Below are 144,179 nucleotides of genomic sequence, written 5' to 3'. Positions count from 1 at the left end.
ATTGGTGCGCAAAAGGCATCTTCATTCTTGTAGCTGTTGTTATGGATAACGGAAGTTTTCTAGTTTTCCATTTGCCTCCGTCCATTACTCGGCAAAGGAGATAATCAATGAATATTACACTGATCTCGGTGACCTTTATTTTGATGCGGCTGTTGTCTTGGCCAACAGCAGTGGATCGTTAATGTGGTTAAATTCTTCCTTACGGTTAGGAAGCTGTTAAAATGCCTGCCATAGCTGTAAAATCAACCCTTTGGTGTTGGTCTGCCAAGCCATGTGATTATTTTTTGATTGAAAATATGTTATCGATTCTATTAGAAAATGATTTATTTTCTCAATCGCCACAAAATGCTTGAACTTTTGGCAGCTGATAGAGATTCAATTATTTTTTTTAAGTTTTAAAGAATTGGCCTTAATCTCTGCATGGTTCTCAGTGCAAATCTTCAATGTGTTATTTTAAAACAATAAACGGAGTCTAGAGCGTGACAATATTCATTTAAATAAAATTTAGTTTCTTTTCTCGACGATTTTGAGTTTGAAAACGCCTTTGGTGGCCCCCCTACTTTGACAAATCAGTTACAAGCGACACATGAACATCCTGCAAAACATTCAACAATGTATTGCAGAGAATTTCCATTAGTTGCACTGAATTTAAAGAATTTTAAGCGCAGCCTTTTTCAAAAAAGACCCGACAATCAACACAAAAATCTCACAAATATCTTGTTCAATTCTAGATGTCTCACATTGGATTTGTCCATTCTGCGACGATTCTCTCCGAAGAGACACAAGACAAGATTTTGGTATTTAATGAAATTGTCGATCAATTGATACTCCATAAACCGCATGTTAATGGCCAAATCTTATGATTTAGTTGCCATCTACCATGTTACACTTTAAACCGTGGTTTGTTTTTCATAACTTGGCCATCTTATGGTGGTGAGGAGAGTGGATGCTGCTTGGGAAGGGACGCAAGAGGACACAAGAAGGCTATCTCTGTGCAAACTAGCTAAACTATTTGATGTCTCAATTTCCTTTCAAACCTGTTCAAAATTAAACTAAAAAACCCAACCACACAGTCGCCGACGGTCTTAGGCGACATGTCTCATGTAGCAAAATGCTGATGCCACATTACACGGTACCCTGAGTAGTCGTCGGCATGGTTCATAGATTCTGCCGGTGTGACGTTTAGGTATTTTACACAGCGGGTAATTTGTAGAGGGTTGTCGTCGATGAATCAATTGATGGCAAATATTATTAAAAAATTCAATTCAATAGCATCCTCGTTTCTGGTCTTCATATAATTATAAAAATGTGCGACAGAATTAGATTTTTTCAATAATTACAGGAAAAATTTCCGCAGATTATGAAAGTAGAGTTATAAGTAGAAGACACGTGTATCGGCGTTTTGAAAGTTTACACTATAAAGTAACCTAAATGGACGGGGCCAATTCCCTTTTTCCCCATTTTTCGAAATATCCGGAGAGCTTCCTTAAAATCCATATACTTTAGGTATACAGGGTGAGATAAAAAAAACTGCAACCAACTTTAGACTGCTGTCATTTTTAAGCAACTCGTCCGACAGCTATTAAAATTATTCCAGTGACAGCTCATTGAATTGTTTACAAGCGTACAAAATCATCTTGGTGAGGATTTTCGGGAAAAAAAGTTATTCGTGATAGAATTCAAGCGTGATCGTGTGATTTCTTTATGTTTGGCTGGAGAACCACAAGTGGCTATCGTTAGAGCACTCCAGCATTTAAATGTGAATAAATCTTTTGTGTCTCGTACCATCGCTCGTTACCGTGATACAGGTAGCGTAGCCTGACGTCAAAGAAGTGGACGGAAGAAAACAGCAACATCAGCAGAAAAGATTCGAAATTAAAAAAGCGACTTGATCGAAACCCGCGTCGCTATGGCCGAAAAATGACTCAAGAGCTGATCATGTCTTAGGTTAAAGCCACTGAAATTCCAAAAAGTGCAAGAACTTATACCGCAACAGAAAGAAAATAGACTCAAAAAAGCTAAAGAGTTTCTTCGCTTGGCCGAAAGTGGTTAGCTGCCGAATTTGGTTTTCTCCGATGAGAAAACATTCGTTGTCCAGCAGTTTGTAAACAAACAAAATGATCGTGCTTACTTGCCAAAGAGGTCAGCTGAAAATGTGCATCTTCGGTTGGTCACCAGAACTCAAGCGATGGTCGCTCTCCGCTCGTATTAATCGACGGTGGCATCAGAATAAATGCCCAATATTATGGCGAAAATATTTTGGAGGGTGTATTAAAGCCTTGGGCACGCAAACATTTTGGCCGCAGACCTTGGATATTCCAACAGGAAAGTGTCGATCCCCTCAACGCTCCGGGAGTGGGCAAAAATACTGCAGAGCAACATTTTCAGGCCACAATTCGTGCCAAAGGTGACCAATTCGAACAAATCTAAACTTATTCTAAAATGTTATGCTATTTCCGACATTTTTTGCTTCCACTCAATAAAATTGAAAAAAAATTTAAAAGTTATGGTGTTTGACTTTGTTGCAGTTTTTTATCTCACCCTGTTTGTATCAGTGTACAATTCTATACCGATTTAGCGATGTTCGCCCGTCCATCTGTGGAAATCACTCTAGCTACCGAACGAAATGAAGTAGGTTACTAAAATTTTCCTCAAATGTGTGTTTATTCTGTAGGACTTTTGGTATTGAAAATGGGCTATGTAGGTCCACGTTTTGGTATAGCCCCCATATAACTGTACCGACAGATTTAAGGGTTTTGGCTGCTTAAGTCACAATTTTAATAAAAATTTGCTGTAAATTGACATCATCCCATTATGATGATTTGTCTCACACTTTTCACCGGAAATGTTTCAAATTTCTAATTTGAAGTTCTTAATGCGTACAACACCTATAATAGAAAATTGCACATATAGGTCCCGGTCTTCGTTAAGCCCCCATATAACTGTACCTCCACATATTCGGTATTCAAACTATTTCAGCGACATTATTTACCGGAATCGTATCAAATTTCGTATTTAAGATTCCTAATGGATACAACAGCCTAAAACAGAAATTTGCATATGCAGGCCCAGGTCTTCGGATATGGGGGTAATATCTCCCTATATTCGGTATTATGAGGATTTTAGCGGCATTTTTCATCGGAATTGTTTCAAGTTTCGTGTTTGGATATCGTAATGATCAATGAGGACCAATGTAACGGTAACTCCCTATATTCGGTATTTTTATGATTTTAGCAGTATTTTTTGACGGATTTTTTTCATTATTTAAATTTGCGAATTTCTTCCAAATGTGGGAGGGTATACTGCTTTCTTACTTCTTTTTTTTTTTTTTGGAGTATATTAGAGCAGTTAATGAAGCACTTATATATGTTAAACCATTTTTGATATTGCTCGGAAATTTAGCACGTATTTCCCTATTTGCAAATAATTGTATATGTCGTTAAAGGAGCTATATGCGTATCAATTTTAAAGTTTGTGTCTTAAGTCTTTTTTTTTATTTCATTTCACCCTCGAATCACCCGGTCTTACTCACTCGAACTGCAGTATAGATAATATATTAGATTTTTTTGCCATAATATACATGTCATTTGTGAAACAGTATCGTCAAATATAGACACAGGGACGGAGGTGAGCTTGCACAGACACTGACACACACCAACACACTCATACAAATTGATACACTGAAAAGTGTCTAATAATGATGACTAGAGTAGAGTGCCAGCTATGAGCGAGCTAGTGTAGCAAGCACTTTGGCGTACGGATGGATGGATGGATGGATCAATGGATGTATGGATGGATGTTCAGCTGGTTGTTGATGATTACGTTAAATCGAATGTAAATAAACACTAGAGGCTATGGACACATCGTCAAGTTCCATGGGTACGCGGCGGCGGCCATTATTTATGTGTAATTTTGTGTGATCTGCCTGCCTGCCAGCCTGCCGGCTTGCCAAGGTGTTGGTGTAACGGCAAGTTAGTTCGATCAAACGGGATTAGTTAAGCCAAGCTCAACCAGAGCTAAGCAATGAACGAGCTAAACGATGAACGATGCCAAGTCGATCAGCCAGCCAACCAACCAACCGACCGACCATCCAATAATAATTAAAATAATTAACTGAGATAAAATGTCAAATGGAGTGCACCTAATTGATTTTTTGCGGCATTGCGTTACATATTTCATTTTAAATGGAGGTTGTCGTGTTGTAGCTGTTAGCATTGTTGTTGTTGTACTACATTAATGGCTGACAAACCTCTTCCAGATGCCATTCATTCTTCTCTCCATCTCCATCCAGTGGAGATCTGTTCAAGTACTCCGACTAGAGGGTGACTCCACTGTTTATGTTGTCGTCGTTGTTGTGTTACGGATTTGTATTGTCTTCGTTGGAGCTTTCAGTCGGTGATAAGGTTGAAACAATTGCTGTCGCATTGGAGAGTTTTGTGTCGCACATGCGACTCTTAGTGTCTGGCAGTCAGTCATAAATATGTCTAACAATCGATCTCAATAGATCAACTGATCGATCAGTTGGCATCGTGGTGTGGTTGCTGGGGAGTTCACAGCACCACCACCATTCGCCAGGGCAAGCCAGGCCAGGCCATGCCAAAAAATAACGACTGTCAACTTCTCGTTCGAATATGAGTGACAGAGTAACTGTCGTCTTGTCGTTTATAATATGGATGGTGTAACGAAATGAGTAAATAGCGCACACATTGAGCTACAAACAAAGAAACAAAGACACTCGTACACACCTACCGAGTACAGGTACCTACTCCAATTGTGACCATGGCTGCTTTGGTCGATTTCCAGCATTACGGAATTATTGGCATAAATTAAAGTAATTTTAATCGATCATCAGTTGATTGCTTTTGTTTTCCTCTCTTTCAGCTGGAATCTGGAGTTCGAACAAGAAACAAAAACAAAAGACTTTCAATGACAATTTGCATATTTAAGCTTTAATAGCCGGCCAAGTGCTGGACGCAATGACATGCAGTGACAAATATGGATCGGAAGCCACAACAACACCAACATTTTATTGGAAAACAAAGCATAAACATTCACTTTCGATTTTATGTCCTCCTCTTTGTTATATCAACAACATTTTTTCGAGGTCGTTTTGTGAAATGACCATTGCAAACGCTTTCAGGATGTTACAGTGCTATGATTAGATAAGGTTAGAGATACGAGGGTTGCTATAAAAATTTTAGATTATTTGGTTCATAGATGACATTTTATAAAGGCCTATTCGATCTCATTTCATTGAAAATGTTTTAAAAGCCCTTCAGTCTATAAAAAAAAAAAACTTTCTAAAAGATCTGTATAAATGATCCGTTTAAAAAGGACATCGTTCGGCAACTTATAAGAAAAGAAGTTATAAAATTTCCTACAGTTTTTATTTTCTAAAAATATTTTTTTCAATTTTTTTGACATTGAACGGTTTTCTATCTATTGAAGTCTTTTCTTAGGTCTTTTGTGTTTTGTTAACCTTTCATCTAAAGGACTTCTGTTTGCAGAATCTTTTATGATGGATCTGTGCCAGTTGAATTAATTTTGAAGGGTTGTTGTCTAGAAAAAGGCTTTCCTTTTCCTTAGGAGTCTTAATGAGGGCTGATTTGACTGAAGTTGACTGAAGACTGCCTTCCAACCAATTGTTATAGTTATTCTGACTATAAAAGACCGTGTTGAAAGTTTTCTGGCTATTGAAGGACTTTTGATTTTTTTACCCAAGGAAGGCCTGTATCTTCGATGAAATGTCTTTCCGTCTGTCAACTTATATTCCTCTTGGCTGGAGCGAACGACAAGTCTCAACGAAAGTATTCGATTTGGTTAAACTTCCCATATCGTAATATTTTTTACAAAAAGTATCGAGTTCGGATATTGGCAATTTAGACCCAATATTTTTACAACCGCCCCCACAAAAAAATCAAGTTAAGCCATTAGCGACCAAGAGCGACCAACATTTGAAATTTCTAGCTTTAGTCCTTTCACCTTGGTGCTGATAGGCCTGTGAGTCAATCACCTAGTTTTGGAATTTCGGTTTCTTAATTCAGTCGTTAACGCAAAACTACACTTTTTCAGATGTAATTCGAAACATTTTATTTAAAATTTGAGAATTCCATTTGTAATTCAAACCCATTCAATTGTTATTCGGGATTTCCATTCGCAATTCGTAACGTTGTAGTTGTAATTCGAGAAACTAGTTTGTTATTCCGAACATTCCACTTTAATTCCGAATATTTTCATTTCTAATTCGAGTTATTTTATTTGGAATTCAAATAATTCCATTTGAAATTGGAAACAAAACTCGACCGCGGCATCAGAATAAATGCCGAATATTATCGCGAAAATATTCCGGAGGGTGTATTAAAGCTTTGGGCACGAAAACTTTTTGGCCGCAGACCTTGGACATTCCAAGAGGACTCAGCACACGCCAACCAAGAATGGTTACAAAATGAGATTCCTTGCTCAATTTCCAGCGCACAATGGTCACCAAAATCTCCAGATACCAATTCGTCGGACAATTGTGTCTGTGGTATTTTGGAAAGCAAGGTTGGTACTAAAAAATACCAAAATGTCGATCACCTCAAGCAAGCGCTTCGCTGGCAATGGGCCAAAATACCGCAGATCAAAATTCGGGCAGCGTTTGAAGGCCATTATTCGTGCCAAAGGTGACCAATTCGAACAAATCTATAATTATTCTAAAATTTGATGCTATTTCCGACATTTTTTGCTTTCATTCAATTAAATTAAAAAAAGTAAAAATTATGGCGTTTTACTTTGTTGCAGTTTTTTTTATCTCACATTGTAGCATGGCATAGATCGAACCACACCTTCCTGAATCTCCACCACAATGGGTTAAATTTTTGACTAACTATGATGGTCATAAGATGCGAGAATCCGGTTCCTTTCAAACTCAAATTTCTATCAACATAAAATATATCATAAAAAACATTTATCGGTCCACTCTTTCCGGTACCTCCCCCAGCAAAGTGTTAAAAGTTTGTATAACTAACGGCTCGTAAAATGCGAAATAAACATCTGATTCCCTTCAAATTTCAAACTTTCCTAAATTTTGACTAACCCAAAATCTGATATGAAAGTGAATATATATCGGCTCACCCCTTCTTCTACCTCTCCTACAAAAGGTCACAATTTTGCGAAAAAGTCCTTTTCCTTTCAAACTTTGTGTATCAAAATATTTCTCTCAGACAGAGTTCTGATGTGAGTATGGAATAAATCGGCCCACTCCCGGTTAAATTTCTGATTTGCAATTGTGGCGTGAAATTGAAAATAAATGTTCGATCTTCTTTAAAGTTTGAACATCCCGATGTTTTTTATAAGTATTAGACGAATTGGAGTACTTCAGACCCCTATATCTGGTACCTCTCGCACATTTACACATTTTTCAAAGAATATCACATAACTCATATAAAGTGAAGAAAGTAGTGGATATAGTCCATATCTGACAAGTTGCAATATTTATATCCGACTTAGGTCAAATACGAAATGGACAATACTAGTCCACTTCTTCATAACCCCTCCCAAAAAGGTTCAAGATTTAGAATAACGTGATAATAGCCATAAGTGTGAATTAATCAATAATTTAAAATGGCCACAACTCCTAAAATATTGAGTTTTCGGCGTTTTTAGCTATTATTTGTGATCACTTTTTTAGTGTGAATTATTGTAAATTTTGCAATGATCATAACTCCTTAAATATCGAGTTTTCGGCGTTTAAGCTATTATTAAGTGTGAATTATTGCATATTTTAAAATGGCCATAACTCCTTAAATATTGAGTTTCCGGCGTTTTTAGCTATTATTTAAATAAACAAACATTTACTGAGGGCATGCATCGGTCGGCAAAACCAGCCGATACTTTTTATACAAAAAATTTTGAAAATCGTAATTTTTTCCTTTTTTTCAAAATAGTTTACTTTTAAACATAGTTATCAAATTTTTTTAACTTTTAATAATATTTTGTAAAATCGTTGGTTTTTTAAGAATATATTTACAAAACGGTAAATTATTTACAAATAATCGTCGCTTTTTAAAAATACATTTCAATTTGTTACATTTTCCTTGTTATGAAGGGTTTCTTGGCGAAAACAGAAATATAAACAACCTCCTAATCCAATATCATTGGATTTTTGAGAATAATTTATTTTTTTTACAATCCGTTGCTGTATTGGCTGTTGGTTAAAATGGCCGGGGTCTAATGGTTACAAACATGTTTTACTATTGCCGACAGAGGAAGACGGGTGGGTAAGCTTATTGGATAGGCTTATATATTATACTTCATTATGAATACCGCTCTACGATAAATGGTAGCAAATAAAATAAACTCTGGGACACGATCGGATTTTACCGCAGAATATCTTTGTAAGTACTCAGTCAGTGTCTTACGAAATATGCTATGACTACAAAGGCATTACAGGGCTCATAAGGATAACATTAAACATTGCTTTAAGATATTAAGCATTTATTTAAAATTCAAAATTTTAAAAAATTTTTAAAAACATTCATATATTTTTTCTTTAACAAATCTCACGTAGCTTTATACCCCAAACTAGTAAATTATCTACTTCGCTGTACAAACATTCATGATCCCTTTAATTATACGCGAATTAAGTGCATATTATCTCTTATTTTGGCATCTAATATTTTAATTTACAACTCAAACAATCAGCCGAGACTGTCGTAGTTGTTGCTGCCGCTGGTAATACAACAGCCATGGCCTGTCACCCAGCCAGCGTCTGATTGAAGCTAATGCCGTAAATTGTATTTAAATGCGAGAGTTACTGTTCACAAACGTAAGAAGTCATAATGTCTGGACAATTATGACGTCTTATAACGCACAATCCAACGCGCACTCGACATTCAACAATCACAGACTCACGCGTCGCGGTAATTCATAAAAATGTTTGAGTCTTTATTTTTTTAGAAAATTCAGGCAATGCATGTCTGCCAAAAATAAATGCAAGCAAATGAATGCAACATCGACTGTCAATGGGAGCTATGGAACAGGTGTTTGTGTTACATATACATGGTTGCAAACTACATTTGAATCGACACAATCGTCACGATGCATTTGATTTTTTTTTCTAAAAACTCCATGCATTGAAACCCCCAACTGTAGGGTACCCATTCATTACACCAGTTTTTTTTTCGGATTATGACACGTTTATCCAATACTCATAAATAACGAAAAATATGAAATGCGAAATCCATTTAATTCAGCAAACAGAGGTGGTACCACAGGCGGACGCATTGGCGGGCATTTATCGATGATTTGTATCTCAACCTAATTTAGCCACTGTTTCTGTTTCGATTCTTCGTTTGTCTGCTGCCATTTAAAACAAAAAGAAATCAAAAGTTACGATTACAGGTACATGGCTGGCGAATGGGTGTTAAATCAAAACGTTTCTAAATGTTAAATGAGATTTCATTTCGAGCGAAATAGCATTGCTGGAATTTGAAAATCGATTTTTTTAAATGAAAGTTCTTTGATTAGTTTGTGATCTGAGTTAATGGGTTGTGATGTATTTAGCAGGACTGTGGTTTTGTATCTGAAATCAACTTCGTGGGGAAATTATTTAGTAATGTAATCTGAAGAGAAAAAAAGCATTGAGTAAAATAGATTATTAGATTTATTCTTCTTTGTTAAACGGAGGGTAGCTTGTGGAAATTTTGAGTCAATTGGGACAAATACTACTTGAGAATTTTACTGTTTGAAAAACAGACTTTATTTATTAGCGGATAAATAAGGTAATATTTTCCACGGGGTTAATACTTTTATTTGCGGAAAAAACTTTGACTAAAAAAAAGACGTTTGGTGTGGTTTGAAATTATAACTTACTTTCTTTATTTTTCACTGGCTTATATACTAAAATTCTGTTTATTGCTGCATTTTCGTTGTCGGAAATGCAGCAGAAAAGAAAATACAGTTTTAGGCTAATATTAATATTTAAGTAAACAATTCTTTGGAAATTTGTCTGGAATAAAATGTTGAATTGCATATCAATATTTTAATAAACAATTCTTACAAATAAAGTATTAATGAATATTTATTCTTTGGAAATTTATTTTATAAAAATGCTGGATTTGCATATTAATATTTGGTAAACAATTCTTTGGAATAATAAAATGTGGAACGATTCTCATTAAGGGAATAACGGGAGACACTATCGTTGAGGGGAATTAGTAGTTGATACTATAACACCCCCACCCTTAGTTTGAGGCTCCGACGAAATTATATTATCTTTGCCGGATTGTTTATAATAGTTTGGTTTTTTAATTGTACATTTGGAACATAGGTTTGTTTATTCTTAAAGAGATATATAAATATAATTAAGATACATATTGATGTACCGATTAAAATATCTATACTATAGCCAATTATTTTTGAGTTTTTATCTGTATATAGTACTTGTTTCAGTGTTTCCTCGTATTCTATTTGTTTTAGATATAAATTTTCAAGTTTTATGTCTGCAAGTGTTGTGTTACTGGTATCTTTAATTTTTGTTATAAGGTTAGGTAGGATAAACTTGTCTTGTATTTTTATTTTAAAATTCGTAAAGGTTTTGTTTAACGTGTTTACTTCACAATTTTCGAATTTGATTAAGTAGTTTCCTGAAATTTTTAATTTATCTTTGTTACAATTATGTGATATCGTACTGTTAAAGTGTTTAAGGATTAATACTCCTGGAATTATTTCGCTAATTTCTTGTGTATTTAATGTTTGCGTTTTGCAATTAGCTTCTTCAAAGTTTAGTATATTGTTCAAACAATTATCATTAATTTTTATAAGATTTCTTTTTAGGTTATCTTTAATATACGTGCTATAAATATTTCTTTCTAAATCTATAAGAACATCAGAATGATTAACCATTATGGATTTATTATTTTTGTCAGGAATGGGTACGAATGTTACCTTGGATAGTGAATCTTGGGAATATTGTGGTATAGAGAGAATTATTATAACGTTCCCTTCATTACGTGCTATGGCTACTTTTATATTGGTATAGCTGTCAAAGCTTGTGATTAAATCGAGTTCTGTTTGGGTGAGAATATCTGTGGGAATTATTCCCAGTTTCCCGGAGAAAATAATCTGTCCTATGTCGTCTACGTGATGCCGTAGGAGTGAGATGTCGTTGTTAATCTGGTATATGTGTTCTATAAATGTTATCTCGTCCTCTATGGTTGAAATTTTATTCCCTATAATATTCTTGAATTTGACTAAGTAGTCCCCGATAATGTTTTGCTGATAGTTTATATGGTTAGTTATGTTCTGGATTTGGGAGTTCATGACATTGTTTATATAAGTTAGTTTGTTCATTTTGTTAGTTAAGTTTTCTTCGTTCGAATGTAGAGATTTGAGAGCTTCAGTTATTTGTTCTTCATCATCGCTGTCCATTGTACCTGCAATCATTTTTAAGCCTTTTCCTATAATGTTTAAGAGTGCCCGTTTCTTTCTAAAATGTGGGTTAAGATTTTCTATTTTCGCTTTTAGTAGCATAAAGTTCTTGTTTATTGTACTGATTAATGTTTTTGATTCGCTACTGGATGTCTTTAGGGTGTCAATGTTGGTTTTAATTATCTCCATAGTTCGTTCGAATTCTGTAGTGTTTATTATGTGCAGTACTTTTATGTAGTGTTCTACGGTATTGGTCTCTCCTGTTTTTATCGGTATGTAACCATTATTGTTCGATAAGTCTTGTATGTCAAGGGTTTGGGCCTTGGTTGCTGTAGTAAATGCAACCATTATTATGATCCAGTTAATCATCTGAAAGGGGATGGTAATTATCTAGATTTTGCTTTAATTTTTGGGTTATTCTTGTCTTGATATTTCTTTTGAGGTCTTATATGTGCTTTGTAATATTTATGCCCTGTTTTTGTGTTTTCAATATGATCTTCATCGACTTTCTTAGATTCTATCTTTCTGTACCTCCTATGATTTTTACCCCCTCGAATTTCTCTTATATAGTTTGTACCTTCCTCTATCACTATATCGGTTCTATTTTTGTTAAGTTTATTAATATAGTTATTTTTCTTCTTTAATATTAGATCATGTATTTCGGGATATTTATCCTCATGTACTTTGCCATTTATAAAGTCTATAGGTTTGATTTGTGTGGTGCTATGAATAGTATTATTATAAAATCCAATGATACGTGATATTTTTTCCTCTGTCGTTTCGTCTTTGGATTGTGAAGTCGTTCGATATCTGCGTTGGATGTATGGTTACTGTTTGATGTGTAGTGTATATTAATGTTCTCTTTCCTTAAATATTCTTGAATCGGAATGGCTTTAAATCCTAACTCATTGTCGACAACAATTTTTTCTATTCTTCCAAATGTGCTGGTATATTGCATTAATTTTGATTTAAACTCTATCCATGATCTTCCATTAATTTTGTATGCTGTGGCGTGTTTTGAAAATTTGTCAATTATAGTTAAGTAAAGTTGTTTCTCTGGTGTATAGAAAACGTCTAAGTGTAATATTTCTCTGGGTTTTGTGGGTGTTTCCGTTAGTTTGTAAGGTAGTCTAGGTGGTCTTCTGTCATACTTTTCCAATGTGCATATTTCGCAATTGTTAATGAACTGGGTTATCCTTAATTTAAGTTTGGGGTTATAAATTTTTGTTTTTAGTTCCTCGAACACTACCTGAATTCCTCTGTGATTTTTGCTTAGATGTTCTTCCTCAATTATGTTTGTTAGTTGGAGTTCGTCTTCTATATCGTCTAGTTTCTTAAAAGTCCTGATTAATTTGAATCCGTTATTATTTGAAAAGAATTCCCTACAAGTGTCTCTGAAAGTGTCGTAAAATTCATTGTCTATCAGAACTGCATTTATTTGTGTTGGGTGACAGTGGGTTTTTAAAATCATAATTGCATACTCTTTATCTAGTTCTTTTATTGTTACAGTTTTTCTAATATTCTGAAAGATGTTTTCGGTTTTTATCCTTGCTGATCCGGAATGAATTTTTTTTACGATGAGTTGGTTTTTAAATAAATTTATAGGTGAATCGCTTTCTTTAAGAATGGGTTGGATGTTTTCTAATGAATTGATCTCAACAATTTTATTTTCGATCCTTGATAATGCATCTGCATTACTGTTTTTTGTTCCCTTTTTGTATTTAATCTCATAATCGAATTCTGACAACTTGAGCCTCCATCTGACTAGTTTGAGTTGGGTTCTTTAATCGAAAAGAGCCATGTTAGCGGTTTGTGATCTGTCTCGATTATGAACTTGCGTCCGAAAAGGTATGGGCGAAAGTATTTTGTGGCCCAAATAATTGCTAGAAGTTCTTTTTCTATCGTACTGTAATTGATCTCGTGATCATTTAGGGTACGACTAGCATAGCAAATCGGGTGGTTATCTTGAGATAGTATCGCTCCAAGGGCAAAATTACTAGCGTCTGTTGTTAGGGTGAATTTCTTAGTAAAGTCGGGGTAAGCGAGGATTGGGTCGTGTATTAGTAAGTTTCTTAGCGTATTAAAGCTTTCCTGATATTCTGGATTGGATATGTTTATTTTGGCATCCTTTTTAAGACACTTTGTCATGGGTTTAGCTATTAGCGAATAATCTTTTATAAATTTTCGATAATAACCAGTTAACCCTAGGAACTGTTTAATTTGTTTGGGTGATTTGGGGATGGGGAAGTTAACTATGCACTCGATTTTTTTTGGGTTAGGTTTTATACCTTCTAATGTCACGACATGGCCAAGGAATTCAGTTTCCTTTTTTAAAAATTCCGATTTGTCCAATTGGACCTTGAGGTTGGCTTCTTGCAAACGGTTAAAAACAAGTTTTAATGAATTTATGTGTTCCTGCAGTGAGGTGGAAAATATTATCACATCGTCTAGATAAACCAAACAGATTTTGTTGATATAGTCTCTAAGGACGTAGTTCATCAACCTTTGGAATGTCGCTGGGGCTGTCTTTAGCCCAAACGGCATTCGTAAAAACTCGTAATGGCCTCCTTCTACACTGAAGGCAGTTTTATGGATGTCCTCCTCTTCGATTTCAATCTGATGAAATCCTTTTGCGAGGTCAAGTGTTGTAAAATACTGGCATCTTCCCAGTTTGTCGAGTATTTCGTCAATGTTAGGTATGGGGTACTTATCATCGATTGTAACTTCATTTAATTTACGGTAATCAATGACAAGTCTCCATTTGTTCTTCCCACTTGCATCGGCTTTTTTGGCACAATCCAAATAGGGGCAGAATAAGGCGAATTGCTATGCCTTATTATATTATTTTGCAACATTTCTTGTATCTGTCCTTCGACTTCTCTTTTATGTATGTAAGGATATCTATAGGATTTACTAATTATTGGAACATTGTTTGTTGTCCGAATTTTATGCTTTATAACGTTGGTAAAACTCAATCGAGTATTTTCTTGGAAGAAGATTGAAGAGTATTTTTTTATTAGCTGTAAGAGACATCTTTTCTCTTCAGAATTAAGGTGTTGTGTCCTAATTTGTTGTTCCAAGCTATGATATTGCTTCATATCCTTGGTATCATCGCCTACCTTCTGCGTGGGCATGATTTTACTTAAATTTTTGTTATATTGTTCTTCAAAAAATATTGGTTTGTCATTTGTTTCTTCTCTATTTTCGCTATTTTTATTGTCAAAAAGTATTGGCATGTCCTGTCCGTTTATTTGTATGGAATTGTTTTTATAATTTATGCAAGTATTGTATGTTTTAAGTATATCGTTGCCTAGTAATCCATCATAGTGATTGTGAAATTTTAAAACATAAAACTCTAACGCATTATTAGTTATATTAAATTCTTGAAATGCTGGAATTACTGCCTTTTCTGTTATGGTAACTTGGTGTTGGAGAGTTTTAATAACAAGAGGTTTTATTTGGTGTATCCATTTCGGATGACAAATTCCTGGATTAATAATTGAATTAGTGGCTCCAGTATCCACTATCAGTCTCAAATGACCTAACTTGGTTTTTACCATTATATATGGTAATTGCCTGTCGAGGCTCTGTCCCGAAAATTTTCGGCTGTGCCTATTTCCATGGGTTCAGGCTGATTTCTAGTGTTTTGTCTGTTTGCATGGAAAGGGTTTTGGAAATTTCCTTCGTGGTTTGGGAATGGTTGTTGGTAATTTCTTCCTTGGTTTATGAATTGTGGTTGGTGATTTCTTCCTTGATTTGCGAATGGTGGTTGGTGATTTCTTCCTTGGTTTGGGAATGGTTGTTGGTAATTTCTTCCTTGGTTTGGGAATGGTTGTTGGTAATTTCTTCCTTGGTTTGGGAATGGTTGTTGGTAATTTCTTCCTTGGTTTACGAATGGTTGTTGGTAATTTCTTCGTTTACTAGATTGTGCATTGGTCTGTGCTCTATTTTCATTGTTTCCGGTGTATGCGTAGCCGGCTTGAAATAATATGTCCATGGCCTGTTCCAAGTCTCCTGGGTTCCTACAGAGCAGGATGGATTTCATAGGCTCTGGAATTTTGCTTTTAAAAATGTTTAAAGCGGTGCGTTTATTATTAATCGCACTTTGCCTAGTTGCTTCACCTTCTCCTAGTATAACTACCAGTTTGTTGTTTAGTCTGTGCAATTTGTCCTTTACGTCATTATAGAAGTCTAGTGTGTTCGTCCTGAAAGTCACACTCCTTAGTTCGTCGAAAAGTTCTTCACTAGAACGTCTGTCCCCAAAATTGTTTTGCAACATGTTTTTTATGTCAGTCCATGAAATCGCGTGGCAGTTTATCTCAATTGCCTGCCTAGCTTTTCCTTTGAGTTTGGACTTTATAATGTCGGAGAAAAGTAATTGGGACAATTCGTCGTATGTGCGTAAGTGTGGGTAAATTCGGTCAACGAGGGTAGTAAAAGTCTGTAAGTTTTTTGAATCCCCATAGAACTCCGGTAAGTTGTTTAAGTATTTTAGCGGGTCTATGATTAGTCTATTAATCTGATTTTCGGCCTGTTCTGCCATTTTAGTTATTTATTTTCCTTTATATTTTGGGTTATAGTCCTGTTTAGTTTTTTCCTTTTTTTTTTTTTTGTTTATCTACGTCTAAAATATTGTCTGAGTTTCTTTCTAAAAATGCGTCTGTTTCTGCTACTTCTTATGTCACGAATGTAATGTTCTGTTCTTTCGTCAGTCAGGTATCCATCATTCGATTCAATCCCTGAGTCAAGTTCTAATGCTGTCGACCCGTTATTAGAGTTTCTTGGTATGTATTCAAAGTCTGATGGGTACTCTGATAATGAGTCACTATCGCTCATTGAAATGGGAAAGAGGGAGGAGAGGAAAAAAAAAATTTTCAACAATTGCTTGTAGGGAATTATTTTCCTACACGATTTTTCACAAAGGTATGTTAAATATTTTCTTATAAAATATACAAGTTATTCTTAATTATAGATTTCTAGAGATAGTCTTACTTTGTAATTTGGTTGTTGGTGCTAAGGATTGCAGGTTTACTTTCTTCTTAGTAGTAGGGTCTTCCACGGTGCAGTTCTCGGCATGAACTGTTCCTTATTGGTTTGTTGGTAATGTTATTTCTTTACAATATTGCTCCAATAGTTGCTGTTGTTTTATTACTTCTCCTTGTTGTTGTTTGCTTGTATTAGACCCGTATTTTAAATTTTATTTTGTTTTGTTGTTGTATTGGTTATTTTTTCTTGTTTTTTGTTTAATATAGTTTTAATCAGTCTTTATATTATGGTTGTTGTTTTTTTTGAAGTTTATAATCCACTGAAGGAATATCCTTTTTTTTTTCACTAGGTTTCCTTCTGACACCAGGATGTTCACCAAAAGGATAGATCTTTATATCCTTTCTGGTTCCACTAATATTTTTTTAGTCACAGGGATATTTCTTAATATCCTTTTTTTTTTTTTTTTTTTTTTTTTTTTTCACTAGGTTTCCTTCTGACACAAGGATGTTCACCAAAAGGATAGATCTTTATATCCTTTCTGGTTCCACTAATATTTTTTAGTCACAGGGATATTTCTTAATATCCTTTTTATTTTTTTTCCTTCATAAAATTTGTGTATCCTTTAATCTTATAAAGGATATTTCGAATACCGCACTAAGGATTAAAATCCTAGTTCTATCGCGCACAATAAAATCTGTTTTATTATTTTTATACGTTGGATAGGACTTTGCGGTATCCTACCGACTGCGCCACTTTTATTTGCGGAAAAAACTTTGACTAAAAAAAAGACGTTTGGTGTGGTTTGAAATTATAACTTACTTTCTTTATTTTTCACTGGCTTATATACTAAAATTCTGTTTATTGCTGCATTTTCGTTGTCGGAAATGCAGCAGAAAAGAAAATACAGTTTTAGGCTAATATTAATATTTAAGTAAACAATTCTTTGGAAATTTGTCTGGAATAAAATGTTGAATTGCATATCAATATTTTAATAAACAATTCTTACAAATAAAGTATTAATGAATATTTATTCTTTGGAAATTTATTTTATAAAAATGCTGGATTTGCATATTAATATTTTGGTAAACAATTCTTTGGAATAATAAAATGTGGAACGATTCTCATTAAGGGAATAACGGGAGACACTATCGTTGAGGGGAATTAGTAGTTGATACTATAACAGTTAATCCGGGAAAACTATGGTTTTGGAAAGAGTCATCATCCCTTATTTGTTCGTTTGGTTTTTGTCTGGAGATATTCTCCTTAGGAGTTATTTAAAAATAACAAATTTAGCACATTTTTCCAAATTTGCTCCAAATTTTCTTAATTTCACTGGTAGTTGATAGTTCTTGTTGACCAAATATTGAAATCTGCATATTTAAGGCATTTATATAGCCTTAGCCATATACAAGGTAATCCAAATATTTAGAGAGACGTGCGGTACGGGTAAAATCCGATATCCATTTAATTTAGCCATATTATTGCATTTTAAGTTCTCATTACGTAAAAACACTAGCATCCAAATTCTATCAACGTTTCTAGGCCAACGTTTTGGAATAGCAAAAATGTTTTCTTTTATAAATTGGTCATATTTTTTCATGGTACATGTACATACATATACAGGGTGAGATAAAAAAACCGCAACAAAGTCAAACACCGTAATTTTTAAATTTATTTAATGAAAGCAAACAAGTAAAAAAGTATCGGTCGATTTGGCCTACTGATGTATACCCTCAGCCAATGTTCGATTGTTTTAAAAAATGTTGACTTCTGTTATGAATTTTCAAACTCCTGACCCTCTATGGAGTGGGTTTGGAAAGAATGGGTCAATATTGTCCATTTCGTATCGGAACTAAATAATTATGGAGACTGTTGAAGAAAATATTAAGATGTACCATGTCTGGAATGGAATCGGATCTTGATTTCGCTTTTTATGAACTTCATGGATATTCAAAAATTTGAGCGTTTGTGGGGGAGGTACCCGAAGGAGTGGACCGATATATTCCGTCTTACTGCCAGATCTTGGGTTAATATAAATATTGGGATGTGTGAAATTTGAAGACAATCAGACTCTTACATCACATTTTATTAGAATTATAATTATTCAAAATTTTGGCCCTTTGTGGGGGAGGTATCTGATGGAGTTGACCGATATTGTCCATTTTCGCAATTGACCTAGCACTGATGGAAATATTAGGATTTGCAAAGTGTGATAAAAATCGGATCATCCTTTCTCTTTCTGTGCAATAAAATATTTTTCTTTGAAAATTTCAACATTTTGTGGGGGAGGTACCAGAAGGAGTGGACCGATATTGCCTATCTCCGAACACGATCTAAGTTTGACAAAAATATTTCGATGTACCAAGTTTGGACCAAATCGAATACTCCCTTCGATATATATTGTGCACCAGTCAGCCAGACAGACAGACGGAACGACATCGCTGAATCGACTCCAAATGTTCTGAAACGGATTTGGTCCAAAGAGATCTAGGGTCTAAAACCGTTATTTCGACTAGGCACGTTTTGGCCGTATCATAATAGTCCAGCGGATTGATATCCGGAGATTTTGGTGGCTATTGTGCGCTGGAAATGAAGCGAGGAACCTCATTTTGTAACCATTCTTGGGTGCCGCGTGCTGAGTCCTGTTGTCCAAGGTCTACGGCAAAAACATTTGTATGCCCAAGGCTTTAATACACCTTCCAGAATATTTTCGCGATTATATTCGGCATTTATTCTGATGCCAAGGTCGATAAATACGAGCGGAGAGCGACCATCGGTTGTTATAGCGGCCCACACCATCACCATGGCCAGCGCTTGAGTTCTGGTGACCGACCGAAGGTGCACATTTTCAGCTGACCTCTTTGGCAAGTTTACAAACTGCTGGACAACGAATGTTTTCTCATCGGAGAAAACCAAATTCGGCAGTTCACCACTTTTGGCCAAGCGAAGCAACTCTTTAGCTCTTTTGAGTCTGTTTTCTTTCCGTTGAGGTGTAAGTTCTTGCACTTTTTGGAATTTCAGTGGCTTTACCCCGAGCTGATTTTTCAATAATTGCCGAATGGAATATTGCGATATTTTCAGCTCATGAGCCATTTTTCAGTCACGGCGACGCGGGTTTCGATCAAGTCGCTTCTTTAATGTTCGAACCATTTCTGCAGATGTTGCTGTTTTCTTCCGTCCACTTCCTTGACGTCGGGCTACGCTACCAGTATCACGGTAACGAGCGATGGTGCGAGACACAAAAGATTTATTCACATTTAAATGCTGGAGTGCTCTAACGATAGCCACTTGTGGTTTTCCAGGCAAATATAAAGAAATCACACTATCACGCTTGAATTCCATCACAAATAACTTTTTTTCTGGAAAATTCTCACCAAAATGCTTTTGTACGATTGTAAACAATATAATGAGCTGTCACTGGAATAATTTTAACAGCTGTCGGACGAGTGGCTTAGAAATAACAGCATTCTGAAGTTGGCTGCAGTTTTTTGATCTCACCCTGTAATATATATAAATATAAGTTAATGTTGAACTTGAAAAAATTTCCAAAAAAAATATCCTCTTTTTCCACATTTTACTCTCACTCATCCACAGTGCATTCTATAGAGATCAAATTTAATTGCATGATGATGACGATGATGATAATGACAACGGTGATGATGATCGTAACATGTCTGTCTCCAAATGTAACGATTAAGTTATTAATTTACTCTTAATTTTTGCAATCTGCAATTGTCGTTTTCCTGCCTTGACGTGGTTGTTCGCAGCGGCATCTCAGTCGGTTCAGCTTAGGCGATTGTCAGCCAGAGATTTGCCATTGAATGATCATTGCTCATGGAGGATTTTTCTATTTAACCAATGTTTGTAGCATCCATTCAGTATTGGATGGCTAAGCACTTAGAAATTATTATCGATCCCGTTCGTGGTTGTTCGAGAGAGAGTGTTACACTTTCAGTTAGACGCTGTACTGTTGTTGCCGTTGCTGTTTTTCACTTATAATTGCAAAATAGTTAAATTACAAAATTGCATTTGATTAAGAATGTGAATGACGATTAAAAATGTATTCGATTTTAATTTAAAATCGTAATCGCAGATGTAAGCCGCAATCCTGATCTTCCCCCCTCCACGAGCGCTGAACAATCGTGCGCACAACAAATGTATCGATGATAATTGTGATGTTATTCATTTGCTCAACACTTTGGCTGGCTGGCTGGCTGGCTGGAGATGGCAAACGACGTCAGCTGCGAATGGATCACAAGTTAATCCCCTGGCAGATGAAAGTTAATGACAAATGATGCCAGTGATTCCATTTCATTAACGTCTTTGCATTTTGTTTGAATTCTTGACACATTTTGTGAATTGTGTTTTTGTTTGTTTCGGACGAATTACGTCGAGGTATGGGGAATGCCTCCTCTTTGCAACGTGCCTCTGACACGTTGTGAGTGCGATTTAATCATCTCCGATGTCGATGATGTTCCAGCAAATAATTATGGCGATGATCATTAATTTAATTTCTCATTTTATCAACAATTGCCGTTGTTTCGAGCTTGTTTTAGCTGCTGTAACAATTTTGTTATTGATAAGACTTGGTTTGTGAGCGATGTCATCGTTTCGGCTTAATTACAGGTCTTTAGGAATCATTTACATACTCGTCTTAAATGGACTCTTATAAAATAAATACGCGGTGCAGACAAAACACCAACACTGGAAAAGTGGTGTCTCCAGGTCAGTCGGAAACAGGTGATCCCCATCATTAGCTGTTAATAGCCGATGATTTGTAATGAATGTTGCGGATTAAAGAAAATCGCTGTGTTATTTTTAGTTGAAAACAGTGAAACTGGGCAGGAGTGCAGAAATATTTTGGAATTGAAAATTTCATATGGGTGTTGTTTTCTGAATGAAATCTAACATGATGATAATTTTTAATGTGAGAAGAGAATTGAAGAAAAGAAGCCACTACTAAAAATTTTATGAAAGTGCTGTGGCTTAACACTAAGGACATCTCGTTTTTCTTTATCCATGGAATGAGCCCAAAATAATGTAGTCTTTTGAACAAGGTCAGTTTCATGTTCACTTGAAAGAGTCATCACTGTATTTCACATTGAAGTTCGATGTCCAAAATGATTGTGAATTGAAACATTTGGGGATCCTCATCAGAGATTGTCAAAAAATTATACACTTAGTTTCATGTATGGGTGACTCCATGTAAAACCAACATACAGTATAATATTCGTGGTAGGATACAATAACGAATTTTAGTTTGCATCGGCCCATAATTTTCGAAAATGAATCTGAAAATCAAACATGTAAAGCAGCAGAATGACCTATAGCTTCCTACGAAACAGGCATGAGGTTTAAGTGTTCGTCGCAAGGCGACTATGTTAAGCATTTATAACAGGTTTTCTGTCATCTAATATGTTATTCAGCCGTCGTTATTCACTAAATACACCTTCATATTTAAAAACGAGGAAAAGAAAGGACCAATAGATAATCTCATCTATATAACATTTAATAATACAGACTTTATGTTTTAAGTCATTCGCAAGTTTCCAACCTCCCTGCAATAACAGAAAGAGTTCTGGAAGACCTTTTCGAATTATTCCTAAGGTTAAACGTCTTAAAGAAGCAGACAAATTGCAACTGTTGAGGAAAAGAAGGATGCTATAACAAAAGCCATGCTACGCAAATTATTTGGCCTAGAAGGCGATACGCTTCTCATGTGGAGAGAAATTACGATGGGAAGGCCAAGGTCTTTACCGAAGGTTCTGCATGTCTAAAGCCAAGGATGCATGTCCTTTCAGTTACTATTCAGACATTTCAAGAAAAAAATTAGTTTTTTACTAGTTGGCCCCCCGAAATGGTTTCGAAAGGCGTACTTCCCTGCCAAAAGCATGACCTTAAAATCATTATATCTCAAACCTAAGAAAATAATCTATCTTACTTAAACCCATACTCACATATGTGACTTGTGTGCTAGTATAAACAAAGCTACATAAAATGGAAGTCTACTGGAATCTCCAAAATGCGTCACTCGAGTCTACACGGGACGTGGTTAAGATGGTTATATCCAGAATAAGTTTCAGCACTTAACTCCTCATTTAAATCCTAGAAAATACGAATTCGAATTATATGCAAAAGAATTTCAGATTTAGAGATTTTTTTGAAATTATGTTTGCCTCAGCTCGGAAAGTACTCCGAGATCTTTCATTTTAGCCTTGCCTCAACCCCTCTTAATTTCTTTGTTTCTGTTCAGTGGGTCATTTTCTTCTAAAGATGAGATACACAGATGCAGATTGGGACGTTCGATTTGACCCCCGCTTCATATCTAGTTAGTATATTCTAAGCTTAAAATGATTTAATGTGGTTCAGACTTTTTCCAGATATTTTGTCATTTTTATGCCCCCAGTCTTTGTCTAACATTTGATACGGCCAAATCGAGATTATAATTTAAGATCCCAGGTCTTTTGAAATCTTCGAAATCTTCGGCTGGTGCGCACGATAATAGTGAAAGTACTATTCAATTTCGTCCAAACATCATAATATTACTAACAAACTTAGATCGGGTTAGGTCTACTCCATCCAATACCTCTACCACAAAAGGTTAACATTTTCAAAGAAAAAAGAATAGTTTAAGAGATACAAAGTGGAACGATCAACCGATTTTATTCAGACGTGTCAGTGCTGTCAGATGCGAAACTGGGCAATATCGGCTCACTTTTTAGTACTATACTAGAGGGTTTCAAGTTTGAATAATCACAATGCTGATAAAATGTGAAATGCGAGTATGATTGTTTTTATACCCTCAGCCTATGGCTGTAGAGAGTATATCATGTGATGTGGGCAAAACGTGTCTCATTGAAATAACGGTTTTATACCCTAAGTTTCTTTGAATCAAATCGGTTTCAGGACATTTGGCGTCGATCTAAAGATGTCCGTCCGGCTGTCCGAAGGGGGTATCCGATTTGGTCCGAACTTGGTACATCGTAATATTACCTACCTAACCCATTTTCAAAAAAATAATTTAACTTTGAAAATGGATCATTCGATTTTGCGTAAACTTTGCAAATCCTGATATTTGTATCAGTGATGAGTCAGGTGTGAAAATGGACGATATCGGCCGACCCCATCCTCCCCCAAAAAGGATAAACATTTCAAAAAATTATAACTCCTTTAAATTTTGTCCACAGTCCGCTTGCCTTCAAATTTCTCACATACCGATATTTTTGCCAACAAAAGATCTGGTATGAAATAAGCCCCAATTTTTTGAACAATCAAAACTATCATAAAATTCGAATTGAGCATCCAATTCTCTTAAAATTGCATACATTGTAATATTTCTACTAACACAAGATCTGGTATGAATATGAAGTATATGTGTCCACTTCTTCTGGTACCTCGACTCTTCTGAATAACCATGAAGCTCGTAAAACGCGATACGAGCATCAGATTCCCTTCAAACTCGACACATCACAATATTTCTATCAACACAAGATCTTTTGTGAAGATGGTAAATATCGCCCGGCTCATTCTTGTACCTCCCCCAAAAAGAAGGGTATATATAAAATGTGTAATAAGGATTCGAATCATTCTTCTCATGCTCATCAAATTTAACACATCTCAATATTTCTAACAATATAAGATCACCCAACCAAAAGGGGTGGGTATTCTTGTTTCTCATATTTTTCTCAACAGACATCTGAGGTGAATATGAAAAATATCGGCCACTCCTTCTGTTCCTTCCCCACAAAAGGTTAAAATTTAGATTAGGTCAGATACGCAATGGAAAATATTGGCACACTCCTTCAGTACCATTCCAATAAAGGGTTAACGTTTTAGTAATCATAACGCAAGTCAAACAAATAATGATAAACGGACATTGGCGGATTGGGTATATTTCTGTCGTCAAAGCCGACTGATACTTTCTAACTTGTCAAACTCCAGGTGTAGTGTGAAAATGAGATTGATTAGACCACTCCTTCTGATATCTTCCTCACAAAGGTTCAACATTTTGAATAACATGCGGAAAATGTCAGTGATTTCCTCTTAATTTGTTGTATCCCAATATATTTCTATCAATCATAGATCCATTGTAAATATGGGATATGTCGGTCCACTCTTTCTGATTCCTCCCCCACAAAAGGTTCAACATTAAAAAAGCACAGATCTGACACGTCATAATATTTATATCAGGTTTAAGTCAGAAGCGAAATGGACAATATTTGTCCACTCCTTCGTATCTCCTTCTTATTTACATCTTACATTTTGAATAATCATAAAGCACGACAAACTGATATAGGCTATGGGTATGCATCTATAATTTATTTAAATTGTAGAAACCATAGAATTTGGTTATAAATGCATTTCAGACAAGGCCGCGTGGGATAATGGAAAAAATCGGTCCCATTATAATATAATTGAAATTTATCGCCAATTTTCTTCAGAGTTAGCTTCTCAATATTTCTACCCTAGTTTAACATTCTGAAAATCGTAAATCATATATAAAGTGGCAGTGGTGTCCACGACAAAGTCCAAACTTTTATAAAACCTCATTCCCCGATTTTCGCCTGATTGTGTTGTATACCTTCTGGTACACCTGCCACAAACGAACAAAACTAAAAAAAAATAATTTCATGTAAGGCGAAGGGATTAAATTCGAAGAAAATAAGGTTTTAATCAAATTTAAGTAGAGTGTCAATAAAAATCTATGGCCATTTTTAAGCCTCAATAGCCATGAATAACAAATCTAGTTCTAGAAATATAGCTTTTTTTCTTATCGACAATTAATATTTTCCCCAACAAAAATGTAATTTTTAATATTTTCAATTCGTTTTCTATGAAAGTGAAAGAACTTCACTTTCATTAGGTCAAACATCAATGCCGCGCACTTGCTTCCATTCGAACAAAGACCTATAATTAAAATTTCCAATGCACTTTCACTGGCAGGGAAATTGGAGGCAGATGTTATATCGGGATTTCTTCTTTGAAGAAGCAGCAGATGATAATTAAATCATAGCCATTCAGAATTAGTTCAAAATGTGGAGTCATCCATATGTTGTTTACAGAGGCAACCTGTTGGAGTTACACAAACTATTTTACATTGGGTAATGGATGACTTTTGTTGCTGTCCTAAGTAATTGTCATCATTTAAAAACAACAACAGGTAGCAGTGAAAGGCAGTCACCTCCTTTGTCCGATTGACACAAAAGACTCAGAGCAAATGTTATTGACCATTAGCCAATTACCACGAATTTTGGTCAATGTCTGGCCATTCGAATGTTGGTCATCATCGTCATCTCTTAATCGACTCCGCTCCACCCAGTCAACGTTAAAAGTGGGTTAATTAATTAACAGCCAAGGTAATTAAGGCAATTCTTTGTTTTGGCGAAGACGAAGACAAAAAAATCTTCTTTCTAAACATCCAACGTAGAGGGCACAGGGGGGCGGTCGAATGGGCATCAGGCCGGCCGTTCAGTGCCATTTGATTATTTGGCTGCCCATCATTTAAGCCAAACAAGCTTAAGCTTGGAAGCGTGCACGGAGAGGCATACATAAATTATGTGTAACATTGCCAATAATGTATCGAAGATCACTTGCTTGCTGCTGCTGCTGTTGTTGTTGTTGGGTTGGCTTGCGGTATTTGTATTTAAAAGTTCAGCTAAAATCAATTTTTCCTCTTTTGTTGTTTCGGCATGTGGGGAAAGGCGTGTGCCGGTGCCCTGTTTTATTGAATTTGGGGCTTTTGTTTCGTTTTTTTTCTCGAAATTTTTGAGAAGAAAAAAATAAGTTAATTGCCCTTCCGGTAAGTAAGCATTAACGGCTACTGCTGCTGCTACCACCGATCGATTTTTGGCTTTTTGTCTATGTAAACGCCCTCCAACCACAAATGCTGTCCAACAGAAGCAACCGCTGCCAGCCAGCCAGCTAGCCGTAGCAGCGCAATCAATATTGGCAACAACGGCAAAAATGCCATGAAAAAAAAAAAAAAACAAAAACAAACACACAGATTTGTATCGAATAATCTATATTCGCTTGGCCATTTCGAGAGGTGATTTCTAAATTATTTCAAGCCAAAGCCCAAACCTTTGTTGGGTGCAAAAATATTAAAACAATGAACGAATGACCTGTTTGTCTAATCTGCAGTCCCGCTGCGGAATTGGCCGCCAATGATGATGCCTTTGTTTTGAATGCCTGACTGTCCGACCGACCGCCCGACCGATCGACCAAAATGAAACCACCAAAAGTTTGCGTCTAATTGACTTCTGTATCAGCACCGGTATCGGTAGCAATCTTTGCAACACTTTAGCCATCCGAAAACGACCAACCTGTATCTTTGGGATTTCAAAAAAGGCAGCAACAACAAAAACACCAAATATTGCCCCAAAAAGTTTAGTGTTGCTATTGTTTGAGATTCCTTTGCTGATGGTTGTTGTTGTTGCTATTCTTTGTTATATTTTGTGGCGTGGCTATTAGTATTGTTGTTGTTGGCCGGGTTTTTTTTCTTCATTTGAGCAACCACCGTTATTTAAACGATTCTCTATTATATTTGCGGTCACTTTCGATTATCGATTTGAAATAGTTTTTTTTATGAGCCATTTCACACTTTAATTGCAAAAAAGGGCACTTTTGAGGTTGAAATTAATTTTTATAGCTATTTGAAGGAATTTTAGTGAACTTTTATAATAACGAGTATGACACTTCTCCAATTAACAAAAATCCCATTTGGGATATAAGTCGGGAAAAGAAGGAAACCCCACAAAATAGCATAAATTAACGTTCCACTAAAAGAGATGGAATTTAAATTTTTTGTGGGGATAGTACAGGGCTATTTTGAAAAGCAAGGTTGGCACTAAAACTACCAAAGTGTCGATCACTTCAAGCAAGCGCTTCGGGAATGGGCCAAAACACCGCTGAGCAACATTCGGACAGCGTATGACGGTTTCATTGGCCGTTCGAAGGACATAATTCGAGCCAAAGGTGGCCAATTCGAACAAATCTAAACTTATTCTAAAATTTTAGGCTATTTCCGTCATTATAGCGTTTGTATTGTTGCAGTTTTTTTACCTCATAATGTATATTATTTATCATCGTAAAATTCTAATGTCGGTGTGTCTGTCTGTTGTAATCACGATATCTTTCGAACAAATGGAGATAGAAGGCAAACAGTTTGCACATATGTGTATTTTGACAGAAGGCAGGTTAAGTACGTATATGTGTCATGTCGGTTCGCAAAGCCACCATATAACGGTACCTCTCAATATTCGGTATTTATTTTTAAATTTCGTATTGGAAGATTATAATGGGTACTAGAACCTATGACAAAAAATTGCTTATGCAGGTCCACGTCTTCGTATAGGCCCAATATAACGGTACCTCCCTAGATTCGGTATTTTGATGCTTTTGGCAGCATTATTTACCGAAATTGTTTAAAATTTTGTATTTGAAAATCGTAATGGATATTATATAGTTACAATGAATAGTTTTGTAGAATATTTCGATCTGATACGGTCACATCTTAATGGAGTTTTTGAAGAAAAGTGCATGAAAGACAACTTTATTGACTCGACCGATTGATAATATGTTACGAATATTTAACAGTGATGTTGCCAAATACTCTATTTACATGGATTCCAACGAATCTTAATTTGATTATTTTAAAAAATAAAAAAAATTGTTGGATCTTCCCCATCCTATTTTTGTTACCTCAAGATGTACATTATCAAAACTCCGATACATGTGACGCATATTTTTAACTCTACTTTCAAACTTTCTACTTTTATTGTTGCACCGTTATATTCTAAATATGTTGCTTATTACGCTGAGATCGAAAAGTTAGAAAATTTTGAACATTGATTTTCTGAGAGTTTACTGGATGGAGTTTGAAGTATTGAGAAAAATTCATCGAGTACACATAAGTAATTGTTCTAAAAAAGTTATAATACCCACCTAATGTTGTTGCCGCAAATTTGAATTTTTTTTACATTATTTGCATTCAGAAATCAACACAATATTGTTTTGGAAATCACTCAAATGTATCAATAGCAAATCTAAATGACTGTATAATTGAGAGGTACTCCTTGTTTCTGTCAAAAACCAAAAAAAAAAAAAAGAAACATTGTATGAATTGCAGATATTTCCATTGGCTGCTACTTGTGGCCCTGACCAAAGTTAACAAAACATAAAATTATTACCATAATTTTATGGTATTTTTTTGGGAGCTTAGACCATTCTCTGTCTCTGTGTGTGTGTATTTGTGTTTAAACAAATGAAACATTAAAATTATTGTATTTACATTTGAATATTAGTTTGTTTAAAAAAAATGAAAAGCCCCCTGTTACTGTTGTGCCACTGATAACTGCCTCTGGTTGCTTTAAGACTTTGGGATGTTTAAACAATTTATGTTTTGTATCGACACACATATCTGTCCTTTCCAATGTTGTATCTTTTTCGTTTGTATGTCAATGTAATTTTTATTGCTACTGCTGGCTTGTTTGTTGCCACCTCATTTGTGTGTCTGTATGTCTGTCTGTTCAGTGCCCATGATTATTCATATTTGTGTGTGTCTCTCCGACTTGCAGTTGCTGCTACTGCTGCTGTACCATTGGTCACTTCAATTCATAATTTACCAACCTCAAGTGGCTACCTGATTTCAATTTTCCCATAAATTATATCGACAACTACTTAACACGATTTTTTGTTTTGGTTTTCTTAAATTATTCGAATTTCGGCAATGCACTGAAGACATAGCTCTAATGGAATATCGTTGCACTTGTCTATTTGAATATGGCTAATCCATAAAATGAATAATGTATGCTTTAATTATATCCTATACTCCAATGGAGTGTGGATCATAGCAAGTTTGTTTAATCTAGATAAATAGATTATTTTGATACGTATAGTGAAATTTTGTCTAGAATATTTCTTCGCTTACCACTATTCATCTAAAACCAAGTTTCTTATTATTTTCTCACATTAACTTGAAATAAGAACAAAGAACAAATTCAGGGTAAAATAAAAAAACTGCAGCAAAGTCAAACGCCATAATTTTTTTTTTAATTTTATTGAATGAAAGCAAAAATGTCTGAAATAGCATCAAATTTTAGAATAAGTTTAGATTTGTTCGAATTGGTCACCTTTAGCACGAATTATGGCCTTCAAACGGTCAATGAAACCGTCACACGCTGCCCGAATGTTGCTCTGCGGTATTTTGGCCCATTCCCGGTGAAGCGTTTGCTAGATGTGATCGACACTTTGGTATTTATAGTGCCAACCTTCCTTTCTAAAATTCTTTAGACACAATAGTCCAACGGATTGGTATCCGGAGATTTTGGTGGCCATTGTGCATTAGAAATGAAGCGAGGAACCTCATTTTGTAACCATTCTTGAGAGGCGTGTGCTGAGTGCGATGGTGCTGAGTCCTGTAGGAATGTTCAAGGGCAGCGGCCAAAATGCGTGCCCAAGGCTTTAATCAACCCCCAGAATATTTTCGCGATAATATTCGGCATTTATTCTGATGCCACGGTCGATTAAAACGAGCGAAGAGCGACTATCGGCTGTTATGGAGGCCCATACCATCACCATGGCCGGCTCTTGAGTTCTGGTGGCCAACCGAAGGTGCACATTTTTAGTTGACCTCTTTGGCAAGTAAACACGACCATCTTGTTTGTTTACAAACTGCTGAACAACGAATGTTTTAATCATCGGAGACGAAGAAAACCAAATTCGGCAGTGCATTTAATATTTGCAGAATGGAATATTGAGATATGTTCAGCTCACGAGTCATTTTCGGCCACTGCGACGCGGGATTTGATCAAGTCGCTTCTTTACTTTTCGAACCATTTCTGCTGATGTTGCTGTTTTCTTCCTTGACGTCAGGCTACGCTACCAGTATCACGGTAACGAGCGATGGTACGAGACACAAACGATTTATTCACATTTAAATGCTGGAGTGCTCTTACGATAATAATAATAATTTTAACAGCTGTCGGACGAGTGGCTTAGAAATAACAGCAGTCTGAAGTTGGTTGCAGTATTTTCATCTCACCCTGTATCTAGACCCTCCCTTTGGTCCCTTTGGACCAAATCTGTATCACAACATTTGAAGTCGACTTAGAGGTGTAGGTCCGTCCATCTGTCTGACTTGCTGGTACGCACGATAACTTTCAAAGGGTGTATCCGATTTGGTCCAAACTTCGTACATCGTGATTTTATAATCAAACTTAGAACGAATTCGTATATGGACAATATCCTCCATACAAAAGTTCAACATTTTCAAAAAATATTTTACTGCACAGAAAGACAAAGGATAATCCGATTTTATTACAACTTTGCAAATTCTAATATTTGCATCAGTGCTAGGTTAGATACGAAAATCGACAATATCAAGTAACTCCCCCACAAAAGGTCAAATTTTTAAATATTTATATTTCTATTCAACACAATATAAGCATCTGATTCTCTTCAAGTTTCACATATCCGAATGTTTTTTGTGTGAATTTGCACTTTATCGGTCCACTCCTACTGGTACCTTCCCCACAAATGATCAAAATTTGAAACAATTGTAACAGTAATAAAATGTGAAATATGAATCCATTGGTCTTCAAATGTCGCACATCGTAATATTTCCACCAAAGGGTATAAAGAACCTATAGAACGGACCACTCCGATAGAATGGTCCAAATTTTGAATATACATGAAGCTCATAAAAAGCGAAATAAGCATTAGATGTCTTTTAAACTCGGCACACCGTAATATTTCTATAAATGCAGGACCTGATGTGGTGATGAGATATATCAGACCACTAATTATGGTACCTGCCTCACGACGGGTCAACATTTTGAATACCCATTAGACTTATAAAATGCGAAATTAAATTCCGATTACTTTCTAAATAGGTACACCCCAATGTTTCTGGGAACACAAGATCAGGCACCTTCCCAACAAAGGAGGTTACAATTTTGAATAATCTGATGCATCAGATTCTTTCTAAACTACACTCATTCCAATATTTTTACTAACACAACAACTGTTGTGAAGATGATACATATCGGTTCAAAGCTTGTGGCGCCTGTCTATCTAAATATTTCCCTCAACCAGCGATCTAATGTGAATAATATTGCTCTTCTGATGTATTTAAAAAAATCTAGACAATTTATTCCAAATTTTCAAAGAATTGCTTGCAATAATTTTATTTCAATTTAATTCTAATTTTGTAGGACAAATTCAAATTTTCATTTTAAAAACTGTGACCAAATTTTCATCCCTAATCTCTTTACTACCTATGATTTATTTATTATTTTTTATTTTTAATTTTTTTTTTTGCAAGTGTTATCATTGAAAACCTTTGGACAATTAGTTTACAAAACTATTAACACTTTTGCCCCCTCTCCGCCTTCTTCCCCTCATCGCCTCCAATAAACAAAAGATGCCTCCTACACCAAGTGAAGAAAGGAAACAACTCATAGGAATTCTTTTCTTTTCGCAAAAAAATCTGTAAATGTCAATCACCCTCACCCAAGATAAATTGCAATCCTTGATATGATTGAAATATTTATGCGCCATTTCCGTTGGGTTTTGTTCGCCCTCTCTTTACACAAACTATTCGCATATCATGCCATGCAATCATATCAATGGTCTCAATATCCACTGACATTTACCTGGCAAGCCAACTGGGAGCCCGTCTCTCCCTATCCCCCTCCATCACCATCGACAAGCCAAAATTTGATATGAAAAACCAGCTAAATGGGGAGTTAGTCGTTGTACAACAACATTGTTGAGAGCTGGCAATCAGGTTATGAAAATGTTTACATCTGTCTGGTAATTTTTTGACTTCTAAACGAAACGAAAATTGTTTAGAAAAACAACCGAAACCGAGTTCCTGATTATGAGTCATCAGCGGCAATGGCAGCCACGGCAACCTGGGCCAAAAAAATGCCGCAAAAGAAAAACCCCAGTGCCACCAAGTTAAGTCACTGTGAGCAGCAACTTTATGCCGCTGTTGTGGCCGCCACATCATCAAACAGCAACAGCAACAGCAACTGCAACAACGACAAGAACAAGGGGGCAATAATTGATAACCATATAAATGTTGTTAATACCGCCAAGTGTCTGTTGCTGTTGTCGCTGTTGTTATTCCCTCCATCCATTCAATGTTGAATGAAAAGCGAAAAATTCGCCCAGCTGCAGATTATCTTCCAAATGGGAGTCAAAAGGAAATTCAAACAACAATAACAACAACAACGTTCGCCAGCTATGCAGCTACGCAATCGCATAAATACGCGTATAAAAAGCCGCACTTAAATAAAATACCGGCTACTCCACCGACCGACTAAAAACAGTGCCAGCGGCATTGGTGGGAGGGATAACAAATTACGAACTCCCCCTATTTTGTTATCGGACAACGGTAAAACTTGGCTTGGTTGGGCAATAAAAAATAAGTTAACCTTGTTCTGGTCGTAACTCGCAGCACTTGGGAAATGTGGGACTGGCGAATATGGCGAGTTCGGTAAAAAAATTAGACATATATACAGAGTGAGATAAAAAACTGCAACAAAGTCAAACGCAATATTTTTTTACATTTTTTTAGTGTTCTTTGAAAGAAAGAAAGCAAAAAATGTCGGAAATAGCGTCCAATTTTAGAATAAGTTTAGATTTGTTCGAATCTGTCACCTTTGGCACGAATTATGGCCTTCAGCCAATGATACCGTCACACGCTGCCCGAATGTTGCTCTGCGTTATTTTGGCCCATTCCCGGCGAGGCGCTTTCTTGAGGTGATCGACACTTTAGTATTTTTTTGTGTCAACCTTGCTTTCCAAAATACTAAAGACACAATTGCCCAACGGATTGGCATCCGAAGATTTTGGTGTCCATTATGCGGTGGAAATGAAGCGAGGAACCTCATATTGTAGCCATTCTTGGGAGGCGCGTGCTGAGTGCGATGGTGCTGAGTCCTGTTGGAATGTTCAAGGCTTTATTACACCCTCCAGATTATTTTCGCGATAATATTCGGCATTTATTCTGATGCCACGGTTGATTAATACGAACGGAAGAGCGACCATCGGCTGTTATGGCGGCCCACACCATCACCATGACCGGCGCTTGAGCTCTGGTGGCCAACCGAAGGTTCACATTTTCAGCTGACCTCTTTGCCAAGTAAACACGATCACTTTGTTTGTTTACAAACTGCTGGACAATGAATGTTTTCTTATCGGAGAAACCCAAATTCGGCAGTTAACCACTGTCGGCCAAGCGAAGCAACTCTTTACTTCTTTTGAGTCTATTTTCTTTCTGTTGCGGTGTAAGTTCTTGAATTTCAATGGCTTTACCCAGAGCTCATTTTTCAATATTTGCCGAATGGAATATTGCGATATGTTCAGCTCACAAGCAATTTTTGCCGCTGCGACGCTGGTTTATATGCTGGAGTGTTCTAACGATAGCCACTTGTGGTTTTCCAGCCTAATATGAAGAAATCACACTATCACGCTTGAATTCTATCACGAATAACTTTTTTTCTGGAAAATTCTTACCAAAAGTCTTTTGTACGCTTGTAAACATGAGCTGTCACTGGAATAATATTTGACAGCTGTCGGGCGAGTGTCTTAGAAATTATAGCAGTCTGATGTTGGTTGCAGTTTTTTCATCTCATCCTGTATACTATTTTTTTTATACCCACAGACAAATGGCCACAGAGGGCGTATATCATTTGATACGGCCAAAAGTTTCGGGACATTTGGAGTCGATCTGTTGGTGTCCGTGCGTCTGCGCTGGCTGGTGCGCACGATAACCCTCGAAGAGAGTATCCGATTTGGTCCAAAAATCTTAAAATTATTGTAAAAATTCGATCGAGTTTGGCAACGACCTCTCGTACAACCTCCACATAAGGTCAACATTTATAATGTATCTCATAAAATGAGGTCTTTCGATTTAGTGCAAATCCCATTTTATCAGTGCTATGTCAGGTGCGAAAATTGACAATATCGGCCCAAGTGGTCAAAATTTTGAATAGTTATAACTCTTATAAAAATTGAAATAAAAGTTCGATTGTTTTCAGATTTCTTCCAGTTTTGATGACAAACGATCTTGTATTAAGATGGAGTATATCGGTATACTTTTTCAGGTAACTCCTCCACAACGGATCAAAATTTTAGTCATGAAGCTCGTAAAACGCAAAATGAGCATCCGATTCCTTTGAAATTCACACATCCTAATATTTCTATAAGCACAATATCTGCTGTGAAGATGGTAGATATCGGTCCACATTTGCTGGTACCTCTCCCACAAAGGATCAAAATTGTGAATGACCAAAGCGTTCATAAGACGCGGACTGAGTATCCAATTCTCTTAATATTTCACACATCCCAATATTTCTACTAAAATAAAATTTGGTGTGAAGATGGAGTATATACAATACCCCTTTCTGGTTTCTCAACCCCCCCCCCCCCCCCCACAACTTAACAAGTCAAAATTTGGAATAATCAAAGCTCTCATATAATACGGAATAAGCATCCTATTCATTCTATGCTTCATACATTCCAATATTTCCACTATCACAAGAAGATGGGATGAATCGATCCACTATTTCTGATACCTCCCCACAGCGGGTCAAAATTTTAAACATCTATGACGCTCGTAAATCGCGAGATGAGCATCCGACTCCTTTCAACGGTGTCACATCCAAATATTTCTATCAAAACAAGATCTGTTTTGGTTCATTCATTCTGGTTCCTCCCTTGATTAATTATAACCCTTGTAACTTTCGAAAAAATCAGCGTTTTCCCATCAAACATCCTTTATCACAATATTTCTGTCCACTTTTTCTGGATCCAAAAAAATATAATAATGCCCAAACCTTTCGGAACTTCCCCTATAAAGGGTCAAAAGCTTGAATAATCATACCGCAAGTCATTATATATGTAAACAAATGACATTGTTCGATGTTATGCATCTGTTGACCAAGCCGTCTATTATTTGTTTTAATTTAATGCAAATATTTATATTTTTATTAAATTAAGAATTTTTATCAATTTTTTTTCTTCTTTTAAAATCGTCTTTTTATTTTCCGAATAATTTTATTTTCCACTGTGCAGAATTGTATGTCACTCGCAGTGCGCACACTAACGAGCATCGTGCGGACATCAGCTCTAATATCTCCAAAAGTCTTCTTCACTCAACCCAATTGGAGGAGCCCGAAAGACAATCATGAGGTTTATATTCTGCTTTTATGAGTTTACGCTTCTATTTAAAAAGCCATCAAATCAACGCTAGACGTCTGCTCGCTTGGAAGTTAATTTGGATGGAGTTTTCGATGTAGTTGTTGGTCTGGGTGCTAAATTTAATGTGCGCATGCGAAGAGCTAGCTGGCTAGTTGCCTTACATGCTCGTGCTTCTGGCCACAAGCCATGCTGGCCTCATCATTCATTTAAATGCTGATGTTACCATTCTGTTTGTATTGTTGCTGGCTTTTTGTTTTGTTGATCAGTGACTAGTTGGCTGGTTCGTTGCTGAGTTAGTTAGACGATCGTTTATTGTTGACGTGTTTGAAGAAGAAGAAGAAGAAGTTTTTGTGGGTTAACCAACCCCCACAACATGCCAAAATGGTTGGTATGTTCGGTTTGTGATGTCGCTTGCAATTAGTGAACCAAGGAATATTTTACTGGACATGTTAGGCAGATGTCACCTGGTCTTTAAGATGTTAAATGTTTACATGAAAGGTTGGAAGTAATTTTGATGTAACTGATAACAGGCCAACCGGAGTTGGAGTTCCAACAAGAATATTATAACAGAGGGTCAACTCCATGTAATGATGAGTATATCAATATTTTTATACCATCCACCATATTATGAAGGGTATAATAAGTTGTAACACCTCGAAATAAACCCCACAAAGTATATATATTCTTGATCAGCATAAAATTCTATGTCGATTTAGAGATGTCCGTCCATCTGTCCGACAGTGGAAATCACTCTATCTTCCGAACGAAATTAAGAAGATTGATAAAATTTTACTCTAATGTATATTATGTCTGCAGGACTTTTGGTATTGAAAGTGGGCCATGTAGGTCCATGTTTTGGTATAGCCCCCACATAACGGTACCTCCCGATATTCGGTATTTTTATGATTTTAGCGACATAATACACCGGAATTGTCTCAAATTTTGTATTTGAAAATCTTAATAAATACTACAGCCTATGACAGAAAATTGTCTGTGCGGGTCCTCGTCCCCTTATAGCCCCCATACAACGGTACCTCCCTATATTTGGTATTTTGATGATTTTAGCGTCATTATACATCGCAATTGTTAAAAATTTGGTTGGTCTTCAATTCCCTAAGATTCTAAGGTGGCATTGAAAGAGGAAATAGCTCCTTCCAAGGTCGCTATGGATAAGACCCCTTGCTCAAACGCGATGCATTTTCATTACGTTTGTTTGCCCGCCATAAGATGTCATGTTAATTTGACTAAAAACTCTTCCTTTTTTTCCGCTCCGAAAAAGAGGTGAACTTTTAAAAGTCAACACATCTAGGGTTTGTGTGTCGGTCGTGCATTTATGTGCCTGTCTCGAAGTTTTACGGTTTTACAGTTTATTTTTGTTTTTTTCTCTCTCTTCAACTTTGGGGGTTTTTGGCTATGGCGAGCGACCACAGCCTCCACCACCTCCTAGTAGTCTTCTTCAAATTTGATTGTCAAAGCATTGAAGGCGATTGTGGTGATGCTGGTGGTTGTGGCGTTCATCTGGTGGTAAGCGCTTGTAAAAATTACGAGCATGCGCCACGGTTGTTAACCACAAATGCATCATCGGTGGGAGGCGGGAGCGAGCAAAACAATTTGAACGTCATCTAATGTAACGTTGGCGGCATCGGCGACCATTAAAAGTAGCGCGTGACAATAGCAACTTTTTGCGCTTTACATCTTCTCTAGCTGTTGTTGTTTCTATTGTTGTTGTCTATGTGACATCGCAATTACCTTCGTCGCAGTCGTCAAACGTAACCTGGAGAAGAAACAAACTGTAACTTGATATACTTACCAATTGAAATGGCCATAAAGTTGGCAATTTTATAGGCCAAATTGGTACTTGGTATCTGCCATGGCTAATGATTGGGTCGGTCTTTGGTCGTCGGTCGCCGGTCTTTGGGCCGTTTTGTTGCTGTTTGGCATTGGACTATTGTCGACTTTTCGCTTTGGATGGCGTTGATGCTGGTGGTTGGTGGTGTTGTTAAGGCTGGCTGGAGTTGCTTCTTTTTTTTTGTGAGCTTTACTTTTGGGTCGCTAGCGTATTGCCTATTTTCCTCCAAAATATATTTCTTTTTTTTCTGGCCAAAAACGACTACGGCAGTCCTATTTTAGTAATGACTGGTGATGGTAATCTTTATTTTATTTTATAGCTTATAAACTATAAGAAACGCGCTTACTTTTTGAATGTCTGGTCATTTGACAGTGAGTCTGTTAAGCCGGTATGGTAATGTTGTGTGTTTTTGTATTTTTTGTCGTCTTCAGCTGCGGTTTATTTAGAAAGTACGAGTAAATCGTATGAAGACCAAATAAATGAAGCAAAAAACAAGGGTTGCAGTTGTGCATTTCCTGCTGCCTGAAAGCAAAGAAAGTCTGAAAGAAAAACAAAAATTGTCGTAGCTGCTAGTTTTAAAAAAAGAATGCAACAACAACAACCAGGATGATTGTTAATTCTATTGGCCATTGGTCTTGAGTGAAGATTATCTAGAAGAGTTTGACACAACCAATGCATGGAGATGCAGAAGCGCGGTTTAATGATTTAGAATGGAGTCCAAGGAAAAACATGAGTGGGTCATTTTATTCATTCCTTTGAAAACTTATTGAACAATTTTAAGCTAAATATTTCCATGATGTTTCAAAAAAGAAAAAAAATGTGAATTAAAAAAAAACGATTTTCTAAATGTTTGTATTTTTTTCTGACGTATTTTTTCGGTGTGAAAGGATTTTTGTGTTATATCCTCAAAAAATTTGCGTTTTTTCAATTATACAGGATGAGATGAAACAAGTAAAAAAACATAAAGGGCTGAACTTTTATATCTTCCACCTTAGGGTAAAGGAAACATTAGAACCCATTATGACCCACAAATACCAATTTTTAGACATATTCGTAAAAAAATGTAGCAAAAATCATCAAAATATCGAATATCGGAAGGTACCGCTACATGAGGCTATACAAAAAGGTGAACCTATTCATACAATGTTTCGCCAAACGAAGTAGGACCCTTTATGACCTACAAATACCAATTTTTAGACAAATCCTTGAAAAAATGTGACAAAAACCATCAAAATATCGAATATCGGAAGGTACCATTATATGGGGGCTGTACCAAATCATGGACCTATACATCAATGTTTTGCCACCGGAGCCAGAACCCATTATGACCAACAAATACCAATTTTTAGACAAATCCTTTGAAAAATATGACAAAAATCATCAAAATAACAAAAATCGGGAGGAATGACAAAGTTAATATCCTCCTTTCCAAGGTGGAGGTTATACAAACTGCAACCAACTTCAGGCTGCTGTCATTTCTAAGCCACTCGTCCGAAAGCTGTTACAATTATTCCAGTGATAGCTCATTATATTGTTTACAAGCGTACAAAAGCATTTTGGTGAGAATTTTCCAGAAAAAAAAAAATATTCGTGATGGAATTCAAGCGTGATGTGATTTCTTTATATTTGGCTGGAAACCCACAAGTGGCTATCTTCAGAGCACTCCAGCATTTAAATGTGAATAAATAAATCTTTTGTGTCTCGTACCATCGCTCGTTACCGTGGTAGCGTAGCTCGACGTCAAGGGAGTGGACGGAAGAAAACAGCAACATCAGCGCAGAAATGGTTCGAAAAGTAACCTCGCGTCGCAGTGACCGAAAAATGGCTCGTGAGCTGAATATATCGTAATATTCCATTCGGCAAATATTGAAAAATGAGCTCGGGGTAAAGCCATTGAATGCCAAAAAGTGCAAGAACTTACGCCACAACAGAAAGAAAATAGACTCGAAACGGCTAAAGAGTTGCTTCGCTTGGCCGAAAGTGGTGAACTGCCGAATTTGGTTTTCTCCGATAAGAAAACATTCGTTGTCCAGCAGTTTGTAAACAAACAAAATGATCATGTCTACTTGCCAAAGAGGTCAGCTGAAAATGTGCACCTTCGGTTGGCCACAAGAACTCAAGTGCCGGCCATGATGATGGTGTGGGCCGCCATAACAGCCGATGGTCGCTCTCCGCTCGTATTAATCGGTGGTGGCATCAGAATAAATGTGGAATATTATCGCGAAAATATTCCGGAGGGGGTATTAAAGCTATAGGCACACAAACTTTTTGGCCTTGGACCTTGGACATTCCAACAGGACGCGCCACCCAAGAATGGTTACAGAATGAGGTTCCTCGCTTCATTTCCAGAGCACAATGGTCACCAAAATCTCGGGATACCAATCCGATGGACTATTATGTCTGGAGTATCTTGGAAAGCAAGGTTGGGACTAAAAAATATAACAAATTGTCGAACACCACAAGCAAGCGCTTCGCCGGGAATGTGGCAAAATACCGCAGAGCAACATTCGGTCAGCGTGTGACGGTTTCACTGGCCGTTTGAAGGCCATAATTCGTGCCCAATGTGAACAATTCGAACAAATCTAAATTTATTCTAAAATTTGATGCTATTTCCGACATTTTTTGCTTTCATTCAATAAAATTTAAAAAAAAAATGTAAAAATTGTGGCGTTTGACTTTATTGCAGTTTTTTTTTATCTCACCCTGTATATTACAAAAAATCTCCAAAAACCTGTACCACAAAGTGGCATAAGATATAAAATATAATATAGAGTATTCTCAGATATCAGAGAATTTCTAATGAAGAATCCTATATACTAATGTATTCCCAAACTTACCTAAGTATTGCAATTATAAGAATTATATCATGACACTCATTCATGGATGTCACAACAACTACTCCGTTGGCCCATGTAATTCTCATCATCATCATCATCGGAATCATAATTTGTTGACTTATGTCTGATATCCGAATAGGTAATCCTCTTAGTGTGAGATATTCAAATAATTTAGGTTGAATGGCTATCATTCTCTTCCGCAAAAAATGCGACTCTTGACTCCTTATAGAGTCACTCACACACACATACAAACACTCACATTTTCTTTTGTCAGCCAGCTGGGTATAAAAAGTTTTGATTTCTTTGGTCATGTTATTGTTTACGGTGATGATGTGGGAGTAGTTAAGCTGGAAACCACAACAAATCTCGCCAAAAAAAAACCCCGACAAATCTTACATGGACGCAGCTAGCCGTTTGTGTTTGAGTGTATGCTTGAGAGTGTGTGTGTGTATTTGTGCAGTTGTGTTATTTTTTGGTGGTACTAAACTATTTTGAGTGGCCTAACCTAAGATGTTTACTTGGCCTCCTGTCTAATTCTTTTGGCGAGTTACTAAATTTAAAAAAAAGAAGGAAAACAACAACAACAATACCAACCAACAACATTGTCGACTTGGCTGGCTGCATTCCAATTTGGTCAAAGCTAAGATAGTTGGGCTTGTGCACGAAAAACCAATAGATGGACATATGGATCGACACAGTGGGTCTTTTGTTTTCGAGGAAATTAATTAAGCAATGATTGGAAATATTCATCTAAAAGGTTAGATGAGATGTAACTGCATCTACAGGGTGAGATGAAAAACTGCAACCAACTTCAGACTGCTGTCATTTCTAAGCCACTCGTCCGACAGCTGTTAAGATTATTCCACTGACAGCTCATTATATTGTTTACGAGCGTACATAAGCATTTTGGTGAGAATTTTCCAGAAAAAAGTTATTCGTGATGGAATTCAAGCGTGATAGTGTGATTTCTTTATATTTGGCTGGAAAACCACAAATGGCTATCGTTGAAGCGCTGCAGCATTTAAATGTGAATAAATCTTTTGTGTCTCGTACCATCGCTTGTTACCGTGATACTGGTAGCGTAGCCTGAAGTCAAGGAAGTGGATGGAAGAAAACAGCAACATCAGCAGAAATGGTTCGAAAAGTAAGGAGTGACTTGAACGAAACCCGAGTCGCAGTATCCGAAAAATGGCTCGTGAGCTGAACATATCGCAATATTCCCTTCGGCAAATATTGAAAAAGGAGCTCGAGATAAAGCCATTAATATTCCAAAAAGTGCAAGAACTTACACCGCAACAGAAAGAAAATAGACTCAAAAGACCTGAAGAGTTGCTTCGCTTGGCCGTAAGTGGTGAACGGCCGAATCTGGTTTTCTCCGATGAGAAAGCAATCGTTGTCCAGCAGTTTGTAAACAAACAAAATGATCGTATTTACTTGCCAAAGAGGTCAGCTGAAAATGTGCACCTTCGGTTGGCCACCAGAACTCAAGCGCCGGCCATGGTGGTGGTGTGCGCCGCCATAACAGCCGATGGTAGCACTCCGCTCATATTATCGTGGCATCAGATTAAATGCAAAATATTGTCGCGAAAATATTCTGGAGGGTGTATCAAAGCCTTGGGCAAGCAAACATTTTGGCCGCAAACCTTGGACATTTCAACAGGTCTCAGCCCCATCGCACTCAGCACGCGCCACCCAAGAATGGTTACTAAATAGGGTTCCTCGCTTCATTTCCAGCCATTGTGCGCCACCAAAATCTCCGGATTGGACTATTGTGTCTGGAGTATTTTGGAAAGCAAAGTTGGCACTAAAAAATACCAAAGTGTCGATCACCTCAAGCAAGCGCTCCGCCGGGAATGGGCCAAAATACCGCAGAGCAACATTCGGGTAGCAGCATTCATTGGCCGTTTGAAGGCCATAATTCGTGGCAAAGGTGACCAATTCGAACAAATCTAAACTTATTGTAAAATTTGATGCTATTTCCGACATTTTTTGTTTTTATTTAATAAAATTAAAAAAAATGTAAAAATTATGACGTCTGACTTTGTTGCAGTTTTTTTATCTCACCCTGTATTATGGACGCCTATAAGCTCAATTAAAAAATATCTACAATTTTTTTGTGAACTTAACATTTAAACAACTTCCAACCCATGGTGCCACAACGAAGAGCCTTTTGTGAAATAGATGCAACCAAAGAGCAACTGTCTCAGCTATGACGCAACTTTTAGTTTTATTTCGGTTTTGTTTTTCTTCAAAGTTTCGTTTTTTTTTTTGTCTCCTCGCAAAATTTCAATTTTAAATGTTGTCTTTATAACATCCGATCGATATATCCACAATTTCATACAACAACGCATTTTGCTCCAATTACGTTAGATCTGGTTTTCTCCGTCATCTTAGTTATCGGTGTTGTTGTCGTTTTTTTTTTGTTAAGTATTGTATTAGACTTCGTAATATACCAACCCAATGCAACAAGAAGAACAACCTCAAACCTGGGTTAGAAAAAGCCGTAACAACTCAGATCGCAAAATACAAAGCAACAACAACAAAAAAGAGCATGCATCGGCGTCTGACGTCTATGGACATACCTTGCAAAGTTATGCGTTGCATACTTGCCGGGCATATTCTCAGTGCTCCTCATCCGTCCACTCATTCGATTGAGGTTGTGCCTGTGCGTCCGTCCATTTGTTTTGTGGTCGATATAATATTGGCCGGTCGAATTGCTGTTTTTTTGTTTTGTTTCTGTAACGTCGTCATCTGTCCGTCTGTCTATTCATCTTGCTGAGAGTATCTATCTTCGTTGTTACAGTTTTAATACACATTTCATAGCCTCAACAACGGTGGTGGTGGTTACTTACCTACCAATCGACGAAATACTATATACATACATATATATAGTAACATTTCTAAATATTTTTTCCTACATATGTATGTTGCAGCATGCAACACTGTGCCACTGCATGTTTCAAATGGCAACGGCTAGGTTGACGATGATGCTGAGGGAGATGATGATGGTGGTGGTTGCTATTCTGTCTTAGGCCGGGCGGTGTTAGTGGAGTAACAATTTAAGTTGCTTCAGATCGATCTATACCCCCAAAAACACCAGGTTCGGTTTTTGGTTATTAGAAAAAAAGAGAACAACATTAAATGCTAACTATACGAGGGTGGGTGTAGCAATTTTGGGCAATGTGTGATATTTAAAATTTTTGTATTTATAATCCCAACGATCCGAGATTTATATTCTGTGGTGCTCATTGAAAACAAAGACATGTATAATCTAAATTAATAGCTGCCTCTCCCTTTAAAATGGAGAATTAGTAATTTGCTCGTTGCAGCAATAGACATTGGAATTTCGTAGATTGCGTCCGAACACAATTGGGGTCTGAAGCCGGCCTTTTCGACGGGCGGTACGAAAAGTACTAAATACGGTTCCCTAGTTCATTTGACGAATCAGTTGATCTAGAAGTCTAAAATTTGGAATGAGGGTCACTGATGGAGTGTATATTGGGGTTTTTGGAAATGTGTACTAGTGTACGAAAAATACTAAAATGTACAGTATTTGGTACTATTTCGTATCATGTGAACGATTAGACCTAAAAACATGAAATTTAGAATTGGAATCAAGGTTGGAGATTAAGTTTGATACATGAAGGTGTTCTTGGAAATGTGTACTAAGTGATCGAACTGAACTAAAGGGTACCAAATTTTGAACAGTTTGTTTTAAGTTAAACGGATACGTCTGAAATTTTATATTGGAATCCCCGTTGGTGGTATGACGTTTACCTTTGACGTTTGTGGTTAAGATATGGTTTGTGTGTATCATAATGATTCGAAAAGTAAAGTCGCGACTTGATCGAAACCCGCGTCGCAGTGGCCGAAAAATAGCTCTTGAACTGAACATATCGCAATATTCCATTCGGCAAATATTGAAAATTGAGCTCGGGGTAAAGACATTGAAATTGAAAACTTACACCGCAACAGAATAAAAATAGACTCAAAAGATCTAAAGAGTTGCGTCGCTTGGCCGAAAGTGGTGAACTGCCGAATTTGGTTTTCTCCGATGAGAAAACATTCTTTGTCCAGCATGATTGTAAACAATCAAAATGATCGTGTTTACTTGCTAAAGAGGTCAGCTGAAAAGGTGCACCCTCGCTTAGCCATCAGAACTCAAGCGCCGGCCATGGTGATGGTGTGGTCCGCCATAACAGCCAATGGTCGCTCTCCGCTCGTATTAATCGACCGTGGCATCAGAATAAATTGCGAATATTATAGCAAAAATATTAAAGCCTTGGGCAAGCAAACATTTTGGCCGCAGACCTTGGACATTCCAACAGGAATCAGCACGCGCCACCCACGAATGTTTACAAAATGAGGTTCCTCTCTTCAATTCCAGCGCTCAATGGCCTCCAAAATCTCCAGATACCAATCCGTTGGACTATTGTGTCTGGAATATTTTGGAAAGCAAGGTTGGCACTAAAAAGTACCAAAGTGTCGATCACCTCAAGCAAGCGCTTCGCCGGGAATGGGCCAAAATACCGCAGAGCAACATACGGGCAGCATGTGACGGTTGCATTGGCCATTTGAAGGCCATAATTCGTGCCAAAGGTGACCAATTCGAACACTAAACTTATTATAAAATTTGAAAACGTTGAAAAATGTAAAAAATATGACGTTTGACTTTGTTGCAGTTTTTTTATCTCACCCTGTATTGCACTTATGTAGCACTTTAATTATCACAACTTTTTTGTTGATCGTTTTTTATTAATCGCGAGAAATAAGGAAAAACAGGATTCCTTTATTCACTTCCCCTATTGATCCCTTATTACTCGATACCAAACCCGAGTGATAATAGTACTCGATTATTTTTGAAAAAGATTACTCTCCAATTTCTCTCTCCCCATTCATTTGAGTACAACTCCTATTGTTTTTGATGTTGAGAGGAGATCGTGTTCAAAAACCATAAAGAGAATAACATCAGAGTTTCTTTCAAAGGGACCGCTCGATTTTGTGTGTAAAAAGACAAAAGTACCCACACTACCATAAGATACAGGATGGATAAAAAAATATTCAACATACTTGCTTTTCTTCCGTTTCCAGTTTTGGAATGGAAATTTTTTATATTAAATCTGCTGTTTTCCAAATGGCAGCGAAAAATTCGGGTAATTCGCACCAATAATTTATTCATTTATATTATGTTTTACTACGATTTGGCAAATTTTTCGTGCCATATGAACGTTTTGTACAATTGCAACATAGTTTTTATTCCCTTTTTTACAGTTTAACTTGTATTGTACCATTTTGTCGGTCCAAGAAAACAAAATTGGTATATATCATATTTTCAATCAAAAAATAAAATGTTGGTATCAATTGAACTTTTCTAGGCACCGAAAACATGTACTCACTTAAACAACTTTTTTTTGCTATTAAAGTACAATTTATTAATTTTTCATTTTCTAGAACGAATTTCCTTTATCTTTGCCCTATTCGCTTAGGAGAATCACCTTTTATAGGATCACCTTTTATATATGGAGAAATTTAATTGTTGCAAAATATTTTACCACAAATAGGCCATAATCTTCAAATGCCTACGTTATTTTATATTATATCAAGGAGATACCAAATATTAGCAATATTGAAAAATTAAAAAGGTCTTGTATTCGGTAAGAGTCTAAAATGGGAAATTACGACACATTTCTTCGTAAGTGTATCGACCTTGGGCTCTCAAAATTCTGACCATTCTTGAAAACGTTTAATTACATTCAATTCGTTTAATGCCATGGTATTTTAAAATGTGTTTTTAAAATCATACATAAAATGACATAAATATAGCAACCCTCCCTCGTACTTTTTGAAATCGACAAAAACACGTTTATATTGAAATTAAAATCTCGTGCTGTCTATTTGTGGTGTGGTGTTTGCCCAACTAAAGGCACTCTAAGCTTAATTTTTATCACATCGTTATAGACAGATTTTGGCCATGTTTCATGTTGCATGTTCTTCGATTTGACTGTTCTTTTTTTTTTTTTTTTTTTTGGTGTCTCCTTTTTTTTCGTTTTCTAGGCTGCCATAGACGACTCTTGGCTTTGCGGATCATATGCAAACATTTGAGCAGTCATTCACTCGACGAGGCAAATGTTTGTCCGTTCCTCCTTTCCATTAAAAAAAAAATAAAACAGTTAGGTTCACTCTTGACCATTCTGATTCTTGGTCGGTTCAGGGTATATTTCATTAAGCGAACTAGGCAACAAAAAAAACGAAACCTTTCAATTTCATGCGTGCAAAATTTGTCAATTGCAATTTCATTTTTGCTAACTTATGGCAGGCAATGCTGCGGCCCGAAGAGTCGAGGGGGGCCTATCAAATCTAAAAATCTGACAAAATCCTCGAAAATCGAAACCATGAAAATGAAACTTCTAACGAATGAAGGTGGCTGCCTTAAATTAATAGAATCGCATGCATGCATGTGCTAGCCTGGCAGCCAGTCAGCTAACCAGCCTGACTGTCGTCCACACAGTTAATGGAAGTCCGGATGCCAGTGTAACCAAACGATGGTGGAGGTAGTGTCTCCAATTGGATGACTATGGCCGGTTGTTTATGTGCCCCAGTACCGTATCCATCGCTGAGTAAGCCACCGGTTGCTTGGTTAGTGGTGGTGCTGTGCGCTGCCTCAACTTGGAAAGATTTATGGCGTTGTCACAGAGATTTGTGTCGTGCATGCGCAGTTAATGAAAGTAAAAACTTCTGTGCTATTCTAAATAAGAAACGTGTTAGTGAAGCGGCAGCACCGGCGGCCGAGGCATTATGTGTTCTGATTCAACATCGTATCGGAATCGTAGCAATTGGCGTAGCTGGACGAAAAGGAATTTATGTCAAATATGTCGAAAGATTTCGCTATGTAAATCTCCGTTGATGTTGATACTTTGTAGAGTCAGGCCGGACAATGCGGTCAATGGTTTGGATTTTTTCTATTTCTTCGTCATTTGGATTTTGCAATTTTTAGTTGTAATCCATTACTTTCAGTTTTCATGTATGTTGGGAATGAGTGTGAGTATGTGTGAGTGCCGGTGTAATCAGATTAGAATTAAATAATTTTATTAAGAGCAGTAGAAATGCGGCTGATGGTAATAATAGCATTATTATCTGTCAGCGATCCGTAATTAAAGGTTGATTTTAATTAAAAAAGTTGTTTTTTTTTTTAAAAAAAAAAAAAAAAAAATAAAAATTTTGGCGGTTGGCAATGTTAATCATTTAATTTGTTCCAAGTAGATTTGTTTACATCAATTTTTGAATATGATATCTCTCAAATGGCCGCCTCGGGCGTTGATGACGTATTGTGCCCCTTTTGCTGCATTTTCCATCGTTTTTGCCAACATTTCGGCCGGAATAACGGCTATTTCTTTACGAATGTTGTCCTTGAGCTCTTCTATGGTCCTTGGCTTGTTAACGTAAACCTTTGACTTCAAATATCCCCACAAGAAGAAGTCAGGCCACGTCAAATTGGGCGAACGCGGTGGCCAGTCCAAATCACCACTTTTCGACATCAAACGGCCCGGAAACAAATTCTTCAGAAAATCGATTGTTATGCGACTTGTGTGCGGTGGAGCGCCGTCTTGTTGAAACCAGAACTGCCTTATACGCTTTCGACGAATAATTGACATCACAAAATTGGTCATCATGTCGCGATAACGCTCCTGATTGATGGTAACAGCATGGCCATTTTCATTTTGGAAGAAAAACGGCCCAATGACCGTTTTCGCACTAACGCCGCACCAAACTGTGACTTTTTCGTTATGAAGAGGCACTTCTTGAATCTCCTGAGGATTTTCAGTGGCGTAAAAACGGCAATTTTGCTTATTTACGGTCCCATTCAATCTGAAATGGGCTTCATCGGACATGATAATTTTGTTCCAAAATTGTTTTAAATTAAAAGTGTCTTTGGACAAAATTTGCTTCAGGATATTTGGAGTCGATCTAGCGATCTGTCTAGTTTGCTCTTGCACACGATAACTCCCCAAGGGAGTATCCAAACTGGTTTAAACTTGGTACATCGTTATATTATTTTCAAACCTTAATCGAGTTCGGATATGGACATCAAAATGTCAACTTTTTCAAAAAAAAAAAAAAAAATAATAATAATAATAATAATAATTTACTGTACATAAAGAGAAAGGATAATCCGATTTGGCTCCAACTTTGCAAATCCCAATATTTACATCTGTGCTACGTCAGGTGCGAAAATAGACAATATCGATCCACTCCACCCAGAACCACCCCCACAAATAATTATAATACTTATAAAATGTGATGTGAGTGTCAGATTATCTTCAAAATACACACATCACAATATTTTTTATTAACCCAAGGTCTTGTGTGAAGATGGGGTATATTTCGTCCAATCCTTCTGGTACCTTCCCGACAAAGGGTCTAAATTTTGAATATTCATGAAGCTCATAAAACACGTAATTAAGATCCGATTCCTTTGAGGCTTGGCTGTTATAAAGATGGAAGAGATCGGACCATTCTTTCTGGTACCTCCCCCACAAAGGGTTAAAGTTTTGATTAACAAAAACGTCATAAAATCCAAAATAAGTATCGGGTTCTCTTCATATTACATACTTCATAATATTTTTATTAACTCAAGGTCTGGTGAGAAGATGGTATATATCGGACCATTCCTTCTGGGTCAAAGTTTTGAATAATCAAAACAATCATAAAATCCGAAATAAGCATCCGGTTCTCTTCAGAATTCACGCATCTCATTATTTCTACTGATACAAAATCTGCTGTGAAGATGGGATATATCGGTTCACTTCCCACCTCCCCAGAAAGGTTCGAAATTTTGAGTATTCATAAAACTCATAAAACGTGAAATTAACATTCGATTCTATCCAGACTTGGTACATCTTAATATTTCCATGAACACAAGAACTGTTATAAAGTTGGTGAAGATCGGATAATTTGTTCTGTTTTCCCCCCACATAGGATTCAAGATTTTGAAAAACAAAACGTTCAAAGAAAGCGTAATAAGCATCCAACTCTCTTGAAATTTCACACATCAAAATATTTTTGGTAAAGCAAGATCTTTTGTGAAGTACCGCTTCTGGTACCTCACACACAAAGCGTCACAATTGTCAATACTTTTATGTATCGTAACTTCGTATAAGATTGGATATAAATGTTCGATGTTCTTGTAATTTTGCCCATTTCAGTATTTTTATGAAATACTTCGGTCGACTATATGTGGAACGTCGAGCACACTTTTAACATTTTCTAAAAATTGTCACATACCTCATATAAAGTGAAGGAAGTTGTCCATATAGTCCAAACCTGGAACATCGCAATATTTATATAATATTTATTTAGGTCCGATACGAAATGTACAATATTGGCCCATTCCTTCGGAACCTACTCCATAAAGGGTCAACAATTTGAATAATCGTAACAGAAGTCAAAATATATATTTAAATGAACGGACATTGGCTGAGGGTATACATCTGTCGGCAAAACCGACTGATTTTTTTTTCATAAAACGTTTGGTTATTTTATGTAATCCACTACCCAACTACAACTCCTTTTCATACGAGGGCGGTTCTAAAAATTCTTAGCCTATCAATGAAAGAGAATATTAGGGTTGTCAAAAATATTTTTATGTTTCAACTGAATCTCCTGAAGCTTCAAAAAAATTAGTCCAACGCTTGTCTACAAATTCTATCCCTTGAATAAAATAGTTTTCCTCAAGTTCTTAAAATAGCAACTGTAATTGCATCTTCATTTGAGATAAAATGCTTGCCAGCAAAAAATTTTTTTAGATTTGGGAACAAATAAAAGTCACTGGGAGCTAAATCAGGAGAATAAAAAAAATGAAAACACATTTTTATTTCTTGATTAAATTTATGTGTATATTTTTGTTTAAATTTGTTTTTTTCTTTTGTTTTTTTATTTTGAATAATAATTTTCTCATATTACGTTGTGATTTTCTGTTATTTAAATTGTTTAAACTAAACCGAAAAAATTACAAAATTATAAGAATGATAATAATTCAATTACTAACAATAATTAATGGTATTTATAAATACGAATTTGTTGGAATTTACTTGCAACCAATTTCCAAACAAAATTGACGATCCTCATTAGATTTTTAATTGAATTAAAACTAACGAAATTGTGTCTGTGTGTGTGGGTGGGCTTAAAACTAATGAAAAAAGGAAAACAAATTATTTCACTAGAAATTATTTTATATTAAAAAAATATGTGTATTTCAAAAATTATATATTTAAAAAATACTATCGCCAAAAAATCACTTATTGCTAAATAAATAAACAAGTTGTGTAATTATTTGTTTTTATAGATATATTTACTACTATGTATAGTTTTGGTTGTGGGTGTTGTTGTTGTTTTTATGTACAAAATATTGTAGTTTTGTTTTGCTTAAGCTTAAGAACAAAATAACATTATAAATATCTCGTTGTGGTTGTTTTTGTTGTTGGGGTTGGTATTTTGTCATTTCATAGTTTTCAAAATTAAATGCGAATGACAAAACAAATTTCAAGAAAACGAAACAAACGAAATCACTTCCAAGTCATCGTCATCATCACACATTATTCAAATTCCAAGGATGTTTGGATACACCAAAAAATAAAAAAAAATAAGTATGTGTGTGTGTGTTTTGAAATATTTTAATAGCAGTGCTCTTAATTTAGTTTGTTTTTTTTTTTTTTTTTCTTTTAATTAAACAATTCAATTTCCATTTCGTTTATTATCAGTTTTGGGTGTTGTTGCCATTTCAATCAATTTTTTTTGTTGTTTCAAATTTTTTTCTTATTGCTACTTGTTTTGTTGTTGTTTGTTTTTTTTTCTTATAGGAATTAAAAAGATAACGCTTAAATGTTTAAAAAATTAAATTTAAATGTTTTTTTTTTTTAGATCTAATTGAAAATTACTTAATGCTATGATTAGTACATATTTACAGGCTAAATAGAAACACCCCGTGGTCAGCATATGGGCCATTCCATAACAAAATTAAATTCCTCATCCTCTCTCTTCCAAAATTACTGCTCATCTTCGGTAACCGTTACCGTTTCATTTTGTCCCGCTGTTTTACTATTCTCCCCATTTAACTCATCGACCGATGAGGGTCTTGACACGGATAGCTCATTTTCGCCATCACTGCCATTGTAGTCGGTGTCATTTTCTCCATTGCCCATACTCGTCGGGGTGTACATCTCTTCGTTGTATGTAACACGATCCATAAAACTACGTATTTCATCGAAATACGAGTCGTCACGATCAGCCTCATTTGACGACGGCGAATCACTGATGGCCAATCCAGTCGATTCAGCCTCGTGTTTCTTCAGATGGCGATCCAAATTCGTCTGCTGGCCAAAGCAACGATCACAGAGATGACAACGGAAAGGTCTCTCCTTGTTGTGGATGTTGCGCACATGCCTCTGCAAATTCGACGAAATGCTAAAGGCCCGATCGCAGTATTTACATGTGTACGGTTGCTCCCCGGTGTGGGTTCTCAGGTGGCGTGTCAAATTTGCCGAGCGGGGAAATACTTTGCCACAGAACTTGCAAGTATAACGATCCTTAAGTTTTCCAGATTGATGGGCGGCGGCAGCCATTACACCCGACGACAGACCTCTTAGGGCCTCGCGAAAGATTGGTTCGGGCGGAAACGACTCTCCTCTAGCGCGCAACGCATTGGCATCAAAGGCCGGCCGCTCGCCCATTAGTCCTAAAAAAGGGAACGGACGTTGAAAGGCTGATTCCAATGCGTGTGTGCGATAGAGTTCGTCCAGCAGCATCGGGTGTATGGGTCGTGGACATGTGGGTGGCATATTGGCATTGGGGGCGGTTTCGTTGATGCCATTGGTTCCATTGCCATTTGTCATGGGAGGCGATGGTGAGGGTGTGGGTCCCGGTGAGGCAGTCGATGTTCTGCTGCCCAGGCCAAATGCAGCTCTTAGGGAGGAGGATTTCTTTTTGGGTGGTTCATAGCTTTCAGCATTGCTGAGCCCCTCATTGCCTATGGGGCTGCGAACGCGGGGGCTGTGTTGCTGCAACACCATTGATTTCTGGCTGTTTTCCTCGTGGCTTTCACGGGAATCGCTTGATGAAATGCGCTTGCGCGATAAGCTTAGATCCAGAGGTAGTTCGGCGGCAGCTGTTGATTTGGTGTGGGGTTCCTGTTCATGGCGTGGCGATACCGAAACAATGTCAATTGATTTCTGTAAAGGCGAAAATAAAATAAAATAATTAAAAAACTGGTCATTAGCAACAATTGGGAGCACACAGGGAGTTTCCCTAAAAATCTTGTTTTCGAAGACTTATTCTTTTTCGAATACTCACCTTATCTTCATCATTGTGTCGAGAAACATTCTCCTCTTCTTCATCATCACTACGATGTTTGGTATTTCCAATTTCTTTTTCCTCGTCTTCTTCATCCTTGGGTTCAGTTTTCAGTTCCACCACGGAATTGGATTCTTCATCGGAGGTATAATGTTGAGACTCTTTTTTAAGAGTCTGTGTGTGGCTAATGCCCCGCGACGATGATGATGGCGAACGCTCTACAGAGGAATTACGTGATGGCTTGTTGTCGTCTCTCTCCGTTGCCTGCTTTTCCAAGGATAAACCAAAGGCCTCATGAACTGCCGCCATTTGTTCCTTGGGTAAATTGGGCGACATGGAGTTGTGTTTCAAATGTCCACCGCTCTGTTGCTGATGTGATACTGGAGAACGCAGCTGCTGTTGTTGATGTTGATGCTGCTGCTGCTGCTGTTGTAGTCTTAGATCCACATTAGGTTTGCTGAACATCAGAGGGAAGTTAGGCGTGGGCACCGCTGGAGCCTGAGGGAATATGCTCTGCAAGCCATAGGCCATTGCCGGAAATGGTGGGAAATAGGGTGAACGCATGAACAGCGAAAAGGGGTTGGGTGGAGTGGCCATGTTGTTGGCAAATTGCGAAACGCCGTTGACACCGCCGCCGCTAGATCGAGCTTGGGCTGCCGACGAGGATTGGGCCTGGGCCTGATGATGCAACGCTGCTGGATGAGGTAGACTGGGTGGCAATCCGACTCCTGCCGGCGGTACGTTGGTGGAATCACAAAAACGCTTGTGTTTCGACAATGAGGTAACGGTGCTGAAGCTCTGACCGCACTTGTTGCACTTGATCTGCATGCGACAATCGGCGTGCATCCGCTTGTGCCGACACAAATTCGAGAACTGCGTGTACGCTTTGAAGCACACCTCGCACTGGAACGGCTTGATGGAGGAGTGAATGTGCGTGTGTTGCTTGAGGCCAGATGAAGTGGCAAATGTTTTGCCGCACTCGGGACAGGCGTGACTTCTGGCACCAATGTGGTGGGTACGAATATGACGCTGTAGATTCGATGGATCACAAAATACCTGAAGAAAAAATGAAACAGAAACAGAAAAAAATTATTGAAGAGAATTAGATAATGTGTAATAAGTGTGTGTATGTATGTGTGTGTGTGCGCAAAGCGATGGATGAATCGAAAAAGTGTTAACGCTTTGAAAGCTAAAACCAAAAATCAATCTCATTTTGTTTTCTTCCAAAGAAGCAACAACAAAGAAACAGGCCTAACGGTGGTGGCTACCGTGTGTGACAGCAACAAAACCCAGCAGGCCAACCTTTAAAACCGTCTCTGGCCAAATGTAAAGTGGCTACAATGAGGGTGTGTGTGTGTGCTTGCCTTTGGTATGTAAAATACCTTCTTTTTGTATTTAGAGGACAAATCAGGCGTTATTCGCTGGTAGTGGTGGTGGTGGTCTTTAGATGCTCTTTTGTGGTCTTAAAAAGCTACCAAACGAAAACGAAAATATAATCAATCAATCATGCCAGCACCACCACCAGCCAGCCAGCCAGCCGAACGGGACAGACAATAGATTGTTTGGTAAATGAATGAATAGCCCTACAAGAAATGACGGCGGCTACCTACCACTGCTGTGGCGTTTACCCAAATCCAGTTGCGTTCTCTGTACTCATTCACTTACTCCTCCAATCAATTGTTCGGTTAATCGAATTTCTTGGAGAAAACAACGACGAAAAAAAAAAAACAGATTTTTTGAAACGTCTCTAAACGGATCTGCCAAAGCGGGGCTTACAAACAAACAACGTAAATCCCTCACTCGCTCACTCAAACTAGTTGATTACGCAAATGAGATCGCTGGTGGTAGAGAAGGGAGGGGGATTACAATCCAACACTCCCTCCACCATTTAAATGCCTGTTCATCCATCCATCCGTCCAACCTCCATCCATTATTGATAACACCAAGTGATCGAACAATTGCTGGCCATCAATTGATACAATTGTCGTCGGCGTTCGTCGTCATCGAGGTGAGTGTGAGCGTTGTCAAGCCATCCACCGTTATTCAATCGAGGCACTCACACACACACTGACAAATTTCTGTAGAAACCTTTTGGGCCATTTGTCTGCCACCCGCCGCCAATACTTTGCACGCACACCGACACATTCCGAAAATGTTTTCGATATATAAATTGTTGATTTAGCGTCTTGTTATTTGGCCTGCCTAATCATGCTGTCAAAAAAAATAATTTTCGGGGGTATTGGGGCCTTAGAAGAAAAGGAGGTGGTGTGAAAATTTGGGAAGAGAAGTGAAATCGAAAAATAATTATTTGGTAGTTCGGTAAATTTTTCCTAACACTATAAATCAGGTCCAGCCAAAAGCGGGCTTTTAAAGGGCATAATTCTTGGTATTGAGACCTTAGCAGTAGGGAGATGGTTTAAAAAGTCGGGAAGAAAGGTGAAATCCAAGTTGGTAGTTGGATATTTTTTTTTTCCTAAATCTCTAAATAAGGTCCAGCCAAAAGTAGGCTCGCGGGCCTTCAAAGAGCGTAATTCTCGCCATACTCACAATCAAAACCATTGCCAAACAATGTAATGAGAGAGTGACAACATCGGGAGAACATAAAAGTGTGGCTTTCTGTCGGGACCTGTTCTAAATACAGTTCTAAGTTCACAGTTGGAAGTCCAAAATTTTGGCAGAATAAAAATTTTAGACAACTTTGGGAATTGGTAAATATTTTCAGGAAACGTTGCTCAAATACGTATTTCTCTCCATACATCCTGAAACGGGAAATAAAGAGAATCTCTGGAGAATTTACACACCACCCTTTTAAGGTTCGTTTCATCCATTTCCAATTCCTCGTCTTTTGTGCCAAACAATGCAAGAAGAAAAAACTCCTAGACCAAAAAAATTGAAGAATGATTGTTGTGTAGCTCGTGCTGCTCACTATTACCACATTAAATGGATTAGATTCGACTACTACTGAGCAGCAACAACAGCAACAGCAACAAGAAAACAAACGGATTCAAAGATGTGATGATGAAGCAAAGAAAACGAAAGAAGAGTAGGTGGGGGTGGATGGTTATCACAATTTTTATTTAACTTGAATTTCAGTTTGCAACCCCCCCCCAAACCCTCATTCCCCCAAAAAAAACTGAAACGAAAATCCGAAATTTTGAAGCTTTTTGAGTGTCAGCTTAATGTTGTCGTAAAGCGCGATGATCATGAGGCTAAGACCGCAGCTAGCCGATAATAACAATAATGACGATCATGATTTGTTGAAGGTAATTTTGTAGCAACAACAACGAAGACGGCTAAAGAAGAGACCAGGTTAACCACCAACCACCTACAAAGAGAATGTATTGAACGATATATTTATGGCCATTTGGGGAGTGGTAATGTTGATGACTTTGAAAGTCTCTCCCCCACCCCGCACTCTTTCGCTCTGGCCAGTTTCAGTGACTTAAAAGGCGGTAGCTGAAGTTGGCGACATTTTTTCTTCTCATTTATCGTGTGCTGCTTGTTTGTTCAGCAGTTGTCATTGTGGTTATGTGTGTGTGTGTGTTTGTTTTGATCTATGGCCACAGCATTGGAGATTGTATGGCTGGTAATCTTAATCTGTTAAAATCCTTACAAAGCTTTTCCTTTTCCATGTTTCTAAAAAAAGTGGGGGGGGAGAAATAAACTTTGGTTTCTTTCTAATTCGAATGGAGTACGAGGTTCACCATTGAAAATGTCAAAGAGGTCAAATAATTGGATCAATGGTAAAAGGTATTTTTGAAAAGTTAGTTAAGCGTTGTCTGATGGAATCTTGAAATGGAGAATTAAAAAAAACAGCAAAATCTTGGGAGTCGAATAACCCATTAAAAGTGTTAACGAATATCCTTCTGCGTTGTCAGTAGGTGGAAAACAATGGCTTATTTTTTAAATACAGGGTAAAACAATTATCTTTTCTTATTACCAAGTAATGAGTGATGTCAGCAAGTAATGTGTTCTTCCAACTACGAAACCGAAGTATGCGAACTCGAATCTCGGTGTTATCAAACGAACAAAAATGGTAAAATACGATGAGTGAATCACTTAGTTATAAGGCTTTTTGTTTGGGCTGAACGTTTAACAACAAATCATAAGGTTGCGAGTTCAATCCCAGAAGTGGGGAAAACAAAATAATTGGAAAAGTGGATTCTAACATTTCAAAAAATTTTGTTCTACAATTTCTTATCTCTTGGGCGCCAAATAGAAAACTGCGTGAAATTTCCTCGGAAAAATAATGGGTTGGCAGGTAAGTAGTTACGGCTGTCAACTCATTATTTGGTAACGACAATTTTTTCTGGTTCTAATCAGCCTCAAAAGTCGGTGTACGATTTGAAAGCTAAAGGAACCGAAAATCTGGTGAAGGTTTCTTGTCATCAAAAGTAACCGGTGTCTGGAGTATTTTGGAATGCAAGGTTGGCACTAAAAAATACCAAAGTGTCGATCACCTAAAGAAGAGCTTCGCCGGGAATGAACCAAAATACCGCAGAGCAACATTCGGGCAGCGTGTGACGGTATCATTGGCCATTTGAAGACCATAATTCTCGCCAAAGGTGACCAATTCGTAAAAATCTAAATTTATTCTAAAATTTGATGATATTTCCGACATTCATGCTGTCATTCAATAAAATTAAAAAGAAAATGTAAAAATGAAGGCGTTTGATTTTGTTGCAGTTTTTTTATCTCACCCTGTACATAGCTATTCCCTAAAAATACGTTTGTAGAATTAGAAGTCCTTTAAAACTTCAGATAAAACCCCGATTAGTTATCCTAAAATACCAACTTTCTACTCTAATTCCATCTAATAATATCCATATGAGATATCTCATATTCAATGCAATATCTCCATAATTCCATCATCCAACTTCTAAAGAATGCCTTTCTTTCACCTGATCATTCTTCGTTAGATTATTGACTACTAACGACCTCTATTGAGAGCCAACATCAATTTCTCCAGATTTCACAAAGGTTTGCTTTGGAATGCTAGCAATTGTTGTAAGTGCATAATCATAATGACCACAAATGATACACTTCGAGGACCAGACACATCCTAACACCAGTTAAGAAGCAGAAGAGAAGAGGAAGACGAAAAAACGAAACTAGTCTTCGAAAAAAAGAGCCCAACAATTACATTCATTACCGACCATATTTTCTTTAAATTGATGAACTCGATTCGGAATGCAATGACAGCGTAATTGTAACGGTCCCGACAAGACACAGTGGCCGAGATAACACTTTGTCTTCTGCTTCTTCTTCAACGTTTTTGTTGTTTTTTCTTCCTTCTTGGATTTATGAGTTGAAGATAACAACAACAGCAAATCGAACTGACTTTGGTCAGGTTGATCATCAAATGAAATTAGAAAACCACAATTGAACACCAGCATCGTTGGGTATTTTACTGCTGGAGAACATCCAGCAGCATTTTAAGCTTAGTAATCTTTTGATGTTCAAAATCCATTAAGCCTCTGTTGTTGTTGTTGCTATTGTGGTTCTTGCCACAAAATAAGAAAAACATTACTAACAGCAGCAAATGCTGCTTACCTTTTTCTTACATTTATGATAATGATGATTGGACATGGAGTGAGCGCAGAGAGCTCGATAAAGAAGCTATTGATGGACGACCACAGCCGACCCCAGCAGATGAAGCAACAACTGAGGTCTGGTGGTTGATGAGGTGCAAGAAAATAATGTCATAAATTAAGGCTATGAAAACTCTTTTATCTCCCCCCTCAACAAATCCCTCCAATGTCAGTGTTAACCATTGTCCGTTGTTGGCCACCACAAATGGTCCACGCCCTAATCGCCAGCCAGCCAGCCAGCTAGCCACTCATTGTTGCTACATCCAAATTTACCATAAATAACGAATCGAGACATTCAAGTGTAACCAGCCAAGTATTTTAATTCCAAATAATGTTTAATTGTTTAATGCATTCCAATTGTTATTATTTCTGTTTTTTTCGTCGTTGTGAAGGGAAGGGTATCTGGATAGATGGATGGATGGACGCTGGATATATTAACTGATTTCGATTTTTTTTCTATTTCTTTCAAATTTTGTTGATATGGATGAGGGCGGCTTGATTGCACTGTGGTTAGGAGTGTTTGGAAAAGATGGAACACTTATTTGTGGTTAATCTCAGAGAGATAGAGAGAGAGGAAGAGGACGAAAATTAAATCAAAGATAACTATATCAATAAAAAAAAGTTAAGAAAATGTGAATTTTCGTAGCAATGGTCCTTCGATTAGGAAAAAATTTGCTTGTTCCTAGGGTCTTGTTCGTAGTTTTAAAAGAAAGGATGATGAAGGATGCTATGAGGACCTCAACCGTAGAGAGTCAAAATTTAGCAGAAAAATTTGTATTGTGTCTAGGATGGTTGGTATTGAAAAGGGGATGTATCGGTCCACGTTTTGGTATAGTCCCCACATAACGGTATCTCCCGATATTCGGTATTTTGATGATTTTCGCCACATTTCTTCGCGGATTTATCAAAAAATTGGTATTTGTGGGTCCTAATGGGTCCACGTTTTTGCATAGCCTCATATAGCGGTACCTACCGATATTCGGTATTTTGATGATTTTTGGCACATTTTTCCACGAATATGTCCAAAAATTGGTATTTGTGGTCATAATGTTTCCTTTACCTTAAGGTGGAGGGTATTAAAATTTTGGCCGCTCAAACTTATTTTTTTTACTTGTTTTATCAAAAAAAGTATCTCATCCAGACCTCCGAAAAATTCGATGGAATTTGAATAGAGAGCGAAACTCACTTGAATTCGAGAGGGAGTGCTCCAAGGAGCGGAAAAAATCGAACAAACTGAATTCTTCGATGTCGCTCGAATATGAGTGAGCATGTTTTGCTCGTTTTTGAGTGCCGAGCACTCTTTTAATTTTTGTCATACCCTTGCTATCGGTATGTTTCACACCTTGTCCATCCTTCTTCCACCCCTCTTTTACAGCAACATCAACACGGGTTTGCTGTTGCACGCAGGTACACACAATAATTTTTTCACTCATTTTCACTCTTAGAGTAAAATCTTACTCTATTTCGGGCTATTCGACCCCCACTCTAATTTTTCAACACGGAGTGATTCGGGAGCGCTGCCACACGAAACAAAAGGAGTGAAGAGTAGACTCCGTAAAAAAATTAAACTCTTCGAGCAATTCTACTCGCGAGAAAGTTTTACTCTCGAGAGAAAACGAGCAAACCTTCGCCATGATCTTTTCGATTCCAAACCACTGTCCACCCAAATGACTTTGAAAGAAGACAAAGGAGATTTTATTTTATTTTTTTTTTTTTTTTTAAACAAAAACAGTAGAAGCTCTGAGGCTGGACAAAAAAGGAGGGTATCAAAGCACAAATGACCGACGGCAATATTGATATGTTAGAAATCAAAAGTTTTGTTGATCGCGTCACATTGCTTAAGCATTTTTCTCGTTGTTGCTGGTTTTTTTGTCTTCAGATAGTTGATAAAATAGATTTCTGTTAATCACAAACAAAAAGATTTCTTCAAGTTGATCAATCTTCACACTTCTTTTTTGTTGTCTTCGTTGTCAACCGAAAACATGCATGAGTGTGTCTGCATGACAAGACATTTACTTTTTTTCATTTTTTTTATTGTTTTCTTCTCTTTTCAAAACAATGGACAATTGAAGCTCATTGAGATGAAGGAAAAAATCGAAATTAGAAAAAAATGCGACATGGTCAACAGATAAAAATAAACATTATTAAGACCATAATCCATCATCCAAAAAAACAAGCTTATTTTTTCACAAGAAAAAAAAAATAGACGAAATTAACAAAAAAACAATGAAGCCCCACTTACCTTGGTACAATTTTCACAAGGATATTTCCTGATTTCGTTGTGGACCAATGCCCGATGTTTCAGCAGCACAGGACGATGGCAGAAACGTTTTGAACACAATTCACACAGAAATTCGTCTTTGCGAAAATGATGAGCACCCACTAAATGGTCATCGAGTCTGTAAAGAGAGATAGAGAGAAAAAAGAGAAATGAGAAAAACCGAATTAAATTAATTAGCCTTCCGTTCCATCACAGCTAAAAGACAAGTGTCATTTGTTTAATACATCAAAAGCGCTCAACATGTGTCAGAATTCACATTTCATTTAAATAAATTACAATGTAAACAAAACACACACACACATACACACACTCACTCTCCTTTTAGTTAGAAGTTCAATAATGGAGCGATTGAAATCTTTTTGACATGAAAACATTTACCAAAATACAACAACAACAAAAAAAGAAAAACTAAAAAAGGCAAAATCACAAACACTTCACATTTCGTTGTTGTTGTTGTTTTACTAGTCAACTCCCCATTTATTTAGAAAATTATCAGATAAAATCCTTTTTTTTTTTTGCTGCCTCCCCTCTGCATCCTCTGTTGATTCAGTTGGTGGGCACCTCCCCTTCGGCCACTGACAAATGTGTATGAATATTTTCATTTAATATGCAACAAATCAAAAGGTTTCATCAGTGGCCCACTCTTCAACACAACAACAACGACAACAAACACCAAAACCTAATTGTCAAAAGGTCGCACGGGATGGCCACATGGCCACCGAAAGGGACATGGTGACCCACAACTTTGGAATCCTCTGTAACTGCTTTTCAAGTTGTTGCTCGACATGTGCTGCCTGGCTGTCCGTCACTTGCCTTCATTTGGTGATGATTTTTGTGATTTGTCATTTGCGTGTTGTTGTAAAATCAAAATTATCCATTAACCAACACCACCAACAAATGACAACACATGCCATGGCTCTTCAAGTGTCCTTTTTTCCCAAAGCAAATCATGTCATCAGCCATAAAAAAAAAAAAAACAGAAAAAAATCTAAACCATAGCTCAGCGTTTTATTGCGATTGCATGCATTTGCACTCCATTGTAATGGCCTGGCCAGGAGAGAGAGCAGTGCGGCCACTTGAAATGAATTTGTGTAGAGTAATTGACACTTTTGCTGTGTGTCCACTTAAGCGGTAAATATTTACCTCAGCGAGCGTTGTGCTAAGCCGCCACTGTTAACACTTTTCTTCTTTGACGGTGGCTAACTATTGGGCAAATATTGACTGGCGGGCAAACAAATTTGTTTTGCAGGGGAGCAATGTTTGCTTGTGTGTTTGATTATTTTTCAAAGGTTACTTGGATGATAATTCAATCGTAAAGAAGACATTGTTCCAATAATTACCACAATCAAGTATTCTTCGAGGAGAAGTAGGAGTAGGAAGGAGTTGAAGTATGAGAAAGAAAATTTAGGAAACATTGAACATTGCTTATATAATTCGAAACTATTGGAGAATTGAAGTGTGTTCCTATCACCTCGTAGTCTAAAAAGCCTTATCATGGAATTTTTAAATTTTGATAATTTTTTCAAAAAAAAAAAATAAATAAATAAATAAATCGACGTTAGTCCCCATTTTGAGACACGCCTTTGGAAAAACAAGATCGCTTTGGGAAAAATTAGAAATTCTGGAAAGTTTTTTTAAGCTTTTTGCGAATACGAGACCTCTGGATAATCAGCCAATAATTGGCATCGAGGTACCACAAATATCTAGGAGATACTTATTTCTTGTAGAAGTCCTCTAAATAAAATGTCCTACTCCAAATAGGCATGGACAACTTTTTCCTAATTTTAGATATCTCTTACTGAGGTTTCATCCAATAAATGGCTGAGGTCAAGGTTCCTCATTTGGCAGTCCATGATGTATTGGTAGTAGCATTGATCTGCAAAATTGATTAAAAGGATTATCACTTATGCAAGTGATCGACGAGATGTCTGGAAGTAAACATAATGCTGGAGTTGAACGAAGAGAACTCGTGGCTATATATTGGTAATTAGAAAATTCTAAAATCCAATAAAAGGAACAACAGTTTTAGTGCATTTACAAAAGCATTTTTGCAAGAATTTTCCGGAAAAAGTTATTCGTGATGGAATTCAAGCGTGATAGTGTGATTTCTTTATATTTGGCTGGAAAACCACAAGTGGCTATCGTTAGAGCACTCCAGCATTTAAATGCGAATAAATCTTTTGTGTCTCGTACCATCACTTGTTACCGACGCTCGTTATCGTGGAAGTGGACGGAAGAAAACAGCAACAACAGCAGAAATATTTCGAAAAGTGAAGAAGCGACTTGATCGAAGCCCGAGTCGCAATGGCAGAAATATATTCCATTCGGCAAATATGGAAAAATGAGCTCGGGTTAAATTGAATATCCAAAAAGTTGAAGAACTTGAACCGTAACGGAAAGAAAATAGGCTCAAAAGAGCTAAAGAGTTGCTTCGCTTGGCCGAAAGTGGTGAACTGCCGAATTTGGTTTTCTCCGATGGTCGCTCTCCGCTCGTATTAATCTTCCGTAGATTCAGAATAAATGTCGAATATTATAATGAGAATATTCTGGAGGGCGTATTAAAGCCTTGGGCACGCAAACATTTTGGCCGCGGACCTTGGAGATTCCATTGGCCGTTTGAAGGCCATAATTTGTGCCAAAGGTGACCAATTCGAACAAATCTAAAATTATTCTAAAAATTGATGCTATTTCCGACATTTTTTGCTTTCATTCAATAAAATTTAAAAAAAAAAAATGTAAAAAGTATGGCGTTTGACTTTTTTGTAGTTTTTTATCTCACCCTGTATATGGGAGATACACCACAATGTGGACTAATATTAACTATTTTTGCAAAGGGCTAAGGGACCCTTAGAAACTTTCAAATACCAAATTCCAGATAAACCCGTTCAAAAATGTGCCGAAAATCGTCGAAATGCCTAATTGCTGCTAGTTTTGAAAGAGGGAAAGAGAAGGTCAGAGAAATGAAATTCTGAAAAAATTACAGGCATTTTTTAAACTTTGGCAATTTTTTTAAAAAAGAATTTTTGAGAATTCACATCCACAATTTTCAAATAATTTTAAATAATTTCTAACATAATTAAGATTTAAAATTAAGTGATACATATTTTAACCTATTAATTTAACTTTCATTTTCTTTCATTTTTGTTTATTTCTAGTACAAAATAACCGCAAAGGGCTTTCACTGCAACACCTTCATTTCCACTCCAAACCGAATAAATTTCCAAAAAAGTAAAAATACTATTGAGGTAAGTTTATACGCCAACTCATTAATTGAATATATAATTTATAGACATTGGGTGTTGGCACTGATTGTATTTTTATTTTGGTATTGAGGATAATCATTCACTTGATAATAACAGACCCAATAACCCTTTAACCCTTCTGTCTGCATAACGAGCAACTCCTCCTTGTCTCTCGGTATTACACAAATTAGGCCTAATTATTTATTGTTTTTTTCGGTTTTCCCAGAAAGAGGTGTTCAACAACACTTGTTAAACATTAGTTTTTGTTGCTGTAATAAAAGAAAACCAAAAGTTTTTCCTTCCCCCCTCCCAAAAACAGCAAGAGGTGTGCTGATGAGTAAATGACAAATTATAAGCGGTAAATCATTTCGTTTTGATTTATTTCAGCCTTGTAATTATCACCGCCTAATTATTCCCATTGGGATCTATATATTTTGTTGTATGAGTCTGCACGTGTGAGCGATACAAGAGTGTGTTAAGAATTGTAAATGTCAGATTGTAAGAGAGGGGGTTTTCGACTACTTACCGATCTATATCTCCAAAGGTTTTATCACAAACTTCACAGCGTATATCAAAACCATTCTCATCATCACTTAATGCAGGATCTAGATGTTCCGATGATTTGTCTTTGTTGTCTCGATAATCGTCGTCGTGATTTAAATTTGAACCATAGAATGAAACTGAAAAGAGTAGGTAGATATAAAATTATTTAGAAATTAATTTTTAAAGGGTTTATGAGGTCGAAGCACTAATAGGTCTGCAATCAAAATTGATGTAAGAATTGTAACTGTAAAAATTACTATGGTATTTTTTTTTTAATTTTTCCTAAAATTCTTAAGGCGCAGTTAAGCAAAGGATAGTCATATTTTAAAATTTTCTAAATAATTTTTTAGACTCCCAGAACTAAATATAGAATTTTATTATTTCCTCTAATTTTTTTAATTATTTTCCAGACTTCCAGAACTATAATAATTAATTGTATAATAATTTTTTTGAAAAAAAAATGAGGCAATCCTTCAAAACGCTTTATAATTATCTAAAGTAACTCCATTTAATAACGATTTGGAGGTGAAGTTTTTCTTAATATTCCGTGATTTATTATTTTTTTTTTTTTTACCTCAGGAATATATTTTTTCAAAACAAAACTTTTTTTTCATCGAACCAAAAAATAACTTGTTTTGAGAAAAATATATTCTGGAAGTACAAAAAAAAGAAAATAAATCACAAAATATGAAAAAATCAAGGAGTTGATTTTAAGTTTAATTTAAGTTTAATTATTTTAACTAAATTTAAAGCATTTTGAGGAATTGCCTCAGCGGCTTCCCATTTCTCTCTATAAAAATTGACAAGGGAATAGAATTCGGTATTATAGTTTTGGGACCCTTAAATATATTTAAAAAAAATACAAAAAAAGGAAAAAAATAGTCCGAAAAATTGCTCGGATTATATCAGGTAATAACGCGAGTGTGCTGACTCAGAACTTATTCAAAAAATAGACCCACTGAATCAAACTAAAATGCATTTGCCATATTTAAGTCTCTATTCATTTAAATTAAAATATATATATATTTTTTTAAATTAAATTGTTCCTTTTGATACATTTTTATTTCTGAACCTTGGATCTTCATTCATGTTTTTTTTTAATTTATTTTTTATATCAACTCACTTTATTCAAATAGTTTAACACTTTTCCTTTCACAAATTTTATTTATTTTTTTACTTTGAAGATCTTTTTTTTAACTCTTCCTTTAGACTTCTTGGTCTTCTTCAAAGGATCGTCGTTTCGTTTTTGTTTTGCTTCTGAGTAATCTTCACTGAGCGCACACACAACTTGACTCTTCCGTTTCCGTTGAACAAGTGTTTGACCATGGAGTCCTGTAAAGCGTCAAGTGTCCTTTGTACGAAGCTCTTGTCTGATGTTCTGCTGGTCGCTCGGTTCCACTTGACCGCATATACACTCATACACCTAGCCAGTTTATCACAGTAGCCCACTCATTCATTTTGCCACAGCTCAACTAAAAAACAAGGACTTTTCACGATTTTCCCTAACCCATAACTACCCACCCAGGGTTTTTTTTATTATTTCGCTTAGTTTTCGTTAAACACGTAAACATATGAAAATGAATAGATAATTGGCTTTTGTATGCATACCAAACATCAGACGAACACACTCACACACTCTCACATGGTAGTGGTAGAGCAGCACCTCAAATAAGGGTAAACACCCTCACCTGTATGCACACACCGCCAAAAAATGGTCGTGGACTTTAATAATATTTGCCCAGGACACCCCTGAAAATACAACAAATCATACCCAAAAGTAGAGTACAACAAAAGGCTGACATCCACACAACACACAACACTTGAGTTGTGGGCCACAAGGTCTTTTTTTGTTGTTGTTGTTGCATTCAAATTCTCCTAGGACCTGGGACTTGGTTAAAAAGAAGCAGCAACCGCTGAGATACGCAACTGATTGAAAGCCACATTTGACATGATAACGGCACGGACAACAGCAAATACCGGCCAACAGAAATTAAATCAAATTGTCCAAACGTATGCCAAGGCAGGTGGTGTTCCGGCCAACCTAAGGGATGTTACACAAAGGACGAGAAGATTTTCGTGACTTTTTCTTGCGGTTTTGACTCAAGCAGGGCACACAGGTGGCTCAACCTCTGACATTGACTTGAGCGGACTTTTGTGTTTAAAATTAAAAAGTCAATTGCATTTTGGCCTTGTGTCATATGGTGTCCGGGGTGACTGGCAGTCTGACTTAGAGGAAGGGTGGTAGTGCTTGGGGTATGGGATTGTTTTTCTTCTGCTTCGTCTTTCTTTGTTGGCTTTGCATTCATTCTAACTATGTGTTAAGAGGGCCTGCAACTTACCCACCACCTCAGAGGAGGGTTACAAGTTCACAGGAAGAGCTAAACCTTGCTCAAAGGATAAGGCAAGGACTATTTTTAAAAAATGGGTTATTAACATTTGCGCCATCTAATTTCGAAAGTGAAACATTGAATCACCTGTGTTAGATTCCCACGCAGAAATGGAAATATGCATTTTTTGAAAATGTCATCAGGCGAAAGGATATCTGACACTGAAAATTTTCAAGAAAAAAAAATTATGAAGTTATGGAAATCAACTTTTTATAAAATTGTTGAAGTTTTTGAAGTATTTTTTTCGCACGATCTGGCGCCCAATTGATTGGTCCCGAACTTGAAGTGAAATGTTCATCGAACTCGCCCCTCAACAAGATCGTCATTACTTATGTTGCTTGTCAACGTCTTAAAAAGCCACATGTGAGCAGGTCAAGCTCTTGCGAAGATGGACTATATCGGACCATATATCGTATGGCCCCTATGTAACAGTATCTTCCAATATTCGGTATTTTGAAGATTGTAGCCAAATTTTATAATGGAATTGTCTTAAAATACACGCAAGGACTTCCTTCTATGTACTTTACTCCCTGGAATAGAGTTGTCTATATAGGTTCACGATGTCGCATACCCCCATAAGGATGAGCTGAAAAAACTGTGAAACAAAACTCGAAGACAGAGTTGCCAAGTTGTTATAACAATTTTAGTAAAATTTTTTTAACTCGCTATTTCCCAAAATGCGGGGCTATATTTTCCCAAAATGAAAAAATTTAATTAATTGTCACCCCTTTATCAAGGTCGTCCTGATTGACATATCTGTCTGTGTCTCTGTCGTTTTTTTTTCTCCACCCAATAAATGATAAATGAATTTTCCAACATCCATCTAAAGAAACGCTTAAAAAGTCAACAATTGATGATGCTCTTGGCATTAGTGTCTCGATAATGATGTCCACCACATTTGATCTTCATTTTGTGATTCCCAAATTGCATTAGTCCACCAAGTGCATGAAAATAAACCCCTTTTTTGGCTGGAGGTGCGCTATCGCGCGCTCTCCTCTCTAACTCGATGCCTGACATGTGCCGCACCGCCACACATATTGTTTTGTCATCAATTGCAAAAACAGTAGTCGTTTGGTTTGACTTTTCTACGGCGCTGCTAAAGATTTAAGAATGATTGATGATGATCTGCATCATCATCATCGGAGCTAGTGTCGCTTGCTTGGCTTTTTTTTTTTGCCTGATTTGATTTGTGCGCGCTACCACAACAACTGCCGGCTAATGTCTAATAATGTAAGGCAATAGAAAATTATAGGTTTGGTCCAGAGGCCTTCTTTTTTGTTCGGTTTTTTGTTTATATGGATGAATGAATGATAATAGTTTAAGCCTTTACTTTTTCTTGTTGTTTTTGTTAGTTCGAGCAAGAACAACAATAACCATCAAAATTGGAAAGAGAGAGAGAGAGAGAGAGAGAGAGAGAGGGAGAAAAAAAGTTAATTTAGTTGTTATGGTGTCAACGTGCGATAAAAAATGATGATGATGGCCTGCTGCACTAACTAGCCGGAATGATGATGGCGATAATGGTATTGGTGCCTCTGGTGTTGCCGCCACTCTTTTTTTCCGTCGTTTACGGATGATATTGATGATGGTTTAATTAATGGTTATTTTATGTGAAATATGGGACACATACGATGTTGTAACCCTTGTCTGTTTGTTGATGTTCTTTTTTTGCCATTGAGTTTTCCATCATTAGCAGGCGAATGGAAAATGGAAGAGATGTCAAATCAAAGCAAACGGAAGAAAAAAATGACAACGAAAGACTGATTTTTTTGTAGTATTGGATAGACACCTAAATAGGGTTCAGGCATGTATTACGTAAATATTAGAAGAAAAAATTACCATTATTTTTATACCCTCCACCATACTATGGAGGGTATATTAACTTTGTCATTCCGTTTGTAACTCCTAGCAATACTCATGTCAGACCCAACAAAGTTTGTTTTAATCACGCTATTTTTCGAACGAATTGAGATAGAAGGCTAAAATTTTGCACACATGTTTATTTTGCGAGTGGGCAGGCTAAGTTCGTAAATGGTACATGTAGGTCCACGTTTTCATATAGCCCCATATAACAGTACCGTCCGATATTCGGTATTGTGATGATTTTAGGAATTGGAATTGTTTCCGATTTGTTATTTGAAGTTCGAAATGGATACTACAGCCTAAGACAGAAAATTGTCTGTGCAGGACCACGTCTTCGTGTAGCCCCCATATAACGGTACCTCCCTATATTCGGTATTTTGATGGTTTTAGCGACATTTTTCAGCAGAATTGTTTCAAATTACGTATTTAGAGTTCGTAATGGGAACTACAGTCTGTGACAGAAAATTGTTTATGCATACCTAGGTTTTCGTATAGGCCCCATATTTCAGTACCTCCCTATATTCGGTATTTTGACGATTTTAGGTAAAATACTCACTGAAATTGTTTGAGTTTTTGTAATTGAAGTTGGTAATGGATGCTACAGCCTGTGACAAAAAATTGTGTATGCAGGACCAGGTCTTCGTATAGCTCCGACAAAACGGTACCTCCCCATACATTATTCACCGTTTATTTCAAGGTTAGAATTTGAATATGGTAATGGCTTATGACAAACAATACCTATGTAGGTCCACTTCGTATAGACCGCAATATAACGGCTATATTCGGTATTGTTAAGATTTTCACAGAGTTTTTAACGGATTTTATGAAAAATTCCAAATTCGTTCCAAATGGTAGAGGGTATTCAAAGTTCGGCCCGGCCGAACTTAATGCTTTTTAATTTGTTATATATTAACTTATGTTGTAGAATCAGTCTCTAACGATATTGCTATTGAAATTTAATGCTAAAAACCAACTGCAAGTTAAAATATCAGAAATACTAATTTTGATGATGTATTTATTCTCCGAAGAATAGTTGCCTTATTTGAATTCGAATTCCCCCAAACCGTATGTTTCGTCACTGCATAACCCTCGGGTTTTTCTGAACTAGATTTCAACAAATAACGATTCAATATTCAATACTACAAACTTGCATTTATAACAAATGGATCATGAAAACAATTTTCCAATTGGTTTTTCATGGCAATACGGAAAATCATTTTTACATTGGATCGAAAAAGAAATCCCAAAGACACTTCTCTTTGCTTGGCGAATATTGCATAAATTACTCTAATTTTCCAATGATATATTAAATAAGCCAAGCACAAAATGAAAAAAAAATCGCCAAGCTTTGAAAACAATGCCACAGAGAAGCTGATCAGACAGATCGACTCGTCTAGATAAAGATCATCACCAGAGCAACATCATCAACGCCAGCAGCAACAGCAACAATAGCTACCATGGACGAGAGACGGACATTGAGGTAGACAGACTAACAAAGTGCCGGAGGATAAACCAAAAAACAAACGAAACGATATAAAGCAAAAACAAACAGTAAAAATACATTACGCAAACAAGATTAAAATGAAGATAGTGAGGCACACGTACCCCATACAACACAGCAGCAGCAGTGGTAGATAGTGGTGTTGGTGTTGTTGTTGCTGCTGCAACCATAGAGTATTTATGTTTTGATCTTGACGCCACACAATCATAAATGTGGGAAACAACACAGCTGGACACCCGGCCAACAACAAAACAAGTAAACGACATTAGCTTTGCAGCGGCGCAAAATCCCATCTCACACAGACGACAATAACAAATTTCCAAAGGAAAAACCACCGCACAGAAGCAATAGCAACAACAACAACAGCTACAACAAAAGTAATGTCACCTCCACCAAAAACTAAAACAATTAGTAAAAATTATTTGATGTTTAAACTAAACTAAAAAAGTGTACAAATCAAGGAACTAGAATGCTGCCTACGGACTGAGAGACCAGCAGACCAGACAGACAAAGATTTGGATAACTTGGCTACCAAGAAAAGGGAGATGTAATAATAAAGATAAATGCGTGACTTGGTGTAAGGCACGCGTTGAAAATATCACAGTCTCGAGTAATAATCACGCCATCAAATGTAGCAACATCAAACTGTAATTGCAGTTTGGGAATAACCCAGTGAACGATTTGGTATGAGTTTAATGAAATGAATGGGAATCGTGAGGGAGATGAATAAGGAATTATAACAAATATGTAGTAAAGGAATGAATAAAATAAGTATCTGGCAAGGAGGTCTTTTTTGAGAAATTGTATATAATATCAGTTATCTAGAAAGAGGGTCTATTTTTCGAGAAATCGTCTAGTAATAAATAACAAATCGGATTGGAGCATATTTCAAGCCCCGGACTTCAGTGCGCCCAAGTATAAGACCCAGGCACGAACCCAGAAATCGAAAATGGTGATGGTGTGGGCCGCCATAACAGCCGATGGTCTCTCTCTCTCTCTCTTCGCTCATATAGCATCCGATTAAATGCCAAATATTATCGCGAAAATATTTTGGAGGGTGTATAAAAGCCTTGGGCACGCAAACATTTTAGCCGCAGACCTTGGACATTCCAACAGGAATCAGCACGATCGCACCCAAGAATGGCGCCACCCAAGAATGGTTCCTCTCTTCATTTCCAGCGCACAATGGCCACCAAAATCTCCGGATATCAATCCATTGGACTATTGTATCTGGAGTATTTTGGAATGCAAGGTTGGAACTAAAAAATACCAACGTGTCGATCACCTCAAGCAAGCGGCTCGCCGGGAATGGTCCAAAATACCGCAGAGCAACATTCGGGCAGCGTGTGACGGTTTCATTGGCCGTTTGAAGGCCATAATTCGTACCAAAGGTGACCAATTCGAACAAATCTAAACTCATTCTAAAATTTGATGCTATTTCCGAAATTTTCTGCTTTCATGTAATAAAATTTGAAAAAAAAAATGTAAAAATTATTGCGTTTGTCTTCGTTGAAGTCATCCTGTAATTTCCCATCCTTTTCATGAATTTAGCTCACCTCTGATGAAGTATTCATTGCTTGCCATTCAACAAATATTTCAGATAATTTTTTTTTGGATGGAGAAATTTGCTCTAGGGGAGGTGAACCCAAACTTATACATTAGTATTGTGTCAATTCTTGGTATTTATGTTACCTTCGACTAACTTTTACTCGCCTTTGGAGAGGAAATTTATTGCATTTCCTTTAATTCGCTGGCTCACCAATAAACCCAGATTTAAAAAAATTTTTTTTTGATGCGACCTAAAAATTGTTTTCTGGGATGCCTTCAATTTAAGAACATTCGCTGTTGTTGTTGGTTTTTATTTCATAAGGGCTTATTAATGGTTAATATGTTGGCGTTGCAATGACAATGTTTGTTGATTACACAATTATTAAACGGAAATGATGCTGAAATGGACATAAAAACCACCACCGCCACCACTCACCTCCATCTAATGATGACGAAATTGTGCAAGGGATCGTTGATATTAAAAACTCGTGTTAGACCACGTTTAGGTTGCAATCAGATGAAAATATGACATGAAATTGATATGTACAATGTTTGTCAAACAGATTATAAGGGTTTATAGACGAATGACTGGCTGCCAGGTTGGCTGCTGCCTAATGTCCTTTCCCAAAACAATAAAGTGTGAACAAGGACATCACACCACCAATGTATGATGGTGGGTTAGGTTTGAAGGGTGCCATAAGCCAGGATTTTTATTAATTGCCCAACAAATGGTCACAGACGCGCATGCGTACATGTGTTTGGCACTGGCATCAATCTCAACCCCCCTTAAACCACAATGAGATACAGTAGCAAACCCTGGCAGGCTGCACACAAACACACACATGTTTTCATTTGTTATTAAAAATTTGTTAAATTGAATGTCATTTCGGCCAAAGGAAATGCTCGGCATTAACATCAAATCAACACATCATCATCATAAGCATCGTCATGAACATCAACATTTTTATGATGCAACAACACGCCACACCAAAAAATACAACAACAATGGCTACACATAAAGTGCACACTTTAATCCTAATCCTCCCGTATAAAAGGCAACATTTTCATGGACCGGCGGATGAATGACGTGGTTATGGAACCCCCTCACATGGCAGTGCAGTTTATTAACGAATTGTGATCTTCAGATGGCAATCGTAATCATAATCATGATATCAATGGTTAAATGTATATTTCATGTTTGTTTCCTTCTCTGTTGTTTGGGACAATGATTACTTCAAAGGATAATACCCAGTTTAGAAGAGAAACACTAATGAAATTTTTGACTCGTGTCTAATTTTAAAAATGTGGGCTTTTAAATTTGTTTGTTTTTTTACAAACTGTCAAGGGGATTTAAAAAATACTTATTTTAGAGGATACCTGAAAAACAATACATTTGGCATGCGCAGAGAAAAATTTACTTGCGCATAAGCCTTTTCCACAGACGAGAAACAAGAGAAAGCTTTTAGAAATCTCCCAAAGAATTGGGCTTTGAGAAATGGCTTTATTAATCTTCATTCCCTCCACCTCCTTTGGACTACACAATTAAAAAACATTTTTGAAAAACTTGTAACCGATTTTTGCTAATATTTTCCCAACGCCAGAAATTCCATGAAAAAAAAAAAAAAAACAAAATCCTTCTACACCTGGCCAATTCCTTCACATAAACTAACTCATTGACGCACACAAATGACTTTTTAACATAATTTTGTAACGTATTTCTCCCACCACCTACCTACCTACCAGTCGGTAGTCAGTTAGTAAATAAGTGGTAGGTTTTATTTTCTTGCGCCTGCCTCATGGAAGTCATGCTTAGGTGCGCACATATCACCCACTTAAAGGACATTTGTAGAGAAATACTTAACATAAGGTTAACAGAAGACATATGGTGACCAGAAAACCTTTGGCAGTGGGTTGTTCGCATTTAGAGTTGGTGGGAAAAAAGGATATTTTCCAGAAGTTGTTGGCAAACAATCAAAATTATTTTAAAGTTGTGGGAAACATTGTGAGAAAATTGTATTATCGAAACGATGGGGTGGTGGAAGGCAACAAATGTCGTCACTTTGCTAAATAATATTGAAGGTTGTAAATGCTTGAATTCTTCCTTTAAATACCATTATATAAAAGGAAATTTTAATTTAATTTTGAATTTATTTATGCAATCTATTTCTCTAATAGAAAACTAAGTTGAAAAATTATAACAAATCATTTTTGGATAAATGCACTTTTAAATTTAATTTAATTTAATTGATTTACTCTTTGAAACATCAGTTCTGAAGCCCCTGTCTTATAATCATATACGGAAAAATAATTAAAAAATGTACAAAGCAATATAATGGGTAAGACCCCAAGGTGAAATATTGAACTTTCTAATTTAACTGGAAATGCGGGTTGGTACAAATTTGAATAATTTGTCATAACTTTATGAATTTTTATTTTCGACATGAATTATATTTATTGGTGTAGCGTTAAGTTTATTATTAATTATTGTCGTTAAATCCCTTTTTTGGATTCTTAAACTGATTCTTAAACTAAGCTTTGTCTCCTTTGCAAGAAATCTGCCTACTCATTTTCACTTGCATCAACACATTCAAACGATGAGCATCAACTCTTGTCCTATTCTCTACCTCTTCTATATTTTTTATTTTATAAATAAGCAGATAAGTATGCTTTATAACGTTTTTTGAATCTCCTTTCCTTTATTTTTTTGCTTTATCACCATCAACGCAATATTATTTCCCTTTGGTTGAGAAATAATATTGCCAAACGTTCGTCATTCATATACATACAGCCCACCTTAAGGCTGGGTTTCCACTTGTTCGGTATTTTCCTTATTTTTAATTGGAATCTCCCTAACCATGGAAAATATTGATCCCGATAAAAAGATGCATTAAAAATAAGATCTTTAGATAATAATCATGGGACGAAATATTACTTTAAATTTATAATATGGTATTGTTTTTTTACATTAAAAAAATTACCAAAAAGCTAAAGAATTCTTTCTTTGAATTCTTTAAAATTCAATTCTATGCTAACTTATATGTTTTTTTTTTTTTCATAATTTTAATTAAAAATGTAATTTTTTTTTAACTTACCATTATCTCTTTCATTGCGATCCTCGCTGCTGTGAATTGACGAACCGGTATGTGCCTCTCCGTTCATTAAGGAATCATTATGATCCTGATATGGTGATGTGGGTCGACCATCAACTATCATTTCTTCACCAGCTGCAATATCACGATTTGTTTCGTACCATAACTAAAAATAGGTAACATTATTTAAATATAGTTTTAAAATAATTTTTTTTTACAAAAATTGCATCTTACATATCCTGCTATACAAAATGTTGTTAGATTAGCCTCTTTATCACTGTCCACAGAGGTGGCGGTGCGAATTTTCTTCAATAAATTCTTAACTTCGGGCGAGGGTTGCAGTAGATTACGTATGTGGGGCATATTTAAGAGCTGTAAGTTAAAATGAAATAAAAAGAAAAAACTCGTTAATATTTTTCGGAAAAAAAATAAATGAAAACCTCTATGCATAGGAGGGTGCTGTTAATTTGTTTTTACTGAACAGCGCCATCTATAGGTGTGTAGTAGTAATTGGCGATTTCTTCAGTGTTAAATATAAATATGGATTGTGTCTTGACTTAACATGGCTATGTTAATTGAAAAATACTATTAATATGAAATGTTAAAGGGAAGGTATAAAAAGACATTTCAGAAAATGTAGACACAACAGGGTAAATTTAAATATTTTATTAATTAATATTTTGACTTGTTCTATTCCAGGATACGTAATCATTCTATCGTTTTTACTTATCAGAAATTAAAAAAATTTATAATTTTTGTAATGACAGACATAGTAATTTGGACATCCAGTTTAAAAAAAATGATGAATAAATAGATGGATAGGTTGGTAGTTAGCTATAAAAATAGTTAAGTACACATATAGATATATAGCTAAATGAATAAATAAATAAATCTAGGGTCAAATCTGCTCATTTTACAAAGAAGTTGCTAAATACATAGCAGAGCCCTTTCCTATATATTTATTTGTATTTTTTCAATATGTAGTCCTTGTCCTTCTTGTCTTTTCGTATTAAAAAAGTGAACCCTTTTCTCCCTTCCCAACTCTCCTTTCCTACATCATGCCCTGTGATAGAAAAAAAATAAATTTTTAAGGACATTTTACCCTCAAAATTTATTGCAGAAATTACTTGCACATGTTTCCGTGTACGGAAAACAAAACAAAAAAGCAGAAGTCTTATAACAACACAATTGAATTGATTTACGTTCAAAACCCCTTTTCTTTCTGCTTGCCAACAATAAAAATTTTCCAATAAATCCTTTACGTGTTGTCCTGCAGATTTCATGTCATGTTCGTCTTAGTTATTAGAAGTTTCTTTTTAACCATCCTAACGAAATTATAATTAATGAATTGTGGTCGAATGACAATCGAAGAACAAATTAAAGACAAGAAGCCGCCTAAGAAGCGTGTAACAACAACAAAACAATGGACAATATTTCTTAAGAAGACGATAGCCGGTAGCAACCAACAATGATGATTTGCGTGCAGCACAAACCCTAAAGAAGACGTCACACTGTCTGCCTAGGAAAACGAAAGAAGACAATTTGGACAAAGAGCTGCCTTAAGACGTACAGGCCACTAGCCAGCCGTAAGTGCGGTCTCAAGGGACTGTGGTTATGGTTAATGTGTTACAAAAAGGAGGAGATAGTAATTTTTTCCAAAGATAAATACTAAAGTGTGCGTGACCAGCGAGCCAGAGAGACTTATGACAAATGTTTGGGGTTGTGCCAAATGGATTTTACAGTTAGTTTTAGAAAATTATTATCAGTTCTTAAAAATTAGTTAGAAAAAATATTGATTTTGTTTTTGTTGTTGTGGCATCTCAGCAGGGCTTCAATGTCTTTGAACCACTGCTGGGTTTGTGTGTGTAATTCATAATAATCAGCCTCATCATCATCATCGTCCTGGTCGGAAACCCTTTATGGTCTACAACAGCATTTGAGTTTTAAATGCCAAACAATTGATGGCGATTATTCCGACTGTTGAGTAGCCAGATGAGGATGATGATGCTGCTGCTGATAAAGAAGTCTCGTCTCGTCTCGCCTGGCTTTAAATTAATTGGAGTGTAAGCATTCCATGCCCAATAACTTTTCAATGGGGGTGGTTAGGGCTAGCTTCTTGACTAAAGGTTTCAACTTTACAAAGTTCAGAACTTCAACATTCTCCAAATGTCTGTTCAAGCAATCATCATCCATCCCAAAGCAGACGTATGCTTATCCTTTTTCCCTTCTTTTTTTGCCCGGCATTTATTCACTCCTCTATTGTTGTTGGACTTCTAGCTTTAACGTTAAGTTGTTTCATGCGGCGTTTTTTTGTTAAACATGTGTACCCACTTGGCTGTTGTTTTACACCAACTTGTTGTTTTTTCTTTTTTGCATTTTCATTTTTCGATTCCGCCTGCTACTGTGGCGTGTTATGTGTGTGTGTGGCCCTTATTGGTTAACTCATTTGGAAAAACGTCGGTTATTTTAAACAACAACAATAATATTCTCTTGGAACTTTTGTGTTGTGTTGGCGTTTTTTGTATATCCCGCTGCTGCTGTTTGTAGTAGTTTGGATGAGTAGAACATTTTGTTTTGTTATTAAGTGGCTTCTGTGCCGCGTTCCAGCATCAGCAACACGCTCCAAAAATTATATTATTTTAATACGAGAACATATATGAAAACGCATCAGCATTATGTGACGATGATTCTTTGCGAGAGCAAAATAAACGCATGCAAATGTAAAGCTCCTTAACCATCCATCCATCCATCCTTCCTCCTCAAGTTTGTTTCACTGGCTTGCCGTGATTTTTGAAGAGGATTTTCAAGAGTTTTAAATTAAATGGTGACACACGTATAAGTTGGTGTGTGTGTGTGTGTGAGTATGTGCGTGTGTCTACATGGGCATAAGTTTAGCTTGCTCATTTACTCAAGTGAGAAAGGTTCTTAATCCCTTCCAACTTATTTCCCGATCCAGGGGGTGGGGAGTAAAGTTTTTTTTTTTTTGTTGGATTATAATTTATATAAAAATTACATAAATAGGGCTAAAAAAATCCTACAATGGTTCACGGAACCACTTTTCAAAACTTAAAATATACGAAAAGAAATTAAAAGAAGTTGATTTAAAATTACAGGTTGAAATGAAAAAACTGCAACCAACTTCAGACTGCTGTCATTTCGAAGCCACACGTCCGACAGCTGTTAAAAATATCCCAGCATTTTTTAAAGGATTTTGGTGAGAATTTTCCAGAAAAAAAAGTTATTCGTGCCACCCAAGAATGATGACAAAATGAGGTTCCTCGCTTCATTTCCAGCGCACAATTGGCACCAAAATCTCCGGATACCAATCCGTTGGACTATTATGTCTGCAGTATTTTGGAAAACAAGGTTGGCACTAAAAAAATACAAAAGTGTCGATTGCCTCAAGCAAGCTCATCACCGGGAGCAACATTTGGGCAGCGTGTGAAGGTTTCATTAGCCGTTTGAAGGGCACAATTCGTGCCAAACGTGGCCAATTCGAACAAATCAAAACTTATTCTACAATTTGATGCCTTTTCCGTTCATTCAATAAAATTAAAAAAAATTAAAAATTATGACTTTTGATTTTTGATACCTCAAATCTGCTTTCTATTCGAATTCGAATTGCCAAATTGCAGATATGCCTCTCGAAACTTGGAATAGAAGCCTTCAGATTATCGAATATGCTGTACTGATATTCGATAATCTAAAGGGGGTCTACGAATTAAGGGATCTACACTCTAAATTGCCTACAGGGTGGGATTGAATCCTCATTAGACTGGAATATGGAAAAAAATAAAAATAATACTTCAAGCCTGTAGGTACCGCTACGTGGAGGTCTAAGACAATTAGTATTGAATATTTTTGGTGTAAGAAATTGCAAATGCTTTTCTGTGGGAAATTAAAGGTTCAAATTTTTAAAATATCGATAAGCAGAAGGTGGTGAGGACTATACCTAAACATGGATCGATATGACCCATTTCCAATACACAATTTTCCTGACACAATGAATATTCTTCATTTCAATGCCCTGTTTCAAATAGTTTGGTAAACACACAGGCAAATATAGCCAAATCGACCAACAATTTAAAGCTGATCAAAAATTTATTCTATGAGATGTCCAGACGATTATATCGCTTCTGGTGTTAAAATAACACAACTCCTTGACTTCAGAAGAAGGTCACAATTTAAATATTTTCATCAGATTTGTTGAATACCTCTGATATAACATGCTTACTATCAATTGCGTTTAATATTGAAATTTGTAACCAAATTGGGGTTTTTGACTAGGACGTGCGCAACAACATCCTTCGAAACCATATCGAATCGGTAAAAAAATTAAGGAACAAAATTTTGAAAGGGCTTGCTTCCTCCGTGCTTCCCCATCCCTGCGTACGTCCTTGATTCTGGCCAATTAAAATCTAATTCCTTGACACTACGTAGCGGAAGTATTTCACTTCCACACTCTCTAACATCATCTTATCAATTGGATGTCCCTTGATCTTTCTTTAATCCTTGCCAATATCAAATTTCTATATCTATAACAATATGTTTCTATTTTTTTATTTATTTTTATTATTATCCCTGCCCAGAGATAATATTTTGTATGTAAACCCTGTCTTAGGACATCTTAAGATCATGTAACACTTTCACAAAAAACAGAAACATGAAATTAGACGTCTCCAATTTCATGACAATACAAAAAAAAATGAGTTTTCACATGTTTTCTTCGGCTTTAAAAAAAAATGAAACAAAAAACGACAATCTATTTACTAGCATCTCGTTCTTTATCGAGGCAATGAAATATGACATTTTAGACAACAACAACAACAATATTCGAAAACAGAAACAATATTTGTCAAGACAATAATGCCAAGGACATGGCCAATTGATATGACAACACAGCCAAGAAGAGATCAGTTTAATCCCATCTGAATGGAGGATTAGTAGCTGCAAATTTGTGCCTTCCTTCTGGTGCTTCCTGTTCCATTTATCTCCTGACAAATCCAGTTTTGTCTGGCAATGACAATGGGCAAACGGAGGCATTTGAATTATGAAAATTGGGTTGTCAGCCAGTTTAGCACATTTTTATGTTCGAAATCATTGTTGTTTGTTGCAGATTTAAATAAAACCATAACACATAAATTGCACCTTTTTTCGCTTTGGTGGTCGTTGACACAACAAAAACAACAGGCAGGGAAAGCAAGGATGAGCCCAGGCTATGCAAAAAAAATATGAAAAATAATATTTACATTACATTTGCCCCTTTACAAATTGTTGTGGTGCGATGTGCAAAATTTTTTCAATTTTTCAAAAAAATATTTATTTAGTGGATGTTCACACTTGGTGGGTTACAGGAACCCAACAATAACAAGAAGGACCTCTAGTCCATGTTCACATTTCGATTTCGAGTGTCTCACAAAAAACAAGGGCAATCAAACAGAGAATAAACATGAAAGGCATTCCTCTCAGCATTACCTGGCCTATCTTCAATTGGATTGTCTGTCTGTCTGTCTGTCAATCGATTGCCAGGCTCGCTCGCCCAGAAGATACAGATGATGTTTTTCGGTTTTATTGTTATTGTTGTAACACAAAATAAAGCTGTTCATCTGGTGTGAAAAGGAGAGCGAGTGTGACAAGCCCCTAATTGGAATTATCTTGCGTTTGAATTTAAGCCTCATTTAGGGACACTTTGTGGATTTGCCTGCTTGCTGTTTCCTCTGTGCAGAAATTAGCTCTGGTTTGAGGCAATGTGTGTGTGTGGAGGATTTTTTACTTATCAATAACGTCCTTGAAGTTATTGTTGTTGATATTGTCTGTCCGTTGGGAGGAGATTATCCTTTAACGGTTGGCAATTGTGCGTTCCTTGCTGGCTGCTGCCTGGCGTTAATTTCCTTATTGATTTGTCAGTCAAATTGAAGAGTATCACTCTCACTTCCCTCAACGGTCACTCAAGCATTTCCCAAACGTGACAATGGCAGTCATTGGTGGTGGTGGTGGTGGCGTCTTTTTTTAATTAAATATTTTCCCAATCACTTAAATTTTACCCAAAAATTGCCAACATTTTTCCCTGATCGATTTTTTGCCTTTTTCGAAAATTCAAAATTCATTTGCTTGCCAGGGATTTGTTGGGTTATGCTGTAACAGGATTAAATTACAAACACACACAGGATGTGTCAAAGACACTAACACTAATGCACATATGTTGGAAATGTGATCTGCTTTAGTTTGGCAAAAATAGAAATACAATTTGCGCAAATTTTTACTTATTTTTGTGCCAAAAAATCGGAAATATTTATGTAAACAGATGTGAAAGGATTAACGTACGTTACGAATGCCGATGATGATGATGATGTCCTTTGTCTTTGACTTATATCCCATATTTATTTCCTATTTTCTCATAAATGTCACTCTTTCATACTTACATCCCAGGCATTTGTTTTGTCCGTTGGTTCGCTCATGGCAAACGGTCCAAATCGGGTGCCACGTCGCAGATGTTGTTTGGCAAAGACACCATTTTCACGTGGCGTTAAATCACAGACGGGTTCCTGGAGACGGGTCATGCCCAGGAGTAGGTTTTCGGCTTGCAGTTTACTGCTAAGTAACTGCTCCATTTGGGCGGGTGTGGTATGATGCAGGCCAGAATTGTTTAGAAATCCTCCGGGACTGGTGGTTAGTGGAGAATTTGCATCCGGCAAGCCGGTATTTCTTGGCGGTGATTCACTGCCTCGATAGCCGTTCAGTGGTGACTGTTGATGGTGTTGCTGCGAGTGATGATGATAACTACTCAGATCTGTACTATGGGCGCTCAACGCCAACGGATGGGCCGAATTGGGAGAGATCAAATTGTGAGGAAACTGTTTGAATGCACCCAAATCGTAATCGTCACTTGTGCTGCCTGAAAAGGAAATGAAGGAGGGGTAAATTAATCAGAAAATAGGATAAGAGTTTGGGGGGATTTCAAAGGAGAAAACTCTCAAGGACTCTGCGAGTGTTAAATAGTAGCGTTTTTAAAAAAAGAACAATTATTTCCCTTTGCCCTTAAATGAGAAGTTATTGTGTTATTCCGACGTATTGATTTCGATTTTCTGACAGTATTTTATTAAAGTCAAAATGGGGACCTAACCATTTTATATAGATTTTTAAAGCTTTAATATTTGATTAGTTGATAGGTGTTGAAAATGGGATTCATCTGTCCATGTTGTAGTACAAAGGCCCAGGTAAAATTTCACCTAATTTCGATATTATAAATATTTTAGACAAAATATCCAACCGAAGGAGCTGCAGTTTGAAATTTATGGTCCTTAGGATATAAAATCCTTTTATGTAAGAAATATTCAATATTGGGCCAGTATCTGGCATAGTAACTGTAAATTGCGATACTTTTGGAAATAGGTACTTTGGACGTTTAGCTCACGTTTTCCAAATTGTTTGATAAAGGTCCAGATTTTGGAAAATGTTGTTCAATTAACATTATTCTCCAATTGTTATTTTTTTTAAGGTCCCTGTACACTTTTTCTGGTACAATTTGGATTTATGGATCCGCAACAGGACAACAAGATTTTTTTTTTCAAATCCTATTTTTTTGTTTTTTTCCAGCCCTATACCTAAACTGGAAGAAAACAAACAAAGCTACTAACAAATTCGGCAATCTTGACCCTACGAATATATGTTGAGAGATAAAATGCTCCATACATCTATCAATATAAAGCAGAACTCCGAAAAGCTCACTCGAATACGAGAAAAGAGTGAAAATAGCTCGAAGCTGAGCGGGGTCACACCCCTGGAATAAGAAAACAGAACGAGTAAAACACTATTTTTCGTTTTCCCTCGAATAATAATATTGGGGATAAAGGGCCCCATAACTCTATCAATATAAAGCAGAACTCCGAGAAATTCGTTCAAATTCGAGAAAAGAGTGAAACTCGCTCGAAGTTGAGCGGGATCACTCCTGGGAATCGAAAAAACAAAAAGAGCAAAATCCTATTTTTCGGCGTCCCTCGAATAAGGGCGAGTACGATTTGTTCCTATTAGAGTGGAAGTAAAATTCGTTCAAAAACGAGCCTATTCTACTCTCACCGAGCTCTCTTTTAGTTTTTGCCATAAGTTTGGTGTATTTCTATGTAAATATATTTTTTCGGCACATCCAACCCCCTCTTTTACAGTACAAAACAGCATCCATCGCGTTTTAAAAAAACCACAATTTAGAAAACCAAATATTTTTTCACCCGAGTTCATTCTTAGAGCAAACTCTCACTGTATTTCTAATGAGTTGGCTCCCACTTTAACAGAAGTGACTCGGAAGCGCTCCAAAGCCAAAACAAAAGAGAGAAAAGTGAACTCCCGATAAAACTCCCACTCTTCGAGCACTGCCGCTCGCGAGCAATTTCCATCTCCAGGTGAAAACGAGCAAAACCCGGAAATTACCTAGAACCCTTTTTTATATGTCTCAAAAAACTATGGCAGATTGTCATGGAAGGATAAAGTTAAGGATAATGAAATGTCTTTGGAAAACAGTATTCATTTGATTTCACTGGAGGAATTACAATTTCAAAGCCGGCATAACTCTGAAAATTGAAATATTTCCAAACTGGAATTCAATATTCTCAAGTATGCTTATCAAGGGTTATTTTCCCAAAAAGGAAATATAGTCAAATCTCGTTAAACAGTATTTCTATAATATTTGATTTAAAATAAAATATCTTTTTTAAAATTTGAAAAAATTCCTTCCCAAAAGCCCACCTGCAAAGAAAGTTTGCCGTTATTTTTGAGTAAACTTTTTTTTACGTCACAACGCCAAAACAAATTGTATATTCAAATAAAATCTCAAAAACCCCTTTGATAATGTCTAGCCAAAACCCCCACAGATATGACATTAAAATAGAGCACTGTCTCAACTACTTTACTAATCGTCTTGTCATAAGATTACCAAATCCATTTTCTATTAATTTCACACGTATTTCGTTCGATACGTAAATACTTTTTTTTGGTTTCGAATTAAATGTCCCAATGTCCAAATAGATAATGATAAGACAGTTTAAATAAAATGTGTTTAAAAATACGTTCGTTTCTTGGGCAGATATCGAGTGAAGAGCTAAGCCAACACTCGTTGTTTTTATCGCCGGCGAATAATCTGACAATAGAGTTAATGGGGGGAAATTGGCATTATCGTAGGATGTCCATCAAATTATGGCTTGTTTCCAAAAAAAAAGTTTGTCTGGCTTGACAAGGTGTTTGGAAAAGGGGAGAGGAGGGGGGACAATGAAAGAATGTCAAAGATGTAGACGTTACTGGATTCACCCATAAACGCTGAAAATATCAGCAATGATTGACACTTTTAAAACGCTGACAGACAATGATGTCAAAAGAAGCTTTCATTTTGTTTTGTTGATAGCTACAGCTCTGGAATAGTACTCCATGAGATAAGCCGTCATGAGATAGGTAAAAAGCAAACAGCAAAACGGTGTTGTTGTTGTTCGATTCTCAAGTAAAATCATGACCTTGTGTGAGGTCCTTGTGTTTTTGATGCTAACTAGGCGCTAGGTACATATGTTTTCTTTGGTGTTTGAGTTGTTTGTGTTATTTTAAAGGATTCCATTGTTAACAGGACCATGATGAGGTTGCTGGAACGGTGATTGGGTAATATTTGTGTGTTATTCAGTGGTTTACCGCTTTTAGTTAAACACTTTGTCCTATTTATCTTTGTGGCCAAGTGTGAAAATTCTCAAATGTTGTTTATGGCCTTGTTAACAAGGTTGTTGGCAATTTATTTCCCTTTTTTCCAGTTGTTGCCCTAATTACATGAGATTTTCAAGATTAACACTTGTTTCTGGGATACCTATCTGAGGACCACTTGAGCGGGTAAATATTGATACAGGCTCTCATAGGAGATATGAAACAGAAAAACGAAACAGATAAGTGAATAATTAAATTTTACAATTCGAATGCAGCAAGTTGTGCTATGACCAATGACTAATAATAATTTTATTAATCACACCACACGCTCGGAAAACCTCAAAACCTAGATAAGAAAATGTGTATTTCCATTTAGGAATTTTAATATTTTCCTCGATTAGAAGGTTCTTCTATGACTCATTATTTCAAGAATGCGCAGAGTTATTGTGGCACGCCTTGGACCAGATGTTATTGATACGTGTATGTCGGTTGTGGTAAACATTTTCGAACTAAAATAGATCCTTTAACGTTTTGTGGTGTCGAGACTGTTACATAAGGTAAAGTATTAGTTTTTGCATTGTGGTTAATAGAAATTTGCGCCAACCTGAACAGAAATACATTTTGCATTAAAGGTATAGCAAATATCGATGATTGGTAGTTGTTGGTTACCTCATCCAATGAATCAGCGTCATAAGCGGATAATTTCTACAACGAAGACAATGAAAAAAGTCTGTATCAGAGACGAACTCAGAAATGCATTTTGAACCCAATTTCGGGGGTCTAACTAGCCAATGCAAAATTTACAAAAATGGTCAGAAAAATAATAATTTCGGAGGACAAATAACCTCCCTGCATACTTTTTCTGGCATGTATTAAAAAATGACGAATCCCGTCATCATCAGAAATTCTGCAAAAACAACCGTTTTTTGGTTTGCCTTTTAAAAAGGAATGAAAGAAAACACACGTAATGGAATCCAGTGTGAAAATGTCATCTAGTATCATAAAACCTCCTAAAATAGCTATTAAGAAAAATAGGTTCATCGGACACGGCTATTTCTTCATTATATGATTTTCTCCAAGATTTGATTTTAATTCTCTTCTTAAAAAAATTCAAATTCAATTCAATATTCAAATGTCTCCGAATAAAGTGGTATTTTTCCTAAATAAATTTGGTAAAAAAATCGGAAAAATATCAAGATTTTTCAAAAGATTCCATCCATCAGTATACAAATTAAGGCTACCAACAAAAAAATTGGCACCCCTGCAATACATGATGAGAGTTAATGAATATATTGATTTCAAGCCAAACGAAATAGTAGACAAGGATTTCTTTGCCGAAATTTCCGAATCTAATTCAGAATTCCCTCCGATTTCAACAAAGAAATTGTATGGATGTAGTCATCGAAATCGGAAAGCCTTTCTAAGTAATTTCCTAAAAATTTATTAGAGTTTGTAGACGAACTCTCACCGAATTCGGAAGAAAATTTTATTGAAAAACCGGAGAGATTCTTGGTGTGGTATATTTTTTGCAGAGATTTTTGCGAGTGTGTTCAGATATTCGCTGAGAAACGCAGGAAAATGTGAAGAAAATAAAAAATATAAAAAATCGGTCGAATTTCTGAAGAATTTTAAAAAAATCGACAAATTTTTTAAAGAATAGAGATCTTGGAAGAAATCCGAGCCCTCGGAAAAACGTGTGAGCTAGTTATTCAGTTATAAAATCTACTCCCAATACATAGACATCTTTTACATTTTCGGGATGGTCACAATTTATTGGGAGATCTCTAAGTGTCATCGGTTTTGAAATCCATCCAAATCAAAACAAGAGTATTTTTACAGAAAACTATTGACCCCGAAGCCTACTAACAGTACGTTCTACTTCTTTAACATTACTTCTTTATTAATTCTTAGTAAGTTGAGCCATCATTTTCCCTTTCCTTATTTTAAAGGTCCTTATAAAATTTTTAAATTGTGCGAGCTCTAAATTGGATTTATGTATCCGTAACCGGACAGCAAAATGTTTTTGTTCAAAATATTGAAGTAATGCCATCCTAACTGTTACAAATTTGGAAAACAAGTGATTGTGTCCAATTTAAATTTTTACCAAGTCGAAGGGTATAAATAGCTCGACATCTGATTTTAGCTTCGTTTTACTTGTTAAGATCTACATCCTGGAAAATCATTCTTATATTATTTTCTTCACTTGTATGCCTCTATCTTTCCTAGTCAAGGTAAACACACAAAGGTAACCAATACCAAAACGGAATCTAGGATCGGAAACTCTTTTAAAATAATCGTTCGATAAATGTAGATTTTTTACTCCAATACGTTATTTTCCCAAACCCCTTTGAATTTATATTTTGTGTGTTCGTAAATGATTTAGTTCAAATCTGAGAGAAATCAAACAAATTTGTCATTCTGAAAAATAGTAGCATAATCTGTATGGGGCAAATTTAACCCAAAATACAGAATTAATAACTTCCTTTGTGGCCCTCAAATGGAAAAGTTTTTCGAGTCAAAATTATTGTAAATTAAAATTTGTCCACGAAAAATGTCTTGAAGTTTAATGATTTAATATTTTTCAGTGGGAATAGCTAAAAAAAGGTAATTTTTAGTCCAGGATAAAAGATAAGGGATTAACAACTCCAGATATCAATATAAATTAAATCGGTTCATAAAATGTGACAAAAATTAATTATTCTATTCGACATTTTTTCAAAATTCCTGATTTTTTCGCAAACGAATTAAATTTGGCCACGAATAATGTCACGAAGTTTAGTGATCTAATATTCCTCAGTTTTAATATAAAAAATTTAATTTCGACCCCCAGGACTCAAGATAAGGGATTTAAGGTCCCAGTTCTGTACCAATATAAAGTAAATCTGTTCATAAAATGTGCCAAAAATTATTATTCAATTCAACATTTTTTCAAATCCCTGATTTTTTCGCAAATGGGTAACTTTTGGGCGAAATGTTGCTAAATTCAAGTTTTAATCTGAGTAACCAAGTTATTTTGAATTGTACACAAAAGAAATCTGGAAGATATAAACGATTTCCTAGAGTTTTGCCCGGTTTTAAAGTCTAACGAAATTAAAGTTGATAATTTGTTGATGATGTTGATTTGACGAACTCGAACTCTTTTTAATTTTCTTTTTTTATTTTTTAAAATGGCAAAATTCAAATAATATTGTTTTCTTTTAAGTCGCTTTAAATAAAATAGATTTTTTATCATTCCGTTATATCGCCTTTGAAAAACTCCGACGGATATATTCCAAATGTCCATTAATTCAAAAAGTTCTTAATATCACAAAATCTCTATTTGATTTCCTTTGTTAAACTCTCAAAACATACCTGTGACAGCATATCTATCGAAAATCATTTTGCTGGTTTAATCCAATTTCGAAATTTATTTGAAAATGTTTAAAAGTTTTTTAGGTTCTTTTTTGTTTTAAAATTATTTGGCACAGAATTCCACACTTCTTCACCACACTCGTATTGATAATGTGAGATAATATTTGAGCAACCTTCTTTTTGGATAAAATTCCTTTTTCTTTAATTATTTTTTTCTATTAAATTCTCCTTGCACTTTCTTTTAGCATAGTATATCACAATTTATTTCTGTTATTCATTTTTTATTCATTTATTTCCGTTACACTGTTTTTTTTTTAATATTTTTTCAATTTTAAATATCAACAGACTCCTACGTCTTACGTCAAATTCACAAACGGAACTGAATGTGACTAGAGCACCGAGACAAACCACAGCGGAACGAAGGTTGGAAATATTTAAAAAAAAGTGAAAGAATCTCCGTAGATAGGAATAGACTCGGAAATTTCATTCATTCAAAAGTAGTTGCCGCACACCACACGAAGATATTCCGTTCTTTTTTTTGCGATGAGTTCTGATGAGACGAGAAGGAGGAATGCGCTCGCTCTCTTCGTTAAACGGCGATAATGAATGTGTCTCCTCGTCTGCAATTCGATTCGTTGTGAAAGTCAATGGTTGGTGGTTACATTGATGATGTCTCAATGCGGTGGCACAGGGCACAGCACTGCACAGATTCACGGATGCGTACAAGGCGCGCAACGGTTCTCGTTGTCGTCGGAAGTTGTTTGCTCGGGGTTTGTGTGCCTGCCTGCGTTCGAGTGTGTGTGTGAATGTGATGATGTCGCAACAGAGACTAAAATGAAGATGTATGGATGGATGTGCCAGGCTTTGTGTTGCGTTACGTCCGTTCTGCCGGGCTATGTCCTCTGTCTGCTGATATCTGTGTATCTGAAATGATGCTGCCGAGGATGATGACGATGAGGGCCAGGATGAGTCGAAATCTCTTGCCTTGAACAACAAACAAACAAACACAGCTAGAATTGAGTCATTTTCATGTGGCAGGAATGGTGGTGGGACTTTTAGGAGGATAAATGGTTGGTTGGTTGGTCGGTTGGATGTTATCAACAGACTCTGTGGAAGAGGATGTTGTGTCTCATCATTTGTTGAGGGGAGGGTAGTTTGTACACATACACACACAGATACACAATTCTAAATGGGATGTTTCACAACTATCTACATCTTTAGGTTACTCAAATGTACACACACACAGAGATACACTAACACGGGCACACACACATTCATCCTCCGCAGAGATACTCTCACAACATTTGAAGAACACACTCACAGTAGGGGTTGAAACAACAATCATCATTGTTTGTTGTTGGCTCTTGCTGTGTTGTTTGTGTGTTTCAAATGAACATTTATGCTCATTATTGTTCAACAAAAACAACAACCGATTCTTATTTGATAAAGGAATTTTGGCAAAGTGTGTCTGTGTATGTGTGTGTGTGTCTCTGGAGGATATCTGTTCATTTTATTGTCGTCAGCCAGCCAGCCAGCCTGGCAGCCAACCAACTGCGCAAAGAAAAAAGGACAATTGAGTCACAGTTGGTTGGTCTTATTGCACATTGTTGGTTTTGTATTATAGGACAGCGGGACGAGAGAGAGGGGAGTCGACGTTAAATAATACATTTTCAAAGTTCACACATAAAAGACCGTACGATTTGAGTTTATCCGTTTTGCCGTATTTAATATGTGATCTCTGTTTGGTTAAGTGGAAAGTTTTAAACTAACTGTCGCACAGACGATGTCATGCCACGAATTCTGCCACCGTCCATGGAATTTGTGCAGTTTATCGTTCGTTTAGACCAGCGTACGTTGGAATTGTATTTAAAAAAAGATACATAACTTTATTTCAATTTCCCCAACCTCAAAACCACCCATGCTAGCGGGCCCACTGAGCCCTCTCCGCCACCCTCTCGTACAATTCGAAATGAATAACCCCAACATCTGCCGTTACAGGTTGGTTGGTTGGCTTGTCGCATGTTTGTTTGTACTGACGTACGGAGGGTTTCCCTGTGTGCGCTGCTATGTAGGTTCGTACATTGATTTGTGCATAAAACCCCAGTCAGACATTGTCGACTTGGCGCATTTGGGAATTTTTTATTTTATATTTCGCTTTATTTTTATTTCATTTCAATATGCTTTTGCCTCCTCTCCCCTTCCGCTTCCCCACCACAAATACACACATTCACACAAATATATGTGGATATTATTTTTCATTTTGCTCTTAAATCTATGTCACATTTACGTTGCTAACGACAGCGACGAAGACCTCTTAGGTTTGCATGTTATCTGCAGGAGAATATACATAAGAATCGGAACACACATACATAACTACACACGTAAAGTAATGTCCCCATCACAGCCCCGTCCCACCCTCAAATTGAATTCTATGGTATTCCATAAAATCCATGTTCATGTCTTCAAGGCAAGGGAAGGCATCGAATGGAGCAGCCATACATACATTATACCCTCGAACAAACAAACACACACGCACACACTCTCCAAAACTTATGTGATCATCACCACCAACGTCGACGTCGTATTCCCCAGCATTTTTATCGCAAATGTGATTTTATTTTATTTCATTTCAGTTCTTCTTCTGTTTCATTTTAAGTTTGTTTTCTTCTTCTTCTGTTGCTGCTTCTTAAAACATTATTTGACTCACACTCTTCACTTCACAAGAACCAGACACTCACACACACTCACATCTCCACACTTAACACACACTCACACACCAGAAGCCAGCAGAGAGCCTTAGGTTAGGCAACATTTGTTCATTCAATTCTTATTGGAATTCTAGTCTTATTGAATGCTCTTCTTTCCACTCATCTCTCAGTGTGTGTGTGTGTGTGTTGCGAGCGCGTGTGTGTGTAGTGGTATTGACACAAAAAATGGCCGTCATTTAAGGACAACAAATACAATCTGTAAACTATATATGTATTATATACTATATGGAACAGCGATATGTTTGCATTTGTCTGTATATGTGCACATAATTGAATGCCATTCAATTTACCCTCCTCCTCCCATGGGTTGTACCCTCTGTCTCTAGGTGGTCTTTGAAGATTGCGTTTTGTTTCTGTCTATATCTGCAAAGTATCAACAAAACTTCTCCGAAGGCTTTCCTGTGGTTAGGGTAAAAACCAACATTAGCTGAGTTCATCTGTGTTGTGCTCAAAAAAAGTTTTGTATTATTTTGTAGTCGTTGTTCGGAACTTCTTATTCAATTCTATGTCAAATTTACATTTATATAAGTTAATCTTTTATATGATTAGAGAATTTTCCTGGGGTATAGATCATTTTTTTACTTAACTAAAACTTTTTGAACTCCTAGGCTTTTGCTAATATATCATACCCTTTTTTGATACCAGAAGACTTTCAAAATTCAATTGACATCCTGGTACAAAATTTGAAATATTTATTTTTACACATTCTAAAACCCAGATATTGTCTTTCGGACTCATAATTGAACATATTATCTCTTTATATTGTTATATATTGTAAGTTGTTGTATAGAGACCAAACAAAGGTATAAACGGCGTACTTCCTGTAGATTGTTTAAGGAATTAATTAAAATCCTCTATATTCTTCAATATTTATTTAACATCCTTCCAAATGTAATCCCAGGATGAGGTAAATCTGGTATGTTTTGTGAAGATGATATTTCCGATCCAGAATCAGATTTACGTACCCACAAAACACATCTCGAAATAAATTTCCGAACCAACAAAGAATTTCTGATGTTAAATGTGCAAAAACATTGGCTTACGATATATATCCTCAACATTTGACCAATATGCCTTTTTATAGATGTACTATTTTGATTGAACCTAAATATCCTTTCCCAGTACTAAATCTAATATTAATAAGTAGTAAAATGTGCGATTACAGCTATTCCAAATATTGACCTGTTGTGGATTAGGTTTCAGAAGGGGGGCCTATTAATTCCATATTCGCATTAGAGTTATAGTGGGTATAAGTATAGAATTTTCAAAGTTAAAATAAATATCGGTAGATTATTTTGTATTTTATTAGAGTTGTAATTGTTATGAAATTAGACCCTCTATGGGAGAGAAACTGTTATACCCCATATTCAGACTATATATATGGTGAGTAAAAATATTGAGACACATGAAGTTTGTAGAGAATTGCTAACTTGATTCGTATGATACACCAACTTTTTCTCTTTTTCCGAAACTTGAAAGATTCTCAAGAATATATTTAGGGTTACAGGGTGAGATGAAAATACTGCAACCAACTTCAGACTGCTGTCATTTCTAAGCTACTCTTCCGACAGCTGTTAAAATTATTCCAGTGACAGCTCATTGTATTGTTTACAAGCGTACAAAAGCATTTTGGTATGAATTTTCCAGAAAAAATTATTAGTGAAGGAATTTAAGCGTGATGGTGTGATTTCTTTATATTTGGCTGAACAACCAAAAGTGGCTACAGCACTACAGCATTTAAATGTGAATAAATCTTTTGTGTCTCGCACCATCGCTCGTTACCGTGATACTGGTAGCATAACCCGACGTGGACGGAAGAAAACAGCAACATCAGCAGAAATGATTCGAAAAGTAAAGAAGCGACTTGATCGGAACCCGCGTCGCAGTATAACAGCCGATGGTCGCTCTTCTCGCTCGCATCAGAATAAATGCCGAATATTATCGTGAAAATATTCTGGAGGGCGTATTAAAGCCTTGGGCACGCAAACCTTTTGGCCGCAGACATTGGACAGACATTGCAGCCCAGAAATACCTTTGCTAAACTTTATAGATGTGGGTTCAGATTTAGATATACATTCAATATATATACCTTCAGCCAAAATTGGATGTATTTTTACACATACCAATTCGGTTCCCATATATCCATTGCTCCGTTCTAAAATAATCGTTCTCGAAGTATATCGTCCACTGTCTACTTATTGGTATTTGGGACGAGAGGGACAAATGCCAAATACGAGATTTGGTGGAAATCGATTCATATTTGGTACTTTTTACTTCACATAAACTTTCACACATGTTGCAGGGAGCTTTACTAAATATGCATGGTGGAGAGTAAAGTCGGCCCAGCCCGATTTTTGATCTTTTCTTACCGGGTTTCTTTAAATTTTGCACATTTTTATATTTCCTTCAAATGCTGGAATATCGGTCCACACTTTCTGCTATCTTTCCCATATTTAGTCGTCAACTACCAATAACATCTGTAATAAGTTGCATGTATATGCATTTTGTTACAGACATAAGGGAAATATATGCCAATACCCCCTGAAAATGTAAACCCCCCAAGATGGTATATATTTTTTAGAGAATTTTGCTTTAAAATCTCATTTTTATCGGTTGGGCCCCCTGTGATACACATTTTTGGCTACATCGGTGGATCTCCGAATATTTTAGTATGACCACCTCTTATATTCCATTTGATTTTTCGTTGACTTTGGTACTATCCTTCTGACATATATGGTTTGGGAAAAAGTTGATAGGTACGAACTGAGACAAATTTGATAAACTAGAGTTTGATATTATTAAAGTTTAATGTCACACATGCTTTTTTATTTCTTAGTTGAGAATAGTTACAAATGGGCATAAATTAAATACCCAGTCATATTTTAATGTCGAAGAAGTAGTTCAATTATTAGTTCAAACCATTTCGGACTACATCATGTTGTGTGACGAAAGTCATGATTTTTATAAGGACGTGGCATGGCTTCCCTGATCATGTCCTCTACAAGGCTTCTAAGACGTTGGTAAAAAAGTATTCGATGTATTGTATTTTTCGACATAAAAAAAGGAATTCAAAGTAATGTTCTTGAATTTTTTTAACAATTTTGGGAAGACAATTTTTAAATTCTGTGATTTGAATAAAAATAGATTGATGGTGAAACAGAATATCTTATTAATGAGTTGATATGGAATATTTTGAAAGAAACAGATAAGGAACTTCTTCTTTCTGAACTAATTCAGTTTCACAATATTTAAAATGCATTAGAATAAGCTATCAAATATTCCCATTATATCTAAATAATGTAACAGCATTTAGTCAAATGCATGGCTACAGGCGTATGTTTAAATATTTCTCGCCGAAGCTAGGAGGAGTGTCATTGTGATAACAGGATTATTTATTTGGGGCGGTAACATCTTCTTATGTATTGTCAATAGAATAGATACTCAAAAACACAGATAGAAAAATATACAAATGACACGCACACACACCCCCATTGAATTGCGACATTTTGAGTAGAAAACAAACAATACTGAGTGACACAACGTGAAAAAGGCCGACATGGAGAAATATCTATTAAAAAGATACACTCAATGTGACACACATACAGATACACTCACAGATTCAATGTAAAAAAATACTGCAACAGAATATTTTCTCTACTCAAATACGAAATGGATTCACAGACATCACGAGTGTGTGAGCGTGTGTGTGTGTGTGTGCTTAAATAAATATATCTGTAATCTGTGAGTTTGAAGTGCATTTACAATTGAGTATCTCTCTGTATCTCTGTTGGCTGTGCTGGGGATTCCTACTTTCATGTGATGTCTGTATCTGCCTCTGCTTCAACATATCTGTATTTGGTTGGGTGGGATATCTGGCATCTCATTCTATCTCGTGCATGGAGATACATTTAGAGATAAATATGTACATGTAGCATGTACATATGCTGGTACATACTTATGTGTTTGTAAATTTAACATATACACCCAAGCAACTCCCTCTATCCCAACACTCCAGAAAAAAAAAACACAGAAAGCTTGTCATCATCATCAACAAAACACCCAGAGATAAGTTACAAATGTTGGAGAACAAGTCAGCACGCGAGAACCGAAATAATAACGAAAACAACAACAACAGCAGCCACAATGGTAACAACATCAGCAGCAGCAGGAGCAAAAATAAATGTTGTGACACCAAAAACGAAAACAACAACAACAGCAGCCACAATGGTAACAACATCAGCAGCAGCAGGAGCAAAAATAAATGTTGTGACACCAAAAACACTAAAAACCCCAAAGCAAATACTACAATGACAACAACAACAGCACCAGCAGCAGCTTGGAAACGCGGAATACTGAACAAACTCTCGTTCATTTGCGGTCGACCAACATTGTGGCAACCAACTTTCAATGGGGGAAATTATGAGGGGTGGGGGTGATGGTTACATATTATGATTCTGCCATATAATACACCCCCTTCGCCCTCTGCAAAATGAAATGGCATAATGGCAGACAATAAGAGCGCCTAAAGTATGGGGACCACCATTCTCAGAGAGATATTTCTACAAATGGGGACGTGGGGTGGTCTGAAGGTTTGTTGATTGGATCGTTGGCTCAGTGTCTGGATGCTGCAACTCTGTGGCTCAGAGGCTCAAAAGGATGCGAGTTCATTGTATCTACTCTTCATTACGGAGAAGCGTACGAATGGTATTTGCGGTGGGTGGGTGAATAGTAGTGTGTGGGGGGAATATAAAATGTCCCCATTCCTCAACGCCTCGTAGGGCGTCTGCGCATTATCCATTCGCATCTCTGCTGCTTATTCTGTTTGCATGGATTGCATTAAAATGTTGCTAATGTTGTTTTTGCCTTCGTATCTATGGGATATTTGTGTGTGTGTGGGCTTTCGTAGACTATTTTTTCCAAGCATTCGAATTGAATGGAATAACAAAACTTTTCAAATGATAAAGAAAAGTTGGAACGAGACCAATGTGATTTTTTTATTTTTCAGTTTTTTTTTGTTTTCATTTTGGTTAGGTGTAGAAGCTTGAGTGCCAAGAATGAACAACAACTGACAGATACAAAATGCTCATTATTCAAAGTGAAAAATAGAAATGAGTTTTATCAAACTTTTCAGACTAAGTGAATAAGTTTTCTCCCCAATGTTACTGAGGATAGTCATTTGATCTGTAATGTGAATAATGCAAATGGTCTTTTGGTCAACGAGAAGCAATTTGTGGGGAATTTACGTTGCAAGTTATTGTTGCGAAGAGTCTTAAGGTCATGGAGGTTCGCTAGATTAAATAAAGGTAATAAAAAGGTTCCAGTAAAAGTTCTGAAGATAGAACAATAATCAAACCAATCACATTTTGTATGAAAGCAATAACTAAAATAAGCGTAAATTGAACCCAAGGAATGATACCTCTTGAGCGGAGCCCGAATTTTTTAGAATTGAATCGGGTTTTTTAAATTTTGTCATTCGATTTGTAATTCCACTGTTAGTATATATATTCTGGATCAGCGTAAAATTCTAAGTCGATATTCACCCGACTGTCTGTTTTAATCACGCTTTCTTTCGAACGAGTTGAGATAGAGGCCTAAGTTTTGCATACATGTGTATTTTGTCAGTTCGAAAATCGTTCATGTCAGTCCAAGTTTTCGCATAGCCTTCACATAGCAGTACCTCTCATTATTCGGTATTTAGACCAGAATTGTTTTAAATTTCGTATTGGAAGATCTTAATGGGTACTACAACCTGTGACAAAAAATTACTTATGCAGGTCCACGCCTACGTATAGCTCCTATATAACGATACGGCCCAATATTCTGTATTTTTATAATTTTTAGAGACATTATTATCCGGTATTTCTTATTCGAAGTTCGTAATGGATACTTCAACTTGTGCTAGAAAATTTTATATGCAGGTCCCATACTAGCGACATTATTCAACGTAATTGCTTTCAATTTCGCATTTAAAGGTCCTAACGGATACTAGATCCTATGACAAAAAATTGTGTATGCTGGTTCTCGCCTTCCAACAGCCCTCATATAACGGTTTTCATATAAACGGCATTTTTCGACGAAGTTTTCTTAAGATTTTGCAAACTCCTTCCAAATGGTGGAGGACATTAAAAGTTTGGCCCGAACGAACTTAGCTGCTTTTTTACTTGTTTTTTATTTAAATTTTCGGATTGAGATTCCTTGGAATGCTTGCATTTTAGGTATATAGTGTATATAGGAATTATTTTGTTCGAAAATGTTATCCCTCAAACGAGTCAACAAAGAGGTCTCTTTGGCAATTTTACCTAAATATGCCTAAAAACTTCCTTTAAACGGGATCGTAGCAAATTAAGATACTCTACAAAATTACTTGCATAAAATTCTACTATAGGTCTCAGAATACATCAAAATTCTAATTTTAACCTAAACGCCAAAAAGTTATATATATTCAAAACACATTTTAGGGTTAAACCTGTGCCCAATGTGAGTTTATGCAAAATTCTCCTACTATGAGACTATATATGTGATAATTTTTACAAACTGTTAAAATGTGCATGGGATACCAGTTGTAGTCGACCTAAACATTCCATTTTCATACTTCATCTAATTCAGATAGAAATATTGGTATGGACAAAGTTATAGGAAATCCTTTTCGCGTTTTATGAGCTTCATGGATACTCAAAATTTTGACCCTTTGTGGGGGAGGTACCAGAAAGAGTAGACTGATATATCTCATTTTTACACCAGACCATTAATAAAAATGTTGTGATGTGTGTAATTTGAAGAGAATCGGATTCTTATTTCGGATTTTATGATCGTTTTGGTTATTCAAAACTTGGTACCAGAAAAAATATTCCGATTTCTACCATCTTTATAGTAGATCTTTCGATCTTTATAATACAAATGTAGATATGCCAAGTCTGAATAGAATCGGATGTTAGTTTCGTGTTGCTGCATGAATATTCGAAATTTAGGCTCTTTGTAGGGATGGTACCAAAGGAGTGGACCGAAATATTTCATCTTCATGTCAGACCCTGGGTTATTATATGTGATTTGTGTAATTTGAAGACAATCAAACACTTACATCACATGTTATAAGAGCCATAATTATTCAAAATTGTGACCCTTTGTGGGGGAGGTACTTGATTGAGTGGACCGATATTGTCCATTTTCGCATCTGATTTAGCACTGATGAAAATATTAGTATTCGCAAAGTTGGAGGAAAACGGATTTTACTTTCTCTTTCCGTGCAGTCAATTATTTTCTTTAAAAATTTTGACATTTTGTATGGATGTACCAGAAGGGGTGTACCGATATTGCCCATCTCTGAACTGGATCTATGTTTGACAATAATACGATGTACCAAGTTTGGATCACAGCCAGACAGACAGACCGACAGTTGTACATCGCTAGATCGACTCCAAATTTCCTGAAACGGATTTGGTCCAAATAGACCTATGGCCTTAAGCCGTTATTTCGATGAGTTAAGTTTTGGTCGTATCAAATGATTTATACCTTCTCCAGCAATATGGCTGAGGGTATAAAAACGTTATATGACAGACCCTGTATATATAGAGTATATACCGCAAAGTATTGACCGATATTGCCCATTGACGCAACCGGTATAAAATTGATATACATATTACAATGTGCGAAGTTTAAATGACTTCACAGATTCCATTTTCTTTAAATGTTTACCATTTCTGGGGAAGATTTTACGATCCATATATTGGCGATTATTATTAGGTTTAAAGAAAAATTGAAACAAATTTCCAAAATTTTGATCAGTACACAAAGTCATACCTGACCTCCATTTCGAAAAGATATGAGGATGATTAAAAAAAGTATAGTAGATAAGGACTTTCAACGTCAAAAAAAAAAATAAATAAATAAAATAATAAAATAAAAATTAAATAAATAATATAAATAAAAAATAAAATAAAAAAAATAAATAAAATAATAAAATAAAAAAAAATATGGTCGCCTTCCCGTTATCCTTCTGCCCATATTTTCTTTATAAGCACCTCTTCCTTCTGACCAAAGGGACTCAACTACGAAACAAGCCACAAATTTGTCACATCAACATCGAGAACATCTTCATCATCACCATAATTTGGAAAAAGCACGATAAAACATTCATAACGCAGCTATTGAGATTTTCATGATTTTAACAAACAAATTGGGGTGTTGCTTTCCAGAATTTCCTTGGCTGTGTGTCACCCTCCTCACTCTTCGCAATTTGTGATGATGAGCATGCAAACACAAAACACGGGTCTATCTCATCTCATGGCGTTGTCTAATTATTCCGCTTGGCATACGTTCGAAGAAGGGTGCTAATAGCGTTAAATTAAGTTAACACATTTCAATGAAGAACAGCAACAACAACAAAACGATGAAACACAATATGTTTAGTCTGGTGTTGTTGTTGTTGGGTATTAGTTTATTATCCTTTAACATTTAAATTCCCTTAACGTTTGGAAATACAAAAAACAACACGCTTTCAGCCAGCCCTTCATGCCTTCAATATTTAAATGTGTCATGGCAAACGCTCATCCTCTTGTATCCTTTTGACAAATGTGTTTAGGATATTTTGCAGTATCGATTGCAAAGTCATAAATTTCTAATTTACCATCATTGACTTGGTAATGGAAAGTCAATGCTTCTAGTCTTTTTTCCAACTGCAATAACTGATAAAACGAAAAGAAGGGGTTAGAAGGGTTATCCTTTTGTTGCTGGTAGATTTGTTCACATTTGGTCTCAATATGTCTGTACGCCCTTTTTATGAATTCGAATGTATGAATATGAACGTTGTCTCTTTTCTCGTGTTTGCATATTGTTCAGATAACCATAAAATATCCTCTAACAATGCCTAACTATCTAATAAATATGTCAGGTTCACTTTGGATGTCTCTATTAGTTTTCAAAGGAGGGGTTTTAAATTTATTTATGAGTGGGATGTTATATTGCGAACATCCGTACAACATGCAGTTGACTGTGGGAAAATTGTAGAGGTTTGCAGGGAATGAAATTTTGCATTGAGGCACAATTTATAGATATAAACGAAATGGATTTTTAAAATGAATTAAAAATATTACACTGTAGTACATTTCGTAGAGTTTTGACATATGTAAAATGATTATTAGGATAAGGTGAGATAAAAAAAAAAACTTCAACAAAATCAAACGCCATAACTTTTGCTTTTTTCTTTTTTTCATGAAAGCAAAAAATTTGGGAACTAGCATCAAGTTTTAGAATAAATTTAGATTAGTTCGAATTGGTCACATTTGGCATGAATTATGTCCTTCAAACGGCCAATGAAACCGTCACACGCTGCCCGAATGTTGCTCTGCGTTATTTTCGCCCATTCCCGGCGAAGCGCTTGCTTGAGGCGATCGACACTTTGGTAGTTTTTAGTGCCAACCTTGCTTTTCAAAATACTCCAGACACAATAGTCCAATGGATTGGTATTCGGAGATTTTGGTGGCCATTGTGCGCTGGAAATGAAGCGATGAACCTCATTTTGTAACCATCCTAGGGTGGCGCGTGTGAGTGCTGAGTGGTGCTGCGTCCTATTGGAAAATCGAAGGTCTGCGGCCAAAATGTTTGCGTGCCCAAGGCTTTAATACACCCTCCAGAATATTTTCGTGATTATATTCGGCATTTATTCTGATGCCAGGGTCGATTAATACGAGCGGAGAGCGACTATCGGCTGTTATGACGGCTCAAATCATCACCATTGTCGGCGCTTGAGTTCTGGTCGACAACCAAAGGTGCGCATTTTCAGCTGACCTCTTTGGCGAGAAAACACGATCATTTTGTTTGATTGCAAACTGCCGCACAAGGAATGTTTTTTCATCGGAGAAAACCAAATTCGGTAGTTCACCACTTTCGGCCAAGCGAAGCAACTCTTTAGCTCTTTTGAGTCTATTTTCCTTCTGTTGCGGTGTAAGTTCTTGCACTTTTTGGAATTTCAATGGCTTTAACCCGAGCTAATTTTTAAATATTTGCCAAATGGAATGTTGCGATATTTTCAGCTCAGGAGCCATTTTTCGGCCACTGTGACGCGGGTTTCGATCAAGTCGCTTCTTTACTTTCCGAACCATTTCTGCTGATGTTGCTGCTTTCTTCCGTCCACTTTCTTGATGTCGGGCTACGCTACCAGTATCACGGTAACGAGCGATGGTACGAGACAAAAAAGATTTATTCACATTTAAATGCTGGAGTGCTCTAACGATAGCCACTTGTGGTTTTCCAGCCAAATATAAAGAAATCCCGCTATCACGCTTGAATTCCATCACGAATAACATTTTTTAGGGAAAAATCTCACCAAAATGCTTTAGTACGCTTGCAAACAATATAATGAGCTGTCGATGGAATAATTTTAACAGCTCTCGGACGAGTGCCTTAGGAATGACAGCAGCCTGAAGTTGGTTGCAGTTTTTTCATTTCTCTTTGTAATTTTTAGGAGGACCATGTTCAAAATATTCCCAAACAATTAATCATTTTCGATCAAGTTGTTTGTAAAAAGTCCTGGTTTTTGCCCAGAAAGACCTTGTAAAAATCCGCTATGCTTATAGCCGCGAAGTATTGTAAAATATGTCTTTAGAAATTTAAGTTTTCTGGCCCGAAAAATTAGAAAATCGTAAAGCGTCTCTTCCTGGCCGGGAAATCCTCAAAAATTATGTCTAAAAACATGATCTAAAACTCCTTTAGAGATATTTGGCCAGGGAATGTTTGAAGCAGTGGCTTGGCGTCGCATATATTATTCTAAGTTCAGATTTCAGTTATAATTCTACCTTCAGCCTGATCGAAATTACGATTTAGAGCCTACGTCTCTTTGGACTAGGGTCGTTTCAGAATATTTAGTTTTTTTTTTTTTTTCCAACCCGGTCTTATGTTTGGATATACTTCTTGAATGTCCTGTCCGAACTTAACAAGTAGTGGTTTTTGCATAAGGCTCTATTTTTAATTGAATGCTTAATATTTGATAATATCAGATTAAAGGCACTTGCCAAGGAATACAATAGTTTCGATCCTTTAAATGCCCAAATTTACAATTGCATGTTACTTTTTTTCTAGAGAATCGTTTGCAATTCTAAAAGTAGTAAATATTGCCGGCAAATCAACATGGAGCTCTCTTTTACAACTTTTTACTTCCCCTCTTTAGGGTCGAAATTTCCAATTATTATAGCTTCAAAAATCTGACCTTTGTAATAAAGATTACTACGGCATCCCGACTTAGGTACCATGGACAGACGGTAAAACCTGTAGGTTTTACAAAGAAATTCTCAAAACTGTGCGACTTTACAAAGAAGTCATATCTTAACACGAACTGATACAACAATGCATTGGTAAAAATATGCCATAACAAATAATTCTGCCGAAACAAAGTCACAATAACCTCTCCACAGAATTGTCCACGATTAAAAACCAAAAAACTAAAAGGTCAATACACATCGATCGAAATATTACTTTCTCAAAATATTTCACACCTTTTTGACACGCCGTGACATGGGAAGCCTGAGAAATTGTTTTCGATTATTTTCTGTACACCTTTCAAATCGATCGCAGAAACCCAAAGTCTTTAAAGAAAGTGAAATTTTAGCAAATTAATTATGGGTTATCGCATTGGCTCATTTACAAGTTGCTCAAATTACAATCGAGTCGACAATGTAGCTGCCAACAATCATGTGTGGTTCGACTGGCTGGCTGGCCGGCCAATCATTGACTGTTCTTTGACCTTGACGATATCTGCCCTTAAGTTTTTACAAATGCCAAGAAAAAAAAAGAATAAAACGACAAAACTACAAATAATGAACTGATCGTCGTTGAGCATTGTTAGAGAATCATTAAAACTCAACAACAACAACAAAACGACTTACTTGTTGTCCTTATCATTCCGTTCATGCCCGTTTTTCTTTGTTAGTTTCTTTGACAAAACAACACAAATGATTTCAAGTCAAGCTGCGCAATATTTTTGCCAAAAAAAGTCAAATGTCTCTTGGCTTCAATGCTTTTTTACACCACACCACATCACGCCACGCTACACTCCACCCTATCTTCAAGTCGTTGTCAACCTTGGTGTCTCAAAGTCTAGCAAGTCTCTCACACACATATCTCTCATTTGACATTCCAGAAAACTGATGCCTTGGTCTTTCATTCCTTGACTGGTGAGTTGCTTTTTAAACAAACTCAACGCTGTAATTAACTCTGTTGGAAATCTTTGATTTGAAAAGATTTCAAATTTGCAGATACAGGACCTGGCTGTTTAAGATCAGCCAGGAACAACGGTACATTGGAGGAATAAAAGTGACTTGAATATGCATCATTACGGTACCGTTCCGTCATTCATTCAGTCGGTCGGTCGATCACTATCCTTTACAAATCATCCACAATGCGCAAACATTCCCCCTCAAGTCAACAAAAACAAGAGAAAAAAAAAATAACTGAACCTTCAAACAGAAGTCATTCAAACTAAATTCGAAGGAGCGATCTTTTCTCTTTCTTTCAACGATCAAGGATATCTTTTGTTTTCCTACTTCTTTTGCATTCATTGTGGCATTGCCAAAAGCGGAAGTCGCAGTCTACAATTGTTGAGATTTTTTTTTTCAAATGTCTGCCAAATCAAGGCACTCAGCGGCAACGGACTACCGTTTGTGTTCCCAACTGAAGATGTAAGCGGAATGCCAAAGCTCAAGTACTAGACGCTCGAAATACGCAAACACCAACAAAAGCGGTCTCAAAAATAAACCAAACTTTGGAAGAATATAAGAAGTCATCATTAAAGAAACATTGAAATTATAACTGACATCTGACTTCAACTTTTTTTCTGACTCTAATAATGACTCTTATTTTTCTGCCCTGAAATCTTCTCAGGCAAGAAACAAACACAAAAAAAGAGTTCAAATTGTTTTTTATCTCACAATCAAAATATCACAAGGAATGTAAAAACTCGTTTTGCAGGAAGTGGTGGAAAAAAAGTGGGTGGAGAATTCCTCAACGCAAAAATGTTGTGGGAAAGACAGTTTCAAGGCATATTACGCATTTTTTCTAATATGAGATACGTAAGGAGCAAAGTATGCAATTATATAAAGAACAAAACAATTGTAATCAGATACATATACAAGAGATTACATATTTGTTTAAATAGGGAGAAACTAATTTGAGGACATTGGGAACACTCTTACAATCTTTGATGTTTTATAATATAACAGCTCTTTATTTCTCTAACCCTATTACGAAAAAAGATAGTTGGCCCTGTTACAAAGGGGTAAATGTGGATATTTCTACCGCAGGACCTAAAACTTACTCTTTGGCCCGGAGATCAAATCTGAGGCAAATGAATTATTCCCAAGCATTGTTCTAGAACCAATATAAAAACTAGAAACCAACAGTGACCTCAATATCAAATTTCAGATTTTTAGCGCTATCCCTTTAACCAATACCAAATTTAGTAAGACTTATTACGCATATCCAAAAAAAATTTACATCTTTCCATACAAAAATTAGTACCATTTAGTACCTTACGAACAATTATAGTTCACATTTCCAAAACCACTACCGTATCTCAATTCCAGATACCACGAGAGACCTCAATATAAAATTTCGGGATTCCAGCTCTATACATTCACTCAATACCAAAGTCAGTAACATTTAGTACTTTTCGTATCATTTTAGCATACATTTGCAAAATCGTTCTATAGCTCTATCCAAGACACCAACAGTTATCGCAATATAAAATGTCACGGTCTCTGCTCTATAACTTCACCTAATACCAACTTTAGTACTACTATCACTTTTCGTACAATTATAGTACACAATCCCAAAACAAACTCCACACCCCCTAAACACATACACCAACAGTGACATCAACAGGTGATCGACACTTTGGTATTTTTTAGTGCCAACCTTGCTTTCCAAAATACTGCAGATAAAGTAGTCCAATGGATTGGTATCCGGAGATTTTGGTGGCCATTGTGGGCGGGCACTGAAGCGAGAAATCTAATTTTGTAACCATTTTTGGGTGGCGCATACTGAGTGCGATGGTGCTGAGTCCTGTTGGAATGTCCAAGGTCTGCCGGCAAAATGTTTGCATGCCCAAGGCTTCAATACACCCTCCAAAATATTTTCGCAATAATATTTGGCATTTATTCTGATGCCATGGTCGCTTAATATGAGCAGAGAGCAACTATCGACTGCTATGGCGGCCTAAACCATCACCATGGCGGCGCTTGAGTTCTTGTGTCCAACCGAAGGTGCACATTTTCGGCTGATCTCTTTGACAAGTAATTGTTTATTTACAAACTGCTGGACAACGAATGTTTTCTCATCGGAGAAAACCAAATTCGGCAGTTCACCACTTTCGGCCAAGCAAAGCAACTCTTTAGCTCTTTTAACTCTATGAATAACTGGGAAATTCTCACCAAAATGCTTTTGTACGCTTGTAAACAATATAATGAGCTGTCGCTGGAATCATTTTAACAGCTGTCGGACGAGTGGCTTAGAAATGACACCTGTCTGAGGTTGGTTGCAGTTTTTTCATCCCACCCTGTATATGTAAACGTACTGTAATATAGCTTAATTTAACCGTACCGATTTGTTGCCGATTTTTTTGTACGTTGGGCGCCATTTTAAAATTCTTTTCTAGAAAATTCGTACCCAATTTATCATGGAATCTCGATGACATTTAAATTACATTTTTAATACTGAGTATAACTTACTGTCCCTAGGGTCGGTCTATATATAGTATTAGACATTTTTTTAATAGTATCTTACAAACAAGATTTTCAACTTTAAATGTTTTAACATATATTTTATTAGTGGTTTAAAGTCAGGACTATGGGATATGAACAAAACTACTGAGACCGATATATGTTGATCTTTCGTTGATATGTTTTCCTAGGTTCATAATTAAACAGAATTTAAGTGAGTAGTTCTTTGATTAATACTCTCTTCCCATTTTTCTTAATTTCAGTAAAACAATTCCATTAACTGTTGAAATGTCATTTAGAAATCTATTTACTTTCCCTAACATCAATGATTATTCCCCAATTCAATTCAAATCAATCAATTATTTTGCAATGCTTTCCTACAACAGTTTGCCCACCTTGACCCCATTTTCCTTTCACCTCTCTGATGGCAGGGATCAAACAAATGAAAACCCACTTCCATGTCATTACGACGCAGATGAGGAGTTGAGGGGTTCGGCTTGTTTTTGTATTCTCGCGCACAATGAAAGGAAAATCTGAAACCGAATACTCGTGAGCGGCAACTGCAACTTTGCAGTTCATGAATTAAACGATCGCACATTTTTTGGGGGCGCTACCAAAGGAAGTAACGGCAGAGGAGAGGTTGTTGCAAGATGCGAATGTAAATACAAATGTTTTTTGGTGATCATTGCCGGCAGTCATCGTCGGTGGTGGTGGTGGTGGCGGTAGTATTTGGGGTGATCGTCTGCTGCAGCATTGTTATATCAATCATTCGAGGTCCTTATTGAATAGATGAGAATATCAAGAGGATTTTGTGTGAGTAACTGCGTGGTTACTACTGCTACTGCTGCAATTATTCAGTCCAAATGTCATGAGGCGTTGTCGACCCAACTGACAGACAGTGTTCTGTTCTGCTATGCTTTGACTGACTGTCTCTCCCCCTTCTTAAATCACTTCGCTGGAATTGCATATGCCCATGATTCACTCACCTTGATTACGAACGAGTATTCCTCATCGCAAATAAATTGAATTCAAATTCTGACATTTAGATACCGGAAACTTCCTGGCGCGTGTCTTTGCCAAACAGGGCACAAGACAACGATGAGTGGCATCATCTGCCGCTTTGTTATTTTTTTTTTTTCGCTGAACAATAAACCCACAAAAACCTAAGACAAAACGGTTACAACTTGTTGTGGTAGTGGTCATAAACCGGATTCACAAGGACCTTTAAAGGTGTCCGTCCTTGTGTTTTCTTTTTTTCTCTTCACAACAACTCGCACTAAACTGTTAGAACACCGTAATTTGGCAATTAAACATTAATTCTGGTTTTTGGTTACATCGCAGATCACAGGTACTTGAGTTGCAGAGTGTTTACTTTGGAGTTGCAACATGTTTGTTTACTCACTTGTTTCGCCGTGATCTGCTAAAGCTGATCGATCTCAAGGGTTCAAGAGAAACCACAGTGAAGTGAAATATTTCGGAACTGTTTGCCAAGGAATTATTTGATTAACCGCCGCTGAATCACTTTTCGTATTAAGATACGATACGATTTGTTGCGATCAAATCACCGGTGTTTTTTAAACGCAACTTCTCATTTCTAATCACTTGCACTTATTCCGATTTTTCGCTATCTTTTCTACGAAACGGACAATATAACATTTTGACCATTTGTGTATTTTGCTTTTGTGTTTTTTACGGATTTTTGGTTTATTTTCTATTCTGGAGCGATAACTGCCTTTGAATACCGTTTACGGCTGTTAACAGGTGAGCGGTTCTAACGACTATCTCTCACGCAACTTAAACGCCAGCACACAACCATCTACCGTCGATCGACCATCTCTTTGACTAACGGTGCCATTATCAGTGCAACTCTCTGACTTCGTTGAATGTGCGCCCAATTGCGGGAGCTAGTCATTTGGGAGCGTCGTTCGTTGTTGGCGATCAACCGATCGATCGATGGAGGGGTAACAAACACACACACATACCATCAGAGATCTGTTTCCTGTGAGTGATTTGCTGAAGCTTCTAGCGTTGAGTAGTTGCTATCTGCGGCTAATCATTTGTTTGATGTCAAATAAAATACCAATTTTATGACAGTTTATACACTGAAGGAAAAAACGTGATAATTTCAATCGGCAACAAATATATTGGCTGAAAAATATTTCCAATGCCTAGTCGAATCCAGATATTAATGCGTGATGTTATGGAATTGAATTTGTAAAAGTTTATAATATAATGCCTAAATAGAACGAAATATTGTATCTTTTAAGTTTAGTGAAAAGGTTGAGCTGGATTTCTAAAATTTTATGTGCGGCTCTGTCTATGAAAAATGTTGTCTTACAGGTTCTAAAATTGACGCACTGAAGATCCACAAAATGTTCCCTTCTTTTGGGTCTCTACAGCAAACGATTTCGGACGTTTTCGTACTAAAATAATATCAAAATAAATTATGACACTCTCTTCAAAATCTTTGATTAGAAACCCTTTTTCAATAGTTCTAAAGACCTAAGAACAAAAAATAGTACATTTAATAAAAGTGGTCCAAATGGTACCACTTGCAAATATTTGTAAAATGGAGTGTGAAGTAATATTTTGATACTAATAATATTTTTCACAAATGGAAAGAAAAATTGGTTTCACAATTTTTGCGATAAACGGAGTACACGGGGTACTGCAAGTGCACGACAAATACTAATATGTACCAAAAAAAATTATACTTTGTATTGGATAAAGGAAATGAGTTAAAATTCTGGAGTAGCTGATGGAGTGCAGGATAGGTGTACCAAAGGGCTTTTGAAATTTTGAGCTTTAAGGTTTAAAGTTGTCTAAAATGGTACCATTTGCCATTATGTGAACGGATAGAGAACTTTGGTGTGAGTTAACAAGTAAAAAAGCGGTAAGTTCGGCCAGGCCGAACTTTGAATACCCTCCACCATTTGGGGTGAATTTGGAAATTTTCAAAAAATAACATTCGCCAAAAATCTGTTAAAATCTTAAAAATACCGAATATAGTCGTTATATTGTGGTCTATACGAAGACGTGGACCTGCATAGTCAACTTTTGTCATAAGCCATTACAATATTGAAATATGAAACATGAAAAAGACGTTGACGTTGTATGGGAGCTATACAAATTCCCTTCCAGAAGGTAAAGTACTCAGAAATAACTCCTTGTGTGAATTTTCATACAATTCCATTGAAAAATGTGGCTAAAATGATCAAAATACCGAATACCAGGGGTGCGGTTGTATGAGGATTATACGATATCGTGGACCTATAGAAACAGTTCGCTTCCTGAGTAGGGATGAAGATGAAATTTCAAAATTTTGTTTAAAGTCCCTGCTGATTGCAGGTTAGTGATAAAGAGAACTGTGTACTGCAAGTGCACGAAAAGTACTTAACTGTGCTACATTTTTTACAATTTGATATTGGGTGAACAGATAGTGCTTGAAATCTGAAGTTTGGTATTAGGATCGCTGTTCATGTGTAGCCTGGACATACGGAGGTGAAATCGGTACTATATTTGTAAAAAAAGTACTAAATTTTGGTATTGGGTGAGAGGTAGGCTTGGAATCTTCAAATTTGATATTGAGGTATCTGCTTGTATCTGGAATTAAGATATGGAGGTGGTTTTGAAAATGTTTACTATAATTATACGAAAAAGAACTAATGCTAAATTTGGTGCAAGGATGAAGCTGAAATCTTTTAAATTTAATATTTAGGTCTCTGTTGGTATCTGAGATTGAGATATTGAGGATGTTTGAAAATGTGTACTATAGGTGTTCAAAAAGTATTAAATGGTATTAATTTGAATCACCGTTTGGACATGCGTAGTATAATTGTACGAAAATTATTATAATAAATTTAGGATTGAAGCTTAGGATAGACCTAGATTTCTGAAGTATGATATGGAGGCCACTGTTGATGTCTGGGATTGAGATATGGAACTGTTTTTCACGAAAGAGTACTGAAATTATACGAAAAGTACAGTATGTTACTAGACTGGGTATTGAGTGAATGTATGGGACAAGAATCCGAAAATTTGATATTGTGGTCTCCGTTGGTATGTGGGATTAAGATACATATGGTGGTGGTTTTGGAAATGTGTACTATAATTGTACGAAACGTGTTAAATGGTACTAATTTTGGATTACTACTGGTGTCTAGGATGGAAGGATGTAGATTGTTTTGGGCATGCGTACTAAATGGTACAAAATTTGTTATTGGGTTAAGGGCTAAAATTCTGAAATTTGGCATTGAAATCATATTTACATATGGGTACGTTTTAATAGTTTTGAACAGAAAAATTGAATGTGGGTCCATTTTGCAATGCTTTTCCTAATATCCTCCTTGGTAAACTTCAAAATTAAAGATTTTTAAGTATTTTCGGTGTAAATGGTAAACATTTTCCTATTATTCTTTCCAAAAAAAGAAGAAAAAAATTAAATAATAAGAAAACCCGGAAAATCTAAAAATTCAGCACGATGTACGAAGTTTTGATTACAAAATTCATCTAACTTATTTTATATACGAATATATTATAAAAACAGAAGCTAAGTTCGGCCAGGCCGATTTTTTATACCCTCTACCATTTCAAAAAATTCCGAACAATACCACTTAGATGAAATCCGGTAAACACGAAGACGTGGACCTGCATACCAATTTTTTTTGGCTGTAGTACCCATTGCGATCTTCACATACGAAATTCAAAACAATTCCGGTAAATAATATCGATAAAATCATGAAAATACCGAATATCGTGAGGTAACGTTATATAGGGACTATACGAAGACTCGGATCTGCATAAGTAATTTTTGTCATGGGCTGTAGCACCGATTTCGACCTATAAATACCAAATTTGAAACAATTCCGGTCTATAATGTATGTAAAATAATCAGAATACCGTATATTGGGCTATACCAAAACATAGACCGACATGGCACCTTTACGAACTTAACCTGTCTACTGGAAAAATACAAAATTTTAGCCTTCTATCTCAATTTGTTCGAAAGATAGCGTGATTTCAACTGAGAGGCGGACAGACGGAAATCGCTAAATCGATTTCGACTATTACACTGAAGTATTCTGGTATAGTTCATACATAACGGAACTTTCAAATTTTGGGGATTTCGATATGGAGAATTTATTTTCTTGGTGAAGTTTAAAAAATGCTCACCCAGCCGAACTTGACGACATTTTTACAAAAAAAATTAAGACGTAACTCACCCCAAGACATCACCCGGAGGAATCTTACAAGGATTTTAATGCCACGTAGTCTTCTTCAAAATTATAATTGTACAAAATAAATGTTTACAAAAAACCATTCATGTCTCAAACATTCACCCCTTTCTGTACGTAGTACCTCAGGCACACGCCTAAATTTCTCTATATTTGTCCCACTGTTCATCAACACCCTGAAACTAGTTTTGTTCTCCCAGCCGACAAAACTTTTCGAACGATATTTCTCAATGACAATACTTTCTGATTAATTGATACCTAAACAATTACTAAATGTCCAATCTAAAAGATTGTACCTGTCTAGAAGAACGCACACACACACACGTACACATCACAACATTAAATGAGTTCAACTGCCAAAAAGAGAGACATTTCTTAACTTTATGAGGGGGGTCATAAAGTAATGACGGCATATCGAAGAAACGACAAAAACATCGTACGCTTATATTGGGCACGATCTATACTATCTGTAGCCATCAAGACAAGATATTCGGTTATTTTGGTGGTGTGTTATCGGTAATCGAATTTATTTCAGAGTATTTATGATTATTACCATAGATGGTACTCTGCCGGTGTGTGTGTATGTGTGTGTGTGTGTGCGTGCGTGTGTTAGACATAAAACATTGAAGTGAACTAAAAGACCAGTGATAAAACCATATTTTTAAGTGAAGGTGTTATAAATTAACTTGCAAACCATGTCCAGAAGACTACAACCTATAACAGGTATTGAAACGATATCACACACTATCACTTGACTATTGTCTCAGATCGCAGGGCTGAGATATGAGTTTTTTTTTTTTTTTTGTTGGGGCGACCAGCATTTAATCCAATTAGGTGTTTTTGAGATTACAGTATTACGACAATTTCCCATTGAATGTTACACTTAATGATAATTGTAAATTATTTAATTAAGTCGATGCTTGTGGTGGTGTAATTTTTGGCTACCATAATACATGAAATGAATATATTTGATAATAGTTTAAAAAAAATTGAATAGAAAACATTGTTTTGTATTTTGTTAATAAAACAATGATACATGTTAAATATTATTATCATTAAATATTATTAGATAAATACTTTGTGGCTTCATCGATTGTTTGTTTACAAATTGACGAAATTCCTCGAACAACCTTCTCCGATAATAAATAATTTTGTATTGATAAGCAAGGTTGTACACGCAAAGATATTGCAATCTGAATTTTTGGCAATTGTCGCGATATGTTTGAGCTAAATTGGGAATTAAAATAATTGCTGCAATAAATTGAAGTAAAATTCATAAAAAAAGCGAATACATTGTTGTTATCCATCATAATCAAATCATATGTTTCACTCGTACCCTACGCCGCAGATATTTGTTTTTTCTCAGTGATTTGGGGTAGAACAACGCAGTTCCTTTGCTAGGTCAAAATCCAACATAGAATATTGTGAATGTAGGGTAAATATTTTTGTAGAAAGTAGTAATATATTTTTTCCTTGCCCAGACTAAGGTTTCCTTCTCTACCCAGATTAAAAAAACAAGTAAGCAAAGACTATAGTCGTGCGGGGCCGACTATGTGATACCCTACAACACTGCAATATGTTAGAAGCCTCCTTACGTCACGCAACACTGCCCAGATATTACCCTTAGCATTTTGACTAGGGACATTTGCCCAATATTTACGCACTTCGTCGTGCTGTTAGTTGTTGTGGTCCATTTTACAGCTAAATATAATCTAATGGTCAACCAAAATGCTAGAATTCTTCCCTGTCTTTAACTCTCTTCTCCGGTTTGTCGATTAGCTTCAATTGTGTGATCAGGAAATTTTTTATATATTTTTTTCACACAAAAGTAGTGGTCTATTCTACCCGCTGTCCTAAAATCTAACTTCATGCGAGATTTCATGTCCTTTGATTTCTATTTATGACCTTTTGTTGGTCCATTTCAAGCCCTAAATATATTTAAACATATTCAAAAACAATAGTGAAAATTTTCATGTGGATCGAACGATAATTGCAATCTGAATAGAATAACCCAACCTGTGTTGTAAGGCGAAAAAATATTACAAAATAAAATATTATATGTCAAATTGAAAAAATCGCATGTGATAAAAAAAATTAAAAAAAAATCAAAAAATACTACGAAATCTATATTAACCTCATTATTGGCATACTTTTGTGCGATTTTTTAGATTTTATACTTTTATGCCAAGAGGGCATTCTGAATTGGCAAAAAAATCGGTCCAGCCATTCTTGAGATATAAGCATTCTAGCTAAGAATGAGATATAAGAATTCTGCTAACTTCCGCTTCGATTGGTCTATAATTGCGAACTGTAGAGCAACTGCAAAATCAAGAGATTTTTCTGTTTTTGGTCCATTTCAACCTCTAAATATTATGCGATCATCTCCAAAAGCAATAGGCTTCTATTCTGGCACTAGCCCCACCTCCATTCTAAATTTCGTAAAAATCAGTACATAATTATGACCGGTAGAGTGATTACAAATTAACATGGACAGACGGACATACATAGCTAGATCGAATGTGCTCGGTGAGATAGGATGACCCATATATACTTTCCTATGTGGGAAATCAATATTTCAAGGTGTTACATAATTGTTGGCCCAATCAAACTTATAATTCACCCAACACATAGTGTTGTAGGGTATAATGACAACAATCTTTGATCAAATCGCAAATCGAAAAATGTTACGAATCGGGTATAAAATGATTATTAATCTATGGTAATAAATACCAAGACAAACCGGTTGTAGCTAGAACCTTGAAATTCGGTATTATGTTCACTGATGATGTGAAGATGAAAAGATATGTCCAAGTATTTTGAAATTCGAGACCAAAAGGGTATGATATGAACACTAATGCACAAAAGTAACAATTTTTTTGAAGCGGTCGGCCCTCGTACTTTAGAGTACGAAGAGTTGTAAATACTAAAAATTGTACAACATTGTTATTACAAGAGATAGGAATTTGAATTTTTTGCATAAGTGCCACTTTTGGTGTTAATGTATACGATTTTTTCTAAATCCGTACTTTAAGGGCCCACAAAGGACCCTTAGACCCTTGAGCGATAGGACAGAACTAGAATTTTGAACTTTTGCATGAGGATCCTATTTGGTAAACAAAAAGTTGTTTGATAAGATAAGGTTTTTGGGAATTTGTGCTTTAAAGGTAAAATGTACAAAAAGGTACAACATTGTCATTGTGCAAGTAAATACAGGGTGAGATAAAAAAACTGCAACAAAGTCAAACGCCATAATTTTTACATTTTTTTAAACTTTATTGAATTAAAGCAAAAAATGTTGTAAATAGCATCAAATTTTAGAATAAGTTTAGATTGGTCACCTTTGGCACGAATTATGGCCTTCAAATGGCCAATGAAACCGTCACACGCTGCCCGAATGTTGCTCTGCGGTATTTTGACCCATTCCTAGTGAAGTGCTTGCTTGAGGTGTTTTTTAGTGCCAACCTTGCTTTCCAAAATACTCCAGACACAATAGTCCAACGAACTGGTATCCGGAGATTTTGGTGGCTATTGTGCGCTGGAAATGAAGCGAGGACCTCATTATGTAACCATTCTTAGGTGTCGCGTGCTGGTGCGATGGTTCGGAGTCCTCTTGGAATGTCCAAGGTCTGCGGCCAAAATGTACCCAAGACTTTAATACACCCTCCACAATATTTTCGCGATAATATTCGGCATTTATTCTGATGCCACGGTCGATTAATACGAGCGGAAGCGAACATCGGCTGTTATGGCGGTCTACACCATCACCATGGCCGGCGCTTGAGTTCTGGTGGCCAACCAAAGGTGCACATTTTCAGCTGATCTCTTTGGCAGTTAAACACGATCATTTTGTTTATTTACAAACTGCTGGACAACGAATCTTTTCTCATCAGAGGAAACCTAATTCGGCAATTCACCAATTCACCAATTTCGGCCAAGCGGAGCAACTCTTTAACTCTTTTGAGTCTATTTTCTTTCTATTGCGGTGTATAGTATTGCACTTTTTGGAATTTCAATGGCTTAACCCCGAGTTCATTTTTCAATATTTTCCGAATAGAATATTGCGATATGTTCAGCTCACGAGCCATTTTTCGATCAAGTCGCTTCTTTACTTTTCGAACCATTTCTGCTGATGTTGCTGTTTTCTGCCGTCCACATCCTTGACGTCGGGCTACGCTACCAGTATCACGGTACGGTAGCGACGGTACAAGACACAAAAGATTTAATCACATTTAAATGCTCGAGTGCTCTAACGATAGCCACTTGTAGTTTTCCAGCCAAATATGAAATATCACACTATCGCGCTTAAATTCCATCGCGAATAACTTTTTTTCTGGAAAATTCTCACCAAAATGCTTATGTACGCTCGTAAAGAATATAATGTGCTGTTACTGGAATAATTTTAAAAGCTGTCGGACGAGTGGCTTAGAAATGACAACCGTCTGAAATTGGTTGCAGTTTTTTTTTCTTCTCACTCACTCATATGGGTGATATAAATCATTGATTTATTCCAGCAGTCTTCGGCCATAGAAGACAGAACACATTAAAAAATATAAATACGGATTTTAATTCAATATAGAAGGAGGTACCGATATATGACAGCTATAGCAAAATGTGGACCAACATGGCATATTTACAAGTTTAACCTGTCTTCTAACAGAATACACATAAGAGCAAAATTGTAGCATTCTTTGTCAATTCGCTAGAAAATAGTGCGATTATGACAGATATATAGACAAAGACAAACAGACGGTCATCGCTAAATATTTAGAATGTTACGCTAATAAAGAAAATAACTACTTTGCAGAGTCCAACATGAGTATTTCGAGGCGTTAGAAAAGAGGAGAAAAAATTAATATTCTCTCCATAGTATGGTGGAGATTCGTAAAAGCGATGTACCCAGAAATGTACTTCAAAACATTTCAGCCGGCCCAACTAACAAAAAATTAACTTGTCCATGTAAAATGTGCGAAACAAATAAATTTGATCAAAATGGGTTCCCAACTTGTCATATTCATATCAGACAACTCTACATCCAATCCAATCCTTATCCCATTAATCTATCCAATCACAACAAAATAGTTTTTTCCATTTGAACATAGATTTTACAACCTGCATATGATAAATCGAAATAGTTTATTGATGCCTCGCTTTCATCAATCCTATTTCACAATCAAACTGTTCAATAACAGCAATTCTCAAAAGCACACGTTTGACCAAATGTCCCCGTTCTTCGATTTCCTCCGCTGGTGATAGTAAAACAATGAAGCGTAAATTGAATACCTGAAGACATTATCAATTAATGTTTTCCGATCATAAATTGCCATAAAATGAATTATGAATTTTTGGGCAAATAAACAACAAAGACAAACTCGAATGGATTTCAACGACAAGACAACAACAACAACATCGCCAACGACAATAACAACAACAATTAAACCATAATTCCAATGATGTTGTTGATGATAGACTTGGTTGGTGGTGAGGTGTCATAAAATTTCTTGTCGAAACTAATCTAAGGAAGAATCAAAGTACACAATCATTAACACCACCACCACCATCGAAATGCTTGGAAAACAGAAGTAAATCGCCTCTTGCCGGAATGCAGGTTGGGCAGAGGTGTGAGAGTACGTACGTGAATTCTGTTGAGGTGTTTGGGGCAAGCAGCAGCAGATAAAAATAAACTAAATATTTCTTAACTCAATTGTCTTTTATGACCGCGATAAGCTAACTTTTTTTTGGGGAAGAAAAGGCAAGTCACAAATAATTCAAAATTATTGATGAGCAACGATTAGAAGTCAGTCAATAAAAGCAAAATAAGATACGAACATGTTTTGTGAAAGGGGTAGAAACAAAACAAACAAATGTTCCACATGTTCGGGCGGGGGCAACATGTGCGTGGTCAAGCGATATGGAAATATGCAAACGATGTCGGGGAAAACCCGCATAGTTCGTAATGTGGTGGTCAGCATACGCCATTATGTGACTCCTTTTTTTAGCTCTTTTCTTGTGATAAGATTATAAATCAAAACACCAACAACTCCAACTCCCAACTTCATCTTTTCTATTCTCAGAAGAAAATAAAAAACCGCACAAAACATTGAAATGACCACACACTGCTGATTGCAATTTACAGTTTACGATACCTTCGGTGTGGGCATGGACATGGTTTTGTGCATGTATGTGTGTGTGTGTGTGCCTTCATATTATAAATATTTTCTTATCGTAAGACCGACCACTAATGGATACGCATTTAGCCAGCCAATACATCGGATATAGGAGAGGAATTTCTCCTCTAAATTTGTGGCATAGCATCTAAGAATAAAAACAGAAAAATCCCCAGAGCTAAGGTTTCTTATCACTGAATAGCTTCTGTTGCCTGCTGCTGCCTCCTTTCAATTGATGGAGAATGTCTTGTCGCCTTAATTGCGGTTTTGAATTTCCTAAAATGAAACATGTGGCTATTTGTGACGTGCGAACATGTATTAGGATGGTGGTGGTGCGCATTGGTATCTTTATCTTATAATATAGCGGAGATTTTTTTACTTTCAGCGTATTGTTTTCCAAAATCTTGAACCCTATGTGGGGGAGGTAACAGAAGAAATGGTCGGATCTCTGTCATCTTTATAATGGATCTTGAGTTGATGCAAATATTGAGATGTGTCAAGTCTGAATGGAATCTGATGTTAATTTTGCGTTTTATGAGCTTTATGAGTATTCAAAATTTTGTCCCTTTGTGGGGGATGTACCAGAAGGAATGAAAAGATATATACCATCTACACACCAGACCTTGGGTTAATAAAAATATTGTGATATGTGTAACTTGAAGACAGTCGGAAATTTACATCGCAAATTATAAGAGTTTTAATTATTCCAAATGTTGACCCTTTGTGGTGGAAGTACTGGAGAGAGTTGACTGATATTATCCATTTTCTCACATGACTTAGCACTGATGCAACAAAATCGGATTATCCATTCTCTTTCTGTGCAGTAAATTGTTTTCTCTAAATGGTGACATTTTATTGGGGAGGTACCAGAAGGATTGGTGCGATATTGCCCATCTCCGAACTCGATTTAAGTTCGACAACTGTACCAAGTTTGGATCAAGTCGGATACCCCCTTCGAGAGTTATCGGGCGCACCAGCCAGTTAGACAGACGGACGGACATCGCTAGATCGGCTCCAAATGTCCTGAAACGGATTTGGTCCATAGAGACCTAGGGTCTAAAAGCGCTATTTCGATGAGGCACGTAATAGCCTGAGGCTGAGCTTATAATTAGTATGATTTACTACTTTTTGTACAATTATAGTTCGCATTTTCAAACCACCTCCATCTTCAAAGAAATCCCCATATCTTAACCTCAAATACCAACAGTGACCTTAATATATAATTTAAGGATTTCAGCTCTGTAATTTCCACCGTCACCATATTTAGTATTATTTCGTACAATTATGGTAAGAATATCCAAAACCAGCACCTTCTCTCAATCACAGACACCAACAGTGACGTCCATATGAAATTTCAGGATTCCCTACAACTAAGACCAAATTTAGTACAATTTAGGACTTTTTGTGCACTTGTAGAACACATTTTCAAAGCCGCCTCCAGATACCAATGTAGACCTCAACATCAAATTTCAGGATATCAGCTCTATTCCTTCACCAATTACTAAATATAGTACCATTCAGAAATTTTCGTACAGTTATAGTACACACTTCCAGAACCACCCGAATATATCACACTTACTTTCCAAGCTTGATTCTCATACCAAATTCCATGTTTTAGCTCTATTTGTTCACAGAATATCAATTGATACCATTTTAGAAGTTTTGTACCATTTTAGAATTTCCCGTAACCTCAAAGGTCGGATTTCCAAAAACCTAGCCTTATCTCACGCATATGTACCAAGACTTACCCTCGTGCAAAATTTTAAGATTTAAGCTTCAGCCGTTTCTTCTGTGTGTTGATTCTCGATTAGTTATTTACCTAGACATATAGTACAGGGTGAGATGAAAACCTGCAACCAACTTTAGACTGCTGTCATTTCTAAGCCACTCGTCCGACAGCTGTTAGAATTATTCCAGTGTCAGCTCTTTATATTGTTTGCTAGCATACACAAGCATTTTGGTGAGAATTTCCCAGTTATTCATAGAGTTAAAAGAGCTAAAGAGTTGCTTCGCTTGGCCGTAAGTGGTGAATTGCCGAATTTGGTTTTCTCCGATGAGAATACATTCGTTGTCCAGCAGTTTGTAAACAAACGATCGTGTTTTCTTTCCAAAGAGGTCAGTTGAAAATGTTTACCTTCGGTTGCCACCATAACGCAAGCGCCGGCCATGGTGATGGTGTGGTCGCTCTCCGCTCGTATTAATCGACCGTGGCATCAGAATAAATGCCGAATATTATAGCGAAAATATTCTGGAAAGTGTATTATAACCTTGGGCACGCAAACATTTTGGCCGCAGACCTTGGACATTCCAACAGGACTCAGGACTCAGCATCATCGCACTCAGCACGCGCCACCCAAGAATCGTTACAAAATGAGGTTCATTTCCAGCACCAATCTCTCGGGGTACCAATTCGTTGGACTATTGTGTCTGGAGTATTTCGGAAAGCAAGGTTGGCACTAAAAAATACCAAAGTGTCGATCACCTTCGCAAGCAAGCGCTTCGCCGGGAATGGGCCAAAATACCGCAGAGCAACATTCGGATAGCGTGTGACGGTTTCATTGGTATTTTGAAGTCCATAATTCGTGACAAAGGTGGCCAATTCAAACAAATCTAAACTTATTCTAAAAGTTGATGCTATTTCCGACATTTTTTGTTTCATTCAATAACATTGAAAAAAAATGTAAAAATTATGGCGTTTAACTTTGTTGCAGTTTTTTTATCTCACCCTGTATATTATATTCTGAGACTCATAATAAAATTTGAATAGGGATTTCTTTTCTCCGGTGACTTATCGTATTTTTGCGAAGCACGAGGTTATCCCTATAGTTATGAAAAAAAAACTCATTTTTGGGCACAGTGTTACTAGCTTGCTTATAAATCCTGATATTCTTCCTAAACTCTGGATGGCATATTCTAAAAACATAGAACTGTTTTGTTTCCTCTAGAGACAGAAACCATAACACATTCAACCAAAATTTCCATCTTCACAAACTTCACATCGTTCCACCCCCATACATCACAACGAACAGTAGCCCTGCACTTACATGTGTTTTGCAATTTCAATGTCGTCCTCGACATATTTACACATGTACAAGTTAACTGTGATTAGCATGATATCTAAACGTATCAGTGTAGTCAGTCAGGCATCCCAGGCATTGTTATTATGATTGTTGTGTTTGTATTGCTTTTTGTTGTCCACTACAATTCTATTCTGCGAAATGAGGGCTGTAGGAAGCAATGGGTGAGTGGGTGTTTGTAGGAATCACTAAACGTTTCATGCGCAGTTGAAAAATAGACGGAGAAACTTCGTAATAGTGGCAAGTGACTGCTGACTGATTGTCGCATCGTTTCGTCTCATTTCACTTTAGAGAACCAGCCAGCAATATCGAAATGAAGCGTTTTGTTGATTTCGAATATGGTTTTAAGGTTATGACATTGTTAGGTTTCGGTTTCTAAGTGCCTGGTATTGAGCAAGGGACTTCCTTTCCGTATATTGTATTTATATTGGAGATAAAATTCACAACGCCTATCATCTTCTTATAGAAGTATTTATAATTTGGTTTGTGTTAATTTTTGTTGTTGTTATTGTGTAGAGCTGTTGTTGTATGTACGCCTTCATTGTATTTATTTATTTTGACTAACTTTGTAGGAATTTCACAATAAATATTCTGAAACTGATAAAAACACCACGCTAATGTCGTCGTGATCACCAGCCCACGCCACAGCACATGGTGGTTTCCTTTCCGTTTCCCTTTTAGCTGATGCTGCCAAATGGGATGAGATGACGATATCGCCATGACTCGACTTTTGTATATCTCCGTTTCGCATTTAGTTGAAGGTCGTCTACTTTATGAATAAGACAAAATGGAATTTGTTTTTCATTATCTCATTTACGGAATTTATGTGTTATTGTCCTCCGTAAATTTTTAACAGCATGATATATATTAAATGCCATGACAAAGGGGATTATTGTATTATAATTTAATTATATTTTTTATTAACAATAAGACTTCCCCCAAACCATTTCATTGCCCAGCTTGGTCAAAAGTTACCTTGGAGAAAAAGTTACCCGTTTTTTTGAAGTATGTTACAAATAAGATCACCAAACCAGGACTTCAATGTATAGTAGTTATATCAAATATACCCGGCAAAAAATAAAAATAATAGACTTTTTTCAAAAACGCCAAACCAAAAAAAAAATGAAATTGTACTTTGATTTGGTAAAACTAGAGGGGGAAGCACATTAATTGGAACTGGACGATAATGCTGGGTATTTATTAAAAATTGACATGAAGTTCTACTAAGAGATAGCAATGCACGTTTGTCTGCCGCCGGTCCATGAAAGGATTGAGTACATAGATAAAATATTGCTCTCTAAATATTGGAATAGGTATTGAAAATATGTCATAAAGTCACAAGTTGTTGCAGAGCTCAAATTTAAATATATCGCCCGATATTAATATATTAAGTGTTATAACAATTTTTCTTAAAGAATCAGTTTCATATGACATGACGGGTTCCCAATGGAAAACATCTCTTTTACAAAAAGACTTCAAAGTGGATTCAAAATTCGGTGTAGTCGTCATATAGAGATCCCTCTCGATTTACAATATTTTAAAAGTTTAGATGTAATTTCTAACGAACAGTTTCTAATAGGATACAAGCCCTTCCTAACTTAAAGTATCGTATTTTTGACTGGGTTTCGGAATTTCAAAAGTTTTGCAATCCCCCCCCCCTCCAAATTTTAAATAAAATGTTTGTAATTAGGAATTTTTGTTCCTAGAAATAATTTAGACTTTAAAAAGTCGTTCTTAACCCCAATAAATCCATTTAGCCGTCTCTCCTTCTGTGGAAATGTACCAGGCTTCAGAGCCTTTGGTCTCATATCTGTTCATATCTATTGTAGTTCCGAAAATATTGTCTTTGAAATCGAAAGTTACAAAAGTTTAAAAATTTAAAAAAACTATGGAACGAATACCTGGTGTTGGACATACCCCGGAAAATCTCAAAACCCCGGCCGAAGACCGGCTACTTAAAAAGCTATAAAAGTTAGACACATGTTAATGATGAAAATCTTCGGAACTACAAGAGATTTTAGCACACTTGGCACAATGTAGTATGTACACCTTAATACTCTATATCGGGTCCATTTTCGAGTTTTTAGGGGATTTTCAAAAAGTTCCGGTACAAAACTATCCATTTTCTTGTATTGTTCCGGAAACGGGCCAAACTTGTTGTTGGGCTTTCGAATGATACCCATTTTGTACACATAAGTTTTGTAGAACAGTATACAATTCTGTATCCGATCTTTCGGGTCGAAAACCGGATACTTACCCCACGAAGAAATACATTTTCCGTAATCAGGTTAAAAATAATGGGGTTTAAGTCCGAAACTTTTTTGAATTATTTACGATTTTTTTTATTTTGGCATAATCTCTATTTTATTATGGGGGTTTTGATCAAAAAAGTTATAATCCCCATTATTGTAATAGGGATTATGTCCAAAAAAAAAAATCGTAAATTATCCCAGAAAGTAGCGTACATAATCCCCAAAATAATTACGAACAATTTTTTGCGGACTTCTCTGGTATAAACCCCATATAGGAATGACACCCTGTTTTAGGTCCTTTTTATAGTTTTAGCTACTTGTTTTTAAGGAGTTGTTCTAAAGTCGGTATTTTTCACCATCTCTGGCAGAAAATTATATATGCCAACCCATTTAAGGTCACCTTTCTATACCTTCAGCTATATGGCTAGAGAGAGGGTATATATCATTTGATACGGCCAAAATCGAAATAATGGTTTTTAGACCCTAAGTCTCTTTTGACCAAATCCGTTTCAGGACATTTGAAGTCGATCTAGCGATATCCGTCTGTCTGTGTATCTGGCTGGTGCGCACGATAACTCTCTTCAACTTAGCAAATCCTAACATTTCCACCAGTGCTTAATCAGGTGCGAAAATAGACAATATTGGTCCACTCCATCAAGTACCTCCCCCACAAAGGGTCAAGATTTTAAATATCTATGAAGCTCATAAACCGCGAAATTAACATTCGCACATTAGCACGTCCCAATATTTATATCATATTTATTTAGGCCCGATACGAAATGTACAATATTGGTCCATTCCTTCGGAACCTACTCCATAGAGTATCCACAATTTGAACAATAATGACAGAAGTCAAAATATATTAAAATAATCGAACATTAGCTGAGAGTATACAAATAGGTAACATCAAACGCTGTTATCTACGAAATTCTGCCGATACATACCAAACATAAATGCATTTCCTAGCTTAGTTTCAATACAACTTCGCTTAGTGTCCTATTTTTACCCGATTTGAAAAGCATTCGGAAAAGTTTTTTGCATTTTATGAGAGTTGAAATTTTTCAAAATATTGAACCTTTGTGGGGAAGGTACCAGAAAGGGAGGACCAATATATCTCATCTTCACACCAAATCTTGTGTTTGTAGAAACATTTGGATGTGTAAAATTCGAAGACAAATTGACACTTATTTCACATTTCATATAAGTTATGATTACTATAACAGGAGAGGGTCGAAATTGTCCATTTCGCACCTAACTTGGCACTTTACAAATATTAAGTATTGCCACGTTTGAACAAAATGGGACATTATTTTTTTTTTTAAAAAAGGTAAACATTTTTAGTTTTTATGGGGGAGATACCAGAAGTAGTTTGACCCAGATTTTATAGACATTAATTTTAATATGTTTATTATGGAGCCCCATCCCTGTTTTAGAAATCTATGATATCAAAAATGAGGTTTTTGACTAGGATATAAAAAAAATCTTTAAAACTTCGAATATTCAGAAGGGCAGTTGCAAAGGACGAACATTTCAGAAATGAAAGGAAATCCAGAAAAATGTTGCAACCCGATTAACCTTGAACGACTTCACAGGCATATTTGGTGTAGAAGGCTTACAAGGGACGTACTTTGATAGTAGAATCAAATTGAGTGCTATGTAATTTTTTATGGATTTCAAAAGGTTTTTTTAAACTAAATTATAGAAAGGGATGTCAAAATGGGTATATTTTTATAGCAAAGTATATATTTTGAATCATTGAATTCTTCAATAATTATTTTCAATCCTTAATTGTTAATTACATAAACATTTAACTAATTTCTTTCACTTACCTTGACTAAATTTTCTCGCTTGAGCCTTAGACCTCATAATTTGTTCCAGCAAAGAAGACATGAACATTTGGGCAGATGTAATCCCGCTTTAGCATAACACGTCTTCTCTTTTCTTGTATCTATTTGTGTATTCACTTTATTTTAATTCAGCTTGGATCACAAACGATTTGTTTTTGGTCGTTTTATTTTCGATGTTTATTTCAAAACACTTTAAATCAAAACTGAACAACAAAAATGTGGGTCAATTAATTGCAACTTTTTTTTCCAGATGAATTTTGTGAATGTTTGTTTTTTTTTTTTCTTTTTCAACAATATCCTCGACAAACAAATATACACACAAGTACGGCAGACACATAGGTACACACACATATATATATATACAAATTTTCTTATATGTATACAACACACTCTCTGTTGAACCCTTGATGTGGTGAACAACAGGTTCATAATATTCTCATCCTCCGGCTTTTTTTCTTGCTTCTTTTTGTTGCACACTTTTATTTGCCGAGTTCATAGAAGCTTTGGATGTTTTTTGCGAAAAAATCGGAACTGAACAGAGGAACATTCACCTTGAATTTTCATATACCGGGTATTTTGGTTTTGTGGTAATTTCTGTTTTGGCAAAATCGTTTGTCGTTCGCCACGGACATTTACAAAACACATATTTTTTTAGAAAAAAAAAACCAAAGAAGCGTTTTTGCGGCTGTTGGAGAATTTGAGGTATCCCACAATAGTTTTTTTGCTCCGTTGTGGCCCAAAGAGGGGCTTGCTAGTCCTGTGCTTTTCGAAGGGTCCTGGTTCTGTGCATCTAGCCAAGCCGTTAGCCAGCCAGGGGTCGTTGTTTGTTTACTTAGCGTTGTGGATTCCTTTTTTTTCTGCTTTCAACTGAGCCATTCAGCATGAATAGCTGTTTTCGTTGAAACTCTTTAGACGCGACTGACGAGACATTTCCTTGGTGGCTTTTACAAAAAGCTGGCCTCCTCCGCTGTTCTCCACTGGCGTTGTTCTCGTTGTTGTTGTTCCAAAAGTCTAAGTAGTGTGTTAGGGCTTTGCACCGTTGCTCCGTTCTAGGTTGTTGGTGTTGCCGCCGTTGTTTCTCATTTACAACAAATCCAGGTGGAAACCAGCCAGCGCCACAATGGCAACAATCACAACCGTCAGTCAGTCAGTGCTACAACTACAACAACGCCAACAATTTGTAGTCAGTAGTAATAGGCCTCTTTTCTATGCAGAGACTAGAACACAACGCCAACTTCAAGTCTCTGTTGTTGTTGTTGTTGTTGTGGATGGGGGATATTCATTCAGAATAAGGACAATGGCAGAAGTAACTATTGTTGTGGCACACGTTCGGTCGGTCGGTGAGTCGGCTGGCTGACTGATTCTCTTTAGTTATGATAGTTTTTCTTTTCACTGGCTGGATTGGATAGATGACTGACTGGCTGGTTGACGGACTGACTGACCTCGCACCTCATAAGTTGACTCTTTTTGACTCGGAGAAGTATGACGACGTTGGCGTTATGCAAATCAAGTCACGCAAGCACATTAACACTGAGATACTGGCACAACCACCATCACCACTTCTGACACAACCACCACCACCACTGATACCATTACAAGCACCTGATCCTTGGTCACCATAACACCCCGGCTGGTGGTCAAGTGCTTAACTTCATCAAAAAATACGAGTTGGAATGAAATTCCCGAGGTGTTGCAATTTCAATCTGACACTGTTGCTTCTTCGTTGGCCGTTTTCAGACGATATGCCATAATCCGCACTCCAAACGCTCGTAAAAATGTCGCCTCAATTATTAAAATCTCCACACTGATGTGTGAATGATGGCGATCTGTTTTACTGCGACTGACTAGAAAGCAAATAATTCAGATATACTTTTCGACGAGGTTGCTCCCATTTCGAAACGCTGATGGTATTGGTGGGGTTGCTTAGCTGGGCTACATTGTTTTTGTTGTTGCACAGCTTTGTATCTGTATTTTGTTGTTCGTTCGAATACACTTTTTGTGTTGTGTTTCAGTATTAGAAATGATTACTGGACTCCTCATCCGGCAAAATGGTTCTTTGCTTTTGTGTGGCTCTGCTCTCTATTTATGGTTTGGGGAATACGACTGTATTCTTTATTTATTTGTGAATTGTGGCAAAGTTTCTCTAACGGTTATGACAGCTAACGGCGACAACGATGTCTTATCATCGCCGTTTATGACCAGCCCACTGTGCACATGCATTCGCAGAGCAGTGGCATTGGCAACAACACATACTTGCTCAGCAGCACTCACACAACAACTTATCTTCCGACCTAATTTTCATTCTCAGTTAAGAAGGCGATCTATAATTGGGTATCTCTTCAGCAAGTTCTCGATACCTATATATATTTGTTCGGTTATCTGCCGTTATTTGTTGTTAAATTTGTGTTTAATTAATGTGTTGAACATTTTGCGAATCATTAAGTTTGTTGAATGGTAGAACGGGAAGAAAAAGGAACAAATATATTTATGCGTTCATAAATTTTGAAACAGTGGACACAGATAGACAAATTTTGTGTTTCTGGTATTTTATACCAAAAAATGGGTGATCCATTGGCGTATCCAGTGGATCTGAAAATTCGCTTCATATAAATACTCACAGGGTGAGATGAAAAAAACTGCAACAAAGTCAAACGCCATAATTTTTACATTTTTTTTTTAAATTTTATTGAATGAAAGCAAAAAATGTCGGAAATAGCATCAAATTTTAGAATAAGTTTAGATTTGTTCGAATTGCTCACCTTTGGTGCAAATTATGCACTTCAAACGGCCAATGAAACCGTCACACGCTGCCCGAATGTTGCTCTGCGGTATTTTGGCCCATTCCCGCCGAAGCGCTTGCTAGAGGTGATCGACCACTTTGGTATATTTTAGTGCCAACCTTGCTTTCCAAAATACTCCAGACACAATAATCCAACGAATTGGTATCCGGAGCGAGGAACCTTATTTTGTAACCATTCTTGGGTGGCCCGTGCTGAGTGCGATGGTGCTGAGTCCTGTTGGAATGTCCAAGGTCTGCGGCCAAAAGTTTGCGTGTCCAAGGCTTTAATACAACCTCCAGAATATTTCGCGACAATATTCGGCATTTATTCTGATGCCACGGTCGATTAATACGAACGGAGAGCTACCATTGGCTGTAATGGCGGCCCACATCACCACCATGCTTTTGTAGGCTTGTAAACAATATAATTATCTGCCACTGGAATAATTTTAACAGCTGTCGGACGAGTGGCTTAGAAATGACAGCGGTCTGAAGTTAGTTGCAGTTTTTTCATCTCACCCTGTAGAGCTGGGAATCTGACTGTGGATTAAAATACACTAAATTTGCTACCATTAATCTCCAACTTTTATATGAGAATCAAGTTTAGAAGGTAGGGTGGATATAAGAAGGTGGTTCTGGAAATGGGTACTAATTGTTAGAAGTTTAGTACAATATGGTTTCTGGGTGAATGGATAAAGGTGGCATATTCAAATTTTGAATAGAGAGCGGTCGTTCTGGAAATGCGTTCATTAGGTGTACGAAAAGTACTAAATGGTGCTATCTATGGAGTATAGTGTGGGAAAAAAAACTGGAATTATAAATTTGGGTATTAAGAACACTGTGACTGAGAAGCGTTTAAATAAAAAGGCTAACTTGGAAATGCGTACTATAACGTAAACGAAAAGTGCTAAATGATACTAAATTTGGTGTAGAGTGTGGGAAAAGGTCATCGTACTGATAATCAAATTTCGTTTAAGAATCTCTATAACAACCCTGCTAGTATTACAAAAAAAAAAAAAAATAAAAAAAAACAAGAATTGACAATTCTTCGAAAAAATGCTCCACCACTGGTCATGATAGTCCTTCGAACACAAATCTTAAAAAATAAGGAAAGCCTATTTAAAAAAAAATATATACGACTATTGCCCTGATAGCCCCTTTTACAAATTCTTAAAAAAATCACTATTAAAAATGTATTAGTCCTTTAAATCCACGATTAAAGATCTATTAGTCCTTTGATTTAATTCACGATTAAAGGACTATTAGTTCTTTGAATTAATTCTTAAAAAATCCACGAATTAATATATATATTAGTTCTTCGAAAAAATTCTTTAAAACATCTCCGATAATCATCTTGTTAGTCCATTGAAGAGATTCTTTAAAATCCTTGATTTTATTCTTTAATAATCCATTAAAGAAATTCTGAAAGAAAATAAAAGGAAAAAATCCACAAACACAGCCCTAAACGTCCTTTGTCGAAATTCCGTAAAAAAATCTACAAGTATAGCCCTGAACGTCCTTCTCAAAATTCTGTAAAAAATTTACAAATATAGCCATCATCGTCCTTCATCGAAATTTTGTACAAATATAGCTTTGAACGTCCTTCGTCGAAATTCCGTAAAAAATCTACAAATATAGCCCTGAATGTCCTTAGTCGAAATTCTGTAAAAAATCTACAAATATATAGATTAGATTATATATAAATATATACTATAGCTCTGTTTTTGGAACATTTGTGTTGAATTAATGTTAAGTTACTTCATACTCTTAATTGTTAATGTTGTCCTCTGCTGGAATATGCCCTCAAAAATGTTTATAACATATGGTCTACTCCTTATATTTTAACCCGCTTTGATTTTATTGCTATTGATGTATATAACATTTTTCTCAATGAAGTCAAATTGGAATTGAGTTTTAAAGGAAGATTTTTGTTATTATTGTTATTAAACTTAAATATTTTTGATTCACTGTTTTGATGTCTCATCCACCTAAACAAGAACAGTCTGTTTGTAGTAGCTATTAAATATTTTTATAGATTTGCAAATATTGAAATATTCTATCATGTGATAGACTACAGTGTCTGGGCACTGGCCCAATACCATTCTTCGAATCGAGTCGATTCATTCATTCATTACTTAGCGCCTCCATTGTTCCACAAAGAAAAAAAATAAATATTACGACGATTCGAAAATTTCCTTTGGTCTTCATATCCACATTATTTATGAGCAAATGTGTGTGTTCTGCTCTTGGAGGGGTATGGATAATATACTTATGTTTTTTTTGTTGTTTCTACTATTTGTTTATTTGTTCAGTGCATTGTAGTTTTAATTTTTTTTCTTTTTAATATTTTTATTTATGATGTTATTATTGGAATGAGTATTTCATTTTGAATTGTTATATTTATAATTATATGAGATTCGAAATTCTTAAGAGTCAGAGTCCGTAACAATGAAACCATACAGATACACACATACATACATAGCTGAAATGAAATGTAAGGATGATCGTAATTATTTTTATCCATAAAACATCAAAACTTCTCTCTCTCTTTCTCTGCCTTTCTCTGCGTATTTCATCAAGAAAATGATAAGACGGAATATGTGGGTCACAACATCATTGGGATGCATTGGATCTGTCTTCCATTCTCTACAATCAGTGTTTCCAAGTGACTTACTCCATATTCATTGCATCTAGTTTTGTTGTGACACTCATTGTCGAATGGAGGGGGATCTTATGCAAGTTTTGTTTATATCTATAATTGTCATATTTTTTGTTTTATTTTGGTTTGCGTCTGAAATGATAAATATATAAAATAGGTTAGTAGCTGGAAAAGTTCTGAAAAGGGACAGTTTGTTTTTTTTTTTATTTTATTATAATCAGATGAGTCACTATAGACTTTGTTTATCGAGTCGCATTACCTTGCACGAAAAGTTGCATTAAAATACATGTCACAATTGTTCAGTAAGGATTTCAAGGATATTAACATTGTTTTGAGTACACATAAGCTTGTCACACGAAACGTTAATGCATTTTCTATATTGCTCAAGATTGTTGATTATAAAAAGTATTTGAAATAGCAATGTCACTATAAATGAGCAATCTTGCATTTTAACCTGAAACCTATATTTGTAAGCAGATTAACACTTAACATAGACTTGTCGTTTTCAGGTTAGCAATAGTTTTTATACCCCTCTATACAAGCTGGGATGAAAAAACTGCAACCAACTTCAGACGGCTGTCATTTCCAACCACTCGTCCGACAGCTGTTCAAATTATTCCAGTGATAGCTCTTTATATTGTTTACAAGCTTACAAAAGCAAAAGCTCCGGCCATGGTGATGGTGTGGGCCACCATAACAGCCGATGGTCGCTCTCCGCTCGTATTAAACGACCGTAGCATGAGAATAAATGCCGAATATTATCGCGAAAATATTTTGGAGGGTGTATTAAAGCCTTGGGGACGCAAACATTTTTGACGCAGACCTTGGACATTTCAACACAACTCAGCACGCGCCACCTAAGAATGGTTACAAAATGAGGTTCCTCGCTTCATTTCCAGCGCACAATGGCCACCAAAATCTCCGGATACCAATCCGTTGGACTATAGTTTCTGGAGTATTTTGGAAAGCAAGGTTGGCGCTTAAAAATACCAAAGTTTCGATCCCTTCAAGCAAGCACTTCGCCGGGAATGGGCCAAAATACCGTAGAGCAACATTCGGGCAGCGTGTGACGGTTTCATTTGTCATTTCATTCATCATAATTCGTGCCAAAGGTGACCAATTCGAACGAATCTAAACTTATTCTAAAATTTGATGCTATTTCCGACATTTTTGCTTTCATTCAATAAAATTAAAAAAATTAAAAATTATAGCATTTGACTTTGTTGCAGTTCTTTTATCTCACCCTGTATAATCAGAGGAAATTTGATTGATTGATCGACGCTGAGCCTTCCCAATATCTTGTTTCTTATTCTAACGTAAATTAAAAATTATCAAATTAATCAAATGTGGTATAAAAAGAGATCCCATTTCAAAGATTCTTATAGTTTTTTAAACCCTCCTCCCTCCACGCTATAGTCAAAACTAATAAAGATATTAAGTTAAAATTTTGCACAGATGAGTCTTTTGCCTGTAGGCAGGTCAAGTTCGAAGATGGGCTATATTGGTTCACGATATCGTATAGCCCCAATATAACTGTACGCCTCGATATTCTGTATTTTGATGATTCCAGCCAAATTTTTCAATGAAATTGTTTGAAAATCCACACTAGAAGTTCTTTCTAAACACTTTACCACCTGGAAGAGAAATATCTATATAGGTCCACAGTATCGTATAGCCCATATACAACGGTGTTTCAAATTTCGTATTTAGAATTCGTATTGGGTACTACAGCTTATGACAAAAAATTGCGTATGCAGCCCACGTCTTCGTATAGCCTCCATATAACTGTACCTCCCAAAATTCGGCATTTTGATGATTTTAACGACATTATTCACCGGAATTGTTTCAAATTTCATATTTAGTGTTCTTAATGGGAACTACAGTCTATGACAGAAAATTATATATGCAGGTCATAAGCCCCATATAGCAGTACCTCCGTATATTCGGTATTTTGACGACTTTAGGTACAAAACTCACCGAAATTTGAGTTGAAGTTCCTACTAGGTACTACAGCCTGTGACAGAAAATTGTCTAACAAAGTTTTCAACTAACTGCTTCGTTACTTGTTTGTCCTTTCCTCTATACAAAAGCCCTCAATGAGTAAATACTAATTTCGTTCTTTTATGAATAGGATATCCCTTTCCCGGGTTTTGTGAACAGAGATCCTTTCCTAGATAATCGAATATCCGTTTTTTATACAAAAATAATTTCTTTTAGTTCTTCATGCCATCGATTCTTTTCGTCACCACCTCTTTAGACAGAAATTGTTGATTTCAGGACTTTCATAGACATAAGACCTTTTTAGTTTATCTATAAAACGGAAATATTCTCCAAGTCTTCTATAGACTTAAACTTTCATCGGAATTTCCGTATAGATGCAATATCTTATATATGTACTTTAAAATAAAGTAAAACTCACACAAGTTTCTAAAAGTAGGAAACCTTTTAAAAACCTTTTTCTCTAAAGGCAGAAATCCTTCTTCAGATCTGATACATAAATGATAGACTGATACGAATGTCAACAGTGATTTTCTCAAACACTATTAAATGTTGATATGCATTTTGGGTCCATAGAATTTATGGTACTAAAAATAGGCAATGTTAGTCCACATTTTAAATATAGCCCTCATATAACTATACTGCAAGATTGTAGGTTATTTATTTGGTGGTTTTTCATTTATTTTTTCGACAGAAAGTGCTGTTAATTGCCAATTTGTGTTCCCTCAGGAAACTTCGTAACAATATAACCGTACCGCCCTTTTTAAATTTTGCAAGTTTCTTCCTAATTATGAAAGATTTTAAAGGAACGGCACGGTTAAACTTGCCTGATTCTTTACTTGTTTGAAATATCTTTCTTAGTTTCTAGTCATAGTTTCTTTATCCCTTGGGATATCAATCTAATTTTTTGCAGCATAAATTGACAACTACTGAAAATCCGAAGAACTCCAATGCCGCAATTGGTTGTACTGGGGCATAGTCGCCCCATTGTTGAATCAACTTCTCGATAAAATGTATGTTTTTGATTATATAATGTAAATTATATTTTTAAAGGATTGGCAATGAGCACAGTTATTTGAAATTAATTACTTGCATTTGAATATATTTGGTTTAAATATCAATATTATTTAATATTTAATATTAATATTATTTGAATATCTTCTTAATTAATTATATTATTTATACCGTATAAAACATACAGGGTGAGATGAAAAACTGCAACCCAACTTCAGACTGCTGTTATTCCAAGCCACTCATCTGATAGCTGTTAAAATTATTCCAGTGGCAGATCATTATATGTTTACAAGCGTACAAAAGCATTTTGGTGAGAATTTAAACAAAAATGTTGGAATTATCACGAAAAAATTTCTGGAGAGTGTATTAGAGCTTTAGGCACGTAAAAATTTTGGCCGCAGACCTTGGCCTGAGTCCAACAGGACTCAGCACCATCGCACTCAGCACGAATGGTTACAAAATGAGGTTCCTCGCTTAATTTCCAACGCACAATGGCCACCAAAATCTCCGGATACCAATCTGTTGGAATATTGTGTCTGGAGTATTTTGGCACTAAAAAATACCAAAGTGTCGATCACCTCAAGCAAGCGCTTCGCCGGGAATGGGCCAAAATACCGCAGAGCAACATTCGAGCAGCGTGTGACGGTTCATTAGTCGTTTGAAGGCCATAATTCGTGCCCAATTCGAACAAATCTAAACCTATTACAAAATGTAATGCTATTTCCGATATTTGTTGCTTTCTTTGATTACTTTTAGAAAATGAAAAAAATATGGCGTTTGACTTTGTTGCAGTTATTTTATTTCACCCTGTATATCCCTTAAGATATCATGAGCTTTTTTTTTGGCTCAGACAAAATTATTGATATCCCGTCGAAATATTTGTTTTGCTCATTTACAAGATTATAAGGAAAAATCGAATTCCCATCTCATTGGAATCGAACACAAATCTATTATCAAATGAGTAATAAATTCCTAACAATATATAGATATGTATAATCGCAATACTGCGAAAAGACCTTCTCGCCCCTCCCTTAATTTTTTTTAAATCCCTGTTATGTTGTAAATCAAACAATCTGAATCATATTATTGAGATTGTATCTAAATAAGATTTAACACCTCAGCCATAATCGATTGGTGGGTGGATATGTGGGTGACTTGTTTCATTGTTCAGGGTAGGTAGGTTGTATATCAATTGGATGTGGGGTCGGTCGATTGGTTAGTTGGAATAGTCAGGAGATTCGTTTGCAGTTTGTATTTGGTTTGTGGCTGTTAAAGCGAATTGAACAAACCATAAATACGAAATACTGTTCAAATAAAATACATCGGCAGTATTTACTTTAATCGCTACGGTTTGTTGATTGAGAGAGGGTACTTAGGCGAGGATGGGGCAACAGCATTACTCGGCGTAGGTGAATGAGTGGGAGAAGAGAATAATGAAATATGAATGTCTTTTACACAATTCACATTAAATTGCAAATCCCAAACCCCGGTCCCCTCCTCCACCCACACAATTGGGGTGGGATGCCCGCAGACAGTGGAGAACAGCAGCACGGCAACCAAGTGGCATCCATTTTTAGCATTCGCCAGACTTGTACACAGTTTGAATTGGATATAGAAAAGATAAGGCTGACAGATACACAAAAATGTTGTGCCATTATGCTGGGGGACGCCCACAATCACCCACCACCCCCCGAACACATATAATGATGTTGATGATAGGATGCTCCTATCCTCTCTTCTTTTCTCTGGTTTCTTTTCTTTATTATTTTGTTATGTTGTTGATGTAACGCATTTTGTTACTCTCCCCCGCTCGCTGCCATTCCCGAATGAAAAACAACGTTTCTGACTGGCGGGCAAACGAAGAGCCCTATCGTTCTTATCTCTCCCAATTATCTGCAGAAGAGAGTGTATTTATTCATTTCACAAAGGTGGGGATGTGTGTTTGTGCCTCCTCAATGGAGAGATACAATTTTGTACATACGAGCACACACACACATACACTCTGACAACACAGCCCACATTGTTACACTCGGCAATGTTTTGTGCTGCGGAGTCTTCTTGTTCTTCTTTAGTTTCATTCCATGCTTGTATTTGTTGTCTTTTAATTTGTTTGTCAAGTGAATCTCCGCTTGTAAAAATGGGAGCAACACCGTTCAACAGAAAGAGAGGGAGTAGAAATGAGTTCTCATATCGGGCATGCGTCTTAACTACAAAGAGGTGGAGCTTAGTTCTGCTCAAGTTCTTCTGCTTTTTCGTCCAACAAGATGAGTGTGTGTGTGCACGGCATGAATTCGCCGAAGAATTCGAACAAGCGAATTCATTCGAACGAATATGACGTCGTGGTGTTTATGTCCATCAATCTTGGCCCTCGCACTTGCTCTGCTCTGTATTGCGTTTAAGGTCGCCGTTTACTGTAATTGTTGGCAGATTTTAGCGGTGTTTTCTATGGCATTTTTCTTCAGTTTTTTTTTCAGTTCTGTTCAGCGTTTGAAAAATAATCAACTAATGAAGTGTGTTAAGAGGGCAAATGGCCCAGCGCCAGCGTCAAGTGAACTCTGAGTGAAGGCACACAAACGCACATGGCTACATACGTTAGCATCAGCCAGCAGACGCTGGGAATACAAAGCCGAATGTATCTGACGATTAACCACGAAGTGAAGGAGCTCGGTGTGCAATTAAAGGTTAACCGAGCCAGTGCGGAAGGAAGGGGGGCTCCAAATGCATACCAAAAGAACAACAAAAAAGAAATCAACGAACAAAAAAAGAACAACAAAAAGCAACAAGGCCGCCGCCATCGCAAAAAGTCCTTGAATTTTACGATGATGATGATGACGAAGAAGATGGTGATGATTACATTGATGACGACGTCGGTTGATTTGTTTTCGAACTTAGGTAAAACGTTTGGCCATTTGCGTTAGCAGTTCCAACTGGAAACCCATTGAAGTGCGGTGCAACTTTCAATAAATTCAACGAAATCAATCAAAAGCTGCATCATCATCAAGCGACGGTATTAGGCAATGCTGGGACAAGCTTCTGCTAGAGTTGGTTAACTCATCGAAAGCCAGCCAGTGAAATTATCTCTTCGATATCTTTTGAAAAGGAAATACATTTACCATGTACCTGTGTGTTTGTGACAATGTTATGCGAATTTACTTTTGTGTGTGGAAGGGCGTGGCGATGTCATCGTTAAAAAATGAACAGCTCTTTTTATGTTGTTGTTCGTTCGGTCATTTTGTTATCATATCTTCTGAAAAATTCTGCTACAGCTAAAAGTTTATTTTATTTTGTTGTTGGCCAAGCAAGAAGATGCCCTTGAAGTTAATGTATCTCATTTTGACCAATAAAATATGCTCCTCCTTTCAGGGGCATGAGAAGGGGAACTGTGACAAAATTAAATAAAAAAATCTATTAAAACTTATTGAAATACAGCATACAAATAATGTTATAAACTCTGAAACGAGTAAAAGCTATAAATTCATAAATGGAATATTGGTATTAATATTGTTAACAAAAATTAAAAGAAAGAAAGATTGGTAAAATTACAAGACGGGCCTGCAAATAATTCTTCAAAATGACATTCTGTAATAAATGATATTCGGACTAAAAATTATATACCTGTATGATACGACATCCCTGATGACCGAGAAAATAGTTTGTAAAATCATACTATTGGCCAAATCGAGTAGAAGACCCCAAAAAAATAAAAAAATACCCAAAAAATTCAATAGAAAATACGACTAAAACGCAAAAAAAGACTTGAAATCGAATTTACCTTTATAAGGAAAACCTTATGTTCGGATCGATTGAAATTTGACAAATACCACATTTTAGCCAAACCCATTAGAAATGGGATAAATCTTCAAAATAACCGATACGATAAGATTTAGAACCCGTTACAAACTCTCAATTCCAAATGTGGAACAATTCATAAAAATTTTGATATCGGAAGGCATTGTTATTGTCATTTCGTTTCAATACCAACTATCATAGAGGCAATACAAGCTATCGTGCCAAATTTCAAGTTCTACATCAAATGATTTGGGCTATATCGTGATTTAAACAGCCGGGCATCTTTTAATCCGGCATCGACTAATATGAGGTCGATTAATATGAGCGGAGAGCGACTATAGTCTGTTATGGCGGCCAAGCGAAGCAACTCTTGTGTGTATTTTCTTTCTGTTGCGGTGTAAGTTTTGCACATTTAGAATTTCAATGGCTTTACCCCGAATATTGTTCATATATTGCGATATGTTCAGCTCACGAGCCATTTTTCGGCCACTGCGACGCGGGTTTCGATCAAGTCGCTTCTTTACTTTTCGAACCATGTTGCTGTTTTCTTCCGTCCACTTCCTTGACGTCGAGCTACGCTACCAGTAAATATACCCACAAAAGATTTATTCACTTTTAAATCCTGAAATATAAAGAAATCACACTATCACGCTTGAATTCCATCACGAATAACTTTTTTCTGGAAAATTCTCACCAAAATGCTTTTGTTCGCTTGTAAACATGTAATGAGCTGTCACTGGAATAATTTTAACAGCTGTCGGACGAATGGCTTAGAATGACAGCAGTATTAAGTTCGTTGTCGCTTTTTCATCCCAGCCTGTTTTTTCATATCCATGGTATATATCATTTGATACAGTTTGAAACCTGTTCCTATCGAAATAACGGGTTAGGCCCTAGGCCTCCTAAACCAAATCCCTTTCAGGATATTTGGGAGTCGACTAGGAATATACGTCTATCTGTATAGCTGATTGCCCACAGTATCTCCCTTAGGAGTATCCGTTTTTGTCCAAACATAGTGCATTATAATGTTATTATCAAACTTAGATCGAGTTCGGAGATGAGGTAATATCGGTCCACTCCCTTCTGGTACCTCCCCCACCAAGGGTCAAAATTGTAATTTACGTGAAACTCACTAAACGCGAATAACATCCGATTCTATTCAGGCGTGGTACATCTCAATATTTCCATAAACATAAGATCTATTATAAAGATCGAGTTCGGAGACGGGCAATATCGTTCCAGATGGTCATTTTTGGTACCTCCGCCACAAAAGGATCAAACTTAGCAAATTCTAAGATTTGCATAAATGCTTCGCCAGGTGCGAAATTGGACAATACCGCCACCACTCCATCAACTACCTTCCCCACGAAGTATAGAAAATTTTAAATCATCATAATAAAAAATGTTCAATTGTCTTCAAATTTCAAATCACATCCCAAAATTTTCTAATTTTGTAGTCGCTCTATAGGCCACAATTGAAAACTAATCGACACGGAATTGGATGACCATTGGATTATATTTAGCTGTAAAACGGACCATACTTGTGTGTGAAAATTGTTTTGAATACCTAATACCAATATACAATACAATAATATCACGACGGAGTGCCTACACATTGGCACAAATTCTCCGTGTCAAAAACCTAAGGCTAATATCTGGGCAGGGCTCTTTGCACTAGTTTCAAAAACCAAATCTTCCAAAATGGATTTGGACATAAGGGACATCGACATATAATAGTGTTGTAGAGTATCACATGATTGGCCCCGCACGATTATAACCTTTGCTTACTTGTTTGTTTATAAGACTCGTCGAGCAATGAAGTCTTTTTCAGATTTCTTAATTTTTTTCTTTAGACCTAAACACAATATTTTTTGTAAATTTTGAAATTTATATTATATAGATATTCGAGATTTTGATGGAATCGACCACAGTCAAAGTGGAGGGAAGCCTACAGCCGGACTTGAAAGAAAATCAGACTTGAGATACACACTCTGAGCTTTACTGTGTTGCAATAGTTCGACTACGAAGTATTTATTTCAAAACACATTTATTAGAATTTGCTAAATATGTTATTTTTTCATACATTGTATGAATCTTCTGATTAATTATTATTGTTTTCTCAGGGCATATAAACACTGCTGCGGAATAGCAGTCCACTTGATATAGCACTCTATACCTCGGTACCTCCAGACATTCTTTAGGTTTCTGCGAAAATAAATTTTCTGTATTTTGGTGCTTGTCCGAATTTTTAATAGATAGAAAAATTTTTCTGCAAAAGTGATTTAATATGAGCGTAAATTTTAACATAAGCCTCATATAAAGGTAAGCGTCGATTTATTTCTTTCGAATATCCGAGACATATTTTCTTTCGTAGTGGCTATGTTTTGATAAGTTGTGTTAAAGCGTTTTTAACGTTTGCTAAAACTCTATTGAGAGGCCCCGCCAATTAGTGACCACAGTTCACAAACGAACTTATAAATTCTAGAATAAATAATGAGTGGAATGCCATTTTACAAAAATATCTAATATTGGTACATGTATGGAAATATCGCACATGTAATAGTTATCGCAAATGTTTAAAATTTTGAAATCCCTAGTCGCATTTTCCGAGCTATATCTGTTATTTGAATTGTTTAACTTCAAATAATTTTATATCCAAATGTTGTGGCATTTGTTAGCCACAGTAAATATCTGTCTAGTGCTTACGTTTCCAATATTCGTTGCCACTGACATCAGTCATTGTTTTAAATCCACATGGTAGTCTACGGAGCAGGCAGTTAGCAAGATATACATATGTATATGTGGACGTACATTTTACGCCAAACAGGTCCTATTCCTACGTCTCCCACAAAATACGTTGCCATTGTTTCGACATTTTTTATGGCTTCGTCTACTGCTGACTGTCGTCATCATTGCTTTTGATCATTTTATGTTTCTGCCACTGATTGTTTGTTGTATGCTGTGCGTTTTATGTCTTCATTAATGGTCGCACAGAAAAAAGTTATGACACAATCTACACACACACATGTGTATTTTATGCATATATGTATGTATATTATTGGCTATCATAAACTGTGTCCAGTTTGCATTGGTATTCGGCCACTGGAATAATAACACTGCAATTCTGTTGTGGCTAGCACTTTGTCCACCTACCTCAATGGTGTTCTGTGCCATGATCACAATTCATTCCGTAAATTGGTGACACTTTTGTAAACATCTTCCAAGTTCAATAATTTAAGCAAAACAAATCGAAGTTGAATGAAAGAGATTTTGCTGTTGACATTGCTGACAATGTTTTGATGTGCCGGATGATGTTGCAATGTTGTTTCAGTTTCAGCAGATCATTGCAAATTATTTTTTACAGTATATATATATATTCGCAATATTTGTGAGTGGATGATTTTAAACAATTGTTATTAAAGATTTAAAAAAAAAATCTTACCGTGAATGACATTATCTATCCGACTTAACAGGGATTTTAACTATATTTTTTAAAAAAAGTTTAAAGTATAAGTTGGTTTTGCCGATAGCCTTGCGTTAGGATTATTTCAACTATTCACCCTATATAGGGGAAGTTCCGAAGAGTGAGCCAATTTCGTCCATTTCGTATCTGACAATCTGATATAAATATTACAGTGTGTCAGATTGGGACTATTACGACTACTTTCTTCACATTTTATGAGACATGTGATTATCAATGAAAAATGTTGAAATATGCGTGAGGTACCATACAGTGTAGGCCAAGGTATTCCACTTCAACTAATATTGATAAATTTATTAGGATGTGCAAAATTTAAAGGAAATCGAACATTAATTTCAAAATTTATTGAAATAAATAAAATGTTGAACTTTTGTGGCGAAGGTACCAGGAGGAGTTGGCCGATTATATTTATTCAGGTCAGATCCCGGGTTGAGACAGATATTTATATATGTATCACCTTCACACCACAACTTGTGTTGGTAGAAATTTTGGAATGTGCGAAGTTAGAAAGAATAGAAAGAATGAAAGGTATGTATTTCATCTTCCGATATATTTTATGTTCATACCCTATCTTGTGTTGGCAAAAATATTGAAATGTTCAAGACATGAAAACAATCGGACTCTTATTTCGCATTTTATGGGAATTATAATTATTCAAAATTATAAAAAAACGGCAACAAAATCAAACGCCATAATTTTACATTTTTTCTAAATTTAATTGATTAAAACCAAAAAGGTCGGAAATAGCATCAAAATTTAGAATAAGTTTAGATTTGTTCGAATTGCTCACCTTTGGAACGAATTATGGCCTTCAAACGGCCAATGAAACCGTCACACGCTGCCCGAATGTGCTCTGCGATATTTTGGCCCATTCCCGGCGAAGCGCTTGCTTGAGGTGATCGACACTTTGGTATTGGCACTCTTTAGTGCCAACCTTGCTTTCCAAAATACTCCAGACACAAAAGTCCAGTGAATTGGTATCCGGAGATTTTGGTGGCCATTGTGGCTGGAAATGAAGCGAGGAACCTCATTTTGTAACCGTTTGGGTGGCGCGTGCTAAGTCCTGTTGGTATGCCCAAAATGTTAACGTGCCCAATACACCCTCCAGAATATTTTCGGGATTATATTTGGATTTATTCTGATGCCACGGTCGATTAATACGAGCGGAGACCGACCATCGGCTGTTATAACGGCCCACACCATCGCCATGGCCGGCGCTTGAGTTCTGGTGGATAACCGAAGGTGCACATTTTCATCTGAACTCTTTGGCAAGTAAAGACTATATTTGGTTGCTAATAAACTGCTGGACAACGAATGTTTTCTCAACGGAGAAAACAAAATTCGGCAGTTCACCACTTTCGGCCAAGCGAAGCAACTCTTTAGCTCTTATGAGTCTATTTCTTTCTGTTGCGGTGTAAGTCTTACACTATTTGGAATTTCAATGGCTTTACCCCGAGCTCATCTTTCAATATTTGTCGAATAGAATATTGCGATATGTTCAGCTCATTAGCCATTTTTCGGCCACTGCGTCGCGGGTTTCGATCAAGTCGTTTTTATTACTTTTCGAACCTTTCTGCTGATGGTGCAGTTTTCGTCCGTCCATATATGGGATATATCGAACTAGGTCTTTTTTTAATAAAAATATTGGGATGTGTGAAATTTCAATAGAGTCGGATGCTTATGTCGCATTTCATGACATATCTAATTATTGAAAATTTGACCCGTTGTGTGTGGTATGGTATCAAATTTCATCTTCACACCAGATCGAGTGTTAATAAAAACTATTGAGATACCCGAGACCCGAAGACAATCGTGTCCTTTTGTCTCATTTTATAAGGGTTATAAGTATTCGAAATCTTAATTTTTTGTGGGTATGATATTTATATTGTCCATTTTCGCACCTAACCTAGCACTGATACATGTATTCGGAAATTCGATAATCCTTTCTTGTTCTATTAGGAAATTATTTTCTATGAAGATTATTGTGGAGGAGTACCAGAATAGCCTATCTAGACCGATGTTGCCCATCACCGAACTCGATTTACGTTTGATAATAATATTACGATATACCAAGTTTAGACCCTTCACTTCCAAATTTATTGTGTTTATAGCCAACCAGCCAGACAGACTGATGGGGCGGGCACCCACAACTCTTCCTGAACAGATTTGGTGCAGAGATATGTAGGGTCTAAAACCGCTATTTCGATGAGGCACATTTTGATACCGTAACAAATGATTTATATATGGTTTAGGTTATAAAAACTCACAAGAGACCCCTTTGCTGACTCACTTAACGGTTAAAATGTACGACCAAATAAAACTCGTATGGTTATCAGTAATATTGCTGAGGACACTATATATCTAAAATGCAATAAGCACAAGGAATCTTAATCAGAATATGTAGCAAAATTGTCAGATGACAAAAGTCGCTATCCGTCCAAAAAGATAATTCCTGTCTTTTACATTGAAGGTGGTTCCGATAAAGTTTATGGAACCAGCGTCAATGTACGAGAATCTAAATGTTTTCAATTAGCGTAAAAATAGAGGGTAAAAATATAGGAAATTGCCAGGAAATGGTGAAACCAATTATTTAAAAAATAGAGATATATAACCCTTTGTATTACAGGTGATTATTAGTTGGCTTTACTTTGTAATGCGTGAAATAATGACATGTGGTAATTTGCATATATGATATTATCCTTTATTAAACAATACTCCATATTCCCATTAAGTATACATACTTCGGAATATATTGGATGCCACTTTATATTTTCATATTTCTGCTTTATTTTTGGGATAAAATTCTGGTCAGTCCACTGTCCCCATATTTGCATAAATAAACCCTAAACGTATCCATAAATACTCATACAACAACATTTACATAAGTATCTGTGATCTTTGAGTAATATGCAGACAACCATACATACGATCGCCACTCAATAGCAGTTGGAACGACGGCAAGTGGTTGCATATCGCCATTCAACAGCAACAATTGTCACACAACACCAGACTACTCATCTTGACAAGTCAGTGACTTTAAATGACCACTAAATGCACGCATGCGCAACAGCAAACTCGAGTAGCCAAATGTCATGATGCTGTCTGGTAGCAAATGCTTCACTTCAGAACTCTCTGGCCATTTGTCACGTTCGACAGATGATGAACAGGAGAACAATGGCCCACAGCTTTTCAAAATACGCTCATTAAAATCTTCATTGGAAAAGGGAAGTCAAGCTAAAACCAATAAAATTTAAGTGATTTGCTCTTTCAAGTCGCTCCCTGAAGATTCTCAGTCAGAAGCAGTCATCAAAGGCAACATAAAAACGTTTCCTACCTTTCAATTCAAAAAGAGCTTCTGGCGAACGAACAGCCTAATGTTTCTGCTGGATGGTGTAATACGAGTCACCAGCTTTGACGTACTCTGGCCATTGTGGAAGACAAAAAGTTTACACAAAAAAGGAAACAAAAAACGTTCGCTGCTAACATAAGGAAGCAGACAATAATGACAGTCGCTAACTTTATTGGTCATCGGAAGAGAAATAAGGCTATAGAATAACGACAATACTGCTGGGCCAAGAAAGAAAAAAACGAATGAAAATTAAGTTCGTGACACATGAGTGAACCGACCTGAAATTAACTTTTCGTTATACTTTATGCCGGTCTGTTCGCCACAACTGGCCAAGCGTAAAGTGGGGATTTATGTGCGAACATGCACTACTAAATGAGCAAGGTGGCTTTGTAGTAGCTTGCAATGATGACGATGATGGTGGTGGTGGTGTGGCGGTGTTGGGTTGGCGTTTGGGATGCACGTGTCACTTTGTAAGTCTAGGGCTCCGCCAGTGGTCTGATTACTTGATATTTTGTTTGATTTCCCTAGAAAATTCCTACAACAATACCAACAAAAAAAGGCACCTTAAATGATAGTTGAAATTCCGGTCTCACTAAAGACACAGAAAAACCCAAAAAAAAAAAAAACAGGTAAAAGCTAGGAAGTCAACATGAAATACGTCATACATATATCACTGGAAGATGCTATCACTGCTGGACATAAACTTGCCAATGTCCACCAACATCGTTGGCCGTCTCCCGACTCCTTTAGTGTCCTTAATGATAGTAATACGACGGTAAATTATGGCCAACAAAAATGCTTAAAAATAATGTCTCTAGAATGGTTTTGTCTTTGTTTAGAAGGTTTTTGGTGGGTCATTTGGCCGTTCCATGTGAATACATAAATAAATTTGCGTGCAAGATTCCTTTCGGAAAATTCCTCAATTCTTACATATCATGGTAGTGCAGGGTAGTCCAACTTTTTGTTTCTTTTATTGTTCGGGGGAGAAGAGGTAAGTAATAGGAAAACTAATAATAATAATGGATTCTGGTTCCGCGGTGATCCTGTGCAAAAGGAATGATATACAGGGTGAGATAAAAAACTGCAACAAAGTCAAACACCATAATTTTTAATTTTTTTTTTAAATTTTATTATGAGTCTTAAATACAAAATTTAAAACAATTCCAAGGAAAATCTAGCGAAAATGGAAATGTTCTGACCCGGTTGTAGAAGTCATTATGAACTATAAATACCTATAATAACACAAGTCCTATAGAAAATGTGTCAAAACCATTCAAATACTGAATATCGGGAGGTACCGTTATATGGGGGCTATACGAAAACGTGGACCGACATTCCTTATTTCATTACCAACTATCCTAGA

At 36.4% G+C, this 144,179-nt stretch overlaps 2 protein-coding genes across 3 annotated transcripts; both read right to left on the bottom strand.

Moving 5' to 3' along the window:
* Positions 1-10,116: 10,116 nt before the first annotated feature.
* LOC131805511 (uncharacterized) lies at positions 10,117-16,848 on the bottom strand. Its single transcript, XM_059128727.1, has 2 exons — positions 16,402-16,848; positions 10,117-11,778 (listed from the first exon to the last, which is right to left on the bottom strand). The coding sequence occupies exon 2, from the start codon at positions 11,776-11,778 to the stop codon at positions 10,246-10,248; it is 1,533 nt and encodes a 510-aa protein (XP_058984710.1). The 5' UTR covers positions 16,402-16,848; the 3' UTR covers positions 10,117-10,245.
* Positions 16,849-51,031: 34,183 nt separating this feature from the next.
* LOC131805510 (transcription factor hamlet-like) lies at positions 51,032-125,709 on the bottom strand. Of its 2 annotated transcripts, none has more exons than XM_059128724.1 (8): positions 123,730-125,709; positions 81,100-81,572; positions 74,912-75,049; positions 74,681-74,843; positions 64,276-64,429; positions 60,469-60,625; positions 52,636-53,691; positions 51,032-52,514 (listed from the first exon to the last, which is right to left on the bottom strand). In XM_059128724.1, the coding sequence occupies exons 1-8, from the start codon at positions 123,794-123,796 to the stop codon at positions 51,333-51,335; spliced, it is 3,390 nt and encodes a 1,129-aa protein (XP_058984707.1). In that variant the 5' UTR covers positions 123,797-125,709; the 3' UTR covers positions 51,032-51,332. The 2 variants fall into 2 exon arrangements, with proteins under 2 accessions (XP_058984707.1, XP_058984708.1); XM_059128725.1 differs by lacking the exon at positions 123,730-125,709 and adding an exon at positions 87,701-89,474.
* Between the last annotated feature and the right edge of the window lie 18,470 nt (positions 125,710-144,179).

This window comes from Musca domestica, unplaced genomic scaffold (genome assembly GCF_030504385.1).
Source record: "Musca domestica strain aabys unplaced genomic scaffold, Musca_domestica.polishedcontigs.V.1.1 57, whole genome shotgun sequence".
NCBI lineage: Eukaryota > Metazoa > Arthropoda > Insecta > Diptera > Muscidae > Musca > Musca domestica.
Note: the sequence above shows the minus strand (reverse complement) of the source record. Positions and strands in the feature narration are given on the sequence as shown.

What these genes read in the sequence shown, in the direction of transcription:
- LOC131805510 (XM_059128724.1), bottom strand. Translation starts at nt 123,796, where the DNA reads ATGTTCATGTCTTCTTTGCTGGAACAAATTATGAGGTCTAAGGCTCAA. An exon ending in ACCTTTGGAGATATAGATCG is followed by an intron (nt 60,626 to 64,275) that starts GTAAGTAGTCGA and finishes CTCTCTTTACAG; the next exon opens with ACTCGATGACCATTTAGTGG. An exon ending in GACACAATGATGAAGATAAG is followed by an intron (nt 52,515 to 52,635) that starts GTGAGTATTCGA and finishes TCGCCTTTACAG; the next exon opens with AAATCAATTGACATTGTTTC.
- LOC131805511 (XM_059128727.1), bottom strand. Translation starts at nt 11,778, where the DNA reads ATGATTAACTGGATCATAATAATGGTTGCATTTACTACAGCAACCAAG.